Source organism: Python bivittatus, unplaced genomic scaffold (assembly GCF_059951505.1).
Source record: "Python bivittatus isolate LINGU-HERP-01145 unplaced genomic scaffold, Pbiv_v1 ctg000340_np1212, whole genome shotgun sequence".
NCBI lineage: Eukaryota > Metazoa > Chordata > Lepidosauria > Squamata > Pythonidae > Python > Python bivittatus.
The window spans coordinates 25369347-25511526 of NW_028277056.1; the positions used below are offsets into that span (position 1 = coordinate 25369347).

At 38.3% G+C, this 142180-nt stretch overlaps 3 protein-coding genes and 1 long non-coding RNA gene across 5 annotated transcripts; 2 read left to right on the plus strand and 2 right to left on the minus strand.

Moving 5' to 3' along the window:
- The first annotated feature begins 45376 nt into the window (after positions 1-45376).
- On the plus strand, positions 45377-53120 carry SERTM1 (serine rich and transmembrane domain containing 1). The gene has a single exon (XM_088140740.1). The coding sequence runs from the start codon at positions 47387-47389 to the stop codon at positions 47708-47710; it is 324 nt and encodes a 107-aa protein (XP_087996866.1). The 5' UTR covers positions 45377-47386; the 3' UTR covers positions 47711-53120.
- A 1641-nt stretch (positions 53121-54761) lies between these two features.
- On the minus strand, positions 54762-62564 carry LOC148216062 (uncharacterized). Its single transcript, XR_015796114.1, has 2 exons — positions 62442-62564; positions 54762-56035 (listed from the first exon to the last, which is right to left on the minus strand). It is a non-coding gene; the product is annotated as an uncharacterized LOC148216062 (long non-coding RNA).
- Positions 62565-62584: 20 nt separating this feature from the next.
- On the plus strand, positions 62585-69139 carry RFXAP (regulatory factor X associated protein). Its single transcript, XM_088140739.1, has 3 exons — positions 62585-63285; positions 64593-64700; positions 65764-69139. The coding sequence occupies exons 1-3, from the start codon at positions 62770-62772 to the stop codon at positions 65869-65871; spliced, it is 732 nt and encodes a 243-aa protein (XP_087996865.1). The 5' UTR covers positions 62585-62769; the 3' UTR covers positions 65872-69139.
- Positions 69140-72987: 3848 nt separating this feature from the next.
- SMAD9 (SMAD family member 9) lies at positions 72988-111287 on the minus strand. Of its 2 annotated transcripts, none has more exons than XM_007436496.4 (7): positions 110751-111287; positions 93002-93579; positions 88025-88270; positions 87173-87283; positions 83805-84026; positions 81670-81926; positions 72988-77195 (listed from the first exon to the last, which is right to left on the minus strand). In XM_007436496.4, the coding sequence occupies exons 2-7, from the start codon at positions 93411-93413 to the stop codon at positions 77052-77054; spliced, it is 1392 nt and encodes a 463-aa protein (XP_007436558.1). In that variant the 5' UTR covers positions 93414-93579; positions 110751-111287; the 3' UTR covers positions 72988-77051. The 2 variants fall into 2 exon arrangements, with proteins under 2 accessions (XP_007436558.1, XP_007436557.1); XM_007436495.4 differs by having other exon boundaries at positions 87146-87283.
- Between the last annotated feature and the right edge of the window lie 30893 nt (positions 111288-142180).

Sequence of the window (142180 nt, forward strand, 5' to 3'; positions counted from 1 at the left end):
AAGAATGTTCCCTCTAGATAATTTGTTTTTAGAGGCGTAAGTTTATTTCTTGTAAAGGGAAAATCTTTTTGATCCCCTAAGGCAGCATGAGAAATGAGTTGCATATGAAATTTACTGGTATAGACTAAGCCCAGTTCAGACTGTAAAATTTCACTAACGGATGATCCAGAGATAAACATTTAAAAGACCCTCAAATGCTTTCTTCATCCCTTCCACATCAGAGCATCATTTGCAAGTTTGGTGGAAATTGCTGCTAAGCTAGGAACACCATTCCTCTAAAACCTAAAGGCAACCCATCAATATGCATTTGTCCTCTTGACTTTCAGTTTTTTCCAGGGTGACTTCTTTTATGTTTCCATGCTGCACCTTGGAATTTATCTTGGAAGCTACCCCCAAATCAACCAATTCGAAGCAAGGGTTGGAAAGTTATTTTTTGGAGGTGGAAAATGATGATTTCAAGAATAAATGGTTCAGAGCCACGTGTTAGCAATGTCTGACCTTCACAGGACCCCCCCCCCCCCCCGCCCCCAATCTCCCACCTGCCTGCATCCTTATGTCTCCGTTTCTCTTTCTTCTTTCCTCAAAGTAGCTGCTGGGAAAAAGATAGGAGGTCTGTCTGAACCCTGCCAAATATATGCTCTTAGTTATCTCTTTTCCCACTACCTCATTAGCCCAGTAAATGTTCTGATGGAAATAAGTCAATGGGAGATAAGAAATGTGATGGTATCTTGCAGACTTTATAAAGAACCTCTGATATTGAACAGCTTTGGCTGCTCACAAAGCTACATGGAAGGAAGCAGTTTTTGTGATTCAATTCAGGATTTTTGTTCAAATTAGCATCACTAAGCACTGCAACTCATTAATTCAGCCAACCAGTTTTGCAGCAGTTTTCCTAGGCAGGAAGAAAGACATGGTAATTCTAAATAACTATGACAGATGGGATAAAACCAGTGGCATATGATTCCCCAAGAGTATCAATATTAGGTTGCATAAAAAGTCTCACAGGCACAGAGTGTGAGCCCTTGGCTTCAACTGTCACATCTGGATAGAAATCTCAAGGCTATGACAAACGTATGTGGGAACTTTTGTTTAAGCTCCTGAGCAAAAACAGCTATTTGGTAATAGGCTTCTTGCTCTCGATAAATATAGACACATAAGGAAGTCCAGAATGATCATTGGATAGGCAGCATGATCAAATCAGGTCAAACCTTTGACAGGTTATTGCCACTCTGAAATGTATCCTGTTAGCATGTAACATCTGAGTAAACAACTTTTTAAACCTGTTGTAAGCATGAGATAATTGCTACCACAGAATTTCTGAAGACTTCTGGGATTGAAATAGGAATACATTACCCCAAGAACGGGTAAAAATTGCAATGAATTCAGAGTAACAGTGATATCAGTTTTTCTATCAGTTTAAGCTTAGGGTCATAGGAGGAGTGGTCAATATCCATGCAAGGTCCATTCATTAGGTTGGTTGTGCTCCTACTTCCGGCTCATTGTACTAAGTTTGTAAAACACAAAATAGCAGCAAATTGAAGAGAGCAGGAAAATAGGAAGCTACCTAGGCCCCAGAGATTTATTTATTCATTACATTGATCCAAGAAGATACGAACTACATTCTTCTGGCACAACTGCTTAGGAATTTGAATCTATGGCCTCGTTCTTTTCTTGGGCAGTCTGAAATTAGAAGCTCTCAGGTCCGTTCTTCATAATGCTTGTTGGTTTTAATGCTATTCCCTAAAGCTAACAAACATTGAGTCCTTTTCCAGCAATGGGCAGTCCTAAGACATTTCATATTCTCTATCATAGCCTCATTAGGAAAGGCGACTTGTTCTCCACTTGTGACGCTAATGGTCTCCTTCAGGCTCTCCTGCCTGTTAAAGCCAGTTGCCATGCTGCAGTAAGGAATTGTCTCCACGGAACAAGTAGAAAAGCCAACATTCATTTTGTATCACATAGACAGAATATGAGCAGTCTGCCTGGGATTCAAGATATGTCACTGTGCTATCCAAAAAAAAAAATCTAATTGATTCCCTTCACCTGCTTCTCTAAGGAGTTATCTTCTTAGCACAATTATAATAAATGCATTATAAAATAATCATTACTAAATGATTGCCAGACCATTGCCTATAAAGAAAACACTGGAATGTCCCTAAACTAAAACGTTTCTTTCTACTGACACTCTGATGAATTCTCTTCTGGCATTCTGACACTATTATTGACAAGCTGATCAATATCACACACTATGACTACTAATTTTTTTTTCCTGTGGTAATTGGGAGAGCAAAAAAGAATAACAGAAGCCTAATGACAGATCCCCAATAAACGCAGGAAGGAGAAGAGAAACCAAGAAATAAATCTTGGCTTCAAATAAAGTTAGGGACAGTGACATAGACAAAAAGAAAATATTATACTTCTTTTGGAGTTATCCTCAAAAGCAAAATAATGTCTTTAAATGTCATGATAACATTATGACTATTTGGGACTATTATAATTCAGCATATTCAATTATCATCTTCTACAAATGTCTAATTATTGACGTGACCTTTTTAATGGCATGGTTAGTACTACCATATATCTGAAAGAGTGAGTGAGAAAGAGGCCTGCATTAAGCAGTTCCATTCAATATTTTAAAAGCTTTTAGAAACAAGGAGAGCTAGGGCAAACTCATTTGGAGGTGTCTATCCATTCTATTTTTGGAGCCTTTTGCTACTTCTTCAGCAACCTCACTGAATGTTGGAACATAAAGCAATATATCTCTATTGTTGGAAGATCCACTTCTGTGGATCTCAACCCATCTTAACCTTCTTAACTAATTGGCCACTGTCAGCAATAGATATAGAAAAGTTAATGTAGGAATCTCTACATTTTGAAAATAACAAAACAATGTTGATAATACAAAAGAACTGGAAGTGATAATAGCCCTGAGAAGCTAACCAATTAGAGTAGGGTATTTCATACGTGGTGATACTGTGACCCTCTAGAATGTTAATGAATTTGTGTGACACACATACCCCCAATAAAAATAATTATTTCTCTTGGCTAAACTGTAATCAAGGTGGCAGAGCAGATTCATCTGAGCTGCTGAATAATACAAACTACAGAATATAATCCTTTTGAAAATGCTGCTGGACATGCTAGGGTAGAATGTTACAAACCAGAAAGTCAAGCATATGAATTAGTTTATTCATATTGAAATAAAGAAATTATATGGAAAATATAAAATGGTACAGAATGTTATTTCAGCAAAAGACCATGCCCTCACATTGCAACTCTGTAATAAAAAAAAGATGCAAATGATTTAAAAGCACATACCGGTCTTAGGAACAGTAAAAGACTGAAGCAACAAGATATAAAATTATCTGGAGTGGCTAAATTTGATCTGTTCCATAGTCTGCCTGAGGTATATGATTGAATTATTAATTTTCTGCAGCTTAAGAAAGTTTGAGTTTGTGGAAAAAAGAAATCTTGTAAACCAAAATTATGTATTGCAAGATAAATTGTTTGCAGAGTCAATTCAAAATTAACTTATATAAGAACTGTATGGATATATTTCTTAAAACAATTGTTATTGCATTTTTAAGAGAAATGCAGAAAAAACAATATACAAAAATAAATTAAAATAAAAATAGTAATATCCAACAAATTAATTATGAAACTGTAATATCAAAATGAGAGAGCCAGTTTGGTCCAATGATTAAGGCACCAGACTAGAAACTGGGAGTCCGTGAGTTCTAGTCCCACCAAAGCCAACTGGGTAACTTTCGACCAGTCACTTTCTCTCAGCCCTAGAAGGCAGGAAATGGTAAACCACTTCTGAAAATCCTTGCCAAGAAAACTGCAGGGACTTGTCCAGGCAGTTGCCGGGAGTCAAAAACTGACTCGAAGGCATCCTCCTCCCCATCAAAATGATCAAGAAAAAAAATTAAATAAATAGCCTCCCTAAAATTAACATATCAAATTGTGCATAAAAATGTGTCTGTTCTTCTAAGATATTATGACATCCATGCCAAAGGGAAAACACATTGTGTCTTTTTTTGATTAGTAAAAAACCAGCATTTTTAATATGGATAAATTACAGATTTGTTGAATCTTGAATTGACCATAAAGGTTGATACTCAGTTAAATTCTCATGCCATATAAACATAGATGATAAAATAAATGCCCAAGGATATTTTTCAAAGTGTGGTAAATTAAAACTTCCTTATTCAACACATAGTAACAACGTAACCAGCGAAATCCTTGGTGGCTGTCGTGCCACATAATTTCCTTAGAAATCTATTGATCTCAATAAAATACCCATTTGGAATTAATATTAGGGTACCTCTTAAAATATACATCAGTCAGAGAGTAATATTCATTTTAATAGCATTTATATCCAATGGCATTTTTAATTCACCTATATTTAATCCAACTATTAATATCTATAGAAAACTTATCTATGACATTTGATAATGGAAATATTTTTGGTATATTTCATTCTAAATATTTAATATATTCTGTAGTCATCCTGAGTACAAGGCCAATATCTTACATTGATCAACTGATATATCAGATCCCAGAGGAAGTAAATTAGATTTTTTCCAATTAATCTTACAACTTGAACTTTTTCCAGATTTTTTAACCAAGTTAGGTAATGATGTAGAATAGTAATGCAGAATTACTGTGATGGAATGGAATTATGAAGGCCACACTCAGGGAGGCAAGCACCCTCTTTCGTCTCCAGAGGGACGAGGAAGAGATAAGAGGATGAGGCTGGCACCTCCCTGAGGAATTCACTCTGTTTTCATAGCTACTGTGGGAACGGAGTTTTCAGTCTCGGAAGATTCTTGATAGAGGTTGTAGCTAATAAACATTGCTGAACAGAACCTGCATGGTCTCCTGGAGTTCCTTGGGCTAGGCCTGACAATTACCAGGGTATCAGTAGCATATAAAAATAATTTATACTCTGAATCCACCAATGTAATACCTGTGATATCTCAGAACTGTATTGATAATGGGACCTTTTCATTTTTCTAGGTCATTTTTCAGACATACAGTAGATACAGGTTTTAAAGCTCCAATCTACCTTGACAATGGCGACTGTTACTGCTTTACACACTTCAACTGTAAAGAACATTCCATTTTCACTGTAGAATCTATGCAACAAAAATTGTTGAACTGTGCATTTCAGAAGCTCTCTACTTTCCCTCTTAGAAAATAATATGAACATAAAAGCAGCTACAAGGCAAGGATGAAGAATCCTTTCAAAAGGAATTGTTGCATTGTTTACCAAGATAAAGAACTGATCATAAAGAGAACATCAATAGATTATATCTATGGAATACAATATATGGCAACAAAGAAATATTGCAAATGAATATTATGATAAAAATTGTATGGGACAGTGGCATCACAGATTTAGCCCCACAAATAATATATTTCAAAATGAATGAAAGATAAATTAACAATTAGTTTAAGTCTTGTTATTCTAACTACAAATGTATGGACTATATCAAAGTAAATGCAACTAGATCTATCTTTTTAGTATCCATGGATAAAAAGCCAAAGGAAACTCTATGTGACTTTGGAGGGCTCTTTAATCTAGACTTCTGGAAGAAATATTCTTTTCTTGATATTTGTAGATGATTTTGCAAAATATTTTTTCATTTACCTTCTTAAAGAGAAAGTTGAAATATTACAGACACTCAACAATTATGTAACCAGAGTATGCAAAAAAAAAAAAAATGGAAGAAAGACAGAGAGCTTTTTCTGCACTGTGGCCTTAAGCTGCTTGACTCCCATGCATAAACCAGCTGAAAATGCAGCCACCTTACGGCATCCCTTAAGATTTCAATCCCTTCCTTTGCTTTGGCCATGACCTGATGTTCTGCCCAGATTGTTCTTACTACAATCCCTGATTGATGTATTCCTCTGCTTCTTTACCCTTCACACCCTTGCCAGAAAAGTAAGTACCAAGGGCTTTCCTTTTCATGGGCAGATTGGATGTAACTGATTTGTCACTTTTAAATGAGATGCAGAAGGAGATATTCAATGATACCAAGTCAAATTGGTTGCCAAGAATTTGCCTCAAAGTATGGAGAAGATTATGAGTGAAACCCTTGTGCCACTACTGAAGCACGCTTCCATCTGAACTCTTCTCAGCAAGCATGTTGGATAACATCTGGATAAGAAAATATCCTGAAGAATGACATATAAAGACAACAACCATCAGGTCTTATGTGCAAGTTAAAAAAAAGCCTAAAGAAAGTTGCTAAAAGCTAAACTAAATGTTTCTTAGATAGGGGTTTCTCCAAGGTAAAGGTGACTCCCGCTTAATGCATGAGATGCAAGTAGGAGAGATGAACATATACCTTAGATTGATGATTTAATATTGTATTATGAAGATAAAAGGGATAGTCAAGACATCATAAACAACTTAGATAAATAAATAGAAGTGAAGCAACTGGAAGAAATCTATTATCTCAGAATGCAAATTGAAAGAAATGTTGGAACCTTCTTCCTTAATTGGAAACAGAAGATATCTGATAGAGTATCTTAACTTGACAGAGGTTAACAAAGTAGATGCTATATCATTATTTATTTATTTAAATTTATTGGCCACCCAACTCCAGTGGACTCCAGTAGAATAGAAATACATCTCCTTATAGACAACCACAAACTAGCCGATCACATTTTAGCCTATCTGTTATGTGTACTCTGCTCATGTTGGTAATTTATGGTTCAATTTCAACATGTCACACAAATCTAGAAAATTGGACTGACTAAATTACAGTTAACCAGGCATGAGCAGGTTGTATTACATGTTGAGTATTAGTATAGCTAAATACTTGAGGCTGCTGGAAATGCCCAAGACAATAAATTATCACTTTAAATATTTGTTTTATTAAACAGCAGCCACCAGCTCCAGTGCATAGGAATTGAAATTATTGTTTTTTCACCTTTCCTAGGAAACATGGATAATACTGGGGGTTGCTGAGAATTAAAGTTCAACAACAGTCACAGTGCCAAAGGTTGCTGCTCCATCTTCCATTACAGTCCTGGTAGACAGAGCACAAGTTGCTACTGATGTAAGTGGCAACTTTCCTGTTGCAAAGAGCAAGTTCATGTGGGTAATTTTCATTGAGTCTACAATGCAGGAGGAAAAAAGTGAATTTGCTTCCTCATGGTGAATTCCAAACGGAATTTTCCTGAACTGGTATTCCACAAAGCAAAACAAAATGGGGTACAATTTCTGCTATATAGACATTGGGGAGGCCATAGTTTTCAGAAGCCTCTAGCTGATTATTTGGCTGTTTAGCTCAACTTCTTTTGATTGTATACTCAATATTTAATAGTATGTTCAATCATGAATTTTTTAAAAAAGCAGGCTGCTTGCACAAAAGCAAATGCCTCCAGTAAACCATGCATTTTGCAAAGTGTTTGTGGCCAGCCAACAGAAGCTTATGCAAATAATCCAGCTGGCAGGTTGAAAATCTGTCACAAGTGCTTAATGAAGAAGAAAACATGGAAAGTGAGAGAGAATTAATTTGTTCAAAAGTATTTAATCAAGTAGTACATTCCAAGTTTGTGTTTAAGTGAATAATTAATGGTGTCTGGTCCTGGAAAGGAAGAAAGTTTGAAACAACAGAAGATGGTCTTTTAAATGACTTATAAACAAAGCTGTGAAATGATGAAGAATTTTTCTTTCTTTGCTAGATTATAGCCTGTCTTTCTTCCAGGAGCTTAAGGCAACTTACATAGAGAGCTGCTCACAAGAACCCTTTGAAGTAGGTTGGGCTGAGGGGCCCAAAGTCATCTAGTGAGTTTCAAGGTTGAGGCAGCCCTTGAACCTGAGTATTTTCTGTCTTGGTCCACTACGTCATGCTGGGTTTCTAGCAAGATCATAATCAAGAAGGACAAACATTAGTCAGATATTAATTTATGTGAATGATCAAATAATATCTTATATTGGGCAGCATTGAGCTTCAGGGTTTAGTGATTGTGGACTAGACAAGATTTCCTGATGTTTTGCCAGCAACAAAGATGCCAGCCACAGCTGCCGGTGAAACTTCAAGAAATCTGTTGTCTAGACCAGCGTTTCTCAACCTTGGCAACTTGAAGACGTGTGGGCTTCAACTGCCAGAATTCCCCAGCTACCCAACCAGAAACACTGGTCTAGACCATGGTCATTAAACCCTGAAGCTCAACACTGCCAGATACCAGCCATGAAAGCCTACATGGGTATATCATATCTTATATTCTTATTAATGTTACTATAAGTAAGACTTGCCAAGTAATGTTAGCAGATGTGTCTAACTATTCCTATTCAGTTTTTGGCCATCCATCCAGGCCCTCTACCATAACACTCCCTTCCATTTTTCCACGACTGCATCAGGTAATTATTCCATACCCACAGCCTTTTTGGATTGTTTGTGAAGAGCTCTCTTGCTTCATGGATCATTTTTCTACAAAGCTTCCCCCCCCCCCAATTCTTCACTCCATTTGTTCATGAGTGAGATCCTTTTGGTTAGGAACTTGGGGAATAGTTCACTCATAGCTTACAGCAGTCTTTTCCAACCTGAGTCTCTCCAGAAATTTTGGGTGACTGATCCCTCCATTGTCCAACCTGGTTGAGGTTTATGAGAGTTGCTGTTTCAAACATCCTGAGGGTGGTTTTGTTTTAAAAGGCTTAGATAACTTCAGGGAAGATGGTTCTGCCAATAATAGTTACTAACTTCCATGCACCTCCATGAAGAGGAACAATTTATTTTTAAATCCTAGGAAAGTAAATGATGAACTTCACAAGGCAGCTGCCTGCCTCGTAGTTTCTCAGAACCCTTTTTCCCTGGGAAAGAGGCTTCCATTTTTCTACTTTATGCTCTCTAGGCTTGAACATTTCAGATTTCTCTTGGCAGTAAAAGTGCTAGTTTTGCCATTGCTGTTTTTTGTTACATGTCTTTTCATTGTTCTGAAGCTTTCCTCACTGCCTACATGTCTTGTCCAGAGAAGGGTCCATAGGAGGAGTTTCTTCATTATGTTTTCCTTTGGGATTTAATTAAAGCAAGAGAAATCAGGAAGGTTGCAGACCACTGGAAAGATTATGGTAGAGGAAAGATGGGACACTTACATATACCTTCTGGCTATCTGAAAGAAAGGAAGGAGGGAGGGAGGATGGGAAAGGAAGTGTTTTGTCCATCTGCAAACATTTCACCAAATTTCTATTCCCTTTTGATAAAAATTTTGAAAAATTCTTTCCTTTAAGTGGAATGAGGACTGATGGAAAAGAATGCTTCTCTGTGGCACTAGTTGGGATATAATTTCTATTGCTGGACTGTGAATGATGGGAGTTGCAGTGCAAAATTTCTAGAAGAGCTATGCTTAGAGAATGCTTAATTACTGGCAAGGTTTCCTATAACCTTTGTTTATGGCGGTTTGATTTCTGTGCTTACCCCTGCGTTCTAAAAGAAGTAAAATAGATGGTGACGGTGGAAATGCATTATCCATGAGAGAAATTTCCAGGAAGCTGCTGATGCTCGCAGGCAATACAATTGAATGTAACAGTGAGTGGCACAATGAGTGAGCTTGATATGAGTCTCTCTTGAATGATCAGGTGTCAGTGTATTTCAGCACAGAAAGTTCTGGCACTGATCATACTGAAACAGGAAATTAATGTAAGAAATCCTCCATCAGAGTGCGGCCTTTCAATATGCTGAAGAAATGTAACAATAACCATGAAAACCAGCAAAGGGTGGGAAAAAACCAATCATCAGTAGTCCTATTTTAAAATGTATATCAAATGTACAGATTCAGCTCAGCCATAATGGTGTTCAGAACAAGAAGAGTTTGTTCAGCAAACCTTGAACACACTGGAAAACTGGAAATTGTGTGGAAGTGTTCTGTATGTGTGAGGGAGGAATATAAAGCCAACTAAGTTCATAAAAAAAATAGCTCACTAGATAAAGCCAAACTTCAATCTCTTTCTAGCAACATATCAGTTTCCAAATTCCTTCCAGCCCTACATCCCAAGCAACAGAACTATTTTTATTAGCTCACCCTGTAGTCACCACCCATTCAGAGCCATCACTACTGATTTAAGCAAACATATGGCCAGGAAGAAACAAAGCTCTGTACTCTATGGAGCCCCATAACAATATGATTTTACACCATCTGGTTTTTAAAACCTAGCCAGTGAAATAAATAAAAACTGTCAGTTTGAATACTTTTTGTAAGAACAAGCTGCCAATGGTCAGGAAGAACCTATACACACACACACACACACACACACACACACACATACAGACATACAGACAGACATACAGACATACATACATACACACACACACACACACACACACACACCTGGTGTTCTCTGAAAAACTGACAAGGTCCAATGGATTTTGCAGCTGAAGGTCTGAAGCCACGTCCCAAGAAATACCTAGCTTTTTTAGATGCAAATGAATTTAACTATTAGAAAATGTCATGAGCCTTCAAAACAAGTCAAATTTAAGTAAAACCTACATGTTTCCTTAGCACGGAGTGAGTTCTGTCATTTTGTGAGCCACAAAAAGGATTCAGGTGACACAGGCAGCCCCAGGAGTTGCCCAGAGTTATGTTTTACAAGACGGGTGGCCGTAGAAGTCTTTAAAATAAATAAATAATAAATAAATAAATGGCCAGCTTGGCAAAAATCAACAATGGGATATACACAAAAGCTACACTTTAAGCTCTAAAATAATCTTAACATTATTGCACCAAAACAATCAACAAAAACAAAACCAGAACAACCCATCTAGTTCCACCCTTATTAACTTGGCCACTACTACCACAGGTTTGCCACCCTTGCTTACTGAGGATCCAATAAGATAAAGTAAGTCACGTAAGGTGTCATGAAAAATCAGGCTATTTTACATGATCACTGCTGTCCCAGATTTTGAAGTAGAGCTTGGTTTCCCAGATTATAATCCTGATTTTGGGTACTGAAAGATTTCATTCCTATCAGGTAGCCATCCTTGTGACAAAAAAAAAAAAAACCCAAAAAAACTTAATATAATATATAGTAAATAATGTTTTAAAATATGAAGGTTTCTAGTTTACTGAAATATATAATATTTCCTGCCTTTGAATTAAGTAGATGCAAAAATCAGACTGCAGGCTCAGGGGTAAGCAGTAAACTGGTCAGATTGTGGATCGTACTAAACCATTCAGGGTAATAGAATCGAAAAGTGATTTTGAAAAGCTCTGGAAAAGCTGCAAGGAAGTGCCTCTTTTACAAGCATACATATAACAGGAACATGCAATGTGAGAAGCATGAACCCAGAAAAAGCGAACACTATGAAGAAATGAAGCACATTAAATTTGATTTTTTAGAAATAAGTGAACCTAGGTGGACTGGAACGGGCCATTTTAAATCAGAAGAATGTATGAGAACATACATCATTTTTAATGATACTGTACTAAAAAAAGAACACTGCTAAGAATGTGCTCAGTTATAACCCAATTAAAAACAGTCTTATCTACATTAGAATTAGTAGAAGTCAGTGTTGAATCTATGCACTACCACAGATACGATCATAGAAGAGAGTGAGAAATTTTATGGCAAGTTTGCAGGAAGTGATAAATGCAATAGCTAGAAAGGACATACAGTACATAGTACTAATGGTAGGTGAATGGAATATCAAAATTAAAGAAATAAAAGAATGTGAAGTCACAGTAAGGTTTGGATAGGGAAAACTTAGTAATGCCAGAATAGTTTTATAGATTTCTTTCTCTCCAAGAGTACAAAGAAAATTCTTTGTTCATTGCCAAAACCTCCTTCAAGAGAAATAAACAGGCATGCCATACCTTAATATCACTGGATGGACAATGTCAGAATCAAATCACCTACACAGAAGGAAATAGAAGATGGAGAAATGCCCCCCTGTCAGCCAGGACTCTTCCAGTTGCAGATTGCAGAACAGACCATGAATTACAGGTGTTAAATAATGGCAGTCAAATTAGAAAATTAATGAGTTGGTGTACCAGGAAGATTGGACAGGTAGGATACGTATATAGCCAGAATATAAGATGTAAGGAACAGATTAGCAACCTTAATTTATGTGAACCTGATGTATTATGGGAAGAGATAAGAAAGACTGATGAACAAAGTGGAAAAATTATTCCCAAAATTTCAAAGGAAAAAAAAAGAAATCCTAGTGGCTTTCAGAATTACCTATCATAATAATTAGGAAACGATGGGGCATGAAAGCCTTGAGTAATAAGAGTTAGGGTTAGGGTTAAGTGTGACTGAATGCACACTTTCAATGTCAAGCAAAAAAAAATGTTATGGATAATCTATCTCAATCAAGAAGGTAAAATAATAGAGCAAAATAATAAAAGAAAAACAAAGAAAGGGAAATGAAAGGTATTTTTAAAAATACCAGATAAATCGCAAGAGAAGTTACAGCTAAAAGAGGAACACTGAAGAACAATCATGATAGAGATCTAATAGAAACAAATGGGGTTAAAGTTAGAAAGACTAAACTGAAAACTTTCATAAACAGGGTTTTAGAATGACAGAAACATTTGTAAAGAGAGAATATGTTCAGAAGCTGATTCTCCTGGAAAGTGAAGTATGAGAGGCAATAAACCAGCTGTCAAAGAGAAAAGTGGTCAGGCACTTTTGGACTGTTTAAAGCTGCAGCAGAAAACTCAGTGAAAGGGATAACAGCTCAACATGTAGGGAACAAGTTTGCAGGGCCTAGAGATTATGGGGTATATACACATATAAAGAAAGGAGTGCTAGAGAATGTGCAAATTGCCAAACCATTGCACTAATTCCTACCGCAAACACTCTTTTGCGTAAGATCTTACAAAAAAGAATAGAACCATATATGAAATGAGGAAAGTCATATGAGCAGGAATAAGGCCAGATATCTAACATAACATGGATAACAAAGAGCTTGAGAATATAAGAATGATTATCTGTGCTTTATTGATTACAGCAAGACCTTTGTTTGTTTAGATCATGCCAGTGTGTGGAATACATTAATGCTAAAGAATGTACCTGATTTTCTTTTGAGAAATCTTTATGGTGAACAATATTATGAGAAATGAGCTTGGTTCAGACTAAGAATGGCTCAGAATAGTTCAGACTAGGAATGGGAATGAGGCAAGGATGTATCTTGTCCTTGTTAAAGTTGTACAGCAATTATTTTATAAGAATGGCAAACTTAGATTTATTTTATTATCTTTACAGTCCAAGACCAATCAACAGTTTACCAATTCATAAAATACAGTATATACTATACAATAACAAATTATAGTTTACATTACATGGGAAAAAGGCAGCTTCTAAAAGCCAATACCACTGATAGATGTTTTACTACTGTCTTATAGATACTGATGGATAGATTGATTGCTAAGCAGTATGAGCATGACCTCCCAGTCCTGCAAACACGCAAAGGATCTAACGATGGGTGCTATTAGCTCCATACCCCATTGAGCATAAAGTGGACAATGAAGAGCCATATGTGAGGCAGATTCAATTTTGGAATAAACAATATCTGGCATTCATAAGGAAGATTTGAGTATTTGCTTGTTGTCAACATAATGGGTAGCATGTCATATCATGCCAGTCTGAAGAGTCTTCTGTGCTGGGCATCCAAGATATTATAAAACTTACAGTAGCTAAGATGTGAGATGCTGGCCACATCTCTTTGAATATCTCAATCCCTGATTCTCAATTTATATTCTGCCAAGATTTAATCTAGGGTAAGTATTTCTGGGATAGAAATGCCACAGTGTGCAAGACCTGTCTATTTGACTCCTCAAGGATGAATCCTGTCCATCCAACAAAGTGAAGATGGACCAGAGAGGATCCTCAAAAGGTTTGCTTTAGCCAAAATCTGACACGGCAGAGCTTCAGATGAATCGCTAATGAGATGTAGCCTAACTGTAACCATATCAGGGTATTAGGGGTTGAGCATGGCATACTTGTTAAGGATTTTAGAATTTTGTTTGGATAACCTTCATGCAATATGCCTCTTGATATAAACATAACTGGGCACCATGTAACTGGTCCAAGACTTGGCCTTATAAAGCTTAATTGCTGTTGGCACATAGTTATGAGTATTAGAACTTACATATTTGATGATGGCAAGAGATGCTCTGACTCTGTATATAAATGATATTGCTGAGGTTTTTAACAAGCTAGAATACCGTCTCCTTTTTTTAGCTCACCACCAAATTTCCACACTATTGTATGCAAACAATGCTGCCATTCTTTCTATACTCCAGTGACTTTATGAAGATGCCTCCAAGCTTTATCATCCTAGTGCTCCAAAGAATTTCTTTAAATCAGCTACTCAAAAACAAAGGCTCCAGTATTCTCAAGAAAAAGTTCTAGGATTCCCACAGATGGAACATAAATGGGAGACTCATTAAGCTGGTTGAAACTTTTAGATATCTGGGTATCGATTTTCAATCTTCCACCTGCTGGTCCAACCAAATGTGTGAGCTTAATACAAAACCGCAGGAATGGGGGGAAAAAAAGACATCTGGAATTAAAATTGGGGGTTAAAATACGAATACTTTCAGATACAATATACAGAGACCCCACTTTGCTAGCTGAAAATAAAAATGGCTTAGAAGACAAAAAGTAAAAAATGGAAGGTGAAGAAATCTGGGTTAATGTTACATATAAAGAAGACAAAAGTAACTTCAACCATAATGATGATTAAATTCAGAATTAATAGTGAAGAAATGAAGGTAGTAGATAGTTTTGTTTTCTTGGATAGTTTCTTCTTTTCATAGTGTGTGTATGCTAGAGAAGTAAAGGAGAGATTAATCTTAGAAATGGAGGCCATGGCAAATTTAAATAAAATTATGAAGGATAAGGATGATTCTAGTATAGCAATCATTAGAATAATTGAAGCAATGTTTTTACTGGACATTGATAATAAGTAAGAGAAAGAAGACAGATGCCTTCATACTGTGGATTTGGAGATAGTTCCTCACATACTTTGGATATGTAATGAGAGTGGATAATGGATTAAAAAAAACAATTATACTTGGCAAGGAGGCAAAAAGAAGAACGGGAAAACAATTGATTAAATCTTGATTGATTGATCTTGACTAGAGTTATCACTGGAACCTCCATGGAATTCCTGTGGACAAATTGGGATGAAGAGATTTTGTCTGTACAGCTGGATCCAACTCAATGACACCTAATAACTATATAAGATGGAGAAGATTTGATAAATTATGGGGAAGGTAAAGAAGATGAAAAAATATTTCTTTTTTCTTCTCATCCCATAATACTAGAATAGAGACATCCAACCCTTTTGCACTGTTGGACACATATAGAATGTTGAGGGCATGTTATGAACATGCCCACAAAATCTGTGTGGCAAACAAAACCCTGGACTGTAATTATCTACCATTTTATTTTCTAAGAACTCCCATGTGGGGTCTCTGGTTGAAATTTTGTTGAAAATATAGGGACTTGAGAATTGTACTTTGTTTTACAGCAGGTTTGCTTTTCATTATTTTTTTAAATTAAAAGAATCTAGGAAGGAAATAAAAAGAAAATCCACATCCCATTTTATAAAATGAAGGGGATGAAGGTTTTAAATAGCACAGAGTAGGAGTGGACAACAGAAAGCTGACCTGGATTCGTAGATAGAACTGTCGGTGATTTGTAATAAATCAGCAAGAACTTCTGACTCCCAGGGTTTTAAACGACAGCAGAAATAAAAATTTCTCTCTCCTTTATGCCACAAATATGAACAAAGTTTCTCTCAACTAGGAGTGATATTTTATGTGGTAGTGCTTTGAACTCAGTTCATTTTCAGTATGCAGAATTAATTTAATTAATTCTAAACCTGTATGTATGTATGTGTATCCATCCATCCATCCATCCATCCATCCATCCATCCATCCATCCATCCCAGGCTCTAGCTGTGAATTCCTGGGAAAAATATTCTTCTCCTTCTCCTCTAATAAAAAATATGAAAGCAGACAGATTTCACAATCCTTAAAATCCACCTATAATGTATAGAGGGAATAGAGGCCATGGAGGGAAGTTGAGACATTTTCAAAAATGGTATGAAGCAATAAAGATATTAATTAATATGTAAATATCAGCCGCCCCTAATCTGGCTGGCACCCTTGATGTGTGCTGAACTATATCCCCTAAAATTCTCAGCCAGTATAGTCAGGATATTGCTCTGGAATTCGTGGAGTTGTCATTTCATGCCATCTGGACAACATGAGGTTGGGAGAGGCTGGCATTCATTCCTTAAAATAAATAATAGAATCTTCATCTACTTTATATATCTCAAAGGACTCGGACTATTTGGAGAAAGCTAAAATTAGTACAAAGATGTAATTTACACACTTGAACACAGAGGAGGGGACTTGAAAGAACAAAGGATAGCTGTAGAAAGAACCTGGGATTCATAATATATACATAGAACTTATTTTGTGTACATCATGATACAAGCAACATCTTACTTAACCTGATGGCCAATTGTACTGTACAAATATATCTATTTTTATATATAATTTTATTAAGGATTTTAATTATAATAGTAAAATCTAATATAAACTAAAAGAAAGAAAGAGTGAAAGGTGCAAAGGAGAAGAGAAAAAGTAGAAAAGAAAAAAAGAAAAGTAAGAATATAGTAAAGAAAGAGAAAAGAAATATATAAAGAAGTGACTTCCAACCTTTATCACAACACATATAAACAATTTTTGTAACTATTCACCCCCTCTTAGTTTACAACCAATGATCTCTTCATCCCATATCCCATCTCTTATCTATAGGCAAATCCATAAAGCATCAACTTTTCAGTCCTAGTGTCAGCAGAAAGTCCACTAAGGGTTACCAGAAATAAGAACATATTTTAACCTTGATCAAACAAACCAACTTTATATTCCTTCCGTTTACTTCTAACAGTCTTAGAATCTTTAGTCCACTCAAATAATGCTGTAGAATTTGATTTCTTTTCATTTCTTTGTCTCTTCTCACAAGATTCTTTTTGTATTTTCCTTTTGATTTTTGAAACATCAACCAGTTTCTTTTCTACGTCCAGTGAAACATCCTTTTCCATGTCGTTCTTGTAGCCTGTTATTTGTAGATCCATTTTTGATGCCATCTCTGTCTTATCAAATAAAACTTGTTTCTCTTTTGCAATTTCTTCCATAACATCCTTTCAATACAGTCTATCCATAGAAGAAAACATTGCTATTGACATTCTTGATACTAACTTCTGATTCAATTTTTCAAAACTGACCTTCAGTATTTTCAATGTTACAATGTTATGCATCATTTTATAGGTTCCAGATAATAAGCTGTTAATCAGACTTGTGTATTTTTCTCCTTTAACCAAAATCCCTCTAGTGTCCAATTTTTTAAATTACTTATCTTTATTGTGTCTTGCAAAAAATTGAAACAAATCTATTTCCCACAGGAAGGATTCTTTATAATTAATTCCATATATAACTTTCTGAGATCAAAGTTTATTTAGCTTTTTGCTGTTTATTTCAATTTTTAAAAATGTTTAAGCTTGTAGTTAAAATTTTCTTTCATTAAAGATTGAAGGCATACTCACTTGGTGTTTTCAGACTTGTTGATCCAAACATCTCTTATAGCTTAAAAGTAGTTAATAAGCAATTTTTGAAAGTGATTAGAAAAGGAAGTTTGCGAACTTAGTGTCTTTTAAAAGACGCTGACTGTGGTTGCAAGCAAGATGGTTATTCCTGTTGTCTCCCAGTGCTCAAATCCTACTGTGGATTGCTGTCTTGAGGTCGCCTCATGAGGAGCAACTGTTTGGAGCACATGTGGGCACTCTCCCATCCTCTCCTTATCTGGAGAGGTTCTGAAGAGCCAGTCTATTCACTGGCTCTCCATTCTTCACTGCAGTTGTCTGCTCTCCTTTTCACGGAGCCATCTTCAGTCCACCATTTTTTCCTCCAGAAGTCATATTGGATAAATATATCTAGATAATTACAAAATCCTTCTTTGCTTAGTGTGCAAAAGTTTAAATACAAATTACTATGTATGGACAGTCCTCATTTACTGGCTGCAATTGGGATAGGGCTAAGCAAACAATCATTAAATGAAGTATCATGTGACCATGCCGAACTTATGATGTAAATTCTGCTGCATTTGTTAATCGAATCACTGTGACTTGAGACTTCCTGCCAGCTTCCCCACTGACTTTGCTTGTCAAAAGCCAGCTATGAAGGTCTCAAATGGTGACCACATGATTGTGGGATGCTGTGACCATTGAAAATGTGCACCAGTTGCAAAATGCCAAAATCATGATCTCATGAGTGTGGGGTGCTGTAACGGCCACAAGTTTGAGGACTGGTCATAAACCTACTTTTTCAGCACCATCATAAGTTTGAATGGTCATTGAACAAGACAGTCAGTAAGTGAGGACTACCTGTATATTGAATCTCAAGCATTCTACAGTTAATGAATGATGGATTAATACAGGCTAGATGCTAATGGAATTGGAAAGTATAAAGTAGGAACTGCTTATTTAGATCTAGAAGGAAGTCTTACAGAATGCCTAACTAAAGTATTATAGAACTCTAACTAAAAAACAAGAAAACATTATACTTCTTTGGCAGCTTGCCAGAGCTGTTTGTGATCTATTAAGATAGCTTTTATACTTCTTTTGGGGCTTTTATGTCCCATAGCAAGAAAACATATATATATTAACTTTCTATCTCTCCATTATTAATAAATGTAGGCTTTTTTAGATTTTGAATCTGAATGGAAATTCAGTCCTCTGAAGTCAGGAATATCATGTAATCTCAAGAACAGATACAAACTTTATTATTCTTTCATTCTCAGCTGGTAGCACAAATTGCATTATTGGGTGGGTTTGAGAGAAGGCATTAAATCTCATGTAGGAGCCTATATAATCCTACACTAGTCTTTTGCTAGTACATTCTGTAGAGATCTTAACATGATTATCTATTTCTGTTCTATTTTTTAATCCCAATAATTCTATCACTCTACTATATGAGCCTGTATTATTCCATCCTACCGTGAAAGCAGGATACTTATTTATCTTTTATTTTCATGAGGCCAAGTGTTTCTTAGAGAAGAGACTTATCTCAAAAGAAAAGGAAAGAGGCATCATTCTGACTCTTCATATGATGCTATGCATGATATGAATATACCTATGTGCTTAGAAGGAGATGTAAATGCACTTACTGACAATATGTTCCCAAATAATTATTATGACAACCCTTTTTCTTTCCTCTTCTATTACTGGTAAATAATATTCTCAGCATTCATCTAAATAGAAATAATGGAAATCTGGTGGGGTATCTCCCATGACTGGAATATAGCTACTGAAGGACACAATTTGTTCAAAAAAGAATAGTAGCAATAGAAAGGGATGAATACTGTACTGTATGTTCAAAGTCTACTATTGCCTACTGAAGAAGCTACCTGATGGCTTGGCTGAAATTCTATATATTATCAACTTTGAAAAACCTTGGAGAACTGATAAAAAGCCCATAGATAGGAGGGGGCAAAAGGGGGCAAAGGAGTATTCTGTGAGCTACAGACAAGTCAGTCTGACACTGACAAAATTTAATCTAAAAGCATTTTTTAAAAAAATGTAATTACTAGAACTCATTATGGACTTGTCTAGAAAAAAATGTGTCAAAAATATCAATTTTTTTAAATCAAACAACTTCCTTAATAGAATGTGGGAATGCTGTAGACATAATTTTATCTTGTTTCTGCCTAGCATTTGCAGATTCAGTCAGATTAACAGGCTTGGTAAATGTGAGTTGAATGGCATGACAATTCAGTGGAAAGAATCCTCATCAATGGATCTTCACCAATCTGAGAGAAGTATCAAGCGGAGTACCACAAGTTTCAGTTCTGGGTCCTGTACTTTTATTAGTAACTTAAATAAAGAATTGAAAAGTATATTTAGTAAATGTGCAGATGACATAAAATTGGGTAGGACAGCTAATATTCTAGAAGACACCTTCCCCACCATTATTTAGATAGATTTAAAAGATAGTCTAAAAGTAATAAAACTTCAGAGAGAAGTGCAAAGTTCTTCACTTATGAAACAAAAAGGAAGTGCATAAGTATAGTGTTGGGGTGTGATGGTATGTGGAAATGACCATGGGAGACTAAAAAGAGAGGAGGGGAGAAATACCTTCAGTCTTGCAAGATTCTGTTTAATGTAACCTTACAATAAAGATAGTGCTGATGCTCCTGGTTGTGTTTCTTGTCTACCTCAAAGGGTTAAGTGTAGGGTAGAAATGAGATGTTGAGGGCTGTGAAGGGGTGGACATGGATGACAAGAAAATACATCCCTAGAAAGCTATTACCAAAATATTATCCCTTAAGGATTGGAGTATGTTTATGAAATGCCCTGATGTTTGTCTATGGGAAGAGGACTCTTTTTTGAGGAAAATCACAGAAAAAGAATGGAACTGGAGAAGAAAATGAGGACAACTTGCTTACTGCTCTGTAGAAATAACATAGGAGTGGACTACAAAAGGGAGGGAGGAAGGTATTATTGGAAGAACTCATAAGCACATTCTATTCTCTGCAAAGAGATTGGCTGGTCCACCTAGGCTTCTCTATGGGTCTCTTATAATACAATGCTATGCAAGTTTATTCAGAAGTTAATTCTATTATGTCATGTGTTCAGGATCACAGATATCATGGACAGAAATGAAACACTGCAAAGAGTTATGGTAGTATCTTTGGGCTTTCCTTGGAAAATTTCTGCCAGAAATAATATAGAATAGGCTACAGATTAATATACCTAATGTAAAAAAACATTTAAAACAGACTTACATAAACAAATATAAAATACAAATACAAAATACTTTAATGACCAAGTATAAAATATATACAAGGAATTTGTCTTTGGTGACGAACAGCAAGATCAATGTAATAACTAATGGACCCAGATCATCATAAACATCTACAGATATGTATTCAAAGTGTGAGGAATCTTGCCTTTTCTATATCTCTATGAATTTATTAACATAATATAAAGTAGCATTTAGGATAATGAACCACCTGGAGGACCCTCAATAAAAATGTTGCAGTTTGTGAAGTTACACTGGCAGAGAAGATTCGTCAGTGCATTAAAATAAAGTATGGCTATCCTGAATGAATTCTGAAATGTGTGATTTTGAGAATTGCTACAGCTTATCACCAGATAATTGAAAGGGTGGTCAGGTCTGTCTGAGTACTGAATAAATGTTACGTACAACTGCTTAGAAGCCTGGCTTATAGAAAGATATTCAGAAAACTGAAAGCTAGTATTTCATCTTCTCATTTCCTGATATTCAAAAGGAGTTAACAGGAATAATTTAATATTTGTTGTTAACATTTTAGCAACATATAAGATACAGGGGATTGGAGATTGCTCTATATATTGGAAATTGGGGCAGGAAATTTGGAAGATCTGGTGGAGTTAGGAGAATAGTAGGTACTGTATATGTAAGGAAGAGGACCTGCAACTTGATGCCAATCATTGTTTCTGGCCCAGAGGCTTCATTCCTGGGGTCAGGTGACTGGATTGCAGGAGGCCTTGGAGGTAGGTTGCTGCTGGTAAATGTTAGGTCTTTGTTTAATAAGACCCAACTTATTCATGACCATGTTGTGGATATGCAAGCAGACCTGGCATGTATTACTGAAACTTGGTTGGATGAGAGTGCCAATGTTGTCTTTCCAGAGAATGGTCTTCTTGGGTTTCAAGTCCTGCATCAGCCACAAGGCTGAGGCAGGAAGCAAGGAGTGGTGGTGGTAGAATAACAGAATCGTGAAAGCCTGGCAGAGTTTCTCTCCACTCTAACAAGATTGGATCATTTTGAGTTTCTTCCTCACACCTTCCCCTTTCTCAGGACTGAGTAATCTGTTCTGAAATTCTCACCCAAAAGGTTTACTCACTCCTTCCCCATCCCAAGACTAAGTCTACATTCCTTCATAGGGGCAATTAGGGATCTGCTCATGAGGGGGTGGGCTGTGAAGGCCTATTTATGACCCTGATAATGACATAATTGGGTATTTTGCTTGAGTATTTTGCTTGGGTGCAGAGCAGAAGCCCTTTCAGAGCTCCTAGACCTCATCACCCTGATTATGGAATCTCCCCAATTTGTAGTGGGGTGCAATTTAAGTACTGTACAGAAATTCATGGCCTTGATGGTAACCATGGACTTGTCCTCTCTAGCTTGATACATGTTGGTGGTCACATCAGAACTTGTCATCTAAAAATGGAGGACACGTTTGTTAGACTTTTGTCATTATCAGATTAGTTCATCTGAGGTTCGTCACTGCCTCAATCCTCCCACAAGGCAGGATGATCCATTAAGTTTACAATAATACTGTCCTGGCTTACATACAAATTTGACTTAAGGGCAGACTTTGTGAAAGGAACTCATTCTTAAACTGGGGACTACCTGTAATGTACTCTACTTAAGCCTGTCTTTAAGATTATTTAGAAGTTGGTTCAAAATGCAGCAGCCCACTTATTGCTGGATGAGAACTGCTACTTGCACATAACACTAATGCTGCAAGGTCTTCACTGGCTATCAATACGCTTCTCAATAGCTGGTTTTGACTTATAAAATCCCATATGGCTTGGCACTCAAGATCCTGCAGGACCATGAACTTTAAATGAAGCCTACCCATTCAGCATGGGCATCCTGAATAGAAATGCTAAGGTTCTTCTCCTATTGGAAATCTAAATAGCACCATCATTCCTGATCTTTAGAAAAGCTGTTACAATGGAGTCATTCATAAGGGACTTTGGTTATGATTTGCAATTGGTACTCTTATTATATGATGTTTAGGCTAATGATTAATGGTAGTTTTAATGTATTGTTACTATGTATTTATATTAGTGTATTAGAAACTATTATTATTTTTGCTTTTAGCATACCCCACTATGAGTGTAGTGGTATATAAAACGAACATAACCTACACTCTCAAAAAGACCTTCTTTGATTTTTTTCTAATTTGCCTTCAAAGCTGTACACTAATGGTCATTCTAGCACATCTTATAGCAGGAAAATGTATAACTTAATAAGGCATTGTATAAAGAAGTTGGAAGGTGGGGTAAGGGTCTGTTTTGAACCCATTGCCATCAAGATTCACTAGAGTGTCACACTTAACCTCAATGTACTGATATTTAGAACAGCTCTTCCCAAACTGATATATTCTATATCTGGTGGATACCATTCACTGACCTGACCCCATTCACTTTTCCTGTGTGACTATCCATGCATGCCATTCAAAGATCAAGTCTAGTCCTTGACCCTTAAAAATAGTTCATGTTCCTCTGTTCTGATCTACAAATCCCTGAGCCATTGGGTGTAATGCTTCCTCGCTCAATTATTTTGATTGCCCTTTTCTGCACTTTTTTTTTCATTCTACAGTATCTTTTTTAAAGTTCTGGATGTGATTGCACTCTGATAGTATCAGAATGAATTACCACTGCCATAGCATTATCTCATCTCACAGGTCTGGAATCCAAGGATGAGAGTAAACATGAATGGGTTTTAAATCAGATACAATATTCACACAGCATGATAAACCAAGGCTTACTTAATCATGTCTTATTATATACAAAATGGCTTCACATAACCCTCCTAGCAACAAAACCAAATTTTGATGGTGTGTATATGAACCCAGTTCATATTAATTTGAGTCAGGGTTTGCTACTTTTAGTTTCACAAGGTGATAAACCATATTTTGTTCAACTGCAGTTTTTTCATGAAGTCAAAACTGGATGAATTCACAGAGTTTGCTAAACAATAAACCATGCTTTCTTTACAAATCATGTTGGTTGGGTCAATGTACAGTATTAGGGCTAAACCATAATGCAGTTTGTTTAGTTTGGGCTTAACATATTGTGCAAACTCCACCACTGGATAAATCTTCCCCTTTCTTATTTCCTGAGAAGCCAAACACACTTGGCAGGAATATTCCTCCCCCAGGTACATATCACATATTCTTCCAAGAAAAATGTTGCCAGTGTAAGATCAGGATTGATTTAAACTTTATATCTCTTATGTGTGGGCCACCAAAAAGCATTGCCATCAACAGAGGTTTCAGGACACACCAACATGTAAAACATGCTTATTCTGAAGGCTGTGCTGCAAGAGGTGCCCTCAGCTTGTTCGTGAGCTCAGTAAACATGCTTAGGGTTACTCGGTTACTATTTCAGAACTTCCACGGGCACAAACACGGTTGTTTCCTGCCTCTGGAGAACTGCCTCACAGTCCTTTTGACAGCTCCCTGTGGCATAGAGAGACCCAACATGTGACACTCTACGGTGGGTGCCATCAGCTTCTTTCCAGCAAGGGGTAAATAGATTTATTTATTGTTTTCCAATACTTTAGCCATTTTTTGTTTCCGTACCGAAATATTGGTTTATTCTTTCTACTTTTTATGGATGTATTTCTCTACTTTTGTCCGTTATAATGTTAACCTTTTGTAGAGAAGGCCCTGAGCTTGAAGAGGAAGAAAGGCTACAAACATTCAGTAAAGTACTGTACATAACAATACAGAAACTAAAAGATAATGAATGGTTGCGAAGTAAAGTTTTTAAAATGCTTGCTTAGATCTTTAAAACTGTTTTAGGCCCAATTTGCTGAAAGACCCACTTCTTTTATATAAGCAACTATAAGTCCTAAGTTTAATCTTTTTTTCTGGGTGGGTTCATTAATACAAAGATTCACCAAATTCAGCACCAATTATCAGGGACTTTTCAGCGGGGGCCCTCATTTCTGGAGTTCTCTCCTTAAGTAAAAATAATTACATCATTATTGTTATTATTATTATTTGGTTTGAAATTCTTTTAAATTTTCTTGCTAGCTTTTTTTGTTTTTCGTTTCCGTTTCTGTTAACCTGCAGGTCTAGGATGGGGAAAGTGGGTTTCTGGGACCAAGGCGCCATAGTCATTCTCCAATCGGCTTTGAGTTCATCGCCAATCGCAGGAAGGGTTTTCTGCAAGTTGACGGCCCGGGTATTTGCCTTCGAGTGGGAGAATTGTGTAAGCCCGGCTCAAAACCCCTGCGGTGCAAAGCCGAGCCCTACCAAGCCTCCAGGTCACATTCCTATGCGGAGCGCAGCGAAACGTGCGAAGCAAAGCAAAGCAATCACCGCCCCGAAGCTCTGAGTTCGCCGCTCGCCATTCCCAGCAAGTCAGCGCGGGCGCGGGCTGCTGATTGGATGGAAGCGGCGGTATCGCCCCACCCAGGGACAGGCTCGCAGCCCTGACCCGCCCCGCCGGCTTCGGGCGGCTTCTGCTCGCGGAGCGTGTCGGTGGCTCCGCGAGAGAAGGGAGGCGAGCTCGGTCCTGGACGGTGCCCTGCCGTGGAGAAAGCGAGAGAGAATCCCTGCCTGTCAGGTCAGTGGGTGATGCCCCCTTCCCCGTCTCCCTTCTCGAGCCCTTTCCCTAAAGAGGCGTTGCGGGTGGGCTGGGGGAGAGGTCTTCAGAGCGAATGACCTCGGACAGCATCTTTTTCTCAGTCGCCGTCGCCTCCCGGGGTGGCCGAGAAAGCCGGCTCGCATTTCCGCAGCATTTCTCCACCCGGCGCGGAGGGCTGGTAGAATTCGCGGATTGCTTGCGGAGCCTCCTTCGAACTTATTTCCAAGCGCGAGCGGGATAGGAATCATGCCCGAGAAGCCCTTGAATGCTATTTAATACTTACTCCGCAAAGAAGCCTCCGGAATGTTCAGCGAGGGACTTGGCTCCGAATTCAGTGTGAAGAGGAGTGCAGCTTTTGGATGGAAAAAGCAGTTGCTTTGTTTTGTCTTTCTTTCTTCGTCCTCTTCTTTTCCATTTCCTCTGGGTTTTTTAAAAAAACAACGTGGAGAGTATCGGCTTTGCCATCTTGAATGAGATCCGAGACCCCACTATTGCCCATCTCCCCAAACACCTGCAAAAGCCATCCTGCACATTGATCCGGGTTGTCACTTGGAGGATGTCACCTGTCAGTCTAGTTCAGGACAGCATCTGAGTGCAGAAGAGCCACGCTCCAGACTGAGCAGCGATATAAATTTGCCCTCTGGCTGATGTCTAGAGGGCAAAGAGTTCTGGCAGGGATTTTTGAACCAACTGCATCATGCACATGCTAGGGAGTGGTGTGAAAATACAGACGACTCTCCATTTCCCTCTGTCTCTCACACACACACACACCCACACATGTACAAGCAATCCCAAATGATCAGAATTGTTTTCCAGAGCATGACCAATCTTTCACCAAATGAATTGCTTACAATGGCTAAACAGATTGGGCAGTATATCCATTAATAATATCATAGAGGTGTTCATTTCAAAACTCAGGATCCAGTTTAGAGCTGGTCTCTCTTGACTTCTCAGAAAGCAGTCTACATTAATTAGCATGTCTTTTCTTAAGTCCGGTGCTGGATGAAGTAAGTGTTTACTTTTTAGGGGTCTGTTGTTTTCTCTCATTTGTTGAAAGAGATGTGTCATTTGCAGTAGTATCCTACACTCATCTAGGTAGAAATATGTCTATTTTTTCCATAATAAGTGTATTTGAAGGCACAGTCCTTACACTGAAATCCTGCAATTTCATACCTAAGATTTAGCTCATTATGCTTAGCTGCACCTATTTTAAAGCAGATATGTATAAGATTAAATTAGAAAAGCTTCATTTGGTAGCAGCATTAACTACCTTATGTTTAACTGCTGGAGATTTTGTTAGGTGATTCATAAATGAATTCTGCTGTCCTCGACTTGTGAAGGTTGTTTCACACATGAGCATTATCAGTGCCACAGCATGATCCTGCAGTCATCCGGTGTTGAATATAGATGTGTGAACTTCTCTTAAAGAGGGCCTTATTTCTAATAGTTTCAGAGGTAAAAAAAAACCCCATCCAGATAAAATATTAAAAGTATGAAGATCAATATTAAAATAAAAAGTGTTCACTTTTATTTGTTGTTCTGTTATTAGGAGTACACTAGGTAGTTAAAGAGAGCTTAGAAAGAAAAATGTGATGAATTTTGAAATAATATTGTTGAGATCTTTGTTCTCATTTAAGTTTCTTAAATATGCTTTGTGTATTTGTATAAAGTGGAGAGAGTGAACTCTGAAAACAGTTTCAGCTGAATGCAACAGTTGTTTTATTTCAATATTTTTACATTTATCTAATCACACATTAGAAAGCCAGTATGTTATAGAAATCAGTTTATTGTTTTGACCACAGGTCATAACATAATAAGTCATATTGCTTAAAGTGAAAAGAGCAGTTGGATATTTATGCCTTTAGGCCAGATTTTGTTGTTCTCTCTGAGTAATCATTACTGATAATTTTGACAATGATACAATTACCTTAAAAGTATCAGGTAATATTTACAACTAACTAAAATGCATACTTGAAGTTCTCCTTGTTTTGTCCTAAACAAGATCCTTTGTTAAGCTCAGATATGAATTAGACTGTAATCCATATACAGGTATGTGTTTCCACTGGCAGTGGACACCTAGCAGGCTTCTTATAATTATAATGTATAAGAGGTTGCAAATTCCAAAGTACTTTGGGGAAAGTTTGAGTTTAGCCTACAAATTAAACTCTTCCTTTTCCTATTGCTGCACTGAAAAATATATTGTTTTACAGCATCAGTATTATGGATAGTTTTCCATTGCAGATCTTCAGTATTTGTATTTTAAGACGTTTGGCAATTTTCTTAAAACTTGTTAAGTTAGAATCTTATCAGCTTAAGCCAGCCATAAATTAGAAGCTTCTGGCCCTCACATCACAAACAAATCATTCTTGTTTCTACGTTAAAAATGTAGGTTGAATAAGAAAAAGGAACCAACAAAGTAGCATTTAAAAATACTTCCCATTGCAGTAATATAGTAGTATTTAGCAATATTAAAAAGTTATAACACTGATTTAGCTAGCGTCTCACTTTTTCTTCTGTAGTACAGTGGTACCTCGGGTTACGAACGCCTCTGTTAACGAACTTTTCGGGTTACGACCAGCTCCGGCCACAAAAATTTACCTCAGTTTGCGAACTCCGCCTCGGGGTACAAACAGGATATGCGGCCATTTTCCCTCCCGTGACACGGTCCGCGGCCATTTTTCCGCCCCTGACATGTGGTCCGTGGCCATTTTTCCACCCCTGTCATGTGGTCCGTGGCCATTTCCGCCCCTGACACATGGTCGTAGGGAGGGGGACTCTCCCTCTAAGCAATAGCCGCCTCCCTGTCCTCCATGCCAGAACGGATTAACGGTAATTACATTGAACCTTATGGGGAAATTTGCTTCAGGTTGCGACCAATTCGGGGTGCGACCAGAGTCACAGAACGAATTAAGTTAAATCGAGGTTCCACTGTATATCTATATAGTCTCTGAGCTGCTTGATTTAATCCGGCTGGCATTTCCAACTTCCTTTGGAGAAAAGTGGCAGAAGGGAAGAAGAATGTAAATATTTAAAAGATCCAACTTTTTAAACAATTGGAATGCTATCTAAGATGTTTTCATTTATTGTATATTATGCCAGAAGCATTACTGCATTCTTGTTTTCTAACAAGAACAATAAGAAAATAATTTATGAAACATACATCACCATAGTATCTGCATTGTGACAGGAAGGATCATGACATTTCCATTCTGTATAGGGAAAAAAGATCTTTATATTCCAGTTTTCTAGAAATAACTTCTCAGACTGCTTTTAGTATGTCATATATACTCAGCTGAATTGCACAGTGGCTAAGCACTGCTGATTTGGTCTATTAAAACATCATTCAGGATTGTCCTCATAATAAGATCTTGATAAAGAGCCTAATTAGTCTAATTAAGCATCTATCTTTTTTCTATAAAACATTTGTCTGCCATAATATCTCCAGATTTAAAAGGTCAAAAGGCAATAGCAGACAATAAAGGCAGCATACAGTTGTTGGCTACTATTGTGTGAAGTGGCATAGGATAAATGGGTATTAATAGAAAAACTGCTTCCATACAAGTCAATTCTTTCATCAGTATACATTGTTCTGTTTCTAAGCTAACTTGCATATAATTAACATAAACATTTGCTATGCAAATAACCAAAAACATTACAAAGATGCCACACATTTTCTCAAAGGACCTGACTGCTCCACTATTTAAAGAAGAGAGCAACTTAAGCAAGTATCATCATGAATGTTTTCCCAAACCTTTCCTAAAATGGATAACTGCATGACAGTAAGGTCTATACCCATGGGACTTTGTATAAAGAATAGAGGGTAATTCAAAATTTCACAGAAATCATAGGAGGCATTGTCAGCACTGAATTGCTGGTGGACAGCTGGCATATGAACAGATCTGGAGCTGGAGTCAGATAGGGTATTGGAGCTAGTCCATAGGAGGCCCCATGGTTGGATGAACACTGCATGATAAGTCATAATGTTTGTAAGGTAAGGGATTAGCGTGTTATGATAAACCAGCTATTGTGTTTCTTTCAGGGAAACATGATTAAGGAAATAATGGCTTAGCATGGTATATCAGTGCAGACAAATGGAAGACAATATCTGAGTCAATCTTGGTGGCTATAAGCAGGAGTAATTAGAAGGAAAAGCTAACAGACTGGAGGGGTAATGGAAACAGGTAGGCCCCGTCTACTAAATCTGGGCAACTATCAGGTTTTCAATAAAGTCTTCAGGAACTGATGCTTGCCAATGACTCTCAGTACCAAGAACCATTACTTCAATTTTCCCTCAGGATAGTACATTAAATATTCCAGATATTTAAAATAGTAACTTATCATGGCCTGCTTTTGCTGTCTGATGACCTAGAAGGCACCCATTATGTGACTTTTGCCAACAATGAAGTTGATTCATCCGTATCACTGAATATCAAGGTGGCCTCTATAGAACCAAACACCTTTTATCAGCTTAGGCTAGTAACTTGATGCTACCTGGGCAGGAATTACCTTTCTTCAGCCACCCATGTTCTGATATTCATTTGAGTTACCTGTAATACACAGTCTTTTGAAATTTTGGTTACATTCCAGGTACAACTATAAGAATTTTTTTTCTCTGCAGGTCCCAATCATTAAATGCTTTAGAAGCTTTTTCTGGATATTTTTACCAAATAAATATTACTTTGCTACGGGAGAGAAGGTGGTAGTAGTAATAGTAGTAGTGTCCCAGCTACGGAATGCCCTCTGTAAATGTCTTGCCTTTTGGCATCAAATGAAGGTCAGTTCAGCTTCCCAGCTTGTTGAGTTGTTTCAGTTTTCAGCTAGTTTTACTCTGTAGTTCGTGTCTTTAGGATGACAGCAGAGGCCAAGGTTTAACTCCTGATGTCTCCAGGCAGGCCTGGAAAAATGCATCTCTGAAATCATGCAGGCTGCTGGCATCCAGTGTCATCAGGACTGGACTAGATGGAACAATGGGTTAACTCAATAAAAGACTTTTCCTGACATTTCACCTTCTTTACTGCCTTCTTAAAATGCTTTTATTTAGATGTTCAACTTCATTAAGTATGCATTTTGTGCCTGTTAAAATATTTTTCCTCTGCTTCTGGCTTTTCAAATGTTACCTTATTGAATTATTAGTTGCGTTAACTTGTCCTTAATATTTTTTTATGATGCCTTAGATGTCATATGCTGGCATAGAAATCTTCTGGATCAATCCAAAATACCTACATTTTATACTGCAGGCAGAATAATTTAAATTTATAGCCCCTGTTAGGAAGGTGCCAAAATTATTTATGATGCATTCTGTGCCACAGGTGAATATGATATCTGAATGCTTCATCATGTGTCAGTCAAATTATATGCAGACACTCCATGTCAGTGCTGAACATTCAGGGTGACTTCTGGTCCAATGCTTACAATAAGACAAAATCATTGAGTTGGAAGGGGCCATGGAAGCCAACTCCTTTCATGGGTTATGAACTCCCAGATAAGGTACATTCTTGTGCTGTCAGTCCAAAAGGATTTTGACTTTGCTTCTTCATTAGATGTTAAAGATGACATCTAATAGGACCTCTTCTCAGCATAGCATTACCTTGATAGTGGATTTACTTGTCACAGTACTGCAGGGAACAATAGCTATACTATAGGAAGCAACACAAATTTTACCATAATCAGTTCTGACTTTGATGATTCCAAAATGCCTAACATGCTGAAATATTGTGGAGACTTCAAAATATCAGGTATCAAGTCCTTTCTAATCTCAATATTACCCAATGCTTTATTTTTCCCATGCCCTTATTTTGAGTTTTGAAAATTTTGCTTATTGCCACATTAGATATGGGAAAGGAGTGCCATTTTGGATTGTTAGAAATCACAAACACGAATGATTTTATTAAGAATGTGCGTATTCTTAAACCATTTTGTACCTACTTAGGACACTCAGTCATGTTTAAAATACCATGATTACTTTAATAAACTAGATTTAGATTTAAGTATTCCAAGGAGACTCATTGAAATCAGTGGGGGTTAGTCCTGGGCAGTTTAAGCCATCCATATAAGTCGCCAAGAATCAAACTCATCTTGAAAGCCACCTTAACTTCAGCTAAGTGACATCTAATTGACCTTGGCTATTCTCAACCAGCTAATCAGGATCAGACCTGGTTAGTGCTTAGATGAGAGGAAATCAAGAAGAGGCTGTAGATTAGACTGGGAAGTGAGAAATATTCCAAAAGAAGATGGCAAGTCACTTTATTGTTACCAAGAAAACTACACAGACATGTTAATGAAGTCACCAGGAACCAATATTAACTCCACAGAGACTGTATCTTAACTTTCTAATTTAAGGGGTTATAGACTCAACCCAATATTAACATGTCTCAAAATAATATTAAAAAATAGTACAAGTATGAAATGGTTTCTGGCTTAGTAGCAATTAACCATTTTATAGCTTTTCTAAAGATGCAATAAACAATCTAAATAAGTCCAGTATCTCTTGCCATCAGCGTAACCTCTGCTTAATGGATAGGCAGATTGAAATTAGTGTTTTTTTAAAAATGAAGGCATTATATATGGTGAAGCTGCTTGTGGAAATAGCCCTCTGAACTGATATTCTGACCTTGGATAGACCCTATTGCACTATGAGAAAGTCGAATTCCATTCTTATAGAAGGAATAAAAAATGCAAGGGAATGATGGCTAGGAGTATCAAACAATAAAATAAGTTGGGCAAGAAGTGTGCTGCTAATCCTTTAATTAGAAGCTACCTTAATACATGTTGCTTTAGGACATGTGATAAATCTTCCCTGAAAGTTTGTGGACTCAGAATTCCCTAAGATGTATGCTACTGAGTTGTTTCCCACTGGAGGTATACATAGATACCTAATTTACAGGAATAGGTAAGTTTGGCTCTTCTAAATTCCAAGTGTTTTAGAAAATAGAATGTTCTTGTATTTAACCGAAACTGAACACCTATTACATATTATGTTCTGACATAAAGCACATTTTTCTGCATTGCATAATATATGAATATGCCAGATAACTTTTGAAGACATAAGATATCTCATCAAACCTTTGATGAGTTGTAGGTATACTTAGCAACACTGATTTGGGTTTGTGTCTCCAACATTATCCAACTGCTTTTCATGGCCTTCTTCTAAAACTGTTCTATACATTGCATTTTAATTAGAGTGAATGAACAGATTTTTATGCCAAAATATGTTGCTGCTTGGTTTTTGTTTCGTTTTTTCTTTTTGTATTCCAGGGCCAGCTCATGTAATCATTCTAGGATCTTTTAGGCCATTGTTCCTCAGCTGTGATTGAGAACTGCCATGCTGCTTGCAATGTTGGAAACAAATAATCAAATGCAGTGTAGCATGTGAAAATAATTTGTTAAAGAGACTTCTAGGGCAAGGTTCAGAAGAGAAGAAGAGAAGAAGAGAAGAATTTATATTAGTCTCATTTACTGACAATGATGCACAATCATTCTTATCAGCAATTTTCATTGGTCAGAAATAGAATCAGTGGAGTGAAAACTGGAAGTGGGTTGGGAAATGACTCTGGGGAGTAGATTGTGTGTATATTTAAAAGATTGCATGGTGACTTGTAGCTTTCCATTATATGAAGTGAGGCTCCCATAATTAAACTTGAAAGTATCATTGGTTCCTAGTTCTAAAATAGAGGGTGTAGTTGAGTTCCATTATCTTTATTTTTTGGAATGGAACTTTACAGTAATAAATGTAATTATCTAGAGATTTAGGTATGAATGATGTATTCTGTAGTAGCTCTTGTTGCATGAGATAGTTTTCTTTATTACATTTGGACCAATTTTAGGGTTGAGTGATTCTAAGATAAAAGGGATAAAAGCAGTATAACAAGAGATTCAGATCCAGCCCCAGAGAATTGTTTATCTAATGTTCCTGATTCTAGATATGTTTAGAGCATAAAACATTGAAGCATGCAGAGATCCTACCAGGAAATTTGGGAGAGAGAAAAGTCTATAGGCTGATTTATGAGTTGATCTTCCATACACTCAAACATAATCATTTTATATATGATATGACTATACATTCAGATTTCTGTCCAAATATTTGGCAATGTTGGTGTAAAAATTAAAAGACAGGGTTTGGCCTCCTATTTAGTATAATTGCCAAAACAGGGAGAAATCTAAGTTGAATCTAAAGGACTTATACTTTTCCTGATAACTATCCATGAAATTACCAGAGCCTTCTTGCCCCATTTTATTGTAAATTCAGCAGTGGATAAACACACACACACACACACACACACATATCTAGGTGTCCGCTGTATCTCTAATTCTTATTCCAGGATCTGCCTTAGATTTTCCAACAGAATTTCCAGTCCTAGAATCCTGTCTAGAATCTGTTGCCTTACTCATATCATTCTCAGATAACTTATTGATCAGTCCGCCTGGGAGTGATAAGATTTGAGTCTGCATTAAAGATATAATAAAGCTTACAGTGAAATTTATGATTCAGTATGATATGAAAAATTGTCTTCCATATCTTATAAATATTTATAATTAAGGAGCTATGAAGTATGTGCTTCATATGTAACACTACTTTTTCTTCCTTGTAAATATTGCTTTTTATTCTCATTGCTGTAAAATCAGAGGATGTATCCAGTTTTCATTAAAGGTACACTTAATTTATACCTTTTGTTTACAGAGTACTTGAAAAAGTTAAAAGATGACTAAAGATGGATAAATATATACTGTATGATGTTTGGAACTCATGCATGGATTTGCTTCATCTCTCTTGCTAGATTCCCAAAGCTAATTAAAAATTTAGTGTAGCCATTCTACAACTTTTACAAATGTCAGTCAGGCTATCTGCATTTCTTATACAGAGAAGTTAAAACTTCTGTAAAACTCAAATAACCACTGTTCTTCTTCGTAACTTTTACTAAAGTTAGAAAGAAACCAGGGAATTTTATTTTATGTAATCATAGAAAGTAGGGACTGTAAGGAGTCATTTAGATTGATGTCCAATCCCTGGTTGTATATCATAACAGATGGCTGTCTAGATTTTGTTTGAACATATCCAATGAATTAGAACCCATGACCTCACTGGATAAACTGTTCTACTATCAAATATTTAAAGGTGGTCTATACCATTTGAGATCTACCAAACCAATCATCTTAGCATGAACATTGAATTGTCATATGCCACTCTGGTTAGAGAAAATGCCATCACTGGGATTGCTAGGGGTATCAGGTGCAGGTTCAAGGTCCTACAGCTTGGAGTTTTCCTAAATTCAGTGCTTAATTTATATATATATTTAAAAATAAGCACATCCTTGGATTCTGGAGAAACAAAGATACTTAGTATTAATGCAGCTTTGCTCCAAAATGCAACTAAGCTCTTTTAACAGTTAGAGGAAAGAATGAAAAGTGTTGGAACACTTATATAGGTGTAAGAAGTACTCATGGAATTCTCAACTAGGTTTTATCAGATTTTAGTTTGATTTTGATTGGAAAGTGATAGAGCAAGACTTGACACTATACAAATTATTTGTGCAAAGAACTGTTTTCCAAGGAAAGTCCTAAATTATACTGTTTCAGTTTATAATTGGTGGACAAGCTTTGCAAGTAAATCCTCTTCAGTTGTAAGTTGTGTTTTCACAAAAATTGGAGGATAAATAGAGAGAGAAAGTCAAATTATGCACAGATAGGAATGATGGAGACTGAAAATGCAAGGGAATTTATGTCACTGTGCAGACAAGGTTATCTGAATGAACATTCAATTTACTGCAGTTGTAGACACTTGACATGATCCCATCAGCAGCATATTCTCTTTTCTGGGACATATCTAACTCTTAAATGCTATTCATCCTCTTCAGATATATGAAATGAGAAGTTCAGCTTCATCTGCATTCTTTGAATAAGTTTGCCCAATTATGCCTTAATATATAGGTATTCAAACATGTAATTCAAAGAATGATTGAATTAAAATGTTTCGATCAATCTCTTGTGTTATTGCAATATGAAGGTTGCTACTTAAAAAACAAAATAAGGCTTTTTATTGCATTGGTAATCCATTTCATGTTTTGTAGGTAAGATTTATCAGTGTAGCATAAAAAGAAAATAAAACATTAACAAGTAGATGTGAAGTAGTACCAACTAGTAAAAGGGAAGAACTATTGTACTACTTTGTTCAACTGTTGGTTGGAAAATTGGATAAACAGACAGTAACAGATACTGAGGCTCCAACCAATTCAGGGTTTCATATGGTAAGTCAGTGATAAGGTATCCCTAATTATTTTCCAAATACAATTTCTCCCATGCCTGCGGTCTTAGTCAACTGCTTTAAACCTAATCCAAATTGCTGTTTGCTATTAGGAAGTTTTTTCTAACATTCAGTTGGAATCTGGAGCATAAATCATTCCATATCCTGCACTCTGGAATAACAAAACGGTCTTAACTTTCTTTTGTGTTAACATCCTTCCTGGTATTTGAAAAGAGATCATATCCTTCTTTCAATTTTCTCTCAATATTAAATATGCCCAGATCCTTCCATTTCATTTCATAATACTTTCTAGTTTCTAGTTCCCAATCATCACTGTTATTATCTGAACATATTCTGCTTTCTGTGAATTCTTCCTACACTGTGGTGCCAGAACTGGACATAGTGCTCTAGGACAGGGTTTTTCAGACTGTGTTCTATGGAACCCTAGGGTTTTGCAAGAGACTAGGGGCAAAAAAAAAAAAAAAAGTTAATTCAAATACAATTCATTTTCTATCACTAAAGTGTTGCCTCTTGGTCAGTGTTCCAGGATTTATTTTTTTTTACAGAAACTAACTGGTTCTGTAGCCTGAAAAAGTTTGAAAACCCCTGGTCTAGGTAATGCCTGAACAAAGTAAAATCATGTGCAAAAGTTACTGTACTTCTCATGATTTGGAAATGTTTTTGTTAATGTAATTTAAAATGGCATTTGCCTTTTTTGCAGCTATATTACACTGCTGCTTGCAAGATTGTTTACAAAATTAAAAATCTCCTTTCTGATTCCTGTGCATTTAGTTTTTGTTTCCTAAATAAGAATAGTATACATCTCTATTGAATTTCACTCTATTATTTTCTTCAAGTGATCAAGATCATTTTGGGCTTATAATAATAGGATTATTTTGCTTATGTCTGTTATCTCTGCTTTCAGATTTTTGAAGCAGGGCAGTACAGAAAAGATTGATAATTGATAAAAGAAACATTAGAATTTGCTGAATTCTAGGACATCAACTATCCTACCCAATTTTTTGTGACCTGAAAATCTGGTAAACATTTTCTCCATAACTTCATTCAAATAATTAATATAAATATTGGAGAATGTAGAGGCTGGGACTGAATACCTTATTCCAGTCCTAAAGAAATGTTGATGAGCATTCTCTGGATACATCTGTTATATATGTACTGCATTGTGAGGCCATTTGGCCCATACTTAACTAGCTTACTGATCACAATGTCATGGAGAACTTTATCAAATGTTTTGCTGAATTCAAGATATATTATGTCAATAGCATTTTTTACATGGTGTTTACAAATGGTTATGTTTATAATCTGCTCTAGAATTGTAAAGAGGTATTGATGTCAAACTGACTGATGTGCAGTTCCCCTTTTCCACTGTTTGAAGATTGTGATATTTGCTGCCCTCCATATGTGGCATTTGTCCTATTCACTAGGATTTCTCAAATATAATGCATAAAGCTCAACCAAGCCTTCAGCAAATTCCTTTGGTATCTTAATATAAACTTCATTTGGCTCTGGAGATTTAAATGTACTCCAGGTAAATAGATATTACCTGATCATATTTCTGTCTGGGAGTTCTGGGAGTTGTCATTCCCAGCACACCTGTGAGCACATGTTAGTCCTGCAAGGTAGTCCAGACAAAAGCACAACCAGGAGTACTAGCTAACTTTATTGTAATGTTACATTAACAGAATTTTGCAAGACTGAAAGTATTTCTCCCTTGCTTTCCTTTTACTCTCCAGAAAACTAGCGAGGGTCCCTTCTGAAATGTTTCCCACGCTCTTCCCCCCTCCCATGGCTTGAGACCTCTTTTACACGCTGGTTGTCCCGTCTGCGTCTCTCCCTCCTGCCTCCCAAGGTCATTCCTACATAGCATTACAGCCCTAGATTGAAGAAGGTTGTGTCAGCTACTGGACAGTAGACCTCTGTGCTTTCTTGCGCTGGGCTGCATCTATGACCCTGCAGAGGAGGTTAGGATAAGCCCACTCAAAGCCCTCCAACCACATATACAAGCAAGGTCATACTGCTAATTGTATTTATTTATTTTTTGAAATTCTGCATGCCATTCTTCCAAATCAGGCTTTCCCAAATCAACTTACAATACATTAAAATTACAGATACCATTGTTTGAATAATAATTAAAATAAGTACATTAATTAAAATAATACTGTTGAATAAACAATAAAAGCAGCAGCCAGAGAAATTAAAAAGTTCCTATGCAAGTATGCACAATTAAAATAAACATGTAAATGTATTGTCAGAAAACGACAGACACGGGTTCGGTTATCCAGTAGACAGAAGTTTTTATTGGGCACGTTTGCAAAGGTGGGTCCCTCCCGCAGCAATGGAGGAACCCCGAAGCAAGGTCTGACAGGTTTTTATACCCCCTATCTGTCCTCCCCCTCCTACGAGGGCTTGGCTCACAATCTCACCTTTTTTACCGCCCCGGAGCGCCGCTAATTAACCGCAAAACTGCAGACATTCCACTCAATCAGCGCAATACACATTCCAATCCCCACTTGACCCGACAGCCGCCCCCTGCCGTTTCTCTTCACTCTGGTGCGAACGTGCCTCTTGCCTGCCGTCTTTCCTCCCTCCTGCCGTCCTTCTCCACTCTGATGCGAGTGTGCCTTCTGCCCATCCTCCCTCCTGCCGTCCCCCCAAGGCTGCCCCATGGTGCACAGCGCTCTCCCTTAGCAAACATGGTTCGTTTGAGGCCCTCACTTCTCCCTGTCTTCTCACAATCCCCCCTTTTTCTTTTCACGCCTCTGTTGGGCCTCAAACCTGGCTAACAGGATTGCTCCCTCGTCCCGGACCCGGGGCTTCACACACTGGGACAGGTAATTCCCACAAGCAGGGAGACATTGCATTAAGCAACATACTAGGACCAGTAAGGCAATGAAACCAATGGCTAGTACAAAAAGTTGTTTTAACCAAGCAAAGTTAGGTAACCAACTAGTGAGCCACGACCAATTCCATCCCTCTGGATCCTCGGATATGCGAGAGGCTAAGGTCTTCAACTTGGCTAGTTTTGCTTCAACATAATTCTTATTGTTGGTTAGGTTAAAGCAACAAAGACCTTGAAAAGATTCACAGCCTTGTCCTGCCCTTAATAGGAGATAGTCTATAGCTATCCGATTTTGAATGACCGCCCTCCTGATCTCAGTGACTTCTTCAGTGAGGGCTGCAATGAGAGAGGATGTAAGGTTGACACTTTTAGCCAGGAGGCAGGCCACCTTCCTTAGGTCCAGGTAAGCCCTTCCACTTAGTGCAGGAACCCCTACTAAGGAGAGGGCCAGAGCCATGGCTTCTGTTTCAGACAAGAGTGTCACATCACTCTCACAATCAGATGGCAGCTCCCTTTTTCTTTTTCTTTTGATGGGTGCGCTTGTATTGGAGGCAGGGCATATAGAGAGGTCAGGCGCCCTATGGCACAAGGGCCCCTGAACTATAGGCTGGAACATAGGTGTAAGCTTCATGTCCACATAACAAAAAGAAACCTTTAGGTAGGTATAGAGGGGTTGAGGCGTAAGGGATATTATAGATCCCTCCACAAGTGAAAGCAGGACCTTTTGAGGGCAGTGGGTGGGTACGGTTCTGGGTATTGTTGAAATATACACATTGAGTTGCATTGGTTATCCCCAAGAGATTTAGAGCTATTTGCCTTTGATTAGTCCAGGGTCTTGGAGTGGGAGAAGACCCAAAATGATAGAACATCCCCCCCACGGGGGATCATCCCCAGTGATATCAATATTCGCTATCTGAGTAACATTCTTCAATGCTTCCAAGCTGATGGGCATTCCAAAGAAACAGGTGGAGGTGACACCCTTCACAGTCAAGAGTTGCCCCACACAAAAAGTTGTGCTGTTCAAAGCTGTCTGTGCCAATTCTACAAAAAAATTGTTGTTAGAGCTGTGCTGTAGAGCATCTAAGCAGTGACATAATAGAATAACCTGGATGCAAGCCTTCATGTTGTTCATCTCCTCCCCTGCCTTAGTTCAGTTCCTTTTAAGTTTTACTTTGAGTCCGTCTCCTGGTTGGGCAGTCCACGGTCGGGGGTCGGGAGCTCGCTTAACCCGATGGTAGTGGGTCCAACCCCCCTGTCGGGTTCGAACCGCCGATTCAGTTGTCAGGAGAACTTGGTATGGTCCCTCCCAAGACGGCTTCAGTTTCTCATCCTTCCACGTCTTTATCAGGACCCAATCCCCTGGCTTGTGGGGGTGTTGGTCTTCCAGCAAGGGGGGCCGCTGAGCGAGGAGTCCCTGTTTTCTTAAAGGTAAGAGAGATTGTGACAGTACCAGGAGATACTTTCTCAGGAAGGCATCCTTTAGCTCGGGGATAGGCTCTCCCATTGGAGCCAGGAAAGGTCTTCCCATCATCAGCTCGAATGGGAGACCCCCACATCCTTGCGAGGGGCTGTCCGCATTCGAAGCAGGGCAACCGGAAGTGTCTTTGTCCAAGGTAGCCCTGTTTCCAATCCCAGTTTGGTGAGATGTTGCTTCAATACCCCGTTAGCTCTTTCCACTTTCCCACTGGATTCAGGATGCCAAGGGGTGTGGAGTTCCCATCGAACCCCCAGGCTTTGCATGACCTCCTGCAGCACCTTGTGGGTGAAGTGGGTCCCCCTGTCAGAATCCAGACTCTCTACTATCCCATACCGGGGGACGATCTGTTCCAGGAGAACTTTTGCTACTACCTGTGCAGTCGCCCTCCGGCTGGGCACCGCTTCCACCCAGCCAGTGAGGTGATCTTTGAGTACCAACAGGTACTTCAACCCAGCCACAGGAGGGAGTTCCGTAAAGTCCACCTGGACTCGCTGAAAGGGCCATATTGCCAAGGGCCTTCCTCCCCTCTCCCTTCTCCTCATGGCTTTGCGATTGGTTTTCTGACAAATCAGGCATTTCCAGCACACAGCCTGCGCCTCTGTCCACATCCCCAGGCTCCAGTACCACGGCTTTACAGTATCTATCAAAGCCTGCACCCCCAGTGAGACCCTTCGTGCAGTTTCTCCAACATCCCCCTCATGTCAGCACGGCTCACTACTGGGGTCCCCTCAATTGTAACCCAACGACCTGCTTCCTCCCTGCAACCTTCCCTTTCCAGCAGCACCTCGTCCAACTTCCCCGGCGTCCAAGCCGGAGGTTCTTCTATCTGGGGGATTGCAATCATGATGGCAATGGGGACACCCTCCGCTGCCTCCTTTGCTACTCGATCAGCAAGTCGGTTCCCTCTTGCCTCCATCGAGTCCCCCTTCTGATGTCCCATTATATGCACCACTGCAATCCTGTCGGGTTCTTGAAGAGCTTCCATCATCCCCTCTATCAGTTGCCGAGCTTTCACCTCCTTCCCAGCAGTTGTGAGTAAACCCCGTTCCAGCCAAATTTTCCCGAAAGTGTGCACTACTCCCCAGGCGTATCGCGAGTCTGTGTAGACGGTGAGGGACACTCCCTTTCCCAACTCTAGTGCCCGTTTCAAAGCGTGCACTTCACACAGCTGAGCCGACCAGTCCGCTGGTAGTGCCCCCTTCTCTATTGTCTCTCCCTCCGCAGTCACTATCGCGTACCCTGACTTCCTTTGTCCCTGCTCTACTCGGCTAGACCCATCCACGAACCAGACCTCACCCTCTTCCAGCGGGACCTCCTGCAGGTCCTCCCGGGTCTTTGTTTGCAGCTGCAACAGGGTGGAGCACTCGTGCTCCGCCGGCTCCCATTCTTTCCGCTCCCCCGCAAGAAACTCTGCTGGGTTCAAATTCCTGTCTGTTCCTAACACCACATCAGGACTTATCCGGAGAACTGTCTCATATTTCAACATCCTCCCTTCTGTCATCCAAGCAGCCGCCTGCTGACTAAGCACACTTAAGATCTGATGGGGTGAATGGACAATCACGGGGCTCCCAAAAGTGAGTTTTTTCCCTTCTGTCACTAGCACAGCAGCGGCAGCCACTGCCTGCACACAAGTCGGCCATCCCCTCACCACTGGTTCTAGGGCTTTGCTCAGGAAGGCCACTGGTTGATATTTCCCAGCCCGTCTCTGAGTCAGTACTCCAATGGCAGTTCCCCCATGGGCTGTAACGTATAGGTGAAAGGGGAGGGCCAAGTTCGGTAGAGCCAGAGCCGGGGCCGTCACCAGGCTCCTTCGTAATTCCCCCCACTTCTCTGTGTCCCTGTCTGTCCATTCTACCCTGTCAGATGATCCTTTCAACTTCTCATACAGAAACTGAGCCTTGCTCATGTACTCATCTATCCATAGCCTGCAATATCCTACTAGACCCAGAAACCGCCGCACCTCCGTTTTAGTATGAGGGGGCTTCAACTGCATTATCCCCTGTATCCGAGAAGGATCAATCAACTTCTCGCCCTTCCGGAGTACATGTCCTAAATACTTGACCTCCCTTTCCACAAATTGGACCTTCCCTTTTGACACCTTCAATCCTTCTTCAGCCAACCAGTTCAATAAAGCCACTGAGTCTTCTCTCACCTTTACTTCCTTCTCTCCAGACACCAACAAATCATCCACATACTGCAGCACCCGAGAACCCCCAGGGGCCCGGAACCCCTGGAGTTTCTCTTCCAATGCCTGTCCAAACAAGAGGGGGCTCTCGGTGTACCCCTGGGGCAGCACCGTCCATCTCAGTTGTTGCTTCCTCCCAGTCTCCGGATCTTCCCACTCAAAAGCGAACAGATCCCTACTTTCTTCTGCCAGAGGGCATGACCAAAAGCATCCTTCAAGTCTATCACCGTGAACCACCGATCCCCGGGAGGGATCTTCCCCATCAAAGTGTAGGGGTCAGGCACTACCGGGGTCCGGGCCAAGACCAAATCGTTGACCCTCCTCAGATCCTGCACCAGCCTGTAACTATTGTCCTTCTTCTTCACAGCTAAGATAGGGGAGTTGAAGGGGGACATAGCCGGTTCCAACAGCCCTTGCCGCCTCAGCCCATCTATGATGGGCTTCAGCCCACGCCTCCCATCCCGGGACAGCGGGTATTGGGCTTGCCGCAAACCAGTCACCCCCGGTTTCAAGGGGATGCTAATTGGGGCAATGCGGAACCGACCCGCCCCCCCTTCTCCTGCCCATACCTCAGGGTTCACAACCTCCACGTCCGCCTCCCGCAACAAACACATCCTTTCTGCCTGTTCCACATTCCACAACTCCACTCCTAGACTACCCATTAGATCCCTTCCCAGCAAGTTCACCCCTGCCTGTGGGATCAGTAACACATCTGCAGTTACCTCCTTCCCATTCCACTCCAGTCTCACTCCCTCCAGTACGTCTGCCTTGACCGGAGAGCCTCCCACCCCCATCACCGATACCGACGTGCCCCGGGATTTCGCAATCCCTGGGATCGGTTGGCACAACGATGTTCGAGAGGCTCCGGTATCCATGAGGAACTGCCGTTCCTCGCCGGTGGGACCCACCGTGATGTTTACCAAGGGTTCCCCGTGGGTCCCGGTTGGGGAACCATGACCCCCCTAGTTGTACAGGGGGAAACTCCTCTCACCCGTGGGGCGATCCACCTGGCAGTCCCGAGCAAAGTGTCCTACTCGCCCGCAGCGGAAACAACCTTGCCTATCCCCAGTCCACCTCTCCCTTCTGGGGTCGACGCCACCTCTCCGGGGCCAAGGTCCCCGGACCAGATGGGGAGAAGGTCGCGCCTCCCTCAGTCCCTCCCCCTTCGTCTCATTCTTGGCCGCCGCCTGAACGGCTGCCATCATCATTTGAGTTTTCTGCCTGGTCTTCGCCTCCTCCCTCCCCACATAGGTCTGTTGAGCAATCCTTAGGAGTTCCCCTATCCCCTGTTCAGTCCAACCCTCCCGTTTTTGTATCTTCTTCTGAATGTCTGGCCATGCTTTGGTGACGAACTGCATTTTTAACAAGGTCTCAAAGGCTCGGGTGTCCGGAGTCACGCCCGAGAATTTGGTCAGGCCAACTCGGATCCTCTCACAAAAATCTCCGGGCGATTCATCCTTCCCCTGGGTTACCTCAAAAGCCTTGGTCAAATTCTTCCCCTGGGGCACTGCTGTTCGGATGCCCTCCAAAATCATCTCTTTCATGTCTCTCATGTTCTGCCGGTGTGCGGCATTATTGGGATCCCAATTTGGGTCTGCCAGAGGGAATTTAGTATCTGTGGCCGGGGCATTTGGGACATTTGCATTCCTTCGCTCCCAAGCCCCGAGCGCAGCTCGCCGAATCTGGCCCCTCTCTTCTGGCGTATAGAGGTGGGCTAAAATGTAATTCAGTTCCCCCAGGAGTATTCCACCGGGCCGAGAAAAAGTTCCAATTGTTCGGCGGCGGTATGGGCATTCTCTTGCATACGAGGGAGGGTCTTTTTAATTCCCTCAACTCACTGGGTTTGATGGGAACTGTTACGTAACTGGTGACGGTCACCCCCTGTGCGTTCGTTCCGTTCGGGACTTCCCGGACGGGGAAGGCACTGGCCGACCTTAGACTAAAGGGCAAGTTCTGAATGTCTTGGTTCAGCTGGTCCAGCTCTTTCCGCAGCCTGGGATAGGGTGGGGGCGCCGGAGGGGGAGCGGTAGGAAGAGGAGGAGGAGGAGGAGGTGGCGGCCCCCATTGAGGTCTAGTCAGCCAGAGGTCCTCCTCCTCATCCTCCTGTTCTTTTTGGACAAAAATTTTGGCTAACTTGGGTCGAGGCCCCTCCCAATGAACATGGAACCAGACTTCCACATAGGGTTCCTGTGTTAACATTTTATGCTCCACAATGTAGTTTTTTAGTTGGGTCACCCAGTAATTACTGGGGATTCCAAGAGTATCCCAATGGTAGGGGAATTCGGGGTCCACTAGTGGATATTTTGGCCATTCTTTAGTGCACAAAGTTATCATGGTTGGTTTTTCCAGACCCCTGGTGAATGGACACAACCAGGGTGTCTCCCATTGTTGCAACAATTGTCCTAATGGAGAATCCATGGGGATTCCCCCTACTGCGTTTTTCCCACTGGCCCCTGGCCTTACACTCTTACTCTGCGCCTTACCCATCCTTCCTGACTACGTTTCCCACCTTACAGAAGGTCCTGGACTCTTCTGTCCCCTTGCGGCGTCCAACGCCTCGTAACCACGCTAATCTCCCCGAGATTATGGGTAGGCTGTACTCACCAGACCTCCCGGAGGTCCCCTCGTCGGCCGACTTCCTCTTTACTTCTGTCTGACTGGCGATTGGAGTCCCGTCCTGGACCCGACTCCGGGGAAAACGGGAGACACCTCAATGGGGTGTTACGGCCGATTACTCACCGGTTCCCCACAGTCCGGTCCACGTCGAGGACTCCTGGCTGGCTCGCCAATTTTGTCAGAAAACGACAGACACGGGTTCGGTTATCCAGTAGACAGAAGTTTTTATTGGGCACGTTTGCAAAGGTGGGTCCCTCCCGCAGCAATGGAGGAACCCCGAAGCAAGGTCTGACAGGTTTTTATACCCCCTATCTGTCCTCCCCCTCCTACGAGGGCTTGGCTCACAATCTCACCTTTTTTACCACCCCGGAGCACCGCTAATTAACCGCAAAACCGCAGACATTCCACTTTCCGAATCCAATCAGCGCAATACACATTCCAATCCCCACTTGACCCGACAGCCGCCCCCTGCCGTTTCTCTTCACTCTGGTGCGAACGTGCCTCTTGCCTGCCGTCTTTCCTCCCTCCTGCCGTCCTTCTCCACTCTGATGCGAGTGTGCCTTCTGCCCATCCTCCCTCCTGCCGTCCCCCCAAGGCTGCCCCATGGTGCACAGCGCTCTCCCTTAGCAAACATGGTTCGTTTGAGGCCCTCACTTCTCCCTGCCTTCTCACAGTATTAACAGGCCTGGGAGAGTATAAGTAACTTTGCCTAGCACCTCACGAGGAATAGCATTTCAGAGTGGCAGAATAATCATGGTGAGGTATGTCACATTTGCTCCCAGAATGTATTCATATCAGGTTTCTTTTCCATTGCCTGCAGCAACACTTCTCTGCTTTGTATCTTACTTTTCTATTCTGCTTTGCACACTTGTGATGAAATAAGAAGGTTAGCGGCAGTATGTTTCTCTTCTCCCTGAGAAGCAATACAGGTGGTCCTTGCTTAACGACAGCAGTTGGGACCAGAAGGGCCATCACTAAGTAACACAATCATAATGTGTGATGTCACATGACTCTGGCGCTTTGGGACAGAAATTCTGGCACTTCTGGTTGCCATCATTAAGCGAATCCCACACTGTCGTTAAGCGAGGACGTCACATAGTCACCATTTGCAACCTCCTGCCAGCTTCCCCATTGATTTTGCTTGTAGGAAGCTGGCAAAGAAAGTCCCAAATGGTGATCACGTGACTGCGGGATGCTGCAAATGACATAAGGATGAGGACTGGTAAATTCAAACAGTCACTGAATGAGTAGTCGTTAGGCAAGGACCACCTGTAAATGATCCTAAAAGAGCAGCAGAGTTCTGTAGCTATAATTTCCTCAAGTACACCCCAAAATATATGAAACAATGCAAGTTAGGATTTTCAAGTGAATGTTTCTTGTCGTTCTGAATGTAAAGTTTCAATGGAAAAATAGCCCAATGAATGTTTGGCACAACGTTATCACTTCTTGTTAAGGGTTATATGCTTTTTTTAAACCAGTGCAGGGTACTTAAAGAAACCAAAAAGAAGTGTAATTAAGAACACAATGAAAAGCATGAAAAAACCAATCCAAACCTAATTATAAAAGAGTGCAAAGAAAGCCAACATTTCACCAGCTTTAGCAGCAAGAGGCTAGTTACATATGAAACCCCTGCTTAAATTAAAATGTTTGCACTTAGAGGATTAAGATATGCTGTACATAAAAGCAAACAGTTCTCTACTGTATTTAGTGCTTATAGATCCACCATCTATTTCCATGCAGATTATCTCCATGAAAACAACCCTTGAAAGAAAAAATTCAGTCCTTACTGGGAGTTATCCCAAAAGAAAAGACATCCAAAGTTATTTCTGCATTTTCTAAGTGCTATTAGTTTGATAAGATACTGTTCATCATTGTGGTTGGTTGGTCTGTCTGTCTGTGTATTTGTTTTTTCCTTTAAGGATTGGTATCTCTTTCAACCTTAGATGATAGTTCTGTCATTCTAATGTGATGATGGGAAAGATTTGAAAGGCAAAAGTTTGTTATGAACAAGAATAAATAATATCAGCTTCCAAATGGAGTTAGAAATCATAAAACCTATACACAGGATTACCACTTGATCTCAAATATTTCAGAAAATGAGAAGAAATGTGCTAACTGATTAGTAATTCTATATTTATATTTAACAAAAAAATTACCAGATCATTATAAAATAACATTATAGAAATTAACATTGCGGGTTGATTTCAAGATATACAGCAGTATGCATGGCTCAGTTTCTGAATCTTCATTATCTACTAAATCATTTCCATAGCTGTAAATGTAAAATACGTATTCAAAATATCCATGCCTGTTTTTTCATGTTCATCTATATGAAACAGAAATCATTAGTTTTTTTAATTGTCCAGTATAATATTGAATGAAACTGTCAACAGAAATTAATGCTTAAATGCCATTGATTAATTGTCCTCTCATTTTTATCTCCTTACAGCACCAAGACATAACTTTCAGATAAAATTTGCCATAAGAAGAATTTAGTCACTACTAAAATGGCTCAAGATGCCACAGGTTTTCCAGAAAATTCTTTTTGACTATTAAGTTTTTTTCCATTGTGTTACCAAACACACAAACTAATAAATATTTTTTTAAAAAAATGACAGAACTCAACCCCACATCTGGATTGATAGCAAATATTGAAAATGGAACTTTTTTGGAGCTGTACCCCACCTCTCTCTCAACATCCATGGATTCACCTTCCAATCACATGTCAAATGTCTATGTTTATGTTTCAATCTTCCTTAGCCTCTTGGCATTCCTTCTTTTGCTATTAATTATTGCACTTCAGAGATTGAAGAACATTATCTCTTCTAGTTCCTCCTACCCTGAATACACCAGTGATGCTGGGAGTTCCTTTACAAATTTAGAAGTCTGTAGCATTTCTTCCCAGAGATCAGCTTTTTCAAACCTTTCATCATGAAAAGCCAAGGAAGGAAATATATTATGCATGGAATAGCATCTGAGTCCAGATCATGAAGGTGGTTGGAAGACCAAGGCATGCAGGATTTGACTTGGAGAACCATTAGACAGAGAAGAGGTGATTTCTGGTATTTACTTTAATATCTTTCTCTTTATAGTCTCTACTTCCTCTTTTTATCACTTGAACTTTTCCTGTCTAAGCTGGCATATTGACCCGTGCCTATAATTGTCTTGGAATTTTGTAGTGTTTTCCCAGCCCCTTCTGAAGATGATAAAAAGTAAAACCTTTCTCAAGTCAATCTCCTCCTTAGTGATAACAAGGAAACATCTGTGTTGTTTTCTCAATAACAATAGAAAGATTGTTTGCCTTTTGCCTCTTCTAGGATTCTTTTGCAACATCCCAGCCCAGCTTATGGCTTTGGGATTTTTGGGGGTCTCCCATCAAGGTACTAACCGGGTTCAGTGCTATTTAGGATTTCATGATCAACACAGTGTTACTAGGTACTACCACCTGCTATGATCTAAAAGAGATACCGCTATTTAAACTGTACATGGGAATGTCTGGCTTCCTATTTTTTGTTTACTGATCTCAAAGCTCAAAGATGTTTAATTGTACTCCTTAGCAAGACCATTCTGGTATACAAACAAAACAATTTTCCTGTAAATGTGAAACAAAGAAAGAAAACTAATATAAACTCTAGTTAATAATCATGTTGCTGTAATTTGCCCTACATTGCCTGACATACGTTATATTTTAATGGAACAAGTATAATAAATATATGTACTAATCACTTCAGACTTACTGCATTTGTTGGGCTTGTAGAATTACATACTTTTCTAGATTCTAGGTCCCCAATATCCCTGTCAATATATTCTGTGATCTTCACCAAAGTCACTGACCTATTTAATTTTATAAATGAATGAATGAATGAATGAATGAATGAATGAATGAATGAATGGGAAGCTAACCTAAGGTGAAACCAGTATTTACAACAGTGTCCCAGGCAGTGGTCTCTGCAGGAAGGGAGGTTAAAAAAAAGTTAGCATGATGGCCATAACCACACAATCATGTCATGTAGATGATGCGCATAAAAAGGGGCAGGGATTTAATCACATGGTTATGGCTGCTATCTTGACTTTTTTAAACCCCTCCCCCTATAGATACCTGGCTTCAGTAAATAAATATCTGATGTGTAATTAAAAAATGCGGCTTCCAACAAATGTTGAGCTGAGACACTGTTTATCAGAAAAAAAATAACTAACAGAGGTAGGCAGGCTGCAAACTCATGAGTGCTTGTGAGCAATTATTAATTATGAAAGAAATATTTGTTGAAACTTCAAACTTACTTTGTTTTTGTTATATAAAGGTGCCGTGAAGGACATGCTTTGGAATCAGGCCAAGGCACAAGGGTTAATTCTACACCCATGCACTGTTTCTTCAGTGAAATTCTACCTTTCTAAATGGACTTGGGGAAAAGCTGCTGTTTTTTTTCTCAGTCTGAACACACTTTCCAAATATGTGGACTTCAATTCCCAGAATTTGCAACAATGATGATGCTGGCTGGGGAATTATGGGAATTGTAGTCTACATATATGGAGGGTACCCAGGCTGGGAATGTTGAACTAGAGTATATCTTAAGCATAGGTGTTTGTGGTTGGGGTTAAAAGCAGGCAAGTTATGGAGTGTGTGTTGTTGCATCACAACACTCCCTTCCCATGACTTAGGTACTTGCATCCAGTGCTGATGTACAGGTATAAAAGGTCAAGGTTTGCATCGTGACATTTCATTTCTTTTTTCCATTGAGATTTGTATTGGATGCTAAGAAGAGTGACAAGGATGGTAAGGAAGCCTTGAGGAGCAATGGAAAAAGCTGGGAATATTTGGTTGGGGAAAATAAGATGAAAGGGAGCCTGAAAGTTCCTGTAAATATCCTTATGTGAAGCACTGTCACATAAAAAATGGAAACTCACTGTTCTTTGTTGCTTCAGCAAGCAGTGCAAGAGTTAGGTTGCTTCAGTGAACAGGATGGAATCTGCAGAGAAGCAGATTTTGGCTGAACATTCAGAAAAGCTAGTTAACAAAAAGAGCTATCCAAGAGCAAAGCAGATTTCTTATACTGAGACATTTAAGCCATAGGTTGGACTAACCGGAACATCATCCCCCCAGAGATCAGACTTATCCCTGCTGGCCATTCACAAGGCATTAAAAATCTGGTTTTGCCATCAAGCCTGGGGCTCTGATAGTATGGGTGAGCCCATTTTGTGGTTATTTTGAATGTTATGACTGTTCTTGGCTGCTATTTTGTGCTATTTATGTTGTTTATGACTTTGGTTATTTTTATTGTTTTTTATTCTCTTTTAATTGTTAGCTACCCAGTTATTTATATGAGATGTGGGGCCATATAAATTAAATACATTTTTAAATGCATGTGGACTCTTGCAGCCCAGATGATTGCTCTAATCAAGATGCTTCAAGGTTTTAAAAATTATTTTTATATTTTGATTTATACCCTACTTTCATATATTGCTATAAGCTAGCACCGTTCCAATAAGACTGGGATATTCCATTAGAGATTTTATGTATTAAGAATGTATGTATTCATTCCAATCTCTAATGTATTCCCATGGAGGTTTTATGTATTAAAAATAAACAATGTGTTAATGAGTTCTACTGTTTCTGTTGAATTTCATGAACTGAAATTACTTTTCTGGTCAAAAATGAAACAAGCAGCACCACTTGGGAGGAGGAAAATTATAGAGAGAAGTTAAACAATGATAAGAACAATGCTGGCAGGATTTAAAAACAAGGTTGAGTTTCCTATAATCTGTTTCCCACTTCTTGTGAGAGAAATTCAAGAGCAGCAGATTGCAGCTTAAGTTGTTTACAAGAAACAAAAATCAGAATAATTCTAAACATTTAAATCTGTATGTATATACAGATATACATATATCCTTGCACAGCTCAAGACCAGGTATCTTCAGGACAACTTTCTCCTAATAGTTTCTGTCCGTCCAGTAAAAGCAGAAATGTTGTCTGCAGGAACCTCAGAAGGGGGCATTTTTAATCACTACCCTCTTTCTTTGGCACATCCTCTTTCTGAGATCTGTGTGGTCCCAGCCTTGCTGGGTTTATGGTATTTATTTTTAACTTAGTTCTGTTGTCCTTAGTGTAGAAGTGGAATTTTAACTGTGGGATGTTGTTATTTATTTAGACCTTATGTACATTTTTAACCTTGCTTATGGAGATGGGATATGTAAGCCTCTCTGAAGTAGTAGCAGTTGGAGATGCATATAAACCTATAAAATAAATAAAATAAACATGAAATAATCTACCATAAGATAAGCCTTCCCATTGGTATGCCCCAAGGACTGAGAGGCCCTTGGGCTAGTTGTCCCTTCCCTTCCATCCCCTACACCACCCTTCTGCTTCTGAGTCCAATTTCCACAGATAGGGACAAGGTTAATAGGTTAAATTGGTAGCAAATTTTAAAATTAGAAAGTATCTTGAAGGCCTCCTACTACCATTCTCTGCTTAAGACAGTATATCACAACAAATGCTATTTAAAAGCTTTGCAAAACCAGCAGTACCTAAAGCGCTCTTTTCTACTGCTGAAAATCTTTACTACTTAGTAGGCAGGTATTCCTAAACGTTAGTATAGATTTGCTCCCCTTTAGTATAGATGTGCTTCTATCCTGTCATTGGAGCAAGAGTGAACAAATTAATTTTGAATGATTTTGTTCTATTTTCTTTCATACCCTGGGAAAGAAATCCCTCCTTACGCATATGTTCTAATCTTGCCAGGTTAAATGTAATTCAGCTCAAAGTGAATTATTCCATCTTCTCACTACCACCCATTTTCCTCATACAATGGAATTTTTTTCTTGCTGAAAATAGCCATTAAAAAGTTTTGTCTCCATTTCAAACCTTCATCCTTTCAAATGCAACTCATTTTATATGCCTTGACCTTGGTTATGTAGCTCTGTCCGTTGCCTACTCATACTTTCATTTAGGCTCCGCTCACGCCTTGGAGAACTGCCTATGCAGTTGAACTTGCTTCTTTAACTGTCTGCCATTTTTACTTTTCACTGGAACAGTTTGAGATTGTGCTTATGTTATCTCACTTTCCCCAGTTTCCCATTCTTCTTGAACTCTTTTCTTCCTCTGAATTTCTAAATGGGCCATCCTCCCTGACTTTTCTTTGAACTCCTTGAAATGGGCTTTTTCAAAGTCCACCAAATCTCATTTTTCTGTCTCATTATTCATGAATGCTTTGTCTGGATTAGAGAAGAAAAGAGGCAAACAGGCAATAATGAGAAGAGGAACAGCAGATCCAGTGGACTAGCTGTGCCCTGCACTTTGAAAAAGGTAGTGCCAGTGGTAATGCCTAGCCTACCAGTTTGGCTTGAGCCAAACTGGTCAACTCAAATAATTCTGTTGTTCTGGCTTACATATTTTTGAAGCTTTTTCCAGTGTATGATGAAAATCAAATCCTAAGTGTATCACACCCTGCATACGAGTGTCTCACACTAGCTAGGTGCTACCATTATTGTATTCCAAGTGCTGCTTCAGCTATTACATTCCTAATAGTGGTTTAAACAGGCCCTAGATGCTACTTTCCTGTGTTTTGGGGGTTCTTGCAGAAGCTGCTCCTATTGTGTGTGTGTGTGTGCGCGCACACACATGCGCCTTTGAGCCAGAGTTGACTCCTGATGAATGCTTGGACTAGTCCCTGGAGCTTTCTTGGCAAGGTTTTCAGAAGTGGTTTACCACTGCCTTCTTCCTTGGGCTGAAAGACTGACAGGCCCAAAGTCACCCAACCAGCATTTTGCTTAAGATAGGACTACAACTCATGATTTCCCAGTTTCTAGCCTGGTGCCTTAACTACTACATCAAACTGGCACTCAGCAGTTGTTTGGAGGGTGATTTTATTTTCATGCTCCTGCTGCTTTAGGGGTATGCCTTGCTTCTTTTCTGTAAAACCCTATAATCATGTAATCCTTTACTTTCAATTGCTACAAGCAATCAACCCCCCCCCCCCCAAATCCTGTTCAGAGGAAGCAGCACATGGCAAATGAAATTGTATCAAAATCTCCAGTAAATACAAATGTTTTCATCTCTATTTACAAATGTCATGATTTCCCACATGCATTGCTTCTCATTTACATTTAGCGAAGCTGAAATAACACTTAGTTGCTCTCCTACAAAGCTAAAAAAAGGTCACTAGTTGCTATAAAAAATTATTCTGCAAACTGATTATAAAGCTCTGTAAAAAGTTAAATTCATGAAACAATTTTTAGGCAATTCTTTCATATGCCACTTTCATGTAATTTAGACTAAGCCAAAATCCATTGAGTATATGTAAATGTAAAATATATAAATATGTATAAACAATCTCATTCCCTTATTTTTTTCTGGGGAAAATCATTTTATATTACTGTAAGTAATCCAAAATAAACTTTACAGTTTAAATTAATGACCAGAAACCTAATATTTTTCTGTTGATTAAATGAACCATATATGGTCCATTTCTTTAAAGCAATACTTCTGTCCATGAGATTTCAATAGTAATTTCATTGGATTAAGTCAATTAAGATTTATCTTGTTTTTAAATGTATAGTTTCCTTTTTTTTCTAGGTTTAGGGGCTGGATGCCACTTTTCTTCAGATAGATATGAACCAACAACTTTATTTGCATTTACTGTTTGATTCTGTGCCATCAAGGTGGTGTCAACTCTTAGCAACCAAATACCGTAAATTGATTTTCTCCATGACGATGTATCCCTAACCTGGTCTTTCAGGTCTTACAATGGTGTACCCATCGCCACTATAACTAAGTCCACCCACCTTGCTGCTGGTTATCCACTCTCTTTCTTTTTACCTTGTTTGCATTTAACTATGTTCTTATTCAGGACAATCATACATTAGAGTATTGATAAAATGATACCACCCTAATAGATGTACAGTATAAAAGAGGCAATAGAGGACCCACTATGGGAATTCATTATTTAACATAAGGAATGTTAAGAAGGCATCTTAGTATGTTTGTTTGATTTATATCCCACTTTCCTTCCAGAGCTGAAGGTAGCTTCCCCAGGGATTGCCCTTCATTTTACCCCACAGTAGCAATATGTTGCCAAAATAGCACCACTAACAGAGAAGAGGTATAGAGGTATAACAGAGAAAAGAGCTTTAGGTATACTCAGGGAATCCCAGATTGGTGTAAACATTTTGCTGCCTAAAGAATAAAAGGGTGCTTCTTCTTCAGTTCATATACAGATACTGACCAGCTTGGCAGTTGAATCTTATTTAACACAGGCCATGGGACAACACCTCTTGAGGAGCCGAAGAAAGGTTATTGCACACCTGCCCTGTTCCTTCAACAAAGAGAAACAGCCAGACTTCATGCTGGTTGACACTGCTGTCCTCCAGTTCCTTCCATCACAAACTTTATGCAATGTCCTAGAATTCAGCTATTAACAATAGCTTTGTTAAAAATATTTGCAAGTTAGATTTATTTCTTAGCCTTTTCCAAGTGTGCACACATGCATACATGCGCACAGATTAACGTTAATCTTTTTTGTTTCTGTAAACCTTATTCTGATAGTCATTTAATAAACAAAATTTCATAGCTATAACATTTCTTCAGCCCAGCTCCACCCCAACCTCAGTGGGTAATACTGAAGCTCATTTAACTGCACGTAATGCAGTCCTGAGTTGAAAACAAAAAAAAGCAGCAATAGAGGCCTGTTTAAAAAGAGAAACTGGCATTATCATTTTAAAAAAATATCCAAAATACCCACCAGCTTTTCATGACTGAAAACAGGATCTATAGACTTACTGAAGAAAGAGATTTGTGTATCTTTTTCCATATGGTAAAAGAAGCACTGATGTTAAACTCAACTGGGAATCAGGACTTCCACCGGAAGATTAATAGTTGCTACTTTCTTCTCCCCATATCTAAATGGTAACTTGCCACATGCCACTTCTAGTATATCCATTTATCTCTGCCTTGCTAGAATAACAAAAACGAAAACAAAACCCGAGCCAGCCTTCTAGGTCTCCTCTCTTTATTTATCAATCCGTATCCAATCTGCAGCCACTTTGATTTGATTCTGCCTTCTAACTGTGACATTTGTTCAGAATCTTGGGATGTACAATAGCAGTGGAACAGACTGCTTTTGATAATGAAATGTTTTACTCAGCAAAGGTTTTTGGAAGAAAACAAGTCCTCCAGGGACGAGTATTTCATTGGCTTAGAAGCATTTCTTTGTCTATGAAAGCAAGAGAGGCCATCATGTGTGAGTGAGTTGAATATGTAAGTGGACAATTTTAACTTGCCACGGTATTACAAATAATCTCAGCAGAATCATATGCGAAGTACTGAGGTACTCAAAGGAAAAACTAAGAGTGAATAGTTAAGATCTACCACCACAGATCAGCAATCATTGAAATATTCATAAGAACATCTTCTGTTGGTGGCAATTGCATTCCAGGAATTCTTTCATATAAGAACATAATCACAAAGCTTAATAAAACATCCCAGAGTAGAACACAATAATAACTGGAGTCTTCTAACCACAGATGTGCTGCCTGATCCTCTTCCTGTCTGACTGATTATGGACCATAAAATCAGTGTAGACTTTAACTACTTAGACAGACTTTCTCCAAGATGATCTTTCTCCAACCAGGCCCTTCAGGTCTTCCAACGATGCATCCACCATGCTGCTGATATCCTCTTCTTCTCTTTCTATCTTTTTCAACATTACAGCCTTCTCAAGGGAGCAGGATCTTAACATAATGTGTCCAAAATGTGATACTTTGAGCCTGGTCATTTGTGCTTTGAGTGAGTGCTTTTTGTTTTCTTGGCTATTCATGGTATTCTCAGGAGTCTTCTCCAGCATCATAGTTTAAAAGCATCAATACTATTTCTGTCCTCCTTCAAAATCCAACTTTTGCTTCTAGAGAGTGACACAGGGAAAACCATTTCCTGATTGATTTTGATTTTGTAGGTATAGACACATCATGGCATCTCAATATCTTTTCCAAGGCCTTCATTGTTATCCTATCAAGTGCTAGTTCTGTGGCATATTCTTGGTTGCCAGTTCCTTTACTATGGAGTCAATCCTAAAAGGCAAATCTATCCGCCACTTCAATGTCTTCATTGTCAGTTCTAAGGCTGGTTGCTGACCCTATTGTCATTTTTTTTTCTTTTTAATATTTAATCTTAGTCCTTTTTCGCTGTATTCCTTGAGTTTCATTACTAGAGCTTTTCATGTTTATTTGGTAGTAAGTCTGGCTGGATTCAGTAGGATTTATTCACAACTCCCTGGATTGCAGTGTTTAAAAAGAAAAAAAATTAAGGAAAGAACATTAGAAAGGCAGCTTGTGACATACTGCAATTTTACCTGAGTGGAGTTTGTGTATCCTTCAGTCCCAGGAAAGTTGTGGGATCCTAACAGCCCTTTGTACGGATTCCTAGTGATGTTGAATAGGCCCATATTAGGGATGTCCATGTGACCATTGTGATGTGATGTGACCACTGTCAAATTCCACACACATGCACACACATCTTTCCTCAACTGAAGATAAGATTTCACAATAAACAAGGTGCCAAAGAAACAATTTCACCACAAATTCACTTTTGGATATGGGCGAATATTAAACTGCTGAAAATTTACAGATAACTTGCCTATAAACAGTTGGAAAATCCAAGCAGAGAAAAGAGAGATTCAGTCAATAAAGAGAGTAATACATGTTGTTCTCTTACGCGAAACAAAATGAGCTCTAGCACAAGGTAAAATATTATGTAGCATCTCATATTTTCCCATAATTTTTTCCTATAAATCCTAAAATGGAGATTTCATCAATCTGAATGGGCTGTTGTTTAAGTACTAGTCTAATTGGACAACAAGAATTGTAGTATCCATTCTAGTGCAATTATGCCCATCATTTTTATTTCTTAAAAATGAAAACAATTACAGTACTATTTTTCAAAGTTCTAGTTTTACAGTTAGCACCAAAGAGAACAGATAGCAGCAGTTTTAATAACTATTTATTTATATTTATTTGTCACATTTATACAGCTGCCCATGTCACACCAAGTGACTCTGGGCAGTGTACAACAATTAAATAAAACAGCAAATCATTATAAAAAGATAAAAATTATTAAAGTGAAAATATTATCAAAAATTGTAAAATATACAAACCCCATGGAGAGAACAGAATATCAATCATAGTGGAGCCATCTAAGAATGTCTCCAGTTCCCAAAGACCCCCAGGCTTGATGACATAACCAGGTCTTGAGGGACTTCCTAAACAACAGCAGGTAAGGGGCAAACCTAACTTCAGGAGGGTCAATGTTCCACAAGGAGGGAGCCATGGCAGAGAAGCATCACTTAATTCATCAGAGGCAGAGATGTATAGTTGGGTATCATCAGCATACTGATGATACCTCACTCCGTGGTGACAGATGAGCTCACCCAGTGGCCTCATGTAGATATTAAATAGGAGAGGGGAGAGCACCGAACCCTGCAGCCCCCACATAGTAGGGGCTGAGGGCGGGACCTCTCCTCCCCAATCATCACTGACTGGAGTAGACCCTGGAGAAAGGAGGCAAACCAGCACCGTGCTCCCCACTCCCAGTCCCCTGAGCCGATCCAGAAGGATACCACGGTCGATGGTATTGAAAGCTGCCGAGAGGTCCAGTAGGGCAAGGATGCATGCCCGATCCCACCCAGTATAATTGCACTCCTGATATATGTGATTATCAACAAATCTCACAAATGCTAGAGTTTTGTCTTCTCTCCCCATCTTATTCTGCAGAATATTTATTATTATTTTTAAAGAATAGGTGCCCAATTTGGGATTGAGCCAACCAGTTCACATGAAACAGTAACAGAAGTGGGTAATATAATGTCAGATTGCAATTCTCTATTATTTCTTATCAGACTGTTTTGGCTAGCACTTAAGGAAGCTGAGGTGAACAAGGTCTAGAGAGCCACATCTGCTTAAAGTTTGAATAAAGGCATAATATGATTGCCCATGATTCTAACCATACCATATATTGCAAAGGAGCATTTTTATACTCCATGAAGAAAACCTAAATGGTGTCATTGATTGACAATGACAAGTTGATACTTACTGAAGGACTTGCTGTCTGTTTTACCCTGGGTGCTGAACATGTCAAAGTAGCATCGGGTATACGACAGATCTATTTTTAGACAGAACATCTACTGTGTTCTACATACCATATATGAACACAGAGAATGCATGCAGAATATATTTATTATATACTCTTATAGTTTACCACTATTTATTAATATTGTCCAAAATCCATAAGCCCATCTCCCAATTTTCTCTAGGGCTTTGTCTCCAGATGGAACATCTCAAAATATCTCCTTTACTTGGAGCCAGTATGTTGCTATGGATGCCACTGGATTATAGACCTTTCTCACAAGTCTTCTAATTTAGGGCTGCTTGTTTCGCATCACTGAAATTGAGCTTTAGGTCTTTCATATTGTCCAGTGTGTACATTCCAAGTGGCTATTCAGATGTCCTATTTTGATGTAATGTATATTTTATTCTGTGATCAAATCTTTGGCTACTTGAAAACTTCACCAGCATTCTGGCCATGGCTAGCTGCCAATGCTGAAACACCAGTTATCCCAAATGCAGTAGGATTTCTTTATTTGATTTGTCCGTTGACAATGAACACATGCCTGGTTTTGTGATCTCTTCACAGGGGATCAACTTTATCCAGACTTGGGACATCTCTTTTACTTATTTAGCAAGTCTTTGTAAAAATATAATATTGACCAGATGTGGGGTTTTTTTTGGGGGGGGGTATCTTCTATAAACTCTGCAGGAGGAATCTTTTCCTTGCATCCATACAGTCCTCTTTACTTTTATCTAAGGCATCTGTTTAATTTGTTCTCCCTGTTTAGAAATTCACTACAACACCTATAAAACATAAATATGCAATACATCGTGACAGCATAAATTGGCCTGCTGCTCTGAAAAAAAAAAATCCATCTGTAATCATAATGCATCCCAGTGCTGCCATGTTTTATAGTCTGCACATTTGTATGGAAATCAGCAACCAGAATAATTTTAATACTTGAAAGTCATAAATGAAGATTAATAATACTACTGGATACTACTAAACTAAACTCATCTCTTGGCTATTTCACGAAATAAGGAAATACGACTGTTAAACCAAGATTCTTTCAAACCCAGAAACTAACCTAATACCAGTAAGCCCATATTTCATTTTTTGTGTCAGGTAATTAAAGCTCCCTAGGAATCATCTGCAGTTGCGTATCAAAAAGCAACAGATATCCTTCCGAGGTAGCAAATTAAGACAAGGGGTCCACAACACAAATCTATGCCAGAATGCATTTTCACAATTCAACATTTTGCAGGTCCACCTTGGCCACTGAAGTTTTTGTCTGGATTAGTTAGGTAGCATTCATTACTTCTGTACTGTAAGCAGAGCATTTTTTTTTTTTTTTGCAGAATAGCTATAAATATATTCATCAGCAAAAATACTGTGTTCTTAGTAGATTGTGCAGTTATCATCTGCTTTTCACTTCATTTAATTGCTATAATAAAAAAAGTATCTCATCTCGATATTGAATTCAAGAGGTGACTTAGGGCAACCCAAGATTCTTTGTGTATCAGCCATCATTACGGTATCTAGAAAAGAATAGGTAAGCCTCGGGTTTAGTCCTGAACATTATCAGTTAAAACAATCTCATGTAACTAGACTGGGAGATAGCTAATTATTTTAATTACATCAGATTATGGTGCATTCTGATTAGCAACTGCTCCTTATGTCAGAGGACTTTCACATCACCTGACCCACTCCTTTTAATTGGAGATAACACGGACTGAATTGTAGGCTTTCTGTATGCAAAGCATGTGCTCTAATTTTGAACTATGGTTCCTTTCAAAGCCCATCTCTTGGAGTGCTTATACACATTGGTTTACAAATCTGTTACAAACAGAAACAGTGTGATTAGTGGTGTGATTCACACATGTTGCTAAGCTATAAGCCATGTTTACAAATCACAGTGGCATTACATTAAGCCAAAACCATACTGATTACAGTATTTAGCCTCCCCATTGACAACCCCGACCCTGCTCGCCTTCCAGAAGGTGGTGAAGATCAGTATTCCCCCAGACAATGGGGGAAATGGGTCAAGCACAGAAGAGATTGCCTACAGAGATTGGGGTTTTCCCCCCCTTGCTTATTTAAGCAATCTCTCTGCTTTGCAAAGGGGTGGGGGGAGAAAAAAAAAACAAGCAATCTATATAGACAATCTCTCTTGTGCCTTACCTGTCCCCCCCACTCCCACTCGCAGAGCAGAGAGAATGGAAAGGAAGAGATTACAAGAGAGTAAGCGAGAACACAGGTGCTTGGGGCTCCCAGCCCCAAGCGCTGCCAGCGCCACTGCATTCCTTTCAATGTGTATTCCCCATTGTGTGCCTGCTTACTCTCTTGTAATCCCTTCCTCTCCAAACTCTCTGGTTTGCAAGAGGGGAAAAAAAGAAAAACAGGTCAGGCACAGGACAACTGGTACTGACTATAATGGCAACCACATGACTGAGGAATGCTGCGAAGGTTGCAAATGTGGGCACTGGTCATAAAGGTTTTTTTCAGCACTGTTGTAACTTCAAACAGTTGCTGAACGAGGCAGTTGGTAACAAGGTCTACCTGTAATTGGACAGTCTATTATGACAGTGTTTATAATTTTGACAGCATTCTTGGGGTTTGTCACCTACAGAAAGACTTTCCAATTTCTTACTAAGCCTAGTAAGAAATCCATGCACAATACAGATTGTCATCTTCTACTTGGAAGAATAAATGAAATTATTTCTCCGCTCCTTATTTATAATTGAATCAACCTCGATATTATGATCCTCCAAAATGGTTTTGGGATTTCACTTAAAAATTAACTATTCAATTAAGAGACTGCTGATCCATTACCAATAATTCTTTAAGAGCTGGGTCATCTATCACATTATAGCTTAGAAAGTATAGCTTAGAAAACTATATGAATAAAGCTACTACAGGTAGTCCCCAGTTTAAGAATGAGTACTGTTCCCAAGGTCTGTCCTTAAGTCAAATTTGTATGTAAGTCGGAACATGTAAGTAGTATTGTGTAATTAACTTGAACCATCGTGTCTTTAACTCGAATCACTGTGCATTTAACTCAAGTTTTGCTACAATAGGCTCTGTTCTTAGCTATGGGTCATCTGTAAACCAGGCATTCTTAACCCGGGGACTACCTGTACTCAAAGATAACCACTATTATTACAGGTTAATTAACTACAGTAGTATTTTGGCTTTACTACTTCAAACTGGAAAAACGTACAATGAAATCACTTAGAATTGGGATGACTATTGCATTAACTGCTTATCATGTAATTTAAGTATATAAGCACACAGAGTTGCTGTGCAAGTTAATGAAAAGTAGGGTCCCTTGAGAGGGAAATCCCTAGTCTTAGAGGCCAGGCTTATGATCCTTCTTTCTGAAACCATATTAGGGCTCCCCCATTTGATCTGTGAAAATGCAGGAAAGAGATACAGAAAATGCTAACTCTTTGCTGCCATCTTGAGTGGACTAGAGTTGTGCAGCCCATATGTGGACTAAGTAATACCTGCCCAATATCCTGGTGACTCTGTTGCAGGTCAGATTGATACAAATCTGTGACCCTGCTTTGTATTTGGCTGCTATTTCCAGCTAAACGCCCTGCCATTTTGTTAGGTGTCTCCACTCCTAAGAATTTCTTGTTCTCTAACATTTGCTGTCCTTTAAAAGTCGCAGCCTTTGTTCTCGGGTTATGATGACAATTGCAACCAAAGTTTCCATTGCTAAGCATTGTGGTTGTAAAGTGCAACATCATGTGACCACATTGCATAGCGGTGGCAATCCCAGAAGTCTCGGTTGCACTCGTAACCCCAGAACCGTACAGCTCGTTAACCAAAGACCTCATGTGACCTAGTGGGAAAGTGGGAAAACTCATATGATATCAATAAATGTTCCCTCACCCAATTTCTACTTCCAACACTATCAAGTTGTCAGTCAGCCCTTTAAAACATTCTCGGGGATCTCCAGTAAATGTAGATAACATTGTATTGATTTAGTCTCATCTTAAGATCATAAGAAACCTACTTAATACTCCTGAGCTATAGAATATGGAATATTCCAACTCTTCATTCCAGAGTTACTGCAAATAACAGATATCCACTTTATCAAAATTCTTTATTAAAAAAAAGAGTGTAGACTTAGAGTAATCCAAAACTTATTCCAATATGGATAGCAATTCAGGAATTTTAGACGCTGCTAATAATGTCTGTACCAAATTGTAATATCAAATGTTTTAATTGGATATCCTGGTACTCCAGTTTCAGACAATACAAATGTCTAAAATAGTTCGATGCCCTCCCAGATAGTTCACTGACCTCACTTTGGACATTTAGAAACCTCTTGAAAACCTGTCTCTTTAAAAAGAGTATTTGGGCACTGTATGCATACTTGCGACATAACTCCAAATTGCTAAGCAGAGGTTTCTGGCCAAACCTACAGTTCATGGGCAAAGAGCGGGAAAAGCTACTTAATTCCTACATACGCACACGCCAATGCAAGCTTCTTGGCAACAATATGAAGGTGGTTTGCCATCGCCCTTTCACTTCGGGCTTTCCATGCAGCAACGCACTCGAAGATTACCTTCGCGGCAGCATTTGTCGCTACACGCGCAACTCAGCGGCCGTCACGCTCCTGCCCGCCGCGGACTCTTAGGTTTGCGTAGCCCATCGGTTTCCGGTGAAGAGAAGCGGAGGTGACGCGCACCCGCTTTTGCGCCTGCGTACTAGCTGGCGAGCTGTCACGGCTCGCGTCTTTCGTTTGTTGTTGCTGTGGCAGCCGCGGCCTTCGTGGCCTGGCTGCGAGGCGTTCGGGCAGGACGGAGGCTCCGGGAAATACCAGCGGCAGCTCCGCCGCTATCTCCTCCTCCTCCCCTTCTCCATCCCCGCCGCAGTCGCTCACCTTGCTGGTGATGCAACCCTGCGGCGGGGACGGAGAGGCGGTGGGCGCCATGCTGCAGCCTCAGGTGGTACAGCCCGCGCAGGCTGTCTCCAAGGCGCCGTCCGCCCAGGGCGGGCTCATGCTCTTCTATGAGCTGGGGCCCGCCGGCGACCCCGAAGGGGACAGCGAAGCTGGCGCCGGAGGTGCTGGCGCGGAAGGTGCGTGCAGTCCTGCTGGTGGCCTGGAGGACCTGGACGACGAGGATGAGAGCGGCGCCCAGTCGGGGGGAGGCGGCGGCGGGTGCAAAAGCTGCACGTACGAGGGCTGCAACGAGACCACTACCCAAGTGGCGAAGCAGCGCAAGCCTTGGATGTGCAAGAGGCACCGGAACAAGATGTACAAGGATAAGTACAAGCGCAAGAAGAGCGACCAGGCCCTCGGAGGCGGCGGCGGCGGCGGGGGAGGTGGAGGCGGCCCCTGCTCGGCTACCACCGCTGCGGCGGCGGCGGCTGGAGTTGGACTCTCTGGGAGCAGTGGGCGAGTTGAGGTGAGGTGGAGAGGCGGTCATGGCGACAGGGCTGATTCCTTGTGACGGTACTTTAGCTTGGTTTTCTAACTAGTTGTCTAGGTTGAGTTCGCATGGCATAAACTAGCCTACCGCGTTAGGCGAATTCATCCAGTTTGGCTAATCCAGAAAATGGGTACGTTCAGCTCGGTATTTGTAGGCATGATTTCTGAAAGCAGCTTACGGCAAGAAACCCGTATTTTATATCTCTTGTCTTTTTCACGAAGCACTGTAGTGACAGAGTTCAGAAGTTCCTTGGAGGAAATTCTCTAAAACATGTGCATGTGCTGTTCTAAATGGGAGCCTGTAGTAAATGTTATCATTTACTGCTTTACCATCCAAGGCCAAACCAGTCCACTAAGTGTTGTTTGCTGTTGTTGATGCTGCTATCTAGGAACTTAATGCCAATCTGTTCTGGTTGCACAGTGCAATAGCTACACTAACTTTCAACTACCAAATATCACATGTGGCTGCCTTAATTATTGTAGCCTAAACTCACATCACTTTTTCTGGCAGTCACTTTTCTTGTTACTGTGTTTTCTGTGAGGAAACACATAGAACTCATCTGGATGAACAAGGAAACAGCTCTTGCTGAAACCTGGGCTGATAGCTTTCAGGTTGAATTTTAAATGAAGCTGCTGAGTGATTTTTGAACACGTGGGAAAGCTTTCATCCACTTGTGAAACTATAGGCCAGGGATAGCAGTATAAGACAGTTTTGTAAATGAAATTCGATTAAGTTTCTGCTAGAGTTTGTGTAGGTCAGTGCAGTTATAGCCTCATTGCTAGAGCAGAAGCTATTTACAAGGATAAAGGCTTACTTGATAGGATTCTTACATTTCTAATTTCTCAGAAATACTTCTGACTTAAAAATTAAAATAGGTTTGAATGACTCTAGAATAAACAAATTGTGGCTTCAATGGAAGATAGTAGAGTCAGAATTCTTTGTTACTGATCTTTACTAGAGATCTTTATCCTGTAACAGTTTCTAACGTTTATTAAAATAGTTTGAAATTGGTTTATAACTAAAGTTACACCACGTGCCTACTATTCTGTGTTAATTACTATAAATTATTTGCTTGATAAAGAAAAATTATTTGCTTGATAAACTTTTAAACGAAATTATTAAAGATCTGACATGCTCTATTTTTCAAAAGATGTTTTACTATAGAGAGAAATGAAATAATCAAAGGGTTTACTTACTAGGCTACCCCCTAAGTGATGTAGATGTTTTCTGACAGAACAAATACAATTTACTTTTCCTCTTTTTTTGTGTGTGTGCGTGCTAAGGATTGCACTGAAACTTCCGTTTCTGTATCAAAGCAAAGAACAGGTAATATTGGAGATCGGCCTGCAAAACCTACACTTTTGGAACAAGTTCTAAACCAGAAAAGGCTGGTAAGTGCTGATTAATTTCTGAAAAGCTGCTTTATAAGATGAATATACTAGTAAAATATGATAACTGTTCTGCTACATTTATTTTATAAGAGCAGGTTAACACAAGAAAAGTATTTGATTATGTGCTGTTAACCGCAAGTTGAGAAACGCTGTGAATTTCAGGAGGTTGTTGTACTTTTAACTCCTAACCTCCCTTGCTCCTTACTATTGGCCAGGCTGGCTGTTGCTGTTGGAAGTTATGGTTTTCCAGATATTGCTGAATTGCCAGTCAATAAACCAATATATTCTGGAAGTGGTCTGTTCAAATTGGGAAAGATGAAACTTCTAAAGTGAAGAAATAGGGGGGCTGATGTAGCATCTGAAGTACTTGTTGGCCCTGTTCACAAAACATGAGTGACTTAATCATCTCTCTCCTAATCAGATGACTCATTTTTCTGCACTAGCAGGGCATGACCTGATAGTTGCCCACTGTTTTTGTGGTCCTCTCAGCTGGTGCAAAGAAGTTAGGAACCTGCATCCTCCTGTTACTGTTTTTCCCCCCCCTCCATAGCAAAAACAAAAAACCACACTGGTGTGATCAAGATTAGCAGCACAGTGAAAAGGTTGGGGTGGGGAACTTATTCATACTCTGTTTCTGCCATTCTCTAACCTCCTCCCCCAGCATGCAGGTGGAGGAAGATGGAAATTGGAATGACAGTAGAGATTATACTTCTAAAGAGGCTCCACCGTTTTTGTGGGTCTTAAGATACTGTTTCTATCTTGGAAGAGATAAGGGATAATTAACTCCTAAATAGTAGTCTGCAGAACAAGGCCACTATAGATCATAGTGTGTCCCAGGAACCCTTAAGTTCATAACTATATGGGATCTGAGAAATAAAGGCAAAATGTTAAAAATGGGAAAGAAGGAAAGCTAAACTAATGGGCAAAGAAAAAATAATAGTTATTTAATTGGTTTGTCCCACTGAATGCAGTAATATGTGGTTATGTGGAGACTCTGCATGTAATATATTTTATGCAGTGTCAGGGTTGGAACTGGTGCACTTGTATTTTTGTTTCTATCTAGTCACTTCTGAGAAGTCCTGAAGTTGTACACTTTCTGCAAAAACGACAACAACTGCTAAGTCAACAGGCATTGGAACAAAGACAACAGTTTTCAGGAGCACCAATGTAACAGCAACAGTTTCATAGCAAAAGTAAACACTATTATAATGGAGTCTGTTGAATTCCTGTAACTGTTGTAGATGGTTTCATTTTCTGTATTACCCGTTTGCTTTTTTTAAAAATTTGAAAATGATGTTTAACACTTATTTTAGATTGTTTTTATGTGCAGCTTCTCCTCTCAATTAAAAACTTCCATTGATTAGTTTTGGAAGTGATATTGATGTTTTTGGGAAAGATTAACTGATAGCGACCAATAAGCTGCTTTTTATTTTATGCAAAGTAACCTTGCATAAAGTTATTATTTTATGACATTCATTAAAGAAAACAATAGTTACTTTCTATGGAAGTTTTAAATAGTGAACTTTGAGCCACTCCAGTAACAACTTGTTCAGGAAGCCAAATCTGAGCATATTTTACTAACTGGGGAACTGCAGCAAGATTTGGCTCACAGTTCCATTACTGTTGTTAGATTTGTCTCCCAGGCAATCTAATTGATAATCTCTATATTACATTATAAATAATGTGTCCCAGATTTGTATTAATGTTATGTACATTTTGTACACATGGTTTAATATTTAGTGTATTTAAGCATATTACTGCCAGGATTCATTAAGAGGCATTTATTTGTATTTATTTATATTATTGTTGCATTTTAATGACTTATTTGTACTAAGGAACACCCATAGTTTATACAAGACTATATTAAAGCATCATTTTGTATATTTGTAATTTTTGAACTCTTTCTGAATATAGTTTTTTTTTTAAACTTTGTAAAATGTCATTTAAGTTAATTTTTTACATTTTTAAGGATTTTGTAATTGTACATACTAGGTTGACTTCAGTCTTAAGTCATGCTGAGATCAATAGAACTAATCAATCCAAGGACTCAGTAATTTTAGTGATTCTATTCTAACTAAGTCTGAATCAAGCCATTGTATATAACTGGTACTGTCTTCTTAGGTTATCATGATCCTGATTAGCTTAGTATTTCTCAGCAAGAACTTCTTTGTATTTATAGGAAAAGAAATCCTAAGCTGTGTCAAAAAATGCAAATTAAAAACATGGTGGATTTTTTATTATTTCTACATTAAATGTTTAACCAACTATTTTGGGTAATTTTTTCAATACTGTTTGAAAGAATAGTTACAATTCAGCCGCTGGTTATATTCAATATTCTGTTTCATTGTCCATTTCTGTATATGCAATACATGATATGACCCATAATGGAGTATATTTTGGTGTGCCAAGACTGTATGGTGAGACAAGCTGCTCTTACACACTAGTATACCACCTTTATTAAGTGAGAATTCCTAGCCATACTGCTGTCGAAATTATTTTAGAAACAAGACCAAGCCAGTAAGCTTCAAGAAAGGAGCTTCCAGGAAGCAGATGTACAGGGGAAATGAGAGGGCTGGTTGCTTTCAAACTTTCATGAGATACCTCCATTAACTCAAACACTGTTTGGGATAGATGCAGAAAGGGCTATAATTAAACTTAATGCAGTTGAATATTATATGTCACTGTATGTACTGTTCTTAGTTATATGTGCATCATAAATACATTTACTACTACTACTGAACTAAAATACATGTACTTCAAGCCTTAGTAGTTCATTAGCATTCCAATTTTATACCTGAAAGAGCTGTACAAAAACAATAAGCATTTTTAAACAGTAAAAAATAGACATGATTCTCACATTTTTACGTTTATGCTAACTAAAGGATATTTGGTAGTGTCAGTTGGCTTTTTATACAGTTACTCAGTCATGAGAAATGGGCAACAAATTTGTACCAAATATGTTTATAAACAGAAAATAAAATTGACAGATATCCTGGGCTGCTTTTGTTGATTAAAATACAGTGGTACACATTTAGAACAGCAATGGTATGTGCTTGTTAAATTAACAGTTTAAATTTTAAATTATTTTGAAGAAGATATAGCATTATTATAAATCTTAATTTTTTTCATATAGTACTGCAAACAAAATAGATGAAACTATGTATTTCACATTCTGTGTATGTCTTCATCAGATTACTTACAAAATTACAATAATAAATCAGTTTTCCTGAACTATTTTTTTTAATGTGTAACATTTAGCAACATTTGTAGAAATCCATGTTGGTACTTCAACTGTAAAAGAAACTGAAATGAAATGAGCAACCAGTCCTAACATTCCCTATCAATCAGACTGCTAGGAAATTCTTCTATTGTTAATATATTTCTCATTCGCTTGACATGACATAATCTCTTTAAAATTGGTCAAATCTAAAAATAAAAGCTATAGCAAAATTTATAGAATAATTTTGTTGGTGAAAAATTGTTGTAATCTTATTGAACTTTCTGCAGTATAATAATACTAACACAAAAAATACTCCTTGGGGCACCTCTGCTCTGTCAAAGTGAAGGAAAATGGTTATTTTCTGTTTATTTAATTATGACCAGAAGTATACAGATCTGCATGCACAGACGTAGGTAAGAGTATTAGTATGTGTTAAAATTCACCCTCCAAAATGATCAGGGGTGGCGTATTTCTATTTTTGAAGAGTAAATAAGCAGATAAAGGGTCATTATTGCAAGAATACCAAGGCATGTCTGCTCACATCTTACAAAATTTTACAATTTTTATTTTGTATAGTGAGGTTGAAGAGAATTTTTTTAGTTATTAATATTTCTTTAAAATTATTTGCTTCTAAAAAAAAGAATGTTGACTATACTGCTACAAAGAAAATGATTAGTGAAAATAGACTAAGTGTATTGGGCTATGCAAAGGGCTAAGAATTAAACACTGGTGGGATCTAGATAATTTTTTACATTTGTGATTATTTTAATTGATTCAGACAAGTTTATGGTAACAGTCTACACATAATCACAAATAACTGCATAGATTCTTGTTCATAATAATGGAGCACCATCAAATCCTCAAAGCAGATTAACTATTAGGAGTTTAAAAATAATTTATAATAGTTGAAGATGGAATAATTTATCTTAAAGTAGATACTGTGTAAACATGGTTACAGGTGTTTGGTTATTAAAAATGTATAGTAGTTGTCAAGTAACAGGAGGTGGAGGAGGAAGAATGCATGATTGGGGCATGGCCTTGTTTGAAGAACAAAACTAGAATATTTGTTTCCTAGGTTCATGCTGTAGAAACAAATGTCTGTTCTGCTGTCATTACTGAAAATGATAGTTTGTGCCTTCAAATGAGCTCAGTGAAACCTATGAATAATTTTATTAAATGTGTAATCACAATTATAAATTGTATTTTTGTCCTGGCAGTGAACCACGATTTAAAGCTCTGTAGAGTGTCTGAGGCATTTATTTCACCTTGTAGTTCATTCTCCATTTATCTGGAAGTAAGCCCTATTTAATTCAGTGGAACTGAGTTCTGAATAGACACATACAATATTTCATATCAGTACCAGTGTCCTTTATTTCATTAGATTTAGACACCACCTGACTCCAAGGTGACACTGGGTAGCTCACAATTTAAAACAAAGCAACAATTTACAAAATACAATATAAACTATGCAAGATCAGCATCCATATGAACAATGCACTATATATGCAAAATCACATCTAACAAGGGCACAAGGTGTTTAAATAATTCCCTTCCTCCACAGTTCTCTGTAACTGTAGTCTGACCACCTAAAAAGGAAAGGTTGAAGACAGAATTTTTGGGTTTAAGGATGGCTTCTTGAGGAGGGGGCACACTACAGTTTCCTTCAAGGCTGAAGGCATCACTCCTCTCAAAGAAGCTACCACAGCATGGACCCAACTAAGAGTCACCTCCCTGGCTGCCTTAACAACCCAAGATCTCCTGGATCGCATCAGCCTGTTCCATTTGATCTGGCAGGGAATGTATGCTAAGTGTTCCAATGGCCAGGGATTTGCATTTGGTGGGTCCCAGGAAGAGGCCCTTCTCTGCCGCGGCTCTGCCGTGGAACTTTCTCCCCCGCCCCCGAAGTGAGGCTCACCCCTTCCCTGCTGTTGTTTAGGAAGTCCCTCAAGACCTGGTTATGTCATCAGGCCCGGGAGTCTGGGAACTGGAGACATTCTTAGATGGCTCCACTATGATTAATATTCGCTGTCTCCATGAGGTTTGTGTATTTTAAAATTTAAAATTTTTAAACTTTTTGATATTGTATTTTAATAATCACTTTATTTTTTATGATTGTTTTTATCTATTTATTTTATTTAATTGTAGTATGTCACCCAGAGTCACTTTGTGTGAGATGGGTGGCTATATAAATGTGCTAAATAAAGGACCTGGATCTAATTAACAGATGGCTGAACTAACAGTTCAGAGAATCTTACGTACTTTCTCGAGTCAGTGACTCAAATTCATCCCAGTTGCACCACAAGACTGAGCCCTAGGAACCTAAGCTGGATTGGCCCAGTTGAAATCCAACTCCAAGTGGATCTGAGCAACTTTATCTGCCAAATAGAATATTCCTCACAGTGGCCCTGCAAATGATCCTGTGACCTCTGTCCCCACTGGGGTCCAGGTCACCCTAAAGAGGGCCACTGGGCAACTATCAGCAGATGCAATTCGGGTAGAGAAATATTGATGTTTCACTGCCCTTATCTCCATGAGGTAATCCCAAATATGGATTCTTACCCATGTTCGATTAGTCTGGCTTTGTCTGCCAATGTACTCTAGGCATCTCTTCTTGTGCTTCATTTCCCAGATCTTCTCAGTAATCCAAGACACATCCTGGGATTGATACACAGGAAGAGATCACATACCAGCAATATATCCAAGGCCGCAACTGAACTACCCATCGGATTCCCAGGGAAAATGCCAAGCTCCCTCTGGAATCCCATTGGGCCCATCAGTTGCCAGGGAGCATGTTGATTGAATAGGCTCCATCTTCCTGCAAGGGGGAGGGGCAGGTGATGCCATCTGATTGAAAACAGAGCGTGATCTGTCTGTCCAGAGAAATGGATTGATATTGTTCCCCATTACCAGATCACATCGCAATGATCTCAAGGCAAAAAACAGATCTGATATGTGGCCACTGGAAGGCCTGTTGTTACCATAGAGGCCATGAACTCCTGAGCTGACTGACCTCAATGGTGCCAGGTAGCAAATGTTACCTCAGGATCTCTATTGCCACCCCAGCAGCAGAATCCAGCAGCTCAGGCAGTACACCAGAAGCAAGCCGACTGTTCCCTAGAGGCCAACTTTAATCAGAAAGCTTCACATCTAGTTATATGTGAGCAGAGCCTCTGAGGCCTCAATAAGCTCATGGATAATAATAGCCACCTGACCCCCACCCCCACCCCATATTTTGGCTGATGCAAAACCTGAAATCCAGGTGGACACAATTCTAAGAGAAGTAACCCCCCCCCCCGCCGAGCCCAACTAGGTCTCAGCTATACACACCAGGTCAGCACCCTTGTCTATGGTATGATGGTGAACGAGGGCAGCTTTATTACAAGGCCACCAGGCATTTAGAAACAGCAGCTGAAGCCCAGGGTCACAAGGATACATTAACAGGCATTAAAGGTAGAAACCACGGCCAGATAGCTAGACCGCTTTCAAGCAGTAGACTCAATGTCCCCAAGTGCGGCCCACTCCAGAGTTCCTACCATACCTACCTCTGCCCATCACCATCACAATGATCCTACTTGCCCTCTCAATCCCCCCCCAACCCACTCCCACCTTTTGCTTCCTCTTCTCAGTCCAGGGCACACATTCATCAAACATCCTGTGGGATGTGGGAATGACCTTGGGAGTCAGGAAGAACAACTGCAGCCTAGACAAGGGTTTAATAAATGAAATTTGAGTCTGAAGGAGGGGTGGCGGCGAAAGTGTCTCAGAAGGGACCTTCCCTAGTTTTCCGGAGAGTAAAAGGAGGAAGGGGTACTTTCAGATTTGCAAGATTCTGTTAATGTAACCTTACAATAAAGATAGAGTGGGTACTTCTGGTTGTGTTTCTTGCCTGGGCTACCTTGCAAAGCTAACACTTCCCTGCACACATCGCACTAAATGCCCCTATCAACCTATCACTTACAAGGCACCTAACACTCTTGGCCATTCCTGTAAAAAGCACTTAGTGGCCTCTGGGGAATCAAGCCCCCATGGCAGATGGCCCAAAGTGCATCCAGCCACCCTACAATCTCCCCCAACCTGTTCTCACCATTTGGTCCCTCCAACCAGGCCAGAGCATTCGTTCACTGAATCTCCCCACCCACACCACATGTAACACATACCAAATGCTGCTGGTCATTCCACCCCTCACTTTAGGAAGGAGCTTTAGGATTATTCATCCATGTATGGTTCAGTTAACAAAATCCCATTCTACCCTAATTTAAGGAAAAAGACTTCAAGAGTAAATAGTTGCTACTCTTACTCTTGTCTTAGTTCCATTATGAGGGGAAAAAAATCAATTCAATTACTTTAGATAAGCTACCAATTCTGCTACTTGAGCTAGATCAGTGATGGCGAATCTTTTAGGCTCAGTGTGTCAAACATTTGGAAAATGACTCTGCTGGTGTGTCACCTCCCCGTCCCAAACAAAAGAGAAACAATTCTTTATGTATTTATTTTTAAAAAATACAGTCCAATCATGTGAGGTGCTATATACAGTATTATATAAAGAAACCTCAAATAATTACAAAAATGAAATACAAGTAAAACAAACTCAGTTACTTTGGTAACGCAAACAGGGAGAATAGTTGTTCGGTGTTGGTGAACGCTGGTGTGCCACCCAAAACATCGTGGCATGTCACCTTTGACAGGAGTGTCATAGGCTCGCCATCACTGATCTAGATTCTATTACAAGTAGTATATACAAGAATTGTTTGGGTAATAACTCCTCAAATATTGGATGTATCATTTTAGTACACTGTAAATTTTCAGATCAAATACTGTAGACTGATGCCTTCTGATTCTCTGCAAATGAAGGCACTTGTAGAAATCTCTTGATGTGCAAAATCCTTAATGTGGTTTCACAACATGGATCCTTGGATATGTGTGGGAGAAAAGCACCTATTATTCAGAGCACTGCTTGCTCTACTCAAATGCTTGGATGTTTACATATGCTGCTAGCTGGAGATTTTGTGGGAAAAGTATGAGACATAATATTCAATCCATTACAAAGTAATGATGATACAAATAAGACACTGTAAATAGCATTTTCCTTTAATTTTCCACATTCTGAAAACATCATTGCTTCTCAAATTTCAATTTATGAATCTAAGTTGAAATCTTTGTTTAAAAAATTTGATCTTTTAAGAGAGCTAGTTGTCTTCCCTACTTTTACCCACACACTTTATTTGGACACCTAAAGAGTTTTAGACATTTCTTTCAATGGGCCAACCTCCAAGTATGCATATGGATCCTGCCTGTTTCAAAGATAGTTCTGCAGATACCTATCAAGTACCCAGACTTAAATAAATCAGAGAAAATGTGTAGATTTTATACAGAATTTTTTAGGTTGCAATCCTATATAGCATCCCAGTAGTCGTGCAATGCTCTCAAACACACCTTCGAAGAGTCCAAGTAGAATTACAATGCTTATAACTGCAGCAGAAACTACGTGGTTTCCTTAATGCTGAAATTCTAATGTCATTGGGTTAAGGTTTAGATCTGTAGGATCCATATGCTTTTTATTGTTCCTGATCCATCCTTGGTAGGGGCAAAAATCTATGCAGCTCCACTGCAAACCATCAGAAAGAAATCATACCAATCAATAAGGCAAGTAGGAAGAAAATACGTATCTTCCTTTTCAGCTGGCTTTAAATAAAAGTGATCCAGTGCCTTTGGTTCTCAGTCTCTAACAGGATTGCTCCTCTAGAATGTCAGAGCATCAACAATTCTACCTTATTCATAGTTATCTTCTTTTTATAAGATTCTATTTCTTTTAACTTTAATATTGGATTGTTTTTCCATACACAATCTACCCAGGTAGCTTCTTCATGCCCACAGCTTCTTTGATAGCAATAACAACTATCTGGATCATTCATGAATAACAGGATTACTTCCTCCCCTCCACCAGCAGCTAATGGAAAGTAAGCCTGAGAATAAATGATCTCTAATGAAGTCTCAGAATCATTAGTAAGGTTCAATTTCTATCAGTAAAAACTGGGATTATTTTTTTTTCCTACAGATTTTTTAGTAGGAAAATAGTTGACCTGTATATAATAGATCATTTAGTTTTTCATGAGACAGGCTTAATACCATACAACTTTCAGTACTTCTAGATTGTTCCCAAAAAGGCTGGATGCGTTTTGAATTATCAACACATATCACTGCTATTAAGAAATGTTTTTCCTCTACACTAGTTGCTGATGAATGGCTTTTCTACCAAATGACTTTTAAATTTTCCAGCAGACCTTTTCAAAGCATGGCATATTTATGAACACATTTAATAGCTTTAAAGTTACTTTTTGTTAATATCTATACAAAAACATTTGGACACAGAAAGGTCTGTCTAAAGGGACCATTTTTATGCAGGCAGTCTTAGCTAAATTCTGAAAGAAGTGATCATATGATTTTTTCAACTGCAATTCGTCAGTAAAGATTTCTCTGTGCATACTGCATTCACCCACTTTTCATGGCTGAACGGGGCTCTTGGTTTACAAGTTCCCAGGACAGTTCTTTTACATTGGCTGTATCTTAGCTAGTTTTTTCCTGTTTGTCTACCCTTCCAGAAAAACAAGCCAGGCTTGTAGGCATAATAATTATGTATCAGTAAGGATTTAAGACATTTGTGTCTCACATTGCTTGAAGATATCAACACTGCAGTAGATGTCACTGAAATTTTTATTTGAAACACCATTTTTTGATTTGTTATGTTTATAAATGTCTTGTTCACAAGTGTATAAAGGAACTACTATGAATGCATATCCTTACAAATATTATGCACTGTTTACTTTATGACTGTGTTTACACAAAACACTGAGGTTAAGTTACCAATGGTTTATCCAACCAAATTTCTTGTATTTACAAATACATTACACTATAAATTGGACAAGTGGGCTGGGTTTGCACTATACACTAGGCTATATATGACTGACTAGTTTGTGGTTCAGTGTGTCATGCAAAGGCAGCTTATGACCAATACATATCTATCTATTTTTCTAAATCAGTTTTATCGTTTTTGTAATGTAATATAGATTCTGCACATACAGTTTAGTTAAACTGTAAACCTTAAGAAGAAATGAAATTCAAAAGTAGTTTGTCATAATTCTATTAGGACTTAAAACTTACTTTTTCATTTTATTATTTAGTCTTAATTTAGATTTTTCTTCCAGCTGCACCTAGATCTGTATTTACCTGTAAGTAGAAGGTAAGATTTCATACATCAAATTAAACTATAGTTCACAGAAACACCACAAAATTGTATTCACCTGGAAGGTGAATTTACTCTTTATATTCACTCTTTGGCAGTGCTATGAAGCTATCCCTTTGATAGTTACATTTGATATACTTTAACAATGAATTGAATAATAAAACTTCTAATAATAGAACTACAATCTTTATCAGTTTTCCAAAACTTATCTCCTGTCAGATCTTTAATTCTTCAGAAGACAGGCTGCAGAAATCCATACATATTGTACATAGGAGACCTAAATCCCATTCTCATCCTCTAAGGTATTTTGCTTACACAGTCTGATGTCATTAAACTATTTTTCTCCATAAATCACTTGCTTCTAGGTTAGCAATGGAGGGGGAGGTATCTATCTGTCAAAGGGTTGGATTTGGACAGGGGTATCCCAGAGCAAGAATATTTTAAAAAAATAATAACTTGGTAATAGTACATTCAAGGGCAGGACACTGAGCCAAACTGATGTTCTAATTAGCAGAATTATACAAAGATGCTGTACTTAGACTTAAGTGCTATCAGATGATTTTCCTCTTCTGGCAAATGCATTTTCAGTTTTTGTTATTACACTTGATCCCTTTTGCACACTGATGCAGCAACTCATTTTTTGGGGCTATTCCAGTGTATTTTTTATCATTCAATATCCATGTACAAAGTGACTAATCAAATAAGTAACAGGTTATAAACTGAAGGAAAGGTTAGCACATATTAACTATATATTACCTTCTACTCAGAATCATTGCAGATGACAATTACCCTAATTTTTTTATGCTTATCTATAATTAGGATGAGTGGGAGGAGAGTATTTTTACTGAAACATTATTTACTTTATAAAGGATGAATTTGAAGAGTTTGAGTGAAGTTGGCAACATGAATCTGAAGAAACAACTATGTTTTGTATTAAGCAAATTGCGGTTGTCATGGTCAACTGTACATTTTTAGTATCAAGGCCCATAATGTCCAAGGGTAATTAATGTCTTGGGGTTAAGATATTGCATAAGTCTTCCCTTCCACTGCAGCTGAAGTATGTGTGAAGGACCACAGTGCCCTGCTAACTGGGCAGAAGTAAGTCATTCTAGATATCACTGTACAAAGAATGGAATTAAAAATATATTAACCATAGCAGCTTCATATGCCCTCTTCCCCACCCTGCCTCATCATCACAGAACAACATAAAGAGTCAGGAAAACACACATTTTAGTAATTCTGGGAATTGGATAGGTGATTTTTTTACACCACAGAGCAGGAGTTATATAGTTCAGTCTGAGTTTTCTCTTCCAAACCAGATAAAGATACCTGGTATTTGGAGAAGGTTGCCTTTGCAGGCTTATAATTGTTACTCAACTGTGCAAAATGTAACCTTTGTAATCACAAACAATATAGTTTTATGTTGAGATCCACATGCCAGGAACAAAATGGAGAACCACAGTCATGATACTCTGATTCTGAGTTTCCAAAAGCATGATATCAAGAAACTGCCCCTGTGTATTTTAGGCAGAACTACTACTTGCTCCATTTGAAAACAGCATTATTGTTTGCAGAATTTAACATTGATATATAATCATATTTTTTACAAAGTGCGAGCAATACTGCTCTCATTCCATACCAAAAAATAGGCAGCTGGGCATATTTGTATAGTTCAGTCTGAATTTTCTCTTCCAAAGCTCATCAACAGACGGAACACAATGGAACTTACTGCCATCTTATTATCTAATAAAACATGTAATACAGCATGAAAAACACTAATAGTATGATTATATATACAGTCATATTTACAGCTATATACAGAAATTTAGGGGAGAATCCTACCAGCCAAGACCTGCAGCAGTATTTGTCCCCCAGTGTATGGTGATAATTCTTATGAAACAGAGGAAATTGGATTATGTGGGGAACCCATTTGTGTCAGCACCTTATCTAGCCATTGCAAAGGTCCATGAAGATGGATCTCAATCCAACATGGAGTACTTGTAACATCCTGGCGATGATATTCCGCTCCCCAGCCCTACAAAAGAGACAAATAATCGGCATAGGTTCAAAGAGATCATTGTTGTATTCTTCATTCCATTCAAGAAAACACTGCTGCATCCATAGGGAAATTTCTGCTGCATCTTTAACCATTATTCATTTTCTAAATAAAGAATATATTCATGTGTTTGCACTTTCTTACATCTTTTAGAAGCAGTATTTGTTTGTGGGATGATTAAATAAATTGTCACTTAAAAGGATTTTAGTCAAATACCTTTCCTAGGAAAACTATGAGCTTGGAAGTAATGATAAATAGTACAACTGTGGATAGCTGATTTAGACAAAGCATGATCTTTAATTCTGCCCACACCATATATGAATAAATGAGAGAGTATTCATATATTTTTGGCTATGTGGGAAAATGTGGGTGAGGACTTGAGACAATACTTGCTGTTTTAAAAGCAGGTTATTTTACTATCTCATTTTATATTTTTGACTAGACATTGTTTATGATGGAATGTTTTAACTTTTATCTTCTATTTGTAAGTGGGAAAAATGTAGGATGTAATAAAAATATATGGACTTGGAGCAAATCCCAGCATTAGTATTAGTTCAACAATTTAAACAGCACCCTTCAGCAAAGATGAATTAAGGAAATTGAGTTTAATATGGAGTTACGTCTATCAAACTCTTGGTTCATTAAATGGTTTTCCATCTCCCTCTGGTGGAGGCTTGATAATCATTTCAGGTTGATGTTGCATTAATTCTTTTCCTACACAAAGCCACACAACATTGCAGTTTTAATTATGCCACTTTTTGAAAATGTAAAGATTATTCCTGTAAGTAAAGTCTCTATAATGTAGTCTCTCAGAATGACTGAATCCTTGGTTATGTTTTCAAAGTGAAACTTGAATCTAAAGAGAGTGGGTGCCATGTAATCACAGCACAGACCAGCATAAATACCTTTGTGCATTTTAGGCAGATATACCATCTTCTTCCAGAAATCAAGTTCAGAGTAAACTTATTCTTCCAGGTTAAAACTGAGGGAACCATACAAAGCCAGTTTGGTTAGTTCGCCTTGTTCTTAATAATCATAACTATTATTAATTAATTAATTATTAATTTAATGTTGATGCCATCCGACTCCAATCAACTCTATAAGGTAATCTAATTTTAACCGTTGTACTAGCCTTGCTTATTGTTTTGTTCTGATTCTACACGCTGACTGCTCAAAAAAGGAAGGCACATTTCTATTCTAATGTATTAGGATTAGGAATACGATAAACAATGAAAAATCTATCACCCTGTTTGCTGTGTGGCTCTGACAGTGAGGAGAGCCAGGAAGACTCATCCTTTGCTTTATGGAGGAAGAATAGGAGTGAATTAATATGTTTTTTTTAAAACAATGTTTAGCAAACATTTGGTTAAATAGGCATGAAAAGCACAAGGGGGCAGGAAAGTGGGAGAAATCCAAAAGCACAGGAATAGGCACAGATCCACCTTCATTGGAGAGTCTGTGCTTGTGTTTGTTGACAAGACAAACAGAATTCAGAGTCAACAGATGCAGAATTCATCCTAAAGTAGAAAAGCCATCTCTTCTCCTGTTTCCAGATATGCCTGTGTGGGTCCAAAGAAGTGCACTACAGTATCATCAGATCTGTCCTCCAGGCAGTTATGAAAGCTATAAATCTTATATGATAAATTAATACTATAATGTGGCTACCTTTTTCTTAATAAATCTCTTTTATGCAGTTCAAATACTTGCCATATAAAAGGCATAAGATATGCTCCATTAATTCACTATAATCCAACAGAAGCTTTCGTATTATGTTCAGTATTAGCACCATAGGAGGGTAAAAAAAAAAAAAGTTTTCCCCAAATATGATGCGTGGGCATGCTTCTCATGTCTCTATCCAGATCTTGTAGATTGAAAATATGCAGAGTGGTAACTAAGGTAATAAAAAGCTAATATGCTTCTATTTTTTGAGTTGCAAACACCTGGATCATCTTTTGTAAGAATTACAGTAACATTAACTGACAGTTTCCTTTGTTGTTATGCTTCAACATGCCACTGTAAAAAGGGGCTCCAGAAACATGTACATGTGAGGGACTACATCCCTGAAGGGTTTCTATACACACGACTGAGTAAAACTAAATGTTTCTCTGGTTTCCCAAAAGGTTTATACTCTTACAAAAATGATCTGGGGGTTTAAAAAATCTTATGATTCTTTAGAATTTCTCTGGCAACATCTGAGCTTAATTTATTGTTGAATGGAAAGAATATGACTGCTCTACTTGTTATCCAAATGTCCATCACTTTGCACATTCATTACCTAAAATGTCCTGGGGGGTGGGGTTCTTATTACATCTCTCCTTGGGATTTATCTGAAATGTGAAAAGTCAACCAGGGGCAAACCCCTGGAGAGAAGATATGAAGCACAGGGCTTACCCACATCTTCTTGCCACCTCCTATTTAAAATATGTGCCAGAATCCCCAAACCCTACCTATGAAAATTTCACTCAATGTTGCTTCTCCTTCAAAGAAAGTTTTGAAAACATTCTTTCTCAGCCTCCCTTCCCATCAAATGGAATGAAAAAGGTAGAATTAAAAATGCAGAAGCAATATTTGGCAGGACTAGTTCTGAGAGTTGAATTTGAGTGAGTGGATTTAACTCAATTTTTCCCTTGCAAAATTCTGGACTCAGAATTGTAGATCTCTCAGATCAGCATTGTATCAAAATCAGCAAGATGGCAGATGGAGCACTCTTGTTCAAGCACTCTGTCAACACTGCATGCTTGTTCAAAAGGGGATTGGGCTTCCATAGCAATGCTTCATCTGCCATCTTGCTGATTTTGAACCCTTTCTTATAGACACTGCTATCGCAAGAGGCTGAAATTGTGGCCTGTACTTACTCCATTCAAAGGAAAGAATTTAGCATTCACCCTGTCTCCTCCAGGGCCAGACAGAAGATATAGTTATTTAGAAGAAGAACTATAGAGCTCTTTCTCTATCAGAGAGTATGCTGCTGAAACCAAGAAGGCAAATGCAAAGAAACCAGCATTAACATACCCATTATGTGTCTTCATGCAAATTCAGCTTTTGGAAGAAATGCATTCAAAGTTTAATTGCATACATTCTTAGGGAAGTCTCTTGCCTTCCCTTTCTGTTTACAAACAAAAAAGCAGCTTCAGTTTGCAAACCATGATATGTTTTATTCATAAGATGCAAACATATGGTGTTTCCAGGATTTGCAGGATTCAGAGTAAGTAGGCAGAATCAATTCACTTCTGCCAAAGGATAACCTAATTGTATTGTGTAGGCCAATCCAAAAAACTGCTTCAGATACCGCCATATTCACTTATATCAGAAATGCACAACTTTGGGTGGCAGGGTGATACACGTAACATTTTTGGTGGGTGCAAGGGCCAGAGTAGATAGTAAGAAAATGTAAAATATGTGTGATTAGCATTTGAGGGGGGGGGATACAGAAGGGATGAGGGGATACAGAGTTGTTTTGACTTTTTAAAAAAATGATTTACATTTTTGAAAGAGCGAAGCACAGCTCTTTCTGAATTAATTGCTGAAACTGGATAAATACACAAAAAATACTACCAGCTGAAAGACCACCAATGGATGCAGTTACTTTTCATTTATAACAGCAATGAAACCATCAGCAGTATTCCTAACCTTGATTATTTGGAAAAAATTATGTGAGCTAGCAGGCCTCACTCACAAGAAAGTATGTATAGCAAAGCAGCTTTTATAAATTATTTTAGCTCAGCTCTAGTTCTGATGTTCTCATGTCCCAAAGATTCTGAGGATCACATATATGGATTTTGGTCTTAGGGGCCATTCTAATCTTGCACACAATCCTGATGAATAGTGGACCATCCATGCAAGCCGGAAAGAAAGTTGCCCTTACCACTGTATCAAGAGATCCTAGTTTAGTGAAATACCCCAATAACTTTTGCAATATTTCATTGGGTCTGTGAGGAGACCCTATATACTCAAACCTTGGGTATGTCATCAAAGCAGCATAATCATAGATGAGGGTGCTAGAGGAAATCTTTTGAACAAGGCCTGGGAAAGGTAAAAATCAGGTTTGCCTGATTCATATACTGTGGCCACCAAGATAAATGAACTGAAGGACCAGGTGATAATTGCTGTTAATGGAACCCACATGCTGTCCAGAAGCCTCTAGTGCAAGTATGGCTACATTTGCAATAACCTTTTACACGAGTAAATTAAAGTCATCTCTTTTTATTCCCTCTTGGAGAGGTGATTTGTAATCGAAGAGACTACTCCTAGTGGCAAAACAGTGTCACAGATTACAAAAAGTGATAATTTTTCACTGCTTACTTGTGTATGGTGAAGTATCATGAAAATACGAAATTTAGCACATCCCATCCATTCATCCATTCCAGGCTTTGTGACTTTTAAAATGTTCTTGAAACAAAGAGGCTAATTAGACCTTTGCAATTTCATAATCAAAACTAAAGAAAGTTCTTACTTTAACAAAGCTCATCCGGATGGTGCACATCTTGGTTAGCTCATACACCACCTCGAAGCCATGGTTAACCGACTGGGCAAGCAATTGAGCAAAGAGTTGGTTGTTGAAAATCTTCAGGCTGCATCCACTGGGGATTTTGCAGACAGTGGCTGGGTGGAAACCATGCTGATAGTTACAGTTGCGGCTCTGTACAAAAATGCTGCTGTCGCTGACACACTCTGCATATACCTCTCCCCCAACATAATACAGATGAACACCTTTAAGAGAAAAGAGGTAACCAAGACTAATCTAATCTTCAATACAGATTAAAGTGAGATTTGTTACTTTTTTTTAATCCATCTGTTATGTATTTTATGACATACTAACAGTAAGGTATTATTATGTGATGGATAGAACACGCATACATAAATTGGCAAGATAAGGAGACTTCACAGTCTTAAAATTGAATCCTAAAGAAGTTGTTTTAGCTGTGTGATGATCTTTTTGGAACCCCCTTCTATGGATAGCAAAACATTCCCAGTTGGCATGCTTTTTACATGGAACCCATTTCTACCTATGCTACCCTATATCAAAATTAGGCTTAATCAAAATTCTGGTTGGTTAAAACTCTTGCTGACCAGACCACTTTCACTCTCTGTCCCCTTCCCCAAGTCTGACTACAATACTTTCTCTCCTGCTCATACATTTCATCATCTCTTCCATGCACATCAATCTATTATAAAACTGTTCTTGCTCTGCTAGTATTGTGATGTCCTACATAAAAAATTTCACTGATTTTCTTGCAGTCCACAGGCAAGCCTCTTACCAAGTTGTAAGCCATTGAGAATGCCCTCCCTGAACAGATACTTTTTTTTTTTTTATAGTGGAGGCCATATTGGCTGGCACGTTAAAGGCTGTGCCACAAAGTGGGCAGTGCTAGAAAAGAGTGGTATCAGGATGTGTAATTGATTAAATTGAATTAAATTACATTAATTGTTAAATGCAGCTAACGTGACAATTACCTATTTATATCATAATCTTCCTGTTTGGTCATATTAAAAATTACCATTGGGTAGCAATTTTTGAAAGGGCTCTGTGTATTGTAAGTAAAGCTTTCAGGGTCCACCCTGGGATTTTGTTAATGATTCTACCTATCACTTAAACTTTTCATATGCAGGTCTACAATAGCTGACAGCACCTACATATCCTTGGCTAGTCCCCCAAACTAAGCAGGATCAGACCTAGCTTGTATTCGGTAGGAGACCACCAGGAAATTTCCAACTGTAGACTAAATTGGGAAATAATAATAATAGTCCTATAAGAAGACAACATTAAACCACCTCTATGTTATTACTAAGAAAATTACTGTATGGATATGTCCTTGTGGTCACTAGGAGTCAAGCTCAAAGGAAGGGAATCATTGCCTTTTTTGCCATACACACACCTGCATGTAACACATAAATTACCCTGTGCCTATATTAAGTGCAACAGGAGTGTCTTTTCCTTGTGACTTGTTCTAAATAATTAGACTTTTTTCCCTGAGCCCCGCCATAAATTTTCATATATTTTTGCATTTCATGTTGTCAGGCCCAGCCCAAGAACATTGGTGAAACAGTCCAGTTGAGTTCAGCTCCTTTATTTGCTTACACCTTATAGACAGAATCTTGCTAAAGATCTAAATCTATACTACTGCAACTAGTGGATATACCCTGGGAGATTCTAGGGAGTGGCTATCCTGAACCTCTTTTGCTTTCCACACTCCCCCTGCAGACTGTGTGGTCTTTTGTCTCCTTTCCCTTCCTGGAATGCAGCCCCTCATTCCTGATAGCCCTGATCTCTGTTGCTATCTACCACATGACCCTCCTCTGTGTACATACATTCCATCACACATGTAGAAACTAGACTAGAAAGCATTTTTTTTTTGGTAAACTTTTTCAACACTTTTGATTTTAACTATATTGACTTTTTTTATACTTCTTTTTTTTAATTGTTGTAAATAGAAAGGCAAGGCATTCATTAGTAATAGTAAATTTAAAAAAATAAAGTAAATAATAACGTATACACTTTAGGAACATAGTTTTGAACTGAATAACTTTCTGAACACAAAATGATTCCAAGCAATGTTGCTTATTACTGCAGAAGGTATGTGTTCTTACCTTTTCCTATGTGCCTTCTGGTGTTTTCTATAGTAGAGTTCCTGTTAACATTGGACAGCAATCCAAGGCAGAACCTGTTCTTATTGTTTGAAGGATCTGTAAAGCCATCTATTAGTATACTTCGAGAAGAGGCCTGAAAAGTCTCTCCTACCCGGTTATTGAGTTCATAGTATGCAACTGAACACCAGTGCTGTGGTTCCTCATAGCAAACAGGTCGGAAGTCTGGAAGAAGAGTTCATGGGTGAAGAAGATGCAACCGGAATGTAGAAAGAAACACAATAATAACAATGTGACCAGTTACATATCCAAACTTCAAATAAACTCTTCATATATACATGCATACAGCAGGCATTGACAGAAATAGTGCAATGAAATGCTAACTCAGTTGTGTTATTTCCAAAAAAAAGGTGAACTTCATTATAGTAATCATTAGGAAAAGGACTGAAAATACATTTTTAATATAATAGTGTCCCTACTTAAATCTATGGTGTGTCTAAACTCAGAATACTGTGTACTGTACTGTTCTCATCTAAAAGGGCGTTACTGAACTTGGAAAGATGCAGGAAAGAATGAAGCTATTGTGGCCTTGCATATTTATTCTTCAAGGAAAGATGACAGCTTTAAGCTTTTTAGCTTAAAAATAAAGCAAGCAAGGGGAAAACATGACTGCGTTATATAAAATCATACGTGGTGTGGAAAAGTGTGGATAATTTTTCGTCCTTTCAGCATACTAGAAACTCTGGGCCATATTCTGAAAGTGAATGCAGGGATATTCAGGAATGAATGACAGATGTATTTCTTTATACAAGGCATAATTAAACTATGGAATTGGTTGTTATCGAATCAAGCAGTAGTCTAGCATGCACAAATCTGGGTAACATTCAAGGCAAAAAAAATAGATGGTTTTAAAAGGTGACTAGACAAGTGCATGGAGAAGACTGCTACAATGTTTATAGTCTTGATAGCTGCTTACTAGCTACAGAACCAATTAGGATGATTCTTGACTTGATCCAACAGGAGTCTTAATACCATTTTTCAGGAGGCAGCTCTCTATCAACTTATTTTCTTTGTTTTCATATTGTGTGTATTCTAATCACTGCGCACCACATGGAAGCAGCTAAAAATGTTATCTTGTAGTGTCTAGTAGGGTGCACTGGAGAAATGTAATAAAGTCTGATTTTTAATACAGGCTTAATGTGCATTTCCAAAATTTATATACAAGCCAAAACACAGTTATACCACACAATACCTGCAGTATTCTGAATTGTGATACAGCTCAATTAATATGTATAAAGGAGAAAAACAGATGGAGGGAATGTTTGTAAAAGGTTTTTTGTTAGGGAAAGTACATGTAAACATCTGCATATTAGCAGAATGCATGCAAGTGGATATAAATTTGGCAGGCAATTTTTTAAAACACTTACAAAAGAGGGCAGAAACAGGGCAGGACAATCTTAAGTTGGAAAAAATGGGAAACTATACAAATCAAATTTTACATAGTCACCTATCTCTGGTGCCTTTAACTACGTAAGAAGTGATGAACTGTAGAGTAAACCTGCTCCAGCTGTTTAGAGTCAGAATGGATTGGACAAAAGTTGCATAAATAAAAAAATAAAATAAACCCAGGCATGTCCAGTCTTCCTTAAACTGCTCTTTGCCATGACAGAGGGAGCAGTGCTGAACATCTAAAAAGCCTACAAATCATCTTCTATGTAACTACTATGAAGCTCTCAGTCATTCTTTATTAATTTTGCATTTAGCTCATTTGTGAAGAAGTGGATTTGATTCCTCTGCACATACAAAACTGGTATTACTTTTATCTTCTAACTGGTGATAAGATGCACAAGCTTCTTACACACAGTCCATCTGATGAAGTGGCCTATGAGCCCAAAGCCTTATATTATGCAATAATACATTTGCAAATAAATTAACAGGGCTTTTCCTCTGCAAGGGACATATACTATACATACAACATTAGAGTCTCTCTCCCACACTGAAAAGCAGGTGCGTGCATGGCACCGTACGGTTACTTGCTGTTGCATGTTGTCAACACAAAGTCAATAAACAGAGTTAGCACCTGCACATCTCTTTTTCAGACATGAAAATGTGATAATGCTGAAAAGTGAGTTTACTTTAATCTGCTTTCTCATATCTGTTTCTGAACTATGTGTATCACCATAATTATTTCCAGAAAATCTGGATATTAAGTATTGTGGACAGGTTTGATCACCATATCTTATCAGAAAATGACAGCTACTATAAATAATTTAATTAAATTCAAGCAGCCTTATCCAAAGAATGAAAAGACTTAATCAGGGAAATTTTAGATGGGGGAGAAGGATAAAACAAACAAACAAACAAACAAACAAAAAAAACAAAAGCAAAAGCAAATGGATACAGGAAGAATGGCAGCAAAATTATTTTAAGCTTTGACTCGCTTAACTCCTATTGAATTCAGTCGATCCACTATAAATGAGAACATGGGCCCAATCCAATAAACTTAACTGAAAGAAAATAAAGGAATTTTTCACATACTAATTTGCAAAATTTCCTGCCATAGAATGTTGTATAGTTTGCTTAAGTAGCTTTGGAGCTGTGCTAAGAAATGAAAAACTGTTTGAAAATATGGGATAATTCAACAGCATCATATATTTTATTTTAAAAAGAAATATCCCTTGGGTTCATGCTTACAGTAGTTCATGAAATTCTTGCCAATATATCAAGGATGGACAACCTGCACTGTGTTGTATGTTCACCCAACTCCAGCCTATTTTGGCAGTTGCTACTGCCCTGCAAAACTGTTTTGCCAAATTTGGTGGCAAAATAACAAAATTCACAGGTGGAAAAATACTCTGCCTCAACTTGATGATTTTTTTTAAAAAATCGTTACTCAGTCAGATGTGTCATGCTGTTTTATCAGTGATCAGGGAAGCAGAAGACGGCAATCAGTTAAAAAGCCATATTTCCTACAGATCAACAGGTTATGACTGAAAGTTGAAAGAAGTCTTTCTGCTTCCATGGGACTTCGTTTATCAACTTAAGTGAGTTTCCCCAGGTTGGTGCCCTCAAGCTGTGTTGGAGTTCAATTCATATAATTCCTGGTCAGAAAAGTAATGGCTGGAATGTTTGATTTTTTCCCCTAACCTCAGAGGAAAATCACTCAAATCTTCAACAATACTACCAATATTCAAATCAAGTCAAGACTATTCTGGTTTGAGTCTATCAAGAGGAAGTATTTTGGTTAAGGATCCCTTTGGATGAAGATTCAATACTTCATGGGCTACCAATCAGGTCTGGGCCAAGTCTTTCCCCTAGGGAAAAAAATACAAGTCTTTACATACTTTCAGGTTCTCCATCAGTAGATTTACCTCCATTGGGCAATGACAGCACTAATGGACTGTCTGTAAACGCATGAACAGGGCATCCATTGTGGTTTCGTGGCGTTTCTCTGGCATTATAAGGTGGAGGAGGTGTATCAGCTAGAAAAAAGAAAACAATACTGGGCTTGGCATTTCATGACCTGCCTATATAAATAAAAACAAATGGCCTCAGAGACCAAAGCATAGATATGTACAAAGCAAATTGTATTGCATTAGATCAGATGCTTACAAATAACTTCATTTAACATGCACATAAAGCCCAAAGAGTCCAAATTCTCTATTTTAACTTCCAAGAACACTGGTATATTAATGTTTCTCTTGACTGTCTGAATAAATCTATTTAATTTATACACAGATTTTATAACAGGAGCTCAGGACAGCATACATACTATTTTTTCCTACTACAAAAAAAAATCCTGTGAGATATACTGGGCTGAGTGAGTGGCCCAAAATCAACCAGGGAGCTTCTGTGACGAAGAGAACTAGAACTCCAGTCTCCTCACTCCTAGTTTAACACCTTAACTACTACACCACACTGGGTCTCTTTGGTAATCTTTGGTATAATGATTTCTTATTACTGCTGGTTTTTCTACTCTTTTTCTGTGGTTGCAGTCTTTAGAGCTGGTTGAGCTATAAAAACTGTAAAATAAATAAATAAATATGCCACTCTTCAACACAAATTCTCAGAGTAATACAGGTACTACCAGAATTATATGAACTTGTAAAAACTATATAGCTCTGAAAGTTGATTTTTGCAGTTTAATTATGCAGTTTCCTAAAGAGAAGTTACTGTAGAGTCAGCAGCACTAAACAAGTGTCCAGGAATAATATTTTGCATACCTGTGAGCTCATAAGGACTTCCTGGTGCAGAAGAACTTCCTGGGGAGTCTGGGTAGCTCGGTGACTGAGAATACATATTGGGGGATACTGGGAAAGGGGTGCAAGGAGGCTGCTGGAAAGAATCAGGGTAAGTTGCATTGTGAGGCATCAGTGGCTCACTATGAAGAGATGTGTTCCGGAATTTGGCAAGGAGGCTAAGATGTGGGTTGAATTCACTATGTCTTGGAACCAATACTGGAGGTAACACTATAACAAAAGAACAGAATAGATGTTTTGAAAGTAGGTAAGAAACTCTTCAGAGTCTCAGGCAAAAGTATCTCATTACCCATCTCTTGAACTTTCAAACAGACATTACAGAGACTAGGATATGGTGCTTTAGCTCTAAGCTATAGCCTCGCTAAAACTACAAACTATGTATTTTCCAAGATCTGGCACATCTGTCACATTATCCAATATAGTCCATCTTAGGCTACCTCTGGATTGCCTGGTCATAAGCAGGTAAACTGAAATAGTGGTTCATTTATTTGGAACCTCAAGTCTGGACTACTCTAATATACTGTTCGTGGCACTACTTTAAAGGTGAAAACTGCAGTAAGTACAAAAGTCCATAGCTAAGTTTCTTAAAAGATAAATTACCACCAATATATGATGGTTCTGAAGACACTTCATGGCTGCCACACTACTTCTGAGCAAAATTCAAGGTATTGGTACTGAGTTATGATTTTGTGAGCCTGTCCAATAAAGATCTTCTGGGGAAGCTCTCATGAGGTTGCCATAGCTGGTTGTCATATCTGAGTGTCATATGGGGTACCACATGTAGTGAACCAAGAGAAGGCATTAAAGGAAACCAACAATGGATTCCTTCCCTGTTCCATTACAATTAGTCCTGGACTTTGTTAACTTTCTAGATGGCTTAAGATGTATTAATTCACCCAAGCTTTTGGTTAGCTTGGGGCTGCTATGCTATGTCTTCTGTTCTGCTTTCAAATTATTATCTGGTATATTTTTAAATGGTTTATGGTTTTAAATTTTTGCTGGTTTTGGAAGGTTGCATTTGAATTATTTATTTTTTAAACATATATTTTTAAAAGTAATTTTTAAAAGTAAGCTGGGTGTGGGTTGGCTTTAAATGAGCTGTATCTGTGTTTGGGGATTATTTTTAACAATGAAAATGTGGGATAACAGTTTTATAAATATTTTTTTAAAAAAATTCCCTCTACATATTAGAAATTCTGCAAATAGAAACTCTGAAAATCCATGTCTCCTGTTCCCCACATTCCAGGTTTCTCACCATTTCTACTATCGTCACTGCATTTCACCACTCTGTCAGATGGTTAGACAGGTAATCTATGTGGGATGAAGTTGTCTAGCCTGCCACTCTTCATCATCACAGATTGGTGGTTTCCTTAAGAGTGGAGGCCTGATCACCAGTGCCTCAGAGTCACTCAAGTTAGAATCACTTTCAGACTGCAAGCAAGGAGATAAACCTCTTCAACCAGCTTACTGTATTTTAGCTCATGAGATTAAAAAGAGACAATTTTTTTCCCGTCTATAATATATAAAATAATTTAAGGATGACTACCATAGAATCTAGCCATGTGTTATACAGATTAGAAGGTGTCTTTGCCTAGTATGTGGAAAAACCATGTAAATATAATTTTATAAAGCTATTCTGTTGGATGCTGCAAAGGATTTATGGCATGACTGAAGGGAGATATTGGTAGAGAACATTTATGTTGGAATGCAAAAAGCTAAAAGGTTTTGGAATTTGTCACCAAAACAGTATTAAGATATTTTACACCAAATGATCCTAGGGTTTGTTTGTTGTTGAATTATACAGACAGTCCCTTACTTACCAACAGGTTACGTTCCAAAAGGCTGTTCATAAGTCTGTTTTGTTCATACTGTAAGTCCAACCAAGTAAAACATACTATAAAAAGTAAAAAAAAAAAAAAAAAAGAGGAGGAAGCAGGAGACAGGGCAGCGGTGTGGGCAGAAGAGCCATCTTCTGCTGCCAATGCAAGGAGCAATAGCACACAGGCTGTGGAGAGCGCAGTGAGATGAGCTGGTGGGGCACAGTGTGCTCCATTGCCAGGTGAGGCAGGATGGCGATGAAATGCACCATGCCCCACCAGCTTGTCCCTTCACCCAGGGAACCACCTCTCCTGCCTCACCCAGTAAACTAACCCTTTCCAAGAACTCCAACTCCAACGCAAACCTCCAACCTCCCAGAAGGTGGGAGAAAGTGGGAAAGGGTTAGTTTGTGGTGCACCTGAAACTAACCCTTTCCTGCCTTCTCCCGACTTCCGGGTCCATCTTGTTCATATCAGTGAAAGTTTGCAACTCGAAAGTTCGTAAGTAGGGGACTGTCTGTATGGAGAACTATGAAGTGAGATACAGGAGATAATCCCACACTATGCAAAGGTACTGCATGTAGCTTTCCTGGCTGGGGCAGCTGGCAAGATAATCTGTCAACATCCAGAGAGACAAATGTTCCCCTCTCTCCTGCTCTAGTGGGATTGCAACAAAACTGTGTAATAGACTTCTTTCTTTCCCTCCCTATCATTATAAGTTACACATTTGACCTTCACTGATATTGCATGATTTAAGATGTTCTTTCATTATCTTAATCATCAATAATTAGTCAAAGAAATTGTCTGTGTAAATATTTACAATGCAATATTCCTGCTCAGGAATTGAGATTAGCTTTCAGAAAGATGATATTTGACATGCATGAATAATTTTTGGGAAGACTGAGTAAGGATTGCAAGAAAATAGGAATAAAGATTTTTAAAATCCCTTAAAATAGGCTGGATACTCAAAAGATCCAATGTTAATAATAATAATTCAAACACTGGCATTAGAATACACCTTTTGCTCAGGTTGGTAGATCTCATATAACTTGTTAGAGCACCTCTGAATAGCAGCTAAACATGAGGAGATAGATAGATAGATGATGTAATTTGGGCAAATGATGACAAGGTAAAAAGTTAAAGAAATCTGCAGGGACTCGTCCAGGCAATCACCTGGAGTCAAGAATGACTTGAAAGTACACACATACACACACACACACACACACACAGAGTTAAATACCAAACAGTGCTGAACTACTGCTCTATCTAATCTAGAGTTCTCTGTTAGTGATTTCCAACGAAAACATATTCACCAATTATATACTTCCTGCATAACATTTAGTGCAGTCCTAAGTAAGGAGCTAAAAGAACTTTACAATTTCAGCACCTTGGACAAGTACAAAACATAAGGAAAGCTATATGCCAGGTACACACAATTACAAGATTTTCAAAAAAGCAAATGAAAAGCATCTGTTTTGCTATTTCACCTATGATCTTGTGTGTAGTATCATAATGGCTGTTAAAAACCACACAAAGACACCCCCCCATATCTGGTATACAACTTATTAACAATGGGCCAATTTACATGACCAAACAAGCATGTTAAACATGATGGTACAATTCACCTAGGCTAAGCTGCATTTGTTGCACAAATTCTTATGTTTGTACCATTAACAATCACCTGCAGTTAAAAAAAAACTTTTTAAAACTACAGTGGTACCTCTACTTACGAATTTAATCCGTTCCGTGACTCTGATTGCAAGTCGATTTGTTCGCAAGTTGAAGTAAATTTTCCCATAAGGATCAATGTAATTACCGTTAATCCATTCCGGCGTCCGCGGACCACGCGTCAGGGGTGGAAAAACGGCCGCTGACCACGCGTCAGGGGCGGAAAAATGGCCGCTGACCACGTGGAACAGGCGGAAAAATGGCCGCGGACCACGTGGCACGGGCGTAAAATGGCCGCAGACCACGTGGCACGGGCAGAAAAACAGCTCGTAAGTCGAGGCAAGTTTGTAAGTAGAGGTAAATTTTTGGGGCTGGAGCTGATCGTATCTCGAAATTTTCATAAGTAGGGGCGTTCATAAGTAGAGGTACCACTGTACCTGATTAAACATAAAGGATCCATTGTCTAAGAGGCCACTAATTTTATTACTAATATATTCATTATTATTATTATTGCTACACTATTTTCAGCCATTCCATCCATGATGCTGAGAACTCACACTAACAAAATGTAAAGGGCTGTATAAAATAAATAAGCCTACAAAAGATCAAATCAAGCAGCTAAAAGAGGAGAGGAATACAATTAATCTAACCTGGAGCTTTTTTTTTTTTTAAATGTTTGGGTATCACCATTGCCATACAGTACAAACTTTCATTCACTGTTATTCTACCCATTATTTCAATATTTCCTTTGCCTCCAATTTGTATATAAACCAAGAAGTGAAGCATGCTCTTTCCTGACTAAGAATAATAAGAATTGTTGTTGCAGCCTCTATAAATATACTCTGATTCTAGAGACCACCCAGAGAATTACTACAACCACTCCCTGTATCAGCAGGATATTTTCTCTTCTTACCCACCCATATGAATTATGGGACCCTTATAAAGCATCAGAGAGTTATACAAACTAGGGCACCCACCAGTCAGCCTCTACCATCTTCTTGTTCACCATCCGCCTCTTCTGCAAATACAACTGTTGCAGTATAAGAGTGCCACTTACGCTGCAGTAATAATGAACTGATCCCACAAGTTAATTACAACCCTTTGCACACCTGTGATCAGGACTGGCTCATCAATACCAATAGATTACTAATATATTCACTTATTATTATTGCTATACTATTTTCAGCCATTCCATCCATGATGCTGAGAACTCACACTAACAAAATGTAAAGGGCTGTACAAAAATTACAGTTTAATAAGAGTAGCATCAGAATTCCCCTTATATTTTCTTCTCCAGATCTTGATCTTCCAATCTAATCCTGGCCTCTTTGACCTTTGATCTACTTCTTCCAATCACAGCTTGGGTGCAGCTTCCCTTTTTAGCAGATAGAATCATTATGAAATATGCAATCAAGGCAGTGCTATCCTTCATTAAAAATTTAGATGATTGACTTACCTGGGGTTTCCACCCTTCGATAATGGTAAGGATTAATGCAGACTTCTTTCTGCTTTGAGCCAAATGGAAATTCACAGCATTCCAGGGGTTTTAACTCATGATGAGACTGTAGATCAGGCCACCGCCACACTCTGCAGTAAATGACATGTGGCAAACCTTTGCGATGAGATACTTGCAGCCTTCCATCCAAAGAGCGTGGGATCGTCACACACTTACTGGGCTGCCCAGGACAGCTGAGTGCCCTTTCCAGTTCTTCCATGGCACCCTTTTTTTTCTTCAGCTTCTTTACCAAGGAGTCAACAGCCTTTTCTGCCCATTTTTCCTCTTCATCTCCTTGCTTCCAGCCCAACAGCCTCTTTACAGCTGGGCTGGTGAAGGAGAACAGAGAACTTATAGGGGTGCTGGAGTGCATAAGAATCTGAGGTTACCAGTATAACTTCAGTTATTCAATTTCTTTTTCTTAAATGAAGAGTCACAGTACTAGAAGAGATGCTCCTTCAAAAATCAGACTTTTCCACACATACTTGGGGATTTTGCTGGATATATTTAATGTTTGTGTCTTCCAACAGAGAACAATTCTACAACAGAAGAAAATTTTTGTCATACTTCTGTTTGCCTTCTTTTCTGACAGATTTTCAAACACCAAGAGTAAGATTACAGTTGCTGCAAAACATTATATATGTGTCCATTATATAATTACAATAAATTATAACTCTGCATCTTCTCACAAAATATATTTTTTAAAAAGCTAGGAAATACTTGTCAATAAAGTTGGAAAATTCCTTTTTTCTGAGATATTCCTTATCCAGGAAGTGATAAATAAAATAAAGAATACCTAGCAAAATTTTCTGTAAATACTATTTTCCAATTTTTGTAACAACCACCATTCTCCACATGCTGGATATGAGACTTTGTGGGGGATGCCTAATGTTTGCCAGAATGCCAGCACAATTGTACTGTTGTGACTAACAGCAAAATAAATAAGTCCATTGGAGTCCACTGGAATGGATGGCTATATTAAATCTAATAATAAAATTTCAAAAAATCAAAACACAAAGAAGAAAAGCAGGAAGAAAGAAAGAACTGAGAACTTATTAGAAAACTAAATCCTTCTGATTTCTTTGCCCACAAAGTGGATTTACAGTATATTTGCACACAGCTCTAGAAGTCTGAAAACTAATTTTCTCTAAGCTTCTTTCAACAGCACAGTTATGAATAAGTTCAAATCAATTAAATGAAAGTAAATTGGAAATAAAAGGGGGGAAAGCTATAATGCCACCAATCAAGTTGCGTAAATGAGCACCAAAGCTATATCTATAAAGGCATGAACCCGACAAAAAGGAGACCTAATAGAACAACCTTCCACAATGTGGATACCTGCCAAATGTATGGATTTCAGCACTCAGAATTCTCAACGGTCGCTATAATGGATGATAATGAATTCCATACATTTGGAGGGTACCCAGGTTGGTAGAGTCTCTTGTAGAATCTACAGTGGAAGTCCAAGTGCAAGTCCACCCATTTCTGTGACAACACAGTACAGGAATTCGCCCTCCACACAAACACGAAATATTGTGTATGTGATTCCATAGCAGTGGAATCTATGATCAATATGATCAAGTACCAAATATCAATGCATTATGCTGTAATTGTGGAAGAAGCAGGAAAAATTTGAAAGGTCACGAGGTATTTATCATTTGCATTTATGGGAGAACAGATCAAATATAATAAAACTGTTTTTTTTACAATGCTAACAAGGTATATGTAAAATCTTGCCGTCGGAAAAGTGAGAGATTACAATCCCATTCTTCTTTCTCAAGTGGAAAGAATATTTATATTGGGGCATATGGGGTACAACTCCATATGCCCCAATGTAAATCAATGTAAATTAAACCATATGTGTGTTTTTTCAGGATTGTACTGCAACTACAGAGGCTCAGCCATGTGAACCCAGGAAAAAACACAGTTTAAGGAAAGGCTGACTGTTCATACTTCAGGCTCCAGAGGCAGAAATAAAAGGGTTGAAATAAAGAAAAATTGGGTGAATCACAGTTTTTTGCTTACAAATGCCTATCCCCGGACAACATGCACACCATGGAAAATGTATTCTACTTTTACCCCAAATAAACCCACTGCATTCTAGAAGTTCTGCAGAGCTTCTCTCTGAATCAGCTACAGTTCAGCCCAAACGAAAGCCCACATTAATCCCAGAGTGATATTATGGGGTGAATCTGGCAAGACTGGTGTCAATTGCTCCCTCTTCCCTTTCTCAGGAACAAGGATACCCAATGCTGCTATTGCTTCCTTTATAAGCATGTATACTTATTTCTGGATGGTCTCAGCAGCTCCCAGCACAGTACGTCCCACTGGCCTGCAGGTCTCCAGATCTTCCTAAGGCCTTCCCTCCCCTCCCCTCCCCTCCCCTCCTCCCCTCAGTTGTCATCACTAAGGAAATCCCTCAGCATTTAATTTTTCCTGCTCTCCCCCCCCCAAAAAAACTTTTATGCATAGATAATTAATGTGCTTCTGGACCAAAACAGCCTTGTTTTGTTCCTATGCAGACCAAACATACATGTTTCTATTTGGGCATGAACCACCCAGAACCAGTTGTTCTATGCAGAGAGCAGATCATGTCTGAATTATTTTGCACACCCCTACCTTCCCTTCCTCCATCCCAGGTTAAGAGTAAATCTGAGGAAAAAAATGCAAAAATGATTTTACAGCTTTGGAAATATATTCAACAGGAAGAGTTTGAATACTGCTAAATAGGAAACAAATGTAATTCACTGCTGTATAGAATCTGTAACCTGTAACAATAAAGACACAAAAGAGTCTGGGATAAAAGACGCAATTAGAAGAAATAACACAGGGAAAATTGATTGTAGAATGTTTCATGTATTGAAAGAGTGAGCCAAAAATTATAGCATCAATGAAAAAAGACATAGATTAGTTCTTAGATTTCTTCTCTATACGAAGCAACACAATGATTTAACATTTTATACTAAGCTTCCTGATAAAATAATGTAACTTCTTAGGCAATCACCACGTTTCTATTTAAGAGTACTGTCCTGAAGCTTCATCTTTCTGCTTCCCATTTTCAACAAGTTTTAAAATTTAGATTAAAAAAAAAAAACTTTTCAGATCCAGTCAATAAGGCAGGTGTGACATCTGTATAATCTGTAATATTGTTACTTACAATAGGAGATATAGGAAACAAACATAACATACAGACATTAATGCAAACATAGCTAAATATATCAGAAATATATTATATACTGCTGGAATTGAAGATAAGTACATTTCTACATTTATCTTTAAAAAGGAAGAAAAGAGATATTTTAAAAATCCAAGTAATATTTAAAATGGATGCACACAGGGCTTCAGATGTTTTTAGACTGCAAGTCCAATCATTAGGAGTTGTACTTTTATTGCTTCTATTATTTATTATTATTATTATTATTATTATTATTATTATTCTGTACATTATGCATTGTTTTGACATCATCATCATCATCATCTCCTCAGCAGTGACGTGGTGGATTGCATCTTGCCTATCTCTAATCTAAAGCATAACCAGAATTAAAAGCCTCTCAGAAATGTCAAAACTAATTTCCTGGAGAAAGATCTCTGGAACTAAAAGATACCAGTATAAGAGTCAGCTCTATGCATTGCTGATTTTGATCTGACATTCCCAGATACAAATCTGTTTTTGGCCCTGAAATAAACTGAAAGGGAAAAACAGGAGTCTCTCTCTTTCTTTCTCAGCTTTACAGTAGACTTCCACATCCTAGAACCTGGCAACTGGTATTTGGAAGGATCGATAATGAAGCTCAAGCTCAGATATTTTGGTCACCTAATGCGAAGAGAGATCTCTTTGGAGAAGACCCTGATGCTGGGAAAGATTGAAGGCAAAAGGAGAAGAGGACGGCAGAGGATGAGATGGTTAGATAGCATCACTGAAGCAATGAGCATGAAACTGAGCAAACTCAGGGAGGCAGTGAAGGACAGGAAGGCCTGGCGCAATATGGTTCATGGGGTCACGAAGAGTCGGACACGACTTAACGACTAAACAACAACAACAATTACCTGGGAATTCTGAGAGTTTCAGTTCCAACACATCCTGGAGGTACAAGGTTGGAAATAGGTACCTTAAAAGCTTGTTAAGATGAAATTCAGATTGCTCTTTTAAGATTATAATGAGCTCTTTGGAGGGAAGTTGGCATCCCATTGTAATAAATAATAAATAAAAATGAAAACATTTTGTGGCATAGCCAGAACAAAAATGAAAAATTGGGTACCATCATTTTTAAATAACATAATGCAATTTTGTAGTCTAGCTTATATCCCTGTGGATTTGCTGCTCTATTCTGAAATGATGAAACCCACATTGCTTATGTAATTTAAAGACTGAAAACATCCATTAAACATAATGTAGAATGCTCTAGAGTTGGAGAAATTCTGAAGATCCTTCAGAGCAGCCACTGGCATTAAGGCAACGGTCTCAACTCCATTATAAAAGTGCTCCTTATCACCTGGGATGCAATGTGCAATTCCAATGAGCAAGCAAAGTACACCATCTACATAAGAGTGTCAGTGGGAAATAAATTTCAGCAAACAGAAATTAAAAATTAGTAGCAACCTATTGCTAATGACAATTATTTTATCACGTTGTTACTGCAGGAAGAATAAACGGTTCTGCTTCATCACGCCTTAGAATTCAAGCAGTGCCATGATACAGAATATTTCAGAGTTCAATTTCAGCACATACAAAATATATATTGCAAAGTAAACCTGGAAATACACACATAGAAAGAAATTTGACTTACTACTGTGCAGAACACAGAGTCAGCTATCTCTACACTGAGACTGTGCGGAGATTTATATGTATGATGTATCATCTATATTGGGCATGCAGTTGTTAGGTATGCAGGCTAAGTTTGCATTTATAACCATGCTTAAGGAATGCTAGTAGATGCTTATTCTTATTAGATGAGGAGCCATCTTTATAAGCATATAAAGCACTGCGGAACTGTTGTATGCCAGAAAGTTGGTATACTGGTTCAGGCTTTATAAAGAAACACAGGCCTTAACAAGCAGGATTAAATACAAATTGCAGTCACAGTGTAGAGTGGCCTGATGTCCAAATAAGGGGTGCAGATAGGTTTGAGTTTAACTGAATCACCTTACAAAACAATCAGGAATGTCAAAAAATTAAAAGAAATACCAGCCACCATGTTCTACATGGCCCCAAAAGATGGAGAATAGTTGCATGAAGTAGTCAATCAGAAAAAAAATAACATTTTGGCAACATTAACTCCTGACAGAACAATGGTCTGGACTCTGGGGGCCAGCTTTCAGGGGGCTTATACCATCACTTGCTACTCACTCAGAATTAAGCCCTCTGTTGCACTGGCTTTTGCTCTACTCATCCAGACTCAATTCCTTGCATGTGCAAACAAGAGCTGGGATAACCATTATAAATCACTACCATATTGCAGACCAGGGAAGGAGAACTTCCAGTCCATTGATCTAACCTCACCTAACCTGATACTTACCAGAATCTTACCCCTCCTGTTGTGCACAAACCCTCTACTGCCATATGTCCCTGTTTTTCTTCTCTTTTTAAATTTTTTTCTACAAGGAGCACTTCTGGAAGAGTTGTGATGTTCAACATTGCACAGCCCACACAATGATTGCTTTCCTTGTGCCTTCTACCCTTCATTGCTTTCTGGAGCTCTCTAAGAGCTTCTCTGCTTCTCAGGGCATTTTGTTATTCTGGACACTCATAACTGCAGTTTATGTGATGATCAATGTTAATTTATATAATAGCATTATTTTAATAACATCCAATTTCATTGTGAAGTAATCATTTCCCCCTTCCCCCCCTTCATTAAGAAGATGGATCCAATTGCTAGGTAATTTTCTGATTTGTTGGATGGCTAAATTACATCAGGAATGAAGGCATTACACTACTAAACAAGACAACAATTAGCCTCTATTATGAGACAGGCTTTTACTGGTCTCAGATTCCCATAATTGTTTGAAATTATGCTGGGTCATAACTAGGTCTAATTAGGAAGCTAAGAAGTTCTAGCTCTCTCAGGCCATCTTCTCTGTAAAAAGAATGCTGCATATACTTTGAAACCCAAGATCCTCTTCAACCGAACATCATCCATCCAAGATTTGATATATAATTGTCTATTTGTGGTTGTTTTCTTTGGGTTTTGTTTTGTTTTCCCTCTCCCCATCTGCATTTTTAAAAACGATTCCTTTACATGCCTGGAAATCTGCTTTTTTTAAAAAAAGGAAGTATTTCACAAGCAAACAACAAAACACCCTTAACTCCTCCTCATACAGAATGGTATGTTTGTGTAGCTACCTCTTTTACAACTTAAGTTCTGTGTTTCTTGGCTTTGAGCAAAGATAACTAAAGACTGGCAGAAGGGAGAGGCTTGGAACAATGGAATAAACTCCTCAGTGGGGCAGACTAAGAGGATTCAATGTGACTTCAGTACAAGGTGGCTGCAAAAATAAAAACAACCCACCCACCCATGCAACCCATTTTGGACTGCATCAACAGAAGTAATCCCTCCCCTTTATTCTGCTTTGGTCAGACTCCATCTTTAGGACAATATTTAGTTCTGGATACCACCCTTTAAGAACTGGGACTGGTTCAGAGAAAAAGAACAAGATCAGAGGCTTAGAAACTAAACTATATAAAGAGTTATTGAATGAGCTGGGTATGTTTAGCCTTAGGAAAATATGACTGTGGAAGGATATGATACATTCTTCAACTAACTGAAAAGGACATTACAGCTATTCTCTATTATGCAAGAATGCAGGACATGTAATTATGGATTTAAGTTACAGGCAGACAGATTCCAATTAGATGGTAGGGAAAAAAACCCTGTCTAATAATAAGAGCAGTTTGATAGTGAGAGGTGGTGGCTCCCCTTCACTGGGTGTGAATAAGCAGGAAGTAGACAGCCATCTGGTGGAGAAGCTTTAATTTGGATTTCTGCACTGACTGGACCTGACAACTTCTTCCAATTCAATGATACCATGAGTTTACTATAATACTTGATTTAAGGTAGCTCTGAAAGATAAACAATCTATTAGTGAAGAAATTCACCTCTCTCTCCAGGCCTGTTACTCTGGCCTTTTCATGTTTCTTTTCAAGCTCCACAATATTTGCATACTTTAAAAAAAGCATCACTTCTTAAATCACTCTTTTGTGTTTTTTATTCTTATTTACATAAAAACATACTCTATCCTGCTGACATCTCACTCAGAGCTATTTAAAGAATACCCTTTCCCACTATCAGTATTAGAAGAAACATATATTGTGTGTGAATCATCCATAGAGAACAGGTGTACTGTACATATTGGGTGCATATTCATTTGTACTTTATATTGTATATGAAGATTCACCTACAAACATCACCAATTGGTCACAACTCTTCTGCACTTCATAAAATGGGCTTTCATCCACAAAATCTTATTCCACAATAACCTGATAATTTTCAGTTGTCATTTTTTTAAAATTTGCAAATAAATGTAAGAGTTATTTTGGGTTGCATAAGGCAAGAAAGGAACAAGAGAGAGGAAACTAAAACAGACATTACCAAAAAACTTACTCTGCTTGGCCCAAAAGGGAACCTTAACATGCTCTGGACTGTGTCAAATCTTCTGGTGTCATAGCACACTATTAAGCACATAAAATTATGCAGACAACATTCTTAGAAGGAATAGCAAAAGTCTCAGGGACTGTAAGAAAAATATCAACTAGAAAAATATTTGAACTGATATCAAATAAATATTTGTAAGCACAAATACATTATTATTCTGAAACATGCATGTATTATTGGCAGGTTTTTGCAAGAGGCATTACTGGTTATCTTCAGCAAACCTTGATTTTTCACAAGGGCCATTGATAGCTCACGATATCTACTCCAGCTTCGAAAAATGCAAATCACACCCATATGCCACAGTGGAGATGTGGAACCCATCCTTTGCCAGTGATACAAAAGACCAGTCAAAATGGAAAAGAGAGGTAAAGCAGTTGAATGTTTTTGAGCTATCAGATGGAAAAAGTTTTGAGGCTTCTTCCTCAAATAGCCTATCAATATCCATTTCTCCTCTGCCAGTCTGCTGATTTGTCTATGTGGAATTCAGTGCACATATCCACATTTAATTTCTGCTTGCTTATAGCTATCTAAATAGAAAGATGATAATGACACACAACAAAGTATCTGATGAAACCAAGGAGGATAGATAAGGAATCATGTTGTGTGGTGAAGGGCAGCAGCCATCAGTGACTTTGATGATTAATGTGTTGCCCAAGAGTGCACAGAATGGTGGATTTGATAACATATACAGTCTGGATTCTGTATGAAACATAATGTGATTTTTTAAACTTTTGATCCTTTGTGAAGGCATAGAGAAGTTTTTTTTTTTTACATTAATGAGTGCCCATTATTTTATTTTTTCATTCAATTTACAAGACTGTGCAATAACAGGTCTTGATACCAATATTTTAAAAAGCTGCTGGATTATGTCATCAGTCTTAGTGTTACTGAAAGTGCCAAAATCAATCTAAAGACTCAAGAGAGGATTGTCTAGACAGAAGTCACACTGAAACCTTATGTACTGCTAGAAGATTAAAAAAACAACAACTCCACAGTGGCAGCTCTATTAGTACATTTATTCTAAAGGATGGCAGTTTAGATTACTTCAAAAAGTGAAAAGGAATAATGCCTGTATGAGTCCCACGGCCGCATTGGTAATTCTGTAATTCTATTACAAGCACTGTGCTGCATGGAAATTCAACGTAACTAAATTAGATCTGTTTTCCCTGCTTTCTAATACTGAGACAAAGTCACCCCAATATAGCAAGTACTTTTCAAACATGTTGCCCACATTTCTAAATCTGTGCCTGAGCATTTCAGAAAGCTGTCCTGAAGGCAGAATGGAAAAAGCATTCCTAGAGCTGTTTTACATTGTGCTTAATAGTTAGATACACTAGTGCTCCAGATGTTGCTAAAATATAATTATTAGCAGCTCCCATCAGTATGTCCAATGGTGAGGGATTCTGGAAGTTATAGTTCAGCAACATCTGGAGTGCCTCTGTTTTCTTGCATCTCCACTAGGGGAAGAGTTGGTGGCCCATAACCTCCATACATCCAACTGAGAGTTTGGTACACATCCTAATACCCCCTTCTCATTTGCCAAAAATGAGTGGACATATGGGTTTCTGTTGAGTATCACTGACAATGCATTTTGTCTTTGTAATGCTTAGGCCACTGATCTGAACAGAAAAAACAGACTGACAAATAAAAATATCCAGGATAGCTTAAATCTAAAACTTACAGATACATTTTAATATAAAGTTAATTTATATTAACTTATACCATGGAAAGATATTGAGACTGATGGGGTCACTTCTAAGTTTTACCTTCTTTCTAAATACCCCATTTCATAATAAGTGGGACTGCAGGTTATTTAGCTTGTTTTCAACATTAAGGAAAAAAAGTGCAGTGGTGCCAGAAGTATATATTTTTGGTAATCTATATACATTTTTTATATTTTATGTATTTATATATATTTATTGTTTTAATGCTTTATGTGAGCCGCCCAGAGTCCCCCATTGGGGGAAGATGGGTGGAAAGAAATGGAAAAAATACATAAATAAGTTTCTGTTCTGTCTACTAATGCTTTTATGCCTTTCTTCTGGAGTATCCAGAAGGTTCTGGAGACAGAATATTTTACTTATTCATTTGCTTACTTCAATGAACAAAAACAAGTGGATAAACTGGGAACCAGCTAGTGCTCAACCACAGAATCCTAATGTATGTTCCTCAAGAAAGTATTCTACACTAAACCCAATGATAGAAGAACAGAGAGAGTCACATATTACGTCCAGTAAAACATAACAAAATAAACATGCTTGCCTGAATTCCACCAGCAAACAAAATCCAGTGGGTTGCCACAAGAGAGAAGATTTATTCTCTATAATAGGATTTTAATGTAATGTAATGGGATTTGTATTCCGAAGAGAAATCTACCTGGTCACTGCTCAGTCTATTATCTTTTTTATGTGCTTATTAAAAGCCCTTTAGGGAAACTTCAGTTAATTTTGAGGTTTAGTCTTTTCAATGTTTTGAGATCTAGGAACATAATTAACAAGTAACCAAATCTTTGTTGTGTGTTTTATTAAACATTTAAAATTAATACTGAATTTAAACACTATACTCCAGTTGAGATAACAGAGAAGCACTAAAAATAAAGCTGCATCTGATCGGTCCCCAGGAAAACCAGATTAAGTAAAGGATTTGAACCTTACAGGATAATGTCCAGCTCCATGGAGCCATTTCCATTCTATCCTTTTTCAAAACTGGCTCCTTTGATTTCTGTTTGGTTTGCATAAGAATTATTTATATCTAAAAACTGACAAAACCAGAGTAAAACAAAACAAAAATAAGTATTGGCTCTTTTCAAGGAAAATATACATTCATATTCCTCCAGGCAATTAGTTAAGGAAAACGGGAACCTGAGAAAATTTTAATTTTGAAATATTAGACTCACTTGCCATACTACTTAACTCCTATCATAATTTTATTACATAACTTGTAGTAATTGGACTTAATTCTAAAAAGAAAGAAAGTAAAAAATTATAAACAACTGTAAGGGACTTATTTTTTTAGAACACTCATCTGGGCAATAAATTCATTTATTCTCAAGGGTGTCATGCCAACATTCTTTTGGTCAATAATGGGCCACCTTTGGATGGACATTTTGAGGTTATTGATGCCAAGTTGGTGGTACTATGTCATGCACACAGGTAATTTTTTTCCTGCTTTTAGTGGGGATTTGAGGGAGTTTGTTTTTTAGCTATGTTACATGAGGGTTTACACTACAGTTTCCATGTATATCCCATTTCAAAATGATGAAAATTTTGGAGTAGGGTCCTGGAGCCACAGAAATCTAAGAATTAAGTGTAGATTTACAGCAATGATTTGCAACCTAGGCAATTTCCAGATGTGTGGATTTCATCTCCAGAATTTTCAGCAATGGTCATCCTGGTGGGGAGTTCTGGGACTTGAAATTCACATATAGGGAAGTTACCCAGGTTGGATACCCCACAGCCCCAAATTGCCTCTTCTGCTTTAGTTAATTTAGAGTTTTAAAAAGCTGGCATTTCTAGGTTGTCACTGTAGTAACTGGCAATGATGAAACAGAAGCAACTATACTGCAACTGTAGTATAACTATATTGTCATACCAGGAAAATCTCCATGAGTTGGATTTCAATTAACATTACTATAAATCCATTTACAAATACAAAGGTTTCTAACAGTGACTGAGTGAACAAAATCCCCATCCTCAAAGTCCTCTGAACTGATTCTTGTGTATAATATACCCCCCCTCCATTCCTGCTTTCACTGTAAATAGAAGTATTGAAAAAACTATTAATTGCTAGATAAATGTCAAATTCTTACCTTAAAAAAGTATATGCCTGAATGCTGCAGACCATCTGAGTACTTATTTACTAGCGATCATTTCACCATCTCTGGGGAATCAAATATATTTAGGCAATGTACCCAAAAAGCTTTTTAAAGGGAAGCTCACGAGAATTCTGCTTTTCCAGTGAGCTTTTAAAAATTTGAACAATGGACTTTCAATATTGTATTACAAGCTGCTTTCAAAGCTCCCCTGAGCATCATTACCCTGCCAAGAAACGTAGTAGGTACCTTCTCCATTTGAAAATGCTGTAAACTGAAAAGCCACATGGTGTTGGTCCTTTGGTTCTCTTGATTAAAGCTTTTTAAGTGCAGTTCTGAAATGTTTTACACATATAAGCTTCATTGATTTCAGTGGAAACTAGGAGTAAGACTGTAGGGTGCTTTTAAAAATGCTCATGAAAATATATTAAAAAAAATAATTCACCAATACTGGCTTATATATGCAAAGGACTTGTTCTGTGCCTTTCTGGACCTTGGTAGCTAGTGGAATTTCTATTATCTTATAGTGAAGAAATTTGTTGGCACATATGGAACTCCTGAAAAATGCTGTCTTCTCTCTGCAGAATATATAATAGATTTTTCCCTCAGTACTGCATTGCATCAGGCATGCTGTATCCCCACCCACTGCTCTATGCTCAATGGCATTATGAGAAAAAGGTACACAGCTTCACACAACATTGTAAACAAGGGGTGGGGTCACTGTCCTATTGAAAACATTACATTTTGGGGAAAGCAACTATGAATCATTTAAATACAGTTCAATCCTGCCACTTAAAAGTGGTATCTGATTAAATCACAATATAACAAGCAAGACTAGAAATAATTTAAACTTGCTATGAACTCAATGTGTTTTCTTGCATTACAATACTTTATCTCCACCTAGACCAAATAAAACAAATTACACAACAATATATCCAAAACTAAACATTACCATTTGAATCAGAGTCAATGGAGAAACCCACAATTATAATAAAAACAGATGAGCCATAGAAAGTTACTCTTCTACATTTTGATTGCTCTACCTTTTATTCTAGAAGAAATGTTAACTGGAAAATAGATATGAAACTTCAATAGCTTGGCTTCATTCTGCCTCAATACTAGCACCTTTTCAGCTGGATCTTATCCCAAAAGCTACTGGCCACCTTATATCTTGAGAATGGGGTAGGTAATAGGAGTAAAAAGCAGACTACAACGGCAGAGCATGTGATTGGCATGTAGGAGTTTCCAGGTTTAATAATCAGCACTTCCAAGTAATAGCAAAACAATCTGCCAATCAGTATCACAGTACTGGGCTAGATGGACCAACAGTCTGATTCAGTGTCTGGCAGCTTCCTATATTCCAAAGAGATACAGTGAAGGCCACCCAAGTTTGTTCGCAGCTGCAAATTTTGTAAGCCATGCATATAATTTCCTATCAAGATCATGGGGTCTGTAGTTATATAATGAAACTGCCAAATCCTCAGGAAGAAAAGACACTTCACACATAATTCATAATTCCTGCAGATTATTTTTTGCCTGAAGAAAGCTATATTCCTTTACTTCTTCCAAACAAACACATAAACATCAACTTGTCTATCTGAGAAATGAATTTTTTTTTTAGTGTTCGCTCTTCAAGGGCAAATCAGAATAGATTTCCACAGTGGTTCAATCATTGCGCTAAGCAATAATGTAATCTGATTTTGGCTAATCACGATGTGGGAAGTCAACCACTGTGGTTTGTAATCCATGATACAGCACTTGGCTTAGTTTTACTACTTGCGCTCCAGGCAACTATGGCCTGTTCAAAAAATGTAGTCAAATAAACCACAGCTTTGCATGAAGTTTGATCATAATAATCAATCTGCATCGGGGGGGGGGAGTTAGGCACCCAGAATCTGGGGAACTGGGTGGGGCATACATTCTCATAAATAAATTGTGCCAAAATGAAGGAAACTGCCAAAGGATGATGAGAATTACTCATTCCTTAAAACTGCACTGGTCTAATTCCCCACTGAATAGTACTGAACAGTATAAAAATACACTTGGAAAAAGGAAAAGGGAGATTGATAACATGACAAGAGCCTGGTTGTTTCAATCCTAATTCTTAACTGCAGCTGCTTTCTAGAATTCTATGCAACAAGACTGCAAACATGAAAGAAGTTAAACAAAGAAAAATATATGTCTTGAATGTTACAACTTTGCTTTGCAAATGGTGCGGGCAATCTGGTGCCTGTAGAAATCAATATCTCTGCAGACACCTTTCTTGGCATCTGACTTTTAAAAAATACATTATTTTGATTAAAATAACATGAAATGAAGAGTTGGCATACTGCAAAGCAAACTATAGTACCAGCCTTTAGCATCATCTTTATTTCAAAGAATGGCCCTCGTTTCCATGTAGGCCTTCTTAAAATGGTGGATGGTTGCACCACAATGCTTCATTTGGAAGTGTGCCTATAGGATCAGAAGAAAAGACAAAAGTAAGCTGGGGAGGTAGAATACATCCTCAAGGGCTATAAAGAACAGTAGAAAGCAACCTTACCAATTTGTCTGCTGGACACGTTTACAATGACAGTCATTTTGGGAACTAGCAAGCCACTCTGTGGCAGCCATTTTGTGAAAGTTCTCAATAAGACCAATATATCCGGAGGGCATTAGATGAAGAAAGCTAAATTACAACATAAGACCTGTCTTCCTAGAGCAAAGCTATGACCCATTCAAGTCTTAAGAAACCTAGCCCTATTATTCCCCCAGTAAGGCACTACCTTGACGTGGTTGTGGGGCTTGCGTGCTCCAAGGAGGATGAGAGCTATGCCAGAGGTTCAACCATACTGGACAAGTCTCATCAGAGGAGCCAGATAAAGAGTGTCTCTCCCATAAACAATATGGTGAGACGTAACTTATAGAAACCTATACCGGATTGGTCATTACCCGCGTCAACAAGGATCGCACTAGGTGTTCTAGGTCCTGGATATCTGGGGACAAGTGGGCTACAGGACTCAGGACTACTGGCTGAGCAACCAGGGCCAGCAGTTCCAGAACTGTCTTCCTAGAGCAAAGATATGACCCATTTATTTAAGTCTTAAGAAGCCTATTGTTGTTGTTATTTCACATTTCTTATAGCCCCCCACCTCCAATGGACTACAGTGCGGTGAAATCTTACCACACTGTAGTGAGATAAGAACATTTTAACAATCTCTCCAAGCCATTACGTCTTATTTCCAAGAACTCTGGTTTTCCAATAGGAAGTTATTAAGGCTAAAAGCAGGGTGTAGTCACACAAAGCTGAGACCTAGCACAGTTGTAATGGTTAGTATATTAGACTATGATGAGATAAACTGCAGGATTAGCTATGTTTTATTGAACAAGCCAGTTGGCTGGTTCATATCATGAGCTAAGCATAAATCAGAGTTTGCAAACCGCAATAGCTAAATTCATACAACATGGTAAGCCAAAACTGAACAAATCACATTATCACTTCACCCAATTTGTGAACCCGGTCACTGCATAGTTTAAATTCCTATTGCCATATTTCCACTTTGGAAATAAGGTCTCCTTCCCCCAAATGGGAAGTGAAGTTTCCTTTACACTACACTGATAGATTTCAACTATAAAGATGAGAGAATACTTTGTAACAAGTGAGAAACACTGCAAACTTCAACATCATCTTACTGAAACTAGTATCAATTTTATAATCATACAGCCTTTTTAAACCAACAAAGAACGGATGTATTGCCACTGCTTTGAAATGGTTTTTAGTTATGATAAAGCAATCTGTGATGCAGTGGTAATACAGAAAATATTATCTTGACAAATTACCAGGACAAGGGTTGTACACACAATTACAGATCAAACAGGAATGAGCTTAGTTAATATCTGAAATTGCTTTTAGGTATATATTCCCATTGATTAATGCAACATTTCCATACTGGTACTTTTGTAGCTAACAATATCCACAATTTATTCAATCATTTGACTTAAACCAACTCCATTTGAAAAGTCAAATGTAAGCAACCTAACAGTACTGAAGACTTGCCACAGCAATTTCTTCTGAACCTGGATGGAACAGATAACAATTTATTTGAACTAGGATCATTGTTCTACACAGTGTTCTACCCACTTCTCTAAAAACTTAATGTTGTTAAAAATATTGCTCTGCTATATCCTTTAAACTCTAAAACTGTCATTTGAATCACATATTTCCATGATTCTCAAGATACAAAATATTAAATCTTTTTCTTATCTGCAGTGCCTTTCCTGGACAACCACAAACTTGGCTACATTTCAAGAACCTGTATATAATTTCCCATGTCTCTGGGCCATAAGATAATTCATTCATTGAGAGAGAGTTACAAGATTGTAATTTGTTCTCCTAGCTTAGAATGTAATTTGCCTACAGAATGCAAATGTTGAACTGATTATACTCTCATACATTGCTTCTGTAGTCCCAAAGTTGTTTAGTCATAGAAGTTCTTTAACAGTTCAAGGAAAATTTTCAATACAAAATGAAGTTTCAGATATCATGTAAAGGGAATCAGTATATAAATGTTGAAATGCACAAATGTTTTGCTTGCTTTCTTATCAGGAAAATGAAAAAAAAATGACACTTTTCAGAACCTATGTGATTAACAATTTACCCATTCCCAACAATGTTCCAAAATCAAAGAAATTCTGGGTTTTCATCCAGTCATGAGTGTCAATGACATACTGTACTCCCACAATCTCAATTTTGTAGAATCTAGTTTCTTTTTTTAACCAGAACTTTGGGGAGCCAACTGTAGGGGTGTTTCTGAATACACACTCAGTCCTAATGTTTTCACTGTCAGCACAAAGCCCATGGCCCCTTTAAACTAGAATCATTCTTGGGTTTCCCTCAACTTTCTTCATTTTCAGCATCTAACTTTGGGGGGTGTCTGGTGGTTTCTACTATCAGTTAATTAGGAATTAAAAATATTTTTGCTATTTTTCAGACAGATCCTGCTCTGCCTTCTGGCCATGCAAAACTTTGGCTTAGAAACAATTATCATAACTAAAGTGTTAAACTTTGGTTCAGATGATGTTATTTAGAACAGAAACCGAATTGCAACTTTAGACGTTACTACCTACGGTCTGTGACAGCAAACTAAAAAAGTCTTGTGACGCTATTAATATTATTATAAAATAAGTCAGTATTTAAAGTGTTCCAAGAGTCCTGCCGGTTTGTTTTTAAATATGATTTCCCACCCGGAAGACTTGATTTTATAGAAGGTAACATCTAGACGTTGGATAGCAGTCTAAGAAATTATTTTCCGGCATGAACCCTTACGCTTTCTGTCTTAATTTAGAAAGCAGAGAAAGAAATCAAAATAGAGGCTGAGGAGCGCTTGACAGCGGTTAACTAGCCATAAAAAACGTTTCGCGTTGCGCCCCTCCTTCCGATCACAATACTGGCGTCAGTTTGTCTCCTATATCAATCCTCCCCCCCCATTCCCTCCTTTCTGCCTGGGTCTGGCGCGTTTCTATGAACACCAAAAGAAAGGCAAGTCCTCGCTTTTGAGCGTAAATACTCCGAAAAGCAATGTCGACTATTAAAAATAAGAGCAAATTAAAAAGATGACATTTGCACGGTCAACTCTATTATTCCAATTGATGAATGAGTAACTTCGATCACTTGGAGTCCTCCTTTTGTTTTGTTTTTGGATTCCACCAGCCCCGCCTAACAGCTGGAGCTTCACGCAGGTTACTCTAAAGTAAACCCCATTATGCTAAAAGGTTTTCTCCTCAAAGAAGCGTGCACGGTTTCCACAGTGTCACAGGCTACCACTTTAGCAGGACACTAAGTATTTCCTAAAATAAACTATGCGCGCGCGCACGCACACCTATCGCAGCCGACGATCTTCTTTGGGGGGAATGAAAACACCCGGACATGATAACAGCCAAAAGGAAACTGACGGCTGCCAAAATCCCCTCGAGAGCCTGGTTCAGGCTTAGCGCCTTCCCCGCCGAAGGGCAGGGCTGGGCACCACGTAGCTGCTGGCCGAGGAAACGGACGCCTGCAGTGCAGTGCGACGTAAACAGAGAGCGAGCGAGCGAGCGAGCGAGAGAAGCAAAGTGAAGTTTGCGAAGGGCTATCCTGAGGCAAGCCGCGGCACAGAAAAACAAAAGTGGGGAGCCTGGCCCGAGTCAGGCAAAAGTCTCAGGTCGGAACTGACATTTTCTGCCCGGGGAAAAGAAATCAACCTAGAAATGAAATCAAACAAAAGCTTTGTACCTGCCCGTAGGTTGAACGCCTCTGCCGCCGGATGCCCGGCCGTCTCCTTCCCGGGGCTGCGCCAACTTCTTTGAAGCGAGTGGCTCACACTTCCCCCTCCCTCTAACGTGCGAAGGGACGCGGCTGCAGGAACTCGGCGGCGGCAGAGGCCAAAGCGAGAGCAGCAGCAGCAACAGCCAGCCAGCCAGCCAGCCAGGGAGCGAGCGAACGAGCGAGCGAGCGAGCGAGGCGTCAGTCAGGCGGGAGCCTTGCAGCTCGTATTAGTGCGCCGACCTGGAACTCGGCCAGGAATCCCTTCTGAGCGGCTGGCCGTCTGACTGACTGACTGACGGAGTCTGGCTGCCTCGGGAGCGCGCGGGCGTGCGCCTCCGAAGACCCCTCCGGCCCGGGAGGCGGAGGCGGCAGCAGAGGAAGGGAAGCGAGGGCGACGGGAGCTTCTTTGCCCGACCCCGAGGACTAGAGAGGAGAACGACTTTGTTTTGTGATAATTGTCTCTACCGCAAGCTAAACGGTGGCTATGAATGGATGGGCAGGCCCTTGGCAGGGTTGGGCCACGTACACGTTGCCGAGCTCTACCTGGAAATCCCTCTAAGGGGACGCAGGCGCAGGATGGTGGTCCGCGCAGGATGGCGGACCCGGACGCGCCAGTATCGTTTTGCTGCTCAGCCCAAGAATTTTCAGGCAACATCAATCCTCCCGTCGTTCTTCCCCCCCGCCCTGGCCCGATTCTTGGCCTTTAAAGATACCGTTTTTCGATAACCCGTTTCGAAATGGGATTCCGAAACTTTTTAAGCGATTTTTTTTTCGTGTATTGGGAATTTAGTGTATTGAGACTCTTGCCTGGGTATTGCAAATCAGCCTAAATGCCCTTTCTGTCACTCAGCTGGAGGAGTGGGTAGGTTAAGATGTTTCCCCAAAAATAACAAAATGAATTTGGAAGTGCCATTTGGACCTCGAGTTGAGCCTCCTGGTCTATACAGGAATCCACGTGGAAGCATTCCCACAAACACCTGTTTAGCCTCTGCTTGAACACGTGCAGTGTGAGGGATACTCCTGCCTCCCTGAGTAATGGCTTCCACTGTCAAACTGCTGTTACAATTAGGAACTACTCAGAATCTGCCTTACTGTAACTTAAGCCCATTATTGCAATTCCAGCACTCTAGAACAGGAGGGAACAGTGGCTGGTGAAGATGATGGAACTTGCAGAGATAGCTAAATTAACTTCCTTGATTAGAGGAAAAAAAATCTACATTTATGGATGACTAGAAACCCTTTATAGACTTTTTGCATGAAATGGAAAAAAATGCACTTAGGATTTGTGGTTTTGATGATTAGAAAAAAATTGGATAATAGAAAAAAGTGAGCTTTTTTTGTAATCATAGAATAAGAGTTAATTTTGTAATTGTACTTGTATTGGCTGCAAAAGAAATTGGAAGCTTTTTCTTTTCTCTCTTTTTACACTTTTTCTTCTTTCTTTGCTCTTTTTATTCTTTATTAGTTTGTGTTAGTTTTCATGGTCTTTGTAAAACCTTTAATAAAATTTATAAAAAAATAGAACAAGAGGGAACAGGTCCTGACTTTCTTCTCTATCAGGTATCTGAAAAATGATATCAAATCCTTCAATACACCCAAATTTAAATGTATCCATCTCAGTAGTCACTCTTCATGGAGTTTAATTTCTGGTTCCCTGATGGTCCTTGTTGTCCTTTTCTAATCCTATTTCAGCTTTTTAAAAATCCTTCTTGAACTGTGGTGTGCAGAAATAGATACAGTACTTGAAGTGGGGTCCAACCAAAGCAAAATGAGCCATTTACTTTATGTGATTTGCAGTGTTCAGTGCAACATTCCCCTTTTTTGCATCTCACTGTTGGCTCATTCAATTGCAGTCAACTAGATAATCCAAATGGCCCTTCCAGTAAACCCCATCCTATACCTGTGTAAATTTACACTAATCTCTAAATTTCATGCTGCTGTTTTTAGATGATTACTCTGACCTATCAAGATCATTTGGAGTGTCATTTTTGTCTTCTAGAATACTAGCTATCTCATCCAGTTTTGTATTATTTGCACATTTGACAAGAATGCCCCGCACCTCTTCATTTAAATAATTAATACAAACTGTAAGTACAGGGTCTGGACTGAACCTTGTAGCATCCCACTTGATATTTCACTCTGGTTTCATGAAATATCATTGATGAGCATTTCTTGAATGTGATTGTCAAGCCAGCTGTGTATTTACTTAATTGTCATGTCATCCAGCTCTCATAAACGGAATGTTGCCAATGCTTTGCTGAAATCAAGTTATATTAACCCTGTAGCACTCCCACAATTTATTAAGGAAGTTATCCAATCAATAAGATAAGGTTAGGAATCCTAATACTTACTCTTTACAAATACATACTGACCTCTGTTACTTCCTATAGTGCTTACAAAATTCTTTCTGATTGATTTCTTTATTTTGCCTTCATGATCTGGGTGAAAAAAGCTGGACAGCCATTAGATGGCAGCAACAATATTGTAAAAAATTAACATTTGGAGCCTAGATCTAGGCTGTTCTAGGATCTTCCTAGGTATATGTCTGTAGTTCCACAGATCCTCTATTTTTACAGGTAGTTATTTTTTTAACTGATCATATTTACCCTCTGCCAATCATCTGTTCCTGTATCAGTTTCCCCAGGATTTCTCAAAGTGAATACATAAATGTTCAGCCAGCCTTCAGTGAGTTCCTTCAGTGCCCTAGGATGTAATACATTCTTATGGATTCAGAGGCATTTCTCAAAATGATGAAAGCAACAGTGCAAAGCTGATTTCATCATTTGCCGTATGGTACCTCTGCACAAACTTAAACTCATTCAAAATGATACTCTAACCATATTTCTCAGGCGTTGTTCCTGCTCCTACATTCTGCTCTTCACTATTATCTAGTAGAACACAAAGGTAGTTCTTGTTTAGCGACTGCCTTGTAGAATGACCACAGTTATGACGGTGATGAAAAAGTAACTGCAACCAATCCTCACGTTTACGACCTTCGCAGGTTCGTAAAACAAAGGAAAGCTGAAGTAAAACTATAAGCACAGTTGCAGTTTCAGTTAGCGATCGCTTTGCTTAATGACCCAGTTAATGGTCCCCTTTGTGGCAGCTAAACAAGAACTACTTTTATACCCTATCCTTGAGAGCAAGTGTGCCTATAAGAGTGATCAGTGATGTCAAAAATGGTAAGCATGTCTAGCTGATCAAAGCATTATGCAGGCAGATGCACCTGCAAGAGTCACGGATCTGGTCTTTCTGGCAGCCCAAGCTAAAATGACCATACCAGTTATTCCAGCAACCAATAGTAGCTGGGAAACACATGACCACATTGTCACCAACGTTATCAATGAGCTGTGAGAGATGATTCATACAAGAAGACTTTGGTACATTCCTTTAAAACTGCAATAGCTAAATATGACAACGCTACCTAAAACAGTTAGTGGGACATCTTTGTGCTACAGTTAGCAGGACATGAAGATAAATGCTTAGGCAAAATGGAGCTGAGTAGTTCAAACTGTAGGTTTGATTGCTATATTCCAATTATGGGAGTCATTCTGCCAGAATCTCCATTATTATTAGAACTATTTATTATACCTAATAAATCATATTTACCTTCCTGTATTAGGAACTGAAGCTCTTGTTTATTTCCTATATTCCAAGCTTTAGTGCAGAGACAATGAAGACACTGAAATTTGTGAGCCATTGTTCTATCTGATTTTTAATCCAATACTTTGATAAACTCCATAATAGCAAGGTTTTAACTAACGTCATAATTTCAAGGATTTGACTGTCAAGCACCACAAGATTCAGTTTAATGCTGTCCTGACAAACTCACCAAGCTTTGACCAAGCACATTTTTACTAGTACTTGCGGGATACAAGCCCTCCTAAGCTAACAGTTTATCACCTAGATAACTCAGGCCACAAACCAAAAGTCTCCTGTTAACACCAGTTTGGAAGCTAGTCATTCATTTATAATACTCTTTCCTTTTCTGATCTTTTTCTTTGGAAGGATGGGTAAGATAACAAATACCTTCTAAGTCCACAGGGTCTTCAGCTTCTTTCTGAAGGCTTCAAAGTCCATAGGGATACAGCTGTATCTGTTCTTTGCAGTATTATTTGTCCATGCCTGCATAGACATCTTTTACAAGCCTGGTGAAGATGTCAGAACTAGCAGAGATGACAAAATTAACTCCTTTGATTAGAGAAAGATCAATAACTACACTTATTAGTGACTGGGAACCCCTTATGGACTTTTTGCTGAAAAAAGAGAAAAATGGGTTTGTAATTGATGGGTTTGAAGATTAGAAAGGGTAGCTTATGGAAAGAAGGAAATTATTATGTAACCTTAGGGTAAACTATAAATGCATTTATAACCACTGTCAAGAAGATTGGAAGCCGCTTCTTTAGAACCTTTCTTTTCTTTTCTTTTCTTTTCTTTTCTTTTCTTTTCTTTTCTTTTCTTTTCTTTTCTTTTCTTTTCTTTTCTTTTCTTTCCTTTCCTTTCCTTTCCTTTCCTTTCCTTTCCTTTCCTTTCCTTTCCTTTCCTTTCCTTTCCTTTCCTTTTCCTTTTCCTTTTCCTTTTCTATTATTTCTTTTTTACTTTCTTATAACTTTTCTTTATTCTTTAATTCAAAATTTGTACTTTTTTAATTCTGTCGAGAAACTGCTTCAATAAAAAATATTTTTAAAAAGACATCTGGTGCCATGATGACATCATCATACAAATAATGCAAATTATGTAATTTGCTTTAGTTGTGCTATGGTGCACCTGATGTATAGTATATAATTCATGTCATTTCCATGTTGACATTATGATCCACATGATGTCTTTTGTCTTCCTTCTTACCCCGTGGATTCCCATGTATGCATTGAGAGCAAGAAGAAATAGTTATCAGTGGATTTGATAACTCTTAGCTTCAAGAGCCTGAAAACTGTTCCCAAGTTTTAATGATATAATGTACATTCTAGGTTCCTTGCTTCTGGCAGTCACTCCCACCTATCATGGCATGCTTTTTTGTGTGATTCACTTCCTTGCAGAGAATTGTTTTCTTTGTTGGTTTCTGTTGTGGAGCATTCTTTCTTTGAACTGATAAATCTCTATCCTCTCTCATCAGCTGAAGTGTGGCCACTCTTTGTTCCTATCCTTTGATTTTGTTTTTCTTAAGGACCACTGCAAGTTTACACTTGCTGCAAATATATGCCGAATTGTTTTGAGCAGGAACGCAAACATGTCACAAGCATTTCAGGTCATAATAGCAGAATCCTGTCTTTTCATCACCCTCATATAAACTATGGTAGAATCATTCCTGAGAGGCCATAGCGCAGCACACATTATGTATATGGACAGTCACATGTTTGATCTTTGGCAAATCAAGTGAAATCATACTCAGAACACTTGGACAGGGGCATTCTGGGAATGGAGAGTTCCATCATGGAATGTTTTGCATACAGTATACTTTTGTAGAGATGCTGACGCCCACAGGGTGTATTAGAGGTCAAATAGCTTCTCTCCAAAAGCCGTCTTTGTCCATGCCTCCTGCTGCTACCACCTGTCTACCAGAGGTTGCCTTACCTGGTGTCCTTCCCTTAACCTTTAGGGGAGTACAAACAACCTTGCAGAAGGAATGCAAAAGTGGTTACATAAACATCAGCTCCATCAAAGGGAGGGGATAAGTAGGTATGTTACAGAGAACCATCTCTTCCTCATGGGGATGTGGACAGTAAGTCTATCAGCCGCATTCTGGCATGCAGGCGACATTCACAACATCTTTGTACACACTCATAATCTGGGAAAAGTTGCAAACAGGGCAAAAGAAAGTAAAACATGGAAGACAGAGAGTGAGATAATTGCATGAATATCAGTGGCCATTAACAATAGTTTGTGGATTTGATACAAGTATATATGGGCTATGTTTATACAATATGAATACAGTTACAAATCTGTATTCACACAACATGCTAAGCTTGGTTGGTATTAAACTTAGTTTGTTTTTGGTAGCTTAACATGTAATGCAGATCTGACCTGTTTGGTTAGTTAGTAGCTTACGGTATTGTACAAATCCAGAAGATGAATAAATTCAATAACTAGGTTAAGTGTGTTGTATAAATACAGCCTTAGATATATATGAGATTACTTAGGATACTTCTTTGAGTTGATACATTCCATCAGTTTCTGCACTTCGTTATTCAGAACTTTATTTGACTTAGTAAAATAAAGCAAACTGATATTATTATTGTTGTTGTTGTTGGTCTCACAGTCAGCCAGTTGTTTAGATTGGATTTGGCATTTTTATCCACCTATTGAGTCCTTCCCAAGGACATGGGATAGGCAAATGTTGTTGTTCAATGGTGTTAAAGGTATCATCACAGGATGTAAGCTGTTCCAGGTAAAGCTGCCTTTTGCAATTGACTGATGGTGATTTGTCAATGCCGATGGTCTTCAAATGGTGCTCCAGATGTTTTGGGATTGCACCCAAGGGGCCTATTACTATTGGTACTATCTTTGCTTTCTTTTGCCACAGTCTTTCTATTTCTGTTTTCAGGTCTTTGTATTTTGTGATTTTCTCCAGTTCTTTCTCTTCTATTCTGCTGTCTCCAGGTATTGCAATGTCTGCTATCCATACTTTTTTGTCTTTCTTATCAACAATTGTTAAGTCCGGGTGTTGTGTGGCAGATGCTTGTCTGTTTGAATTCTAAAGTCCCACAGGACTTTAGTTTCTTCATTTCCCTTACTTTGTCTATTTTGTGGTCCCACTAGTTCTTTCTTGCCAGTAAATGGTATTTCTTGCAGATATTCCAATGTATCATTGTTGCTGCTTTGTCATGTCGTTGTTTGTAGTCAGTTTGTGCAATCTTCTTGGAGCAGCTGACTAGATGGTCCACTGTTTCTTCAGCTTCTTTGCAGAGGCAGCATTTGCTGTCTGTCGCTGTCTTCCTGATTCTGGCTTTGTACGCATTTGTTCTTAAGGCTTGGTCTTGTGTAGCCAGAATTAGTCCCTCTGTCTCTTTCTTCAAGTTTCCTGCTCTTAGCCATTGCCAGGTCTTGTTATCTGCTTTGCCTGCTAGTTTTTGTGTACTGGCCATGCAGTACTTTGCCTTGCCATGTCTCCTTTCTATTCTTCATTTGGTCTTACTTTAGGCCAATTTGGTCTCTTCAGTATTCAGTGAGCCTTCATGGTGTACTAGCTTCAGTGCATTTTCTTCACTGTCCTTCAGTTATTCTTTCAATGACCTTTTTTCTTCTTCAACAGTCTGGTGTACTTGCAACATTCCATGACCACCTATGCTCCTTGGTAAGTAGAGTCTGTCAACATCACTGTGTAGATGAAGGACACGATTCATTTTCATTATTTTTCTGGTCTTCCTATCCAGAGCTTCTAGTTCTGTTTGAGTCCAGTCCACTATTCCAGCTGTGTATCTAATGACTGGAATTGCCCAGGTGTTAGTTGCCTTGATGGTATTTCCTCCACTGAGTTTGGACTTTAAGATCTTCTTCACTCTCATGATGTATTCACTAGTAACCTTCTTCTTGACTTCAATGTGCTTAATGTCAGCTGGAAGGATGCACAGGTATTTGTAGTGATCTTCTTCATCCAGACTCTTGATGTTATTTCCATAGGGTATCTTGATTCCTTCAGTTTTCATATTTTTCCCCTGCCAATGGTAAGGGTGGCATATTTGTCCAGCCCAAACTCCATTGCAATATCTTGGCTGTATATTCACACAGTGTTGAGCAGCGATTCTATTTCAGTTGGTGTTTTTCCATACAGCTTCAGATCATCCATGAAAAGGAGGTGGGATAGCCTGGCAGATGTTTTTGATGTTTGGTCACCATGGCCTGACTTGTTCAGTGTTGTTGACAGAGAAATCAATACAATGACAAACAGTGGTGGTGATAGTGAATCTCCTTGAAAGATTCCTCTCTTGATATTAATCTCTCCCAGTCTATCACCATTGACCAGAAACTGTGTCTTCCATTGTGCCATTGATCTTTGCACAAAGCTTCTGATGTTTCTACTGACTCCTGTTATTTCTAGGCACTTGATTATCCAATCATGTGGCAGGGAGTCGAATGCCTTCTTGTAATCAATCCAAGCTACATTCAAGTTGGTCTTCCTTCTCTTGCAGTTTCCCAAAATCATCTTGTCAATTAGGAGATGATCTTTTGTCCCTCTGTTGTTTGGATGGTTTCCTTTCTGATCAGATGGAAAAAGTTTGTTTTCAACTAGATACTGTTGGACTGCATCAGCTACCACACCACTTAGCAATTTGAAAGTTGTTGGTAAGCAGGTAATTGGCCTGTAGTTGCTTGGTGCTGCCCCTTTTGCTGGATTTTTCATGATCAGGTAGGTTTTTCCAGATGTTAACCAATCTTCAATTTCACCTCCTTGCAGTATGTTGTTAAACTGCTTGGCAATTAATGGGTGCAGACCAATCAGTTGTTTCAACTAAAAACTATGCAGTTCATCTTCAGCTGGTGCTGACCAATTCTTGATCTTCCTTGCCCATTTATTCACCATTTCTGCTGTTATTACAAGTTATTTCATTTCAGCTTCTTTTATTGTTATAGTTATTTAGATTTATATCTTGCCTTTATTTTCTACAATACAAGGTGGTATACATAATGCTCTGTCCTCCTATTTTCTCCACAACAACCCTGTGAATGGGTTTTGCTGAGAGAGAGTGATTGGCTCAGAGTCACTTACCTGGCTTCCGTACCTAAGGGAGCACTAAAATGCATGGTTTCCCAGTTTCTAGTCCAGCATTTTTACCACTACACCAAAGTGGCTCTTGTTCACTAGGGTCATCAGAGACATCTTTAGGTCTAAGATCAACAACATAACAACCGCAGCAGCACCTTTAACTCCTGCTCATTTTAATGGGACCTGCACAAAATAACTTTCAGATGAATTGTGTTCAGTGAAACACAATTTCATTCAGACTGCACTGTTGAATAGTGATACTGTATAGTTCATACATTCTTCTGAGATTGAACAATAGTAGATTTAAGTCATTTGTGCTGCGGTGTGTTTGTAAATTCTAAAGCTGTGAGTCACTTTTGACATTTTTCAAAATGTATGTTGTGTATCTTAATAGAAATAAAAGTTCTTCTACAGAGATCTGGAAAATGTCACCATAGTGTGGGGGGAGGAGTGTCACAAACTTAGCTCTTGCAGGCTTCCCTTGCTTATCTTATTTGCCAGTGACATTGTGAAGCTTTTTCTGTCCTTGATCCTCATTGAAGAAGCTGAACAAAATCAAAGCAAATGACTAATTGTGAGATAAGGTTCAAAAGCAATACCTGCATCAGTCCTGTGATAATTTACAAACAAGGAAGAATGATTGTCAAATCTGCAGAGACCATTTGCAGATATTGCAACTAGCCCAACAATACTTTCACAGTCAAATTTGGTCCATTATCAGCTAGATAAAGAACTAACAGAGAGTGATGCTATACCATATTGAATTAGTAACCATACAATACACCCCTGGTGGTAGGTTACCACGGATCCAGTACACCACTGATTTAGATGAAGGATAGATATAGAAGTTACATGTATCCCCTTTTGATTAATGCAAAATATCTTATACTAAAGCTCTAGTTCTTAGTAAGTATGGACTAGATTGGCATTTGATCAACCAAGTAATATTAATCGTACTTAGAAATGAGCAACTTTATCTTTAGCTAAACTTACATAATTTAAGTGAATGTTGTACTGCTTTGAGTAATAAATAAAGACTTAAACACAGGGCTCAGCATTGTTCCAGGGGACTTAGGGACCTCAGATGGACTATGAAAGAGGAGATCTAGGCATGCATCCTGGAGGTGTGTTCAAGGAATTAGAAAACTTAAATGGTTAATATTTTTAGGAATAATAAGAGGTTATTTTTCTTTTAATAAATGCTTTCATCATGACATGACTTGATCTAGACTAGAATGCTAGGTAGAAGAGGATGCCTCAATTTGTTTTGCCTCCTCAGTTTGATAGAAGAGAGCATTTGAGCATGTGCCCTTTTGTATTAGACTATGACAAGATTGTTTGTGTTCTGCTATATGTGGAATTATGTAAAGGCTTTCACAGAGTATCTTGAAAGGTACTGAATTTTGAGGATTTGTCACATCCAGCCCCCATTTTTATTGTTATTTAAGATGAGATGGTTAGATGGTTAGATAGCATCACTGAGCAAACTCAGGGAGGCAGTGAAGCTAACGACTGAACAACAACAACCACCAGCAGTCTTCCTCAATCTGGCATCTTCTACGTATCTGCGTTTTCATGGTCCCCTATTATTATTTAATGAAATTTATATAGCTTCCCAATCTGTTACAATTCTGGGTGGCCTATAAAATATAATTATACAGTTACTCTAAAAAACGAAAAATAATTAAAAGTACCCCCCCAAAAAGACCCCAACGACCATTTTTAAAAAGCAGAAAAGCATACAAGGGGTCCATCACTGACCCTAACCCAGGATCTGGGGATTCAGCCAAATCTTAACGGCTCATTTAAACAGGCCAGGATGAGGACTATTACAAATCTCAAGAGATGGTGTTGAGCCTGTTGCACTGGTGCAGTTTTCTATGCCTAATTCTTTCCTCTCACCCTGTCATCAGTGTGAGAGAAAGGAGAGAAGGGAACAATATATGTAGAGGAACAAAATTTCTGCACATTTTTGAAACACTGATATTTTTCAATTATCTATCTATCTATCTATCTATCTATCTATCTATCTATCTATCTATCTATCTCGGGAAGGATTTATGTTTTGGGATCTCAAGCTTCTAATAGCTGTTCCACAGATGTGAGATTCACAGGGTCTCATAATCAGGTATTTTATTTTATTTTATTTGGTAAGCACTACTTTTTCTGTGGGTATGAATGTTTTTCATTCTGGCATATATTCATCTGAATTATAGAACAGAGAGTAATGATTCTTGGATTTCTTCCAGCCCTTTCAGTTCAAATCAATCTATTTGTGTCTTTAATTAGCATTACTGTTTTCAGTTGCTATTTCATTCTGAAATGGTTTTGTTTATTTGTTCATTTTGCTTATTTTTCCCTGAACCACGACAGGTCCTGCAGCAACAAAAATTCCTCATTCCCACTTCATACAAAATAGAAAAAGGCAAAGGAGACAAAACCACATCCCCCCCCCCACACACACATACAATTATCTATTTCATCCCTACTGAAGAGATGGGAGAAATGAACAAAATACTTCACACCACCTTTTTTTTTTTTTTGTCTTGGCTTCTCTGTGCAAGAATTGCAAAGCCAGATTTTTCCTCGGAGGATAAGCAGCTCAGAATGAAGAGCTTCTTCATGAAAATGAAGAGTGAACCAAGAGTTCAGCGCAACTGGAAAATAGCTGTACCATTTTTGTTTTGTTTTTAAATTTGTTCAATTACATGAAGGTTTCAACTGCACCTCAGCTGAGCCAGAGATAAATCAGCTCAGCTCTCCAGCAATGTTGACATGGGAACACATAGGTCCAGAGCTGTTTTCAATCCAATGTAACAACTTCTCCTCCTCCTCCTCCTCCTCTCCTCCTCCTCTTCCTCTTCCTCTTCCCTCTTTTTACAAGTGGTGTCTTGTAAGAAATATACTTGAGACTAATAGTTTCTGTATCTTCAGAGCTGGAGGAAATCATTTGTTTTGTTACTGAATGCTAGGTGAAACCTGAGATCAGGATGGCATTTACTACTGATAAATGTATTAATTTTTTAACCACCACCTCAGTGGTCATCTGAGTTTGAACCTCAGATCTCTTAGCTGTGACATTTGGCTAAACGTTTCGATTTTCCTGCATCTTCCCCATACCATTTTTGTAATTTTATGCCTGATTAATAGTTCCAGGGAATGTGAAAGTTTGTACATTCAATTTTTTCATTTCAGTTGATCCTAATAAAGGATCACAAATTTTGAGGAATTTTGAAGGAGCAAGATAACTAGTATTTCTTTTCATGCTTATTAGAGTATTATAAACTACCTTTCAAGAAAAGATTCTATATGGTGACTTATGAAAGATAATTAAACAAGGAAAATAATTATTTAAAATCCAATGGAAGCAATCCAGTTTCAATAAATAAAAAGACTTAAGGTACCTTATTATTTTGTTTGCCACCCAGAAGTGGTTGAAAAGGTCCCCTGTTATCTGTCAATTTGCCATTGAATTTTGGCAATGCCATCCAGAGGGCAGAAACAGGTCAGGAACTGCTGAGGACTATGGGTTGCCTATCACTGTTGTTGTCTACCTAAAATATTGTCTGTATTACCTCATACATGAATATAAAGAACAAGAAAACTATCACAAACTGGGAATTGCTTAAAATGGCCAATGGGGTTAAGAGATTCTTGAGACAAGTGAAATGACAGAACCCCCTCGGCTCATTTACCATGGGAAGTTATTACTGAAAAAAAATCATGATTTAAAGTGGAGACTGAGGGGGAAGGAGGAAAAAACATATCAGTTTGATTTCAATGTTTAGTGACTGACCAGGTACTGAATATTGAGCTATTTGGGTGTTAGAGAAGAAGTCCAAAGGTAACATTCTATGTTCTCTTTAAGATTATGATCTTCTCTATTTTTAAAAACATGCATTTATTGATGTTTAAGGAAAACATGCTCAGACTTATCATAATGGGTAAATGAGAGTCTCAACTTTCAATGCTTCAAACATTCTGGAGTATTACTGCTTCACAAGTTTTATTCATGATGCAGACAAAAATCACAATGAGCTCCCAGCCTCTGCATAGATGTTTCTAACAGCATATGAACTCTTTGTCCTACCCGCTGCAGCAAATTTCTTTAACTGGGGAAGCTCTCAAAATGTAAAAGAAAAGGCTATATGAAATAGATATCCATTGATGAAAGCTCTTGGAAGACTTTGCTGACACTGACCTTTTCACAAATTTTTTTTGGCTGATGATGGTAGAGATCAGTGGTGCAGTGTGTATGTGTACATATATACCACTCCTAACAAAGGCCAAAATGTTCATAGATAATGAACTAATTAAATGTTTCTAAATTAAACATTAAAAAATAAGGACCGCAACATTTAATCAATGATGTACACTTGATTGAAAAGTCACACTCAGTTAAACAGGCAATGCATTATTCTGTTCTGTTCTGTTCTGTTCTGTTCTATTCTATTCTATTCTATTCTATTCTATTCTATTCTATTCTATTCTATTCTATTCTATTCTATTCTATTCTATTCTATTCTATTCTATTCTATTAGCACGTCTCTTTTTCTTTCCAAAAAAGATAATTGCCAAAAGCAGAATGCCATCCTAGAAAAGGTGCTGCCACTTGAGGCCTACCTAGAATTGTTTATCTATCCTAAAATGTTATTTTTCTAAAAACACAGATGAGGGCTGGCTTAAGATGCTTTGCTGTCTGAAGGAAACAAACTATGGCTTAGTGCTGTGTGCATACTTGGCATGTTATCCATTGCACATACTTCATTAATCCATTAATATGATTTGTTTGGTTTTGTCTTAGTGTGTTATATGAAGCCAACCATTTTAATTTGTAAATTATTTATAAGCTTATTTATGACGTAATGGGTTTTTGAATTCAGCCAGTATGGTTTATCCCATAATTTAAGCAAACTATAGCTTAGCTTGTGTGATAACACCTATCCACACCAATTAGTATCCACACACACACACACACACACACACACTCTTTATTACAACCAAAAGTCAGAAGAAGAAAATACTATTGCAGGCAATAAAATAAAAAAATAATATCGGGGAGATGGGCGGCATATAAATTAAATAAATAACAATAATATCAAGACATTTATTAAAACATTTAATAATCAAGATGGTCAACAAGTAAGTATAACTATGGGAGACCTTTCATCAGTTAGTGCTGCATTTTCTCTGCTGCTGCACAGTATTTTGCTTACAGTCTGAGTTGTACAGAGTTTGAAGAAACGTTATACTCAGGCATAAATGGACAGATTTCTAGTTTTCAGCACAGGATACAGTGATGATGAGTTACACTTGGAATACTGCCAGGCAGAGAAAATTTACATTTTTTTCCTACCATTTGTCATTCAGTTTAATGAAAGAAATACTTGCTTTAGAAATACTTTGGTGAGTAGAATATGATAACCTTGCACTCACATAGTTACAACACACACAGAATCGTCTGTCATTCTTTCACAGTAGAATTATCTGCAACCTTTTTAGCTTCTCAAGCTTCACTTTAATTCCAAGGGAACTTTTCCCATTAAGCTTTTTCAACAATGGTGCTACGATCACTCCCAAGAGGGAACTCCTGCCCCTGAGAAATTGTTGGAGAATTTCTCTGCTCCTCGGAGAAATACAGTACTTCATCTAGCTTCTTTGCCCAACAATTTGTAGATTTTTTTTAACGTGTTAAGCTCTAATTTTTAAAAATTTGCAAGTATGATATATATAGGAGTAATCCCTAATTGTGTATTTGCTTATTAAATAAAAATGTGACTGTATCTAGAATTTTCCAAATCTCACTGCATCTCCCATTACTATGAATCTGACCCTCAAGGAGAAAAGCCAGAGTTTCAGACACCATAGTTTCATCCAACTGGGATAGGAGTAGAGAAATCCAGTGTCTACTTTGTCTGATTCTTTCACAAGACTAAAAGGCACCATAATCTATTCCTTTTTTTTTTTTTTTTTGCCATCCAGGAGAACTCTGTATGAGTATACACTAATATAATAGCTGGAAATTTGATTAAAATAACTACTGTAATAACAGCAGAATACAGAATGAAGGCATACTTGGTTATTCCAGAAGCTGGTTTATAGAAGTGGACATGCAAATACTGCTGATGGATTCTTCATCCTTCAATTTATAATCTTTTAGCCAGACAAAGTTCTGTTTTGAGGGAAGAGAGGAATCCCTGCTGTTTCCCCATTACTATGGAAACAAGTACATTAAAATGGGAAGGTTTGGCATCAATCAGAGAAGCTCTGTTAGGCTGGTCTCTGAAAATGGCATTGGAGAAATATCTAAAAACAACTTTCATTCCAAATATTTAGAATACATACACTTTAAAATAAACTTGCCAGTTTGTAAAAGTCTACAGAAGAAGACATATTATGTGAAAGAAACTGAAAGAAGCAAACAATAAACCATGGAGGTAACAGTGAAGTAAAATATATACAGAAACATCTACCCTGTCACAAAATTCAAGATTTTGTCAGATTAATAATAAGCAAAATATGAATAGGGCACAACCATATATATTTTCAATAAACATTGGATGAAAGCTTCCTTGAGCTTTCTGAATACAGTATGTGTTTCAGGAGCTTGATTCACACGGCACAATATAATTTACTCACTTGAGTCACACATTCACAATATAATTTACTTAGAATATTGTATGAACCATGGTTGCATGACTGTTGTTCTTTAGATCTATATCTTGTCTTTTCTCTAGGAGCTCAAGGCAATTTACATAGGAATGATTCTTTAAATTATTTCCACAACAACCCTGTGAAGTAGGCTGGGCTGAGGTAGAGTGACTGGCCCAAAGACATCTAGTGAGTTTTTATGTCAAAGGCTGGTCTTGGACCTGGGTCTCCCCAGTCCTAGTTCATATACCATCCTGGCTTGAATGCATTGTGCTAAGACATGATTGCTTAATTTTTATTTAATAAACAAAATGCAGTGACTAGGTTCACACAGCAAGCTAAACCCAACCAGATATACTATTTGACACAGTGCTCTATATAAAACAGGTCACATACTGTGCTAAACAATAATGCGATTTGATTTGGGCTTAGCATATACAGTCATTGACTGCAAATATAGTCATTGAGTCTTATACTTCAAAATATGGTTAAAGCAACCCATAGCTTAGTATAAGTTGTGAGTCTAACTTGTGTTTTCTAGTCGTTGCTCCTTTGAAGCTCTGACTCTATATTTGTGGATTCTATGTAGAAGGTGATTCTTGGAGACCAAGTTTAGCTGAGCTTTAATTAATTGTCAGTAACAGAAACAAAGGAGTAGATTAAACGCATTTATGTATTATATAAACAGTTGCTTATTCTTTCCCTATCACATATTGCCCAATCTGTGAGTTTGGGGCTGCAATAAGTTGAAAGGTGCTGGGCTGGAGAAATGGAGCCTTAGTCTAGTCAGTGGGATGTTGGAGAGAATTTTCCCCCTCCCTATTCCAATATCAGTGGGCCTTTATAGGCCTCTGGCTTACTACCTTTCAGACTCTTACTACCTTTCAGAATTCAGACATTGTATTCTTATTTTTGACTAGTTTTGTTGTTAGTCTTGGGTCCTAGAATTAGTCCAGTTCTGGAAATCAGCTCATGTAGAAAAATCCAGCATTCACTCCAATTTCTCTCTGGGGTCTGGCTTGTTGGTGGTTTATCAAAACATCCACCTATATAGAAGAGCTATCATTTTTTAATTTCTGTTAAATATTTCTTAGTCTGTGTCTGAGTCCTTTATCAAGATGAATGGCTTTAAAATCCTCAGCCAGTGTAGGCTGTTTGAATCAGACCTGTCATCCCTGACAAGAGAAGGTGGGATGAGATTCATATATAAGTAGAACAGTAGAAATAAACATAACAAAGTTGGAGATCATCTTGTGATGGACTATTTACATTTAACTTGTCAAATTATGACCATGGAGATGCAGGTTCAAATTTCCATTCAGCCACAAAGTTTCTTCAAATTCCTTAGCCTAACAATCACACAGGGCTGTTGTGAGATTGATACTCCTTGGAGGAAGAGGGTGCTAAGAGAGTAATAAATTTCAGCAGTTTAAATTTAAGTTTTAACTCATGGGGTTCCTAGTCTAATGGCTCTGGCTTATTAACAGAGGAGCAATGCAGACCAAGATGGTTTGTTTAGTTATTCGCATAGGCAGGAGACACCTGAATCCCCACTTTCTGCCAACCATTGCAATTTTTAATGCTTGAAATATACGTGTCTCTGCAAAACAAGATGGTAAATGTAAATGAGCTAATCAGAACAGCTTTAAAAAGAATGTTATGTTTGCTTTATTTCCAATTACAGTCAGTGAGTCCTCTCAAGCTATGCTCTTCAATGCAACATTGTAGCACTTTCTGATTTTGGCAGTTCTTTAGCCCAAAAGAAGAAAAGTTCTCCTCCTCCATTTTCCTGGTTTCCTAGAGACTCCTTTGGAAATGGTTGGAAAGCAACCAGCCTAAGTGCCAAAAGCCAGTTAAACTATTTTTCTCAGCCTCTGTGAACTCTCTGCTTGAGTGATTCTCACTGTTTCTTAAAAATGAGGTTTTCTAAATGCTTGAATCCTCTACAGCGTATCACAAACGAAAGTAGCTGGTGTTGATAGTGGAACAACTGTGTGTGGGCAATGCGGGGACATATTGTACTAAGCTATAATATAGTTAATATAAGGGTACTAGATATAGGCTGCAAACATCAGAATGTCCACTAGTTGGTAGCAGTGAGATACAGAAGACTCACTCTTTCAAGCCATCTAATGGTCGTAAGGATTTTCACAAACCAGATCTGCTAATCTTAGTTACTGTGATGTGACCCTGACAACTGTGGTTTATAAACCATGAGTTATGGCTTAGTACAAAATGTATTCAGAAAACTGTCTCGTTTGGTAAATCACACTTAAAATTGTGGCTTAACATGAAATCTAGGGCAAAGAGATCTGGCTGAAACAATCTAGATAAAAACTAGATGGCAGCAAGAAGATCCCTACACATTGAACACTGTAACTTCATCTAGTGGCCCATCTGATAACCTTAATGAACTCAGCATGTATGTGAATTTTTATATACTATGGATGAAAAGGACTATTGCCTATACAATTCTATATGCAGAACTTACTTCTGATTAAGCATGTGTAGGACTACACTGCTTGCAAATCTTTGGGGGCTATAAATCCTACCAATACCACTGATTCCTGCTGTCTTTGAAGTTATGTGCTCGGACATTCATAAACATCTCTGTGATCCTCTTCATTATGTACCTCAACCTTCCCTTATCTTCTAGATCTGTTAATTTTCTGTTCAAAAAATTCCTAGCTAGTATGGCCAATTTCCAATTTGGGAATTGAAGTCCAGCACATTGAGAAGACATCAGATTGTGGAAAGCTGGTTTAGAATAGAAGTCCAACATATCAGCTTCCATGTCAAAGATGTTTTTGGACACACCGCTTCCAGGGTTACCAATTTAAAAAGGACTATTCCCAATAAAAATGCCATCAAAAGTGATGGGAAAAGACAAGAGGAAATGCAGCAACATTTGGACATCTGTAAATTTCTGTGAACAAGGTATTGTGATCACTTGACTTAAATCATTCAAAAACACCCAAACACCCATGTTGGTACTTGAGCCAAATTGCATGCATGCATGCTTGCTTGCTGATTGATTGATTGATGAAATTTATATGACTGGCTGAAACCATCCAGACTCTAAGCACCTTACAGAATTTACATAGTAAAAACTGCATACGAAATTAGAACAAACTTAATTACAATAGCAACTAGAAATAAAAGACTAAGATTATGGAGTTATACAAAATGGTGCTATTTTATATATGGGGATTTTATAGTTAATCCCCAAAGGCCCTCTAGAAGAGCCATGTTTTCATGTGCTTCTGGAGGGCCACTGGGGTGGGAATTGCTTTTGTTTCAGGGGCAAGCTATTTCAAAGGAGGGACATATTACAGAGAATGCCCTTCATTTGGCCTATTCCTGCTGTACCCCCTTAGCAGGTGCTCTCTAGTTATTTGGCTAGAATGGGCAAAAACTATTGGCAGCCATAAGGCTTTCGAACCCCCTAGAGGGTTTATCCTCCCCCCCCCAAGGATTTACAAATAGAGTAATTACATAACATGGTTCCCTTCTCCCCATATTCAACCCTTATTTGTCAGTAAATCCAGAAATCACCAGTTCATTTTTATCCATTTTTAGCAAAAAGTCCATAAAGGGTTTCCAGTCTTTCATAAAAGTAGTCCCTCCCTAATCAAACAAGTCAATTTAGCCATTTCTGCAAATTCTACCATCTTCACAATCCATTCCTCTGTTGTGGGTAAGTCCAATTTGCTTTTCTCAAGCCAGTAGCCAGCACCACTTCTTGCAGTAAAATTCAGTTGTGATTGAATAGAACAAAAGGAGTGCAAAATAGGGATTTGCCAACTACATGCGATCCTAGGGCCAAAAGCTGCCCACCCAAAATCTAAGGCAGGGGAGGACAACATGTGGCAGCCAGGGACCATAACTGGAAAGGCATTCTGGAGAGGTGTGTATCTTTTTGTGTGGGGACTGAAGAAATAGTTATAGTATTTAGTTTTGTGCACTGACCTTAAATGAAGGCTTACAAGTCTTTTTAATGTTTTTCTGCTTTAAAAAAGTTGAGAAATCAAGCTACATTTGGCTGAGTTTCTGGGGGGAACTAGTGCTGCACAAAGGGATTCACGTAATGCACATGGCTGAGAATTCTTAATCTCTCATCTAGGAAGGATATGTTCAGATGCAAATGTCTGCTTGAGCAAATAGCCATCAAGAGTTTCCTATAAGACCATAGGACTGCTTCCTTAAATTTGCAATATAAAACAATACATTTGGCAGAAAAATATTTTATTAAAACTATAAAAATATGCAATCCAGCACATTTAAATGCTATGTAATGAGTATTATCCATAAAAATAGATAAACTTTAATTAATGGGAAATCTCTGCTAGAGGTCATGACAAAAGAATTAATCTAACCTTTAAAATAATGTTAACAAATTGATGGATCATATGAGCTTTTAATAGACTATTCCATAGTTATTTTTGCTTTATTTCACAATTAACAGTACAAGATATACACTCTTATTTCCCACAATAAACAACCTTAAAAAAATGTAAATATACAAGAACATTCAATTACATTTAAATTGTCAGACACTGTGAACACAACATCTTACAGTACTATTTAAATTATATTTCCAGCAGTAATGCTCTATGTACTTGACCTTTCACAGAAATCAAGCTTCATCCCAGCAAAATTGTGAAATAATCTCAAAGCTGAATTGATGGAAATCTATTTTCAGCCCAACTAAGCCAAGGTCATAAAAGTGTAATAATTAATTCCTAAGATACCAACATGATTTTGTCAACCTGCCTCTGGCAACAAGAATAAAAAATTGTTGTAAGGTGCTTTCCTTAAATTTGGGAATGAAAGCATTCTGTATTTTGATCTACAGTGGGAGCGCTGATGAGCCTTCCTTAACAGCAGCTGCTGCAACTGAGAAACCAGCAAATCTGAAAGTTTTTATGGCCACCAATAGTTCTGGAACAACCCTTTAGTCTTACTTTAGTTCCAGTCCATTGGGTAAAGTATTTCTAATGAATCTCACAGCTGGAATGTCTGTCTCTAGCTTAATGGATTTTTCTGAAAATACGGGAAGACACCCCTTCAAGTCCTGCTGCGCTGCCTTGGTGTGGTGGCAGGGGCTGCTCTTGGGAAGAATGAGTGAAGAACACCAGGAGTGTCTACCAAGAGTATATACTTCTGACAGAGCCGCCCAAGATATGAAGGTCATTCCAGCTGCCCAGCTAAAGCAAGCAAGCCCATATATTAGGCAGAAGTGATATAGAAGATGCTGAAGACAGATTATAATTTTAGTGACAATGGCAAAGGTATAATTTCATACTGCACAGGAGAAGGCGATAGTAATACACTTCGGTATTTTATCAAGAAAACCACATGGATAAACAATACAAAAATGATTGGGCCAAAGATATGAATTATCTGGACGCTCTAATAATGAAAGTCAAGGAGCACAGTAAAAAAATAGGACTAAGATTAAATATAAAGAAGAACAAACTCATGACAATGGATACAGCAACCAGCCTTAGAATTGACAATGAGGATACTGAAGTGGTGGATAGCTTCTGATTTTTAGAATCAACCATCAACAGTAAAGGAAACAGCAATCAAGAAATATACCACAGACTAGCACTTGGTAGGGTAGCAATGAAGGCCCTTGGAATGATCAGAATCATGCAGGTAATGGTTTTCTCTTTGACACTCTATGGAAGCCAAAGTTGGACTTTGAAGAAGCAGGACAAAAAGAATATTGATGCTTGTGAACTTTGGTGTGGGAAAAGATTTCTGAAAATACCATGTATAGTCAAGAAAACAAAACAAAAAAATGGATCATAGAACAAATCAACCAAGAGTTCTTACTCAAGACTCAAATTATTATATTTTGAACATGTTATGCAAAGACCCAGCTCTCTTGAGAAGACTATAATGTTAGAAACTATGGAAAGAAAGAGAAGAGGGTGACTAGTAGCAAGGTAGATGGACTTGATTATAGCAACAATGGTTGCACCATTGAAAGATTTGAAGGGTCAAGTTGGGGACATATTGTCCAGGAGGCTAGGAGCTAAACATTTGACATAAAACACATATTTGGAAGAAAGGTACTTAACACTGCCAGATATTAAGCCTTTTCACATATCAAGTAGAGACAAAACTGTGCTTATCAGCAAATGTACAATTTACAATGAACTGTGGCCAATGCTGGCCCTCTGACAAATCTCTTTCTAGAATACCCATATTTGCTGTATGTTCGTAGATTACTAAGAAAAGATAATGGATTGTTTATAGGATATGTTCTTTCAACAACCAGCATCTAATAACAGAAGGGAGTCTTCTGATCCAATTGATCTGGTTTGCAGCAGGAAGGGCTAAACAACACAGAAAGTTCAGTCCTTTGTTTAATATCATGTGTGAATATGATCTGAATTCTCATTCAGATGTATCATTCTGGCTTATGTGTTTTTGATTTATGACTCAGACTTATTAAGAATGCAACAAACCGGAGATTCAAGTTTGCATCTATTACTAAATAAACCACAGGTCAGGCATTTGGGTTGTTTAGCTATTCCCAGTGGCAGCAGGGTGATTTGCTTGATAAATATTAGGTCAGAATTCTAAAGAATGTGCTTATTAATGGATGTGAACTTCCCATTGTGTTGCCAGATATTAGCCAGAACTAAATCATGGCTATTACAACTAACAAAGATTATCTGCCTTTCTCTAATTCCATCCCATATCATTTTTTCTTAGAGCAAGTTAATGAACGCATAGTCCTGGTTTCCCTCCATTTTGTGATATTTTGTATATAAATTTAATAAAATAAATAAATATGGCTGATTGATTAGGTAATTGACAACATTGAGACACTTTGTCATAATTTATTTCCCTGCTACTGCGCTAATGTATGGAACCAGTGGTCAAAGAGGAAACTAAATTATTACTCATGACACTTCAGTAGGAAAGAACAGTGCTAGCAAAATAAAATATTGTTTCCCGAGAGCAGTAGTACTATTTTTATATGTGCTTACACTTAAACACTGTACAGACAATAAAATCACAGTATAATATAAACCTCTGTGTGTGTTTATACTTCAGAACCATAACTATATCATATTTGATTTTAATACGGTTTGATTTTTTATTTTGATTATACTTGATTTTTATATTTAATTATATTTGATCTTTTTCTACTAGACTTTTCTTTTCTGAATCCACACAACTGGGCATGTAATCAAACCTATGTAGAAGCTCTGATCATAGCACCTTACAGGTAGTCCTTATTTATTGACCACCATTTGGGCTGGCAACTTGGTCGTTAAGTGAAGCAGTCGCTAAGTAAAAAATCACATGACAGCAACTGTGCTTACAATTTTACTCCAGCTTTCCTTTGCTTTACAGCATCAGAAGGATACAACCCCAAATGGCAGGGAAGTTTTCTGGAACTCAACTCATGAGGAAGCCAAGTAAAATGGCAAATCTTATAGCTGTTTTTCCCCACTCCCCCACCCTTTGGAATGCTCACTGGAATAATCAGCAGGAAGGGAATTGATATTTGTATTTACATTCATTGGAGAGGGAGGGATCATAAGAGAGTAAGGAGGCACACAATGGGGAATACACATATGTGCTAGTGCCAACTGCCTAGGGCACTTGGGAGCTTTTAGTGTGAAACTGATTAGGGTCTTATCAATTTCAGGCAGGCACTGCAGCCGCAGAAGGTTCTAATCAAGGTCACAGAGCTGAGCTGAGCTTGTAGTTAGAGACTGCTACACTGGAGAAAAGCAGCTTAGGAAGATACCTTGTTTAAGCAATTTCTCTGCTCTGGTGGGGGAAATAAAAAAATGGATCAGGCACAGGAACGATGGGTACTAACTGACTGTAATGGCAAACACATGACTGAGAGATGCTGTGGTCATAAATGCAGGCATTGGTTGCAAAATTACTTTTTCATCACTGCCAAAACTGCAAATGGTCACTGCTGAGGTAGTCACTAAATGAGGACTACCGTACTTCAATAGATGGTAATAATTGCCGTGATTTAAAGCAGAGGTGTTTCAAACTTATAGAGTTTACATTAATGTATTCTAGAATCTGGAGATAACCATGAAATATCAGCTTAGAATGTCACATGGATTTAAGGCCAGAACTGAATTTGCAGTCCTTTAACATACAACCCACCTCCACATTCCTTGTTTTGTCTTGAACTTAAACTCTAAACTGTAGAGAGGCCAGTGAATTATATTATTGAACCACCAAGAATAACATCCAAAGCTCATAGATTCTGATCTTCCCTTGCTAATCATTACTACTCTTCTTGGGCTTTAAAAAGGAAAGTAATTTAATGAACTCTTAAACAGGAAATATGAGATTATTGCCAGAGACCATTAGACTATTCATCATAAAAGGCCACAATACCCAGCAGGTCCAGCTAAAAGATAAATCAGGTTGGCCAAATGAGAAATACATTTCTGTATTCTGGATGGGAATAATAGGAATTGGTCCAAAGCTTTTGGATTATACTAGGTTGGGAAAGAGTGAATTAAACATTCATTCTGAGAGAAAAGTGAACTGATCTGTTTTATAATAAAAGTATTGTATGCTCATGTACTTATGAGTGGAAGATACTACCACTTGTCCCATTCATGCAGTCATTACACAAGTGTGCCATATATTTTTTCTGAAACAGGCACCTAGGTTAGGGTTTAGAGAGAAGGGTTCATATTTACTCATTTCTATCTCATACCCCATACATGGGATAATTAATTTATCATAGAAAACCTGTAGTACAGGAATGATCTAAAGCCACCCAACTGAAGTTAATGGCTGATGAAGCATCTGAATCCAGGGTTCTTTGCTAAAAGTTCAGCCATTGTATTATCCACATCATGTTTCTGGTCTCGGTATTGCTTAGTTTCATGTTTTTATTGTTAAAAACTGGAAACTCATTTGCTTGTTATCTGAAGTATTTTAATGTATTGAAGATAAAAGACTGCCATCCCACTTACAGATTTCAGCTTCCTTTTCATAAGTAACTAAGTATGAAGATCTGCTGCCCAGAATGAACACTTGTAAACTTACCATTTTTTCCTATTCAGTTGCATCCCATCTTTCTCTTTATGCTGAAGATCATTTCATTTTCTGTTTGAAGATCATTCTCAAGCACTGTCTGTATCAGCATCTGCTGGGTTTAATTCAAACAGGATAATATGGAATCATTTTTCATTACAAAAGGAAGTTTGTGTTCAGTAGGTTCTTCTGCCATCCCAAGCTGTTTCCATAGTGCAGGGACTATAATTCCAGGAGCAAAATACAGCCTACATGTAGGGCAGTGGCATAGAGTCAAGGTAGGAGTAGCACTTACCTTGCAGCTCAATTGAATTTTCAGACTTTAAAGCCAAACCTAGTTGTGATTTATTGCAGGGCTTACATGCACCTAGAAAGGAATATAGGCATTTGCCTAGAATGGCACAATGAATGAAGGTGAAATGGCAAGCAGAAGCAGCCATTCCAGTAGAAATACAGACACTCTTTTCTTCCATCTAGTGGGTGTCCTGATTTTTGTAATCCAGAATTAGTAGCCTTAATGGAATCTATACACCACCAAGGAAGCACCCCAAATCATAGCTACTGCTATTCCTCCACAATACTGCCTTATGTATGTAGGCTGCAGGCATTGGAACAGATCTTCTTCCTCAAATGTAGCCACTCATTATCCATTTAGTAAAGTTGTTTAGGGAGCTCCACCTGAGCAGTCTGTCTTGGGAGTACAGAGAGCATTATTTAGAGGACACTAGAGGATCTAATAGTCTAAGGGAGGATTTTTCTGTAGTGTGTGCAGTTCTTCCTATTCTTTTAAATTGTCTAGAGGAACATTGGTCCCTATTTAGTTTATTTCTTTATTGCTGGAAATTACTGACTGGGTTTATATGTGCTACTAAACCACAATTTGCTGAAGTTCAGCAAGTGATTGGGTTCACACAACATGTTAAGCAAAAATGAACAAACCAGATTACAGTTGAGCATGATGCATGAACCTAGCCACTGTTTATTTTATCCTGACATTATTATAAAGTCAGTTACTAAACTGCACATTTCTGAGTTTTGGTCTCTATGTTCCAAGAAATTAAATCTGTTAGGAGAAAAGTGAAAGAAGAGTACATTTTTTGGGGGGAGAGTTGTTCAAGAGTATATCTTTTTTTCCCCTTCTGTATAAATTCAGGTACATGGAGAATAACTAATGTTTGATTGGTGGTGATTTAAATATGCAATATTTAATTCAGTTCAATTTCATTTTGTGGAAGTGATGATCTTTTAATCAACTTTTCCCATTAACTGAAGACTTTGTATAAATATTTGATTATAGATGCTCGTGTCCTTCCCTCTACTTTGGAGATTTGTTGAGATAAATACATTAAAAGCAATATTATTGAATTAACTAATATTAGTTACAAAATATTAAGTTATGAATGATAAAGTGACAAAATTATACTGGCAAACTTGCAGTGAACTGGAATATTATGATACAATAGAGGTAAACAGTTTAAATAGTTCATATAGAGTAATGCGCTGAATATCTAACAGTCAAATCTGCTCAATTTTAAACTGTTCCTGATGAAACCTATGCCAATATTACTAATTTGATGCAAATTGCTCATTATTTGTTTGTTATTCAGAGGCTGCAATCCTATACCCTAGGAAGCCTTGCTCAATGGCACTTAAATGGAGAAATACAGGGTTGCACTGAAGACCTCTTAAGATAGTTACATTTGCTAAACCACAAGAAAGGAGGACTATTAGAACTTAATGGGAAAATGATTTTTTTTAATCTTTGCAATTGTCTTTTTCTTGTATATATTTTATAATATTTGCTATCTATTTTGGTACTGGGAAAAGGCAACTCTCAAGACTCTGAAACAGCATTCTATAATAGAATACTGTTACATTCCTCAACTTTTCTCCCATACACCTCCAGATGTATATATTATTCCAATTTTCAATTAGGAAGAAAAGTTAAAGTCTCCAAATAAAGCTTATTTTCTAATGTTCCACATACTTCTCTTGACTATTGTACTTACTTATGCCTTCTCCCAGCTTAACTCTGGCAGGTCTCTCCAAATTGACTTCAAATAGTACTGGAAACCATTATTCAAATCAATTAGCACCATCTAGTGTTTGATTGGTAATACTATGCATGTGGCTTGGTAAGATTTTAACCAATCCTCACACCAATCACTACTTGCCCAAGATCACGCTATGATTTCTTTTGCCACCTGTTATTCATAGTATCAGCATAACAAGCATACTACAAATGTATGTGTTGAATATATATAAATATCTTCTGTATGGAAGCAGATATTATATGATTCCTCTTAAAGCACTCTATTTCCTAAAATTTATGCTAACAGTTAGAAGAAATTCCCCAAACTGATATCCCTGCTACCAAGTACAGTCCTGTTTCTGGCAAATGTTCAGACATTAAACATGCTTAATTTGGTCTATAATTATATAATTAAAAATAGGTTGTTATAATATACATTCAAACTCATTTCTGCCATATGTCTTACATTAACAAATTTCATATTAAGGATGAGTTGTGTAAGAGAGACAATGGATGATATATTATGGGAAAACTTATAATTAATAGTAGCAGACTATTTCAGACAATGAGCAAGTTAGGCATTTTGCATATTGTAAAAATTTTGCATACTGACTACTCCTAGGTATATGTGGTGGCGGTGTATCCTTTGTTTTTTATGCAAGAGTGCAGCCAAAAAGAAAGTAAAGTCTTCTTGGATGTAATCAACAATCCTATCTGAAGTTTCTACAGTTTTAATGGAAATTTTATTTATATTTTTTTGCTTGCAATAGCATCCATTTAGCAATGTAAGGTTCATGGCTGCCCAGAAAACTTGAAATCAGTCAGCAGCACAAAATAAAAGACTTCAAGCAGGGACTTCTCTAAGCAGCGTTTTATTTGGCCAAGCAAAAGTCTGGGTGCCCACACCATGCACCAAGAGAGAGCAGGGTGGCACACCCTTGGAGACAAAACCACAGCCTTCTATAGTATTTTTAAAAAGGCAGATCTTAGTACCATTATAATGAAGATGAGTGTTACAGCCAGTAAAAGAAACTTTAGCAGAATACATTATTTCCCACCCTTGTTTGCTTACATTAACTCTATTCCCCGCCCTTGTTTGCTTACATTAATTTAAAGGAGTTCCCCCTAACTCTTATACCTTGTCAGTCCCTGCAGACCCTTGTTCTGGGTCCTCCCTCCTTATCAGGCCTCAGACTTAGTCTCTTCGGGAGGAGTTTTCCCTATTATCTGAGCTAGCTCGTCTGTGGTCAGTTGCTTCCTCTTGCAATTTCGCTAAGTGCTGTTAGTATTGAAGCTTGGCTATAGAGAACTCTGCGCATACTCTAAAGCTATGAAGTTAATATTGCCAATTTAAATATTGCTTCATTGCCATTTTAGATATTGATCCCTTCAGCAAGAAAAACTATTAACAGTGCTGAATGGTGCTTGTATAAATCACAAGTTACTGAATTCATATTAAAAACTATGTGCTATGCTTTGAATGATTTAATATAATGAATGCACAAAAATGACACATATAGAGAAAGGGCAGATCCAGTTATTTATAGTTTGATATAAATGGATGGATGACCACAAGGTGGTAGCAAACTGCTACATGTTGCTTTTTATTGTTTTAAAGGAGACATGCTTTTAGCTTGATAGCCTTTAAAGCATGTTTAATGGCTTAAACATCAAAGCCTCTATCTGGAATTTTGTTGGAATTTTTCCCCCCATGAACATGCTTTATCTGCTGAATATAGATTAAGTCACTATTCTTTATATTTCTTCCAAAAAAATGCAAAGTCCATAGCCAGGCAATAGCTTTAACAAAGTAAGAATTTTAATCTTGTAGGAAAAAAGCAAGGCTTACTACATCTCAATGTGAAAAACCTCAACACAATCTGTACATTACTGCTTGTATTTTACACAGAAGCACACAGCTCATTGTCTTTACTCAAAGCAATTAGAATGGCATTTACTTTACTTTACTTATTTATTTATACATTCGATTTATTGTCCGCCCATCTCCCCCCAATGGGGAACTCTGGGTGGCTCACAAAGTACATATCATACAATTACAATTATACAATTAATTACGTTATGTGACCGGCAGGGGTCGCTAGGGGGTCATCCGGGCTTTTTCCTCCTCCGTAGATCTTCCTCGCCGCTCGCTGCTCATGCCGGCTGCATTCGGAGTTCGGCCAGCACCGGTATTTTGCTCCTCTGCGCAGCACTGCTGGTTCCTCCCATCTAAACGGGAGTACCCAGTACCTAGTTACATATATTGTAACTAGGACCAAAAAAAGCCAGCGTGGCGGGTGGGGTGGGGTGGGGTGGGGGGAAACCTTAGTGAAGATCTGAAAATACTATAATAAACACATATAAGAAGTTGGAAAGAAGGGTAGGGAACCAAGGAAGGATATAATATAGTGTTAGGCACTAGCCTTTGTTTATTCGTTTACCCAAGTTTAGAGAACCAAATTAACTTGAGACGAGGCATTTTATCTAACAAATGTTTTATTGGGCCAAGAAACATCTGGATGGGTCATTAACACCGTGGCAAAGTGTTGAAAAGAACCACCGCTTGCAAAGCAAACAACAAAGATTTTATAGACATCCACAACGTAATCAAATTGTACATCCCCTCATTCCCATATAAAGAAATGCAGGGATGGTCTAAGGGGGGGAAAAGGTGGATCCCAGAAGAAGAAAGTGAGCTCAACTCTCTTCTCCTGTTACCAGGGGAATAGCACATGTTAGCATGCCCTTATCTCTTGTAGAATTCAGGGCCTCTCTTTGCAACTTTTACCAAGCTAATTGTTTATTCATTCGAAGACAATCAGGCATTCAACAAAGAGATAAGGTGGGGGAAAGAAACGCTGTGCTCTTTACAAAGCAAGTTGATCCTTTATAAATAAGATAGAGTGCACTGTTACATGCATGTTAAATATATATACAAAATATAAAATCATATATTAAAATAATGCCCTTCAATAGGAAGCCTGAAACTGTAAAACTGTTGCAAAAAGCTAAAGCTCAAAATAAGCTGAGGTTGGTGAACAATGCTATGAATAAAAAGGACTTTGTCAGATATATTCAAAATAAATGGAAGAGAAAAGAACTACTACACCAGCTGCTCAATAATGATAAAAAATGCTAAGAGTAACAAAGAAAACTTCTCTTTAAGGTTGGCTTTCTCTAACAAAATATATATGTTCCATCAGGAAACTGAATATTAGCATGAAGGTGCTGAAATGAAACTGAAACAGAACATGGTCAGAGAATATCCATTTACTTTCACTGAATTAAATCTCTAGGCCCACATGAATTGCATCTGAAGACACTGAAAAAGTAACCTATGGTCTAGTTTGGTCTGGTCTTTATTAGCTGGGAAATCCCAGAGAAAAATGAAGTACCAGACTACAGGAAGGCAAATGTGACTGTTTTCAAAAAAGGGAATCTGAGGCACTGTAAGCCACTTAGTCTACAACTGATACCCAGGAAGGTTCTAGAGCCAATCATAAACAAATCATTTTGTAAGTGCCTACAAAACAGTGCATTACGTACTAAATCTCAGCATGGATTTGTCATGAACAAGTTTGCTAGACAAACCTCACCTTATTTTTTGATTGGAAATTTCCTTAGTTTATTGAGGGAATGCTGTCAATTTATTATATCCTGATTTCAGCAAAGCATTTGACAAAATATCCCACAACATTATTAGGCTAGTTAAGTGTGAGCTGGATGGCATAACTATGGTTACACAGCTGACCTCCAAATCATATTCATTAATAATTTTCATCAAACTGGAATAAGGAATCACAAAATCTAGTGTGTCACAAAATTCGGGTTTCCATGAGATGAAATTTAACAGGAACAAATGCAAAGTTCTTTATTGAGGAAACAATTCAAATGTCAAAATAAGAGATGCTTGGCTTGGTAATAGTACCACAGGAGCATTGGCAGGGACAGTCAAGTGGAAGATAAATAATTAAACCAATCTTGTGCCAATGTGACATAAGCTCCCCTCCCTTTGTACACACAGCATGACATTGCACACGTATATGAAAGGGGCAAAGCTTGCACTGCAACAGCACAACACAGCTTTTGTCATTTAGACAAAGTGCTGAGTCCCACACATCCCGCTGCAAACAATAGTAATTGATTGCAAACTAATATAAATCAGCAGTGAAATCTGCTTCCTAAAAAGGCAATAGCAGCTTTAAGCTATATATCAACAAAAGCATTGTTTCCAAATTTACAGGAAGTAACAGTTCTCTTTTATTTTGTAAAAACTCATCTCAAGGACTGTATCCACTTCCTGACACTGCAGTTTTAGAAGATTTGGATAAACTAGACAAATTCAGAGAAGGGATAAAAAACAAAATTGTTAATGTTGTTCAGAATCTTAGTGAAGGCAGCATGTCAGTCTTGACATAATGTGGCATCAAAGAAGGGTAATAAGAATATAAAAGGTAATCAGAACATAAAACTGATGAATTGGGAATGCTTATCTTGATAGATATCATTATCTAGATAGATATCACACAGATATCCTTTCTCTGTTCTCTGTAATTTCAGATTGAAGGACACATCATAATTGATTTACATTACAGGAGGACTAATTCTATTTGAATATTAGAAACAAGAAACTTTCTAACTGAGCAGTTTGACAGCAGAGATGGTAGGCTTCCTTCATGGAATATATTCAGATAGAGGGTAGACAACTTCTAATAGGGAATGTATACAAAGAAAATTTGGCTCTGGGAGAAAGCACCGAGTAGTATCTGCTCCCTGGATTGCAACATTATGGTTTGTATTGTTTTCTGTTTTTAATCCTTATTTTTGCTGTTAGAGCTGATTGCCGTGGTGGGGTATACAAAAGTAATGAATAAATAGGCAAATAAATAGGATTTGTGCACTGAATAAGGGGTGGAAGATGACCGAAATGACCCCTTCAAACTCTATCATTACTGTGAGCTTTTAAAT

What these genes read in the sequence shown, in the direction of transcription:
- RFXAP (XM_088140739.1), top strand. Translation starts at nt 62,770, where the DNA reads ATGCAACCCTGCGGCGGGGACGGAGAGGCGGTGGGCGCCATGCTGCAG. An exon ending in GGAGCAGTGGGCGAGTTGAG is followed by an intron (nt 63,286 to 64,592) that starts GTGAGGTGGAGA and finishes GTGCGTGCTAAG; the next exon opens with GATTGCACTGAAACTTCCGT. An exon ending in TTCTAAACCAGAAAAGGCTG is followed by an intron (nt 64,701 to 65,763) that starts GTAAGTGCTGAT and finishes GTTTCTATCTAG; the next exon opens with TCACTTCTGAGAAGTCCTGA.
- SERTM1 (XM_088140740.1), top strand. Translation starts at nt 47,387, where the DNA reads ATGACAGAACTCAACCCCACATCTGGATTGATAGCAAATATTGAAAAT.
- SMAD9 (XM_007436495.4), bottom strand. Translation starts at nt 93,413, where the DNA reads ATGCACTCCAGCACCCCTATAAGTTCTCTGTTCTCCTTCACCAGCCCA. An exon ending in AAGTCCTTATGAGCTCACAG is followed by an intron (nt 87,284 to 88,024) that starts GTATGCAAAATA and finishes TCTTTTTTCTAG; the next exon opens with CTGATACACCTCCTCCACCT. An exon ending in TACTGATGGAGAACCTGAAA is followed by an intron (nt 84,027 to 87,145) that starts GTATGTAAAGAC and finishes CTCTTCTTCCAG; the next exon opens with ACTTCCGACCTGTTTGCTAT.